The 144,179-nt window shown below is 45.6% G+C and overlaps 2 protein-coding genes across 3 annotated transcripts in view; both read left to right on the top strand.

Annotated features, from left to right (window-relative positions):
- The window catches only part of DDX59 (DEAD-box helicase 59), a 17,484-nt gene extending 1,513 nt beyond the window's left edge, over nucleotides 1-15,971 (top strand). The window contains exons 1-7 of the mRNA XM_077278138.1: nucleotides 1-366; nucleotides 3,623-3,790; nucleotides 4,263-4,352; nucleotides 7,393-7,644; nucleotides 9,398-9,550; nucleotides 9,890-10,018; nucleotides 15,528-15,971. The exon at nucleotides 1-366 is cut by the window's left edge and continues 1,513 nt beyond it. Of these exons, the coding sequence (XP_077134253.1) occupies nucleotides 1-366; nucleotides 3,623-3,790; nucleotides 4,263-4,352; nucleotides 7,393-7,644; nucleotides 9,398-9,550; nucleotides 9,890-10,018; nucleotides 15,528-15,785 (1,416 nt within the window). The 3' untranslated portion in view covers nucleotides 15,786-15,971. The remainder of the gene's footprint in view (nucleotides 367-3,622; nucleotides 3,791-4,262; nucleotides 4,353-7,392; nucleotides 7,645-9,397; nucleotides 9,551-9,889; nucleotides 10,019-15,527) is intronic.
- A 15,791-nt stretch (nucleotides 15,972-31,762) lies between these two features.
- KIF14 (kinesin family member 14) lies at nucleotides 31,763-141,427 on the top strand. Of its 2 annotated transcripts, none has more exons than XM_077277757.1 (30): nucleotides 31,763-31,900; nucleotides 34,954-35,906; nucleotides 48,752-49,006; nucleotides 51,559-51,643; nucleotides 52,690-52,788; nucleotides 56,351-56,403; nucleotides 57,168-57,198; nucleotides 66,088-66,195; nucleotides 67,269-67,385; nucleotides 67,468-67,586; nucleotides 84,699-84,871; nucleotides 84,963-85,110; nucleotides 86,890-86,953; nucleotides 87,266-87,450; nucleotides 96,506-96,608; nucleotides 97,185-97,345; nucleotides 98,779-98,926; nucleotides 99,028-99,180; nucleotides 108,360-108,486; nucleotides 111,699-111,792; nucleotides 118,904-119,048; nucleotides 120,065-120,165; nucleotides 120,409-120,503; nucleotides 121,353-121,598; nucleotides 124,251-124,435; nucleotides 125,561-125,719; nucleotides 129,364-129,486; nucleotides 132,425-132,499; nucleotides 137,719-137,842; nucleotides 139,441-141,427. In XM_077277757.1, exons 2-30 carry the CDS (start codon nucleotides 35,089-35,091, stop codon nucleotides 139,686-139,688), a joined length of 4,542 nt encoding a protein of 1,513 aa, XP_077133872.1. In that variant the 5' UTR covers nucleotides 31,763-31,900; nucleotides 34,954-35,088; the 3' UTR covers nucleotides 139,689-141,427. The 2 variants fall into 2 exon arrangements, with proteins under 2 accessions (XP_077133872.1, XP_077133871.1); XM_077277756.1 differs by having other exon boundaries at nucleotides 111,672-111,792; nucleotides 139,441-140,586.
- The last annotated feature ends 2,752 nt before the right edge of the window (nucleotides 141,428-144,179 follow it).

Genomic DNA, 144,179 nt, shown 5'->3' with positions numbered 1-144,179 from the left:
GTGCCCCCAGTGCATCAGCCCGTGGATGCAGCGTCTACACAGTCCAGTAACGCATCCTACACCTATACGGAGCACGAGTTTATAACCCAGCTGGGTCAGGAGCAGATTGACAATTTAAGGCAGCAGCTTGGCCTGTCTGTAAATGGAAAAGAAGTGTGCAGGCCAATAATAGAGTTTGAGCATTGTAACTTTCCTCCCATACTTTGCACAAACCTGAGGCGGGCTGGATATGACGCTCCTACTCCCATCCAGATGCAGATGATCCCTGTTGGACTGATGGGAAGAGATGTACTGGCCAGCGCCGACACAGGGTCTGGGAAGACTGCGGCCTTCCTGCTTCCAGCTGTGGTCAGGTGTATGGAGCAGGTATTCTTTTCAGATCATGTAGACACAAGTGAATGTTATATACAGTACAGACCAAAAGTTTGGACACCTTCTCATTTAAAGATTTTTCTGTATTTTCATGACTATGAAAATTGTACATTCACACTGAAGGCATCAAAACTATGAATTAACACATGTGGAATTATATACTTAACAAAAAAGTGTGAAACAACTGAAATTATGTCTTATATTCTAGGTTCTTTAAAGTAGCCACCTTTTGCTTTGATGACTGCTTTGCACACTCTTGGCATTCTCTTGATGAGCTTCAAGAGGTAGTCACCGGGAATGGTCTTCCAACAATCTTGAAGGAGTTCCCAGAGATGCTTAGCACTTGTTGGCCCTTTTGCCTTCACTCTGCGGACCAGCTCACCCCAAACCATCTCGATTGGGTTCAGGTCTGGTGACTGTGGAGGCCAGGTCATCTGGCGTAGCACCCCATCACTCTCCCTCTTGGTCAAATAGCCCTTACACAGCCTGGAGGTGTGTTTGGGGTCATTGTCCAGTTGAAAAATAAATGATGGTCCAACTAAACGCAAACCGGATGGAATAGCTTGCCGCTGCAAGATGCTGTGGTAGCCATGCTGGTTCAGTTTGCCTTCAATTTTGAATAAATCCCCAACAGTGTCACCAGCAAAGCACCCCCACACCATCACACCTCCTCCTCCATGCTTCACGGTGGGAACCAACCATATAGAGTCCATCTGTTCACCTTTTCTGCGTCGCACAAAGACACGGTGGTTGGAACCAAAGATCTCAAATTTGGACTAATCAGACCAAAGCACAGATTTTCCACTGGTCTAATGTCCATTCATTGTGTTCTTTAGCCCAAACAAGTCTCTTCTGCTTGTTGCCTGTCCTTAGCAGTGGTATCCTAGCAGCTATTTTACCATGAAGGCCTGCTGCACAAAGTCTCCTCTTAACAGTTGTTGAAGAGATGTGTCTGCTGCTAGAACTCTGTGTGGCATTGACCTGGTCTCTAATCTGAGCTGCTGTTAACCTGCGATTTCTGAGGCTGGTGACTCGGATAAACTTATCCTCAGAAGCAGAGGTGACCCTTGGTCTTCCTTTCCTGGGGCGGTCCTCATGTGAGCCAGTTTCTTTGTAGCGCTTGATGGTTTTTGCCACTGCACTTGTGGACACTTTCAAAGTTTTCCCAATTTTTCGGACTGACTGACCTTCATTTCTTAAAGTAATGATGGCCACTCATTTTTCTTTACTTAGCTGCTATTTTCTTGACGTAATACAAATTCTAACAGTCTATTCAGTAGGACTATCAGCTGTGTATCCACCAGACTTCTGCACAACACAACTGATGGTTTCAACCCCATTTATAAGGCAAGAAATTCCACTTATTAAACCTGACAGGGCACACCTGTGAAGTGAAAACCATTCCCGGTGACTACCTCTTGAAGCTCATCAAGAGAATGCCAAGAGTGTGCAAAGCAGTCATCAAAGCAAAAAGTGGCTACTTTGAAGAACCTAAAATATAGACATAATTTCAGTTGTTTCACACTTTTTTGTTAAGTATATAATTCCACATGTGTTAATTCATAGTTTTGATGCCTTCAATGTGAATATACAATTTTCATAGTCATGAAAATACAGAAAAATCTTTAAATGAGAAGGTGTGTCCAAACTTTTGGTCTGTACTGTATTTATGATTGGTGGATCCTGTGTTATCAGTTATTGCCATCCTGTCACTGCTGATAAAACTCCTGTAAACTCTTTCTGAAAGGACAGGATATAAGAATCTAATGTAGCTCCAGTGGCCAATTTGAAAACTGAAAGATTACTAATTTTGTAATACGGTAAAAAAAATTGCCAAACATTTAAAAGCAAAAACATGCAACACAAAAACCTGATTAGACAATGTAATTTTCTCATGTTACAGAATTACAATGTTCTGTGGCTCTGTACGGCATTATATATATATATATATATATATATATATATATATATATATATATATATATATATATATATATATATTGCACCCATATACTTGAATGGGAGCATCTCATCCAATTTCTGGAAGAAACCAGTGCATGCTGTGATATTTATTTATTTATTTTTTTTTCACATGCAGATTTGCTAGGTGAAAATAATTGTTCATCTGCACCGCCCTATAGAATAATATTAGACCAAATGTGGACCAATTTTTTTCATGGACAGCACTCGGACTGAAAATCCGGTCTTGTGAACGAGCCCTTCCTACTCTGCCAGGATTAGGGCCCCGGCCATCAGACATCATCTGTGCATTCCTGTGAAAGCCTTTATGTGGGTCTTTTAGAAAAGAATAGAAAATCAGACTTGTGGTATGTGCTGAAGATGTGGGTGATGTAATGTAATGTTGGTCAGGAATGGAGCTGATAAACCGCCTGGTAAGAAAATGACTGGCTCCTGCTGCTCTATTATATGGGGCCTGCAGATTGGACTGCATTTTCAAGGAGAAAGGTTTCCTTTTAAGAAAAAGACTATTTATGATTTTTTTTTATCAGCTCTTCTTATGGGACTTGAAAAAAACATTAGGAAAAGAAATGAGGAAAAAACATTACTGAAGATGCAACAAAACATGCAACAAATGAAAGGGAATCTGTCACCAAGTTTTCCTACCTCAACTGACAGCCGCATAATGTAGAAGAGACCCTGATTCCAGCGATGGGTGCAGCAGTTGTGACACAATCAGTTATTAGATGGAGCTGATCTCAAATACTGCCCTCTCCCTCACCACAGATTTCTGTGTATATTGTCTGTTGACAGTGAGCTGCTTATCCCAGTAGGGGGTGTGGTCTGTGTAACAGGCATGTGCAGACAGTGATTACTTCCTGGTGATAACACTTTCATTATAAGTAAATAATGGCACACAGCCTAATAAGCGACATGTCACTGAATTCATGCTATTCTCAGATTACATAGTGAAAACCTGCTGACAGATTCCCTTTAATGGAGTGTTTGAAAGGGATGAAAAAATGCATGTGCAGGATTTCTAAAACTGACAAGCCAACTATTGTTGATCCCCATTATTGGCCAATACTGGACCCCATTCATGATGACTCTGCATTGTGCCATTACTCCTGTTCCTTGTGGAAATCAATAGACAACTGGACGTAACCGTTGCCCTTTTTTGTTGGAGTCACTGGAACTTAGGAATAGTTGGGGAGGAAATGATGTAACTATAGGAGGAGACATGTATAGACCAGGAAAAGTGTCATCAGCTTGTTTTCGGATTTCTTTTTAGAAGGACGCCCCGGCTGCATTAATCCTCACGCCTACACGAGAGCTTGCTGTGCAGATAGAGAAACAGGCCCAGGAGCTGATGTTTAAACTTCCCCAAATGAAGACTGCTCTGCTGGTCGGGGGGCTGCCATTACCACCCCAGCTGCACCGACTCAGGCAGAATGTGCAGGTAAGTGAGCACCTATCAGGATAAGTATTGTATCGCATTATTGGAGTCAGGATTCTCAGCTAATTTATAAAAAATGTCTTATCGTGGGTCTGTCAGCTCTACTATGGTGAGGACAGGAAAATAAAGGGGGTATGCTGAGCTTGGAGATGGTTTTATTTAATGCTGTATATTTATGTAAATGGATGTTGATGACCTATGCTTAAGATAGGTCATAAGGAACAGATCTGTGGAGGGTCCAACACCTGGCATCCCCCCTAATCAGCTGTCATTACCTCTGCCCCGGCTGTATGTGACCCCTCAATATGAGGCAGCCAGGTAGGACTAGTGTAACGTTTATATCACCTGCATGCCCATATTAATAGGTCACATACGTCCCGGGGGTGACAGATTCCCTGTAATATATACTGTCCAGGTTCTCTCGGATCTGTTACACAATTGACTTTGGTGTTGAAAACCTTCTCCTTCTTTTCAGGTTATTATTGCAACTCCTGGAAGACTCTTAGAAATCATAAGTCAGAATTCCGTAAACCTGGGAGCACTAAGGATCGTGATAGTGGATGAGGTGAGTGAATATGACAGTGTTGATCTGATCTTCTTTGTTGGAGAGCGTGCTGCTTCTTTCCTTCTCGGCTCTTTGGTTGCTGAGGGGACGGTGCGATCCTGAAGATTGACAGTCTGTACCAGCGGCATGGTCGCACTGCTGGTTTGGACTCTCCGCCCTTGGATGCTGCGAGCAGAGACAGCTTTGCCTCAGTAGTGGAGGAGGCGCAGGGGCACAGAAACTGACTGAATCCCAGCTGCCGACTTGTAATCTGCAGAGGTGGCCGGTAATCTAGGTGACGAATAGTAAATTATAAAATTACCAATACATGACAATCAATGAGGTAAATTGCAAAGCTGCTAGTTTTTACATGCTCTTTGCAGTTTCAGCAATTTAAAGGGAATCTGTCAGCAGATTTCTGTTATGTAATCTGAGAGCACCATGATTGCAGCACTTGGGCTGTGTTTTGCTGTTTCAATACAATCAGTGTTTTATCAGCAGGAGATTTATTATTACTGGACAAGCTGCTTCATGCCTCCTGGTCCAACCTCAACCCCAGCACTGATTGGTAGCTCTTTGTCACCATGCACTGTATATAGAAAGCTGAGGGTTGGGCAGGTTATACATAGCTCAACAACTGAGCCCTGCTAGATCGGCATCAGGAAAAACTGAGGTTTTTATCATAACTTCTGCACCCAGTAAGCTAAGTGATGCATTGCTGGAATCAGGGTCTCAGTCCCTACCTCATGCTGCTGTCAGACTACATAGCAAAAACACACTGACAGATTATCTTTAAAGGGAACCTAATCTCAGAGCATTATATCCTTATATAGATGCATCATTTCAAGTGATGCGGATGCACAAAATTGATGAACAACTTAAACTAAATCTCCTGGAAAAAATCCCAGAGAGACCAAAACGTTGCAGTAACACTCCAATAAATGTAAAATCATAAATTTATTCAAAATAGGTTACAATGTTTGTATTCTTAAACAATTAAAAGACAAGGTTTCTCTCTCCAGGTTGGCATAAATATATGTATTAACCAACATTTCCCAGGTGTAAGTATACCCCAAGAAAAAAGAGGGCTGCTCACAAAATGTTTTTTTTTATTTGGCATACAAAAGGGAGCTATATATGAATGTTATCTTTACCATTAGTGTGGACATGATTCTACCTTTGCAATATAGCAGTTGATTACTTTTTTGTCTCCCTTATCCCTCTGTTTTTCTGTTTGTGTATCTTCTCTTGAATTTTTTATATTGATTAAATTTCAAAGATATTTAATAAAATTAATTTTAAACTATATGATTTTGTGAGAAACCCTCTATTTTTTCTTGGGCTATACTTACACCGGGGAAATCTTGGTTAATTCAATTGGAAGTTGAAGAGGGTGCACCTACGATTATAGGGCAATTAATAAGTACTTAGAAATTGGTTAAATAAAAATAAAAAATCTCTATCTCTATATCCAAGGGCCAATATGTCTATTATTACAATATTCAATATGTATGAAATAAAGCAAAAGTGCAATAATAACGCCTGATGGTATCACCTCCATCACAGCATGGGTGATCAGAAAGTGCCTGTGCATGGGGTTTGTAACATCATAGAAACAAATCTAATAAAGGATCAATATAATGAAGCCATGCAACCAAATCAGAAAAGGAATAAGGGAATGAGGAGGAGTAGTGGCATACCTTTCAAAAAGGTGACGTGACCCACATGTGCAGAGCCCATAAAGCATGTTCCACCCTGCTTCCTCAGGGTGCGGTGGGGGGGGTGAGCGTATGTGAAATATAAGGGACCCCATTTCTCTCTCTACCACATCAGAGGAGAAAGAAATGGAATCCCTGGACCCTCCTGCATCCCCCGGTCCTGTCCCCTGGCCATCGGCATCTTCTTCTGGGAAGAAAATGGCGGGTACATGCGCTGTACCCTGTTGAGGGAAAGGTCAGAGAGGCCCGGCACCTGCGCACTGCAGTACTTTGCTCTGCCCTCAACAGAGTAAATAAGTACGCCTACGCTGGAGCCGTGGCAGGAAGACAAGAAGAGGACGTGATCGTATGAAGATGGGAGGCCCCGGACCGCGACGCCCATCAGGCCGGACCGCAGCGGGACCGCCCCTGGGTGAGTATAATATAACCTTTTTTTCTTATCTTTCAGGTTACATCGGGGCTTATCTACAGCATTCCAGAATGCTGTAGAGAAGCCCCTGATGCCGGTGGCCGCAGCTCATATACGATTTTTGGGGTGACAGAGTCCCTTTAACCTTTATAACGTCCTAAGAAAAAAAATTGTTTGCAAAATTGTGCTGATGTAAAGTAAACATGTGGGAAATGTTATTTATTAACTATTTTGTGCGCTATGACTCAGATTTAAGGGGACAAAAATTAAAATTTGGAAATTGCAAAATGATCACAACTTTTGCCAAATTTCTGTTTTTTTCATAAATATATGCAAGTCATATCAAAGAAATTTTTACCACTATCATGAAGTACAATATGTCACGAAAAAACAATATCAGAATCACCAGGATCCGTTAAAGTGTTCCAGAGTTATAACCTCATAAAGTGCCAGTGGTCAGAATTGTAAAAATTGGCTCGGTCATTAAGTACCAAATTGGTTCCGTCACTAAGGGGTGATGAAGTTGGGATGACCGCTTTACTCTTTGCTGTATTATGTAATGTCCTTCCGAAAAAAGTAAAATATTTTAACCACTAATAATCAGCAACAAATAGCAGCATGTGCTGAACAAAAGATCCCGAGGGAATGTTTTACACATTGTTTTTCATGTGCAATTTGGCGCAGATTCTGCTCCAATCTTTGTGTTTTATGCATATGAATATAATTTCTACAACCACGTTCACATTAAATGAAAAATTTCCAGCTTTATTGCATGACAATTGGGCCAATTTGCTTCACCCCTGCAGCAGAGATCCCAATGTACAGCCTCATGATGACACCTGTCACCTCTTTGTAAGGTGAGCACACGGCCTTACAGATGAAGTAGTCCTACAACGTAAGAAGCGGCCTAATTGAAATCCATTTGCTTTTTCAGGCAGACACGATGCTAAAGATGGGCTTTCAGCAACAAGTGCTTGAGGTCTTGGAGCGCACCCCTCTAGATCGTCAGACAGTGCTGGTCTCCGCCACCATACCGGACAGCATTGAAAGGTTCGCCCAGCAGCTGCTGAGGGATCCGGTGCAGATCACTGCAGGCGAGAAGAACCAGCCGTGCCCTAATGTTCGGCAGATTGTACTCTGGGTGGAAGAGCCTTCCAAGAAGAAAAAGCTGTTTGAAGTCCTGAATGTGAGCGTTTCATCCTGTCTTTGTTATAGATTACTTTCCACAGTAGGCCATGTTCACACTTTGCGGTTTTTACCGCGGATCCGCGACGATTTTGATGCTGCAGGTCCGCAGCAGTTTCCATAGCGTTTACATTTACATGTAAACCCTATGGAAACCGCAAACCGCTGTGCACATGCTGCGGGAAAAACCGCGCAGAAACGCAGCGGTTTACAACCCGCAGCATGTCACTTCTTTGTGCAGAATCGCAGCGATTCTGCACCCATAGAAATGCATTGAACCGCTTACTTCCCGCATGGGGCTGTGCCCACGTTGCGGGATTTAAGCGGATAATGTGCGGGTGGTACCCGGGGTGGAGGAGAGGAGACTCTCCTCCAGGCCCTGGGAAGCATAAATAGTGTAAAAAAAAAGAATTAAAATAAAAAATGATGTTATACTCACCTCTCAGCGCTGCCCGCGGCCGTCCGGTCTTCGGTTTGCTGTGCGAGCAGGACCTGTGGTGACGTCACGGTCACATGACCGTGATGACGCCTCGCGCACATGACCGTGACGTCACGAAGGTCCTTCTCGGCACAGCATCTTTGGAACCGGACCGCCGGGTGCAGCGCCGAGGAGATCCAGACATCGGAGGGTGAGTATAACCAATTTGTATTATTTTTATCATTACTATCGATGCTGCATATGCCGCATCAATAGTACAGGAGTAATCCCGCAGCGGAAACCGCGGGACAAACCGCGATAAATCTGCAGGGATAACCGCAGTGGTTTTGCCCTGCAGATTTATCAATTCTGCTGCGGGATAAACCTGCAGAGCACGCCGCAGAGTGTGAACATGGCCTTAGGGTCTTAGTTGGGGTAAACGCTGGTCAGGAAGGTATAATGGTTACCCAGCTTCTGTAAGAAACAGATACCAGTATACCTGGATTAGTGAATGTAGCCTTTCCATGTACGGCCTCTATGGTCCATGCCAGGTGCTGTTCATAGCTGCCAGCCTGGTAGTACTTGGCGTAGCCAGTGGGTATAACCATCTGCAATGCCCACTGGCTGCCCACTGGGCTCCCTTCTCCCAGCTCTCAGCACTTACTACACTAACACTTTTCATCTCAATGGTTGGTGCAAGAAGAAAGCGAATGGGGAACCATTGGTAATGATACAGACCCCTGTGTGGTGTTAGTCACTGACCCCCCTGCATTCATGTCATCCACTTTGGGAAGCGATAGGTCACCATATCCTAATGGAGCATATAAATGAGTTCTGATTAAAGGGGTTGACCAGGCTGTGTGACTGCAGACTTTTGAGTCCTCACAGCGTGGACACCAAACTCTGTGAGGATTACCTAGTGCTGGGAGAGAGTGGTAACATGAGGACAAGTATGTGATGTGTGTACATTTGGTCACATGCTGATATGACGGTGCGCGGCCTCGCTCATTACAATGAATAGAGCCAGGCCAGGCATCTAGTCAGAATTTGGCCTTACGTATGCACATCACATACTTCCGGTCATGTTACCGCCTGCTCCTCACGGTGTATGATGTGCGCGCTGTTAGGATTCAACTCTCAAGTCACATTGTGACTGCAGTCTTCATCCTTAAGCCTGAAAAACCCCTTTAAGGTAGACAGCTCGTTTAAGGGACATTAAAAAAAGAATATGATTCATGGCCTTGCATTACTTTTTTTTTTCCTGTTGGTAAATTTATATTACCCAAAGTTCCACTCCTATTTCTTCCTGCATTACATCAAGTCTTTCTCTCAAAAGGACTCCAAGCTTTTCCAGCCCCCAGTCCTGGTGTTTGTGGACTGTCGTCTGGGGGCAGATCTGCTCAGTGACGCCATCCGGAAGATTACTCAATTAGAATGTGTTGCAATTCACTCTGAAAAGTCCCAGTCAGAGAGGACCAAGATAGTACAGGTAACATGATGGGTGCCTCAGCCTTAGGGCTCGTGCAGAGGGCAGTAGATTCTCTCATCTAAGAAAATTGGGCCGATAATGCAAATGACACTGATCAATCTCTGATGAGAGGATCTGAGCACACAATATTTCTTCATCCCTCTCCATTGGAAATCCAGTGGACATCAGACTGCACTCATGTGGCATCCGAGTGCAGTCCGATGATTTGTTGGATCGCACTCAGAACAATAATACTGCCTTCTGCTTCGGCTCCTGCCCTGTCTAGCCAAGAATTGACTGGAGGAAGGCAGTTTCAGAGAGTAAAGCATGTCCTCTTTTTTTTTTTTTTTTTTTTTACAGGGATTATTGGAGGGACAGTATGATGTTGTTGTCAGCACCGGTGTCCTGGGCAGAGGTTTGGATTTAGTGCATGTGAAATTGGTTGTGAATTTTGACATGCCATCAAGCATGGATGAATATGTGCACCAGGTGAGGAGGTTAGACATACCAGTGGTATTCACATGGGTGAGCAGTCTGCTGCAGTGTTGGCCTTTAAATGGAGGTTACCGAGTTTTAAGTACAGTACTGGGTGCTAGGAAAGGCTCTGTGCAGGCTGCACTCGCGGTGTAATGTTCAGCAAATGTTTCAAGTATAATGGATGTAATGTGCCTTTCATCAATCCAATATTGCCTCCCACTGTTACCAAAAATGTATGCTGGAAAGTGATTTCAATTATAAGTTAGCAAGAAATGGGAATTTGAAACGTAGCATTTCACAGATTCATAAAGACGTAAAAATTCACCCCACAAAGACACAGGAGAGAGACCAAACAGACCTGCGTGTACTCACAGGCTGCTTGGGGGAAATGTTGCCTCAAGGAGCGTGTAGGAATGAGCCATAGAGAACTAATCTCGTATTTAATCCTGCATTAAATATAGTTGGTATAATAGGACCATTATCTCAAAGCAAATACAATAAGGCAGGAACATGTGGAGTTTCAATATTCAAATGACAAAAATGCTGAACTACTTCAAAAGCTCAGCCAAATAACCAAAAAAGATAAGCTTAGGCAGATTCTCTGAAAACAGCAGGAAAAAGATTTTCTTGATATTACAGATACAAAAGAGAAATTAAACAGACACACAGAGGAGGTAAAGAAATATTGAGGTTAATAGAATGACTAGCGGCAGTCAAGAATTCATCCCTGGGCACCATCATCTCCAGATGCCAAAATAGTTAAAGGGAACCTGTCAGCAGGATTGCGCTCAGTAACCTACACACAGTGTCAGGTCGGCGCCGTTATACTGATTACAGGGATACCTGGTGATGAAATCCGTCTTGTGGTTGTTGTGTAATCTTTATTTTCAGTTTTGAGTTAATGATATGGCCGTGCTCCGGGGCGGCCTGTGGGGGGCTTCATGTGGTGCTCTGCTTAGGTATTCATGTGTATGGCTTCTGACAGGTCACTGATCCCTCACTGACCTGCCTCCTAGTTTAAATTATGAATATTATATATATTGAAAATAAATCACCTTGCAGGCGCTGACACCTATGCTGCTGCATGATCACATCTATAATGTGTATTTAATTCATTTTTTGGATGGTATTCATAAATTAAAAAAAAAAAGTCTGAATATGGCGCCGGCCACACCTGCGCATTAGCAGCTATCAGGGATCCAATAGCTGCTACTGCGCAGGCGACGCCATCTTGGAGGAGGCAATTTTTTTTTCCAATTAAGATGTCTGCTCAGTAGCAGCTATCGGATCACAGTTGCAGCCAGCGCCATTTTCAGACTGATTTTTATTTATTTATTTTTTACATTTTTTGTATACAATAAAAAAACAAAAATTAAATGCACATTATAGATGCGATCATGCTGCAGCGCAGGCACCGGTGCCTACCTGCCTGCAGAAGGTGATATTTTTTTTTTTAAATGTATATAATTTTCATTATATAAACTAGGGATCAGTGACCTGACAGAAGCCATACACATTAATACCCAAGTAGAACACCATATAAAGACCCCCCGGGCCCACCCCTTCACCCCCCACAGGCCGCCCCGGAGCACGGCCATATCATTAACTCAAAACTGGAAATAAAGATTACACAAGAACCACAAGATGGATTTCATCACCAGGTATCACTGTAATCAGTATAACGGCGCCGACCTGACACTGTGTGTAGGCTACTGTGCACAATCCTGCTGACAGGTTCCCTTTAAGGGTTGGCGATATAAAAAGAATAGTTATCCCAAATAGAAAAAAATGTCGAGTACAGGCAGGTCTGTTTGGTTTCTGTCTTGTGTGTCTTTGTGGTGTGAATTTTTAAGAATCTATTAAATGTTAAGGTTTAAATTCCCATTTCTTTATAACTTATAATACATTGTGGGAAAGGACCTTTACTTTTTTTTTTCTTTCACTGAAAATTTAAAACGCTAAACCAATTTAAAAAAGAAAAAGATTCTTTTAGTAAACATTTCAATATCCGCGCCTAGTGATCTCCAGGACAGGTGCTAATTTTCTGTTTTTTTGGCGGTCTGGCCACTTTCTCCAGCAGTCCCATAGGCAAGGCATGGAGAGGTGGTGGCATGCACTCCATTATGATATGACAAACGATAGTGGCTCCACTGTTTGTCCACCAGTCCTCCCCGCTCCCCCCCAAAAAAGAGCAGAAAATTGTAATCTGTGGATAGTTAGATGAATGCTTGATATGTTGAAAATAACCCTTTAATACATAGATAGGCAATTAATTTTCCCAAGGGACATGAGGGACCGTGACTTTTGTGGAGACACAATATGCTGAAATTAATTCTGCTCAGTATTAATATTTACATTAATTATTTTATATGAATATTAATTGTACCACTGAATATAGAGAAGAATTATTCTGACCCCTCCCTATATAACAAACGAGCCTGTACACATCCTCCTATATACAGTACGATCCCAAACACAATCCCCTATATACAGTGTGAGCCCTCACCCAGCCACTCTGTGTACAGTGAGCCTCCTATGTACAGTATGAGTGCACACACCACCCCTACATTATGAGCCTACACTGTCCCTATGTACAGTATGAGTGCACACACCACCCCTACATTATGAGCCTACACTGTCCCTATGTACAGTATGAGCCAACAGTCCCTCTATATACTGTATGGGCCCTCACGTAGCCCTCTATATACAGTGTGAGCCCCCAAATAGCATTTGTATATACAGTATGAGCCCTCACATAGCCTCCCTATATACAGTATGAGCCCCCAAATAGCCTTCCTATGTACAGTGTGAACCCTCACATAGCCTCCCTATATACACTATGAGCCCCCACATAGCCTCCCTATATACAATGTGAGCCCTCACATAGCCTCCTATATACGGTGTGAGCTCTCACATAGCCTCCCTATATACGGTATGAGCCCCCACATAGCCTCCCTATATACGGTATGAGCCCCCATATAGCCTCCCTATATACGGTATGAGCCCCACATAGCCTCCCTATATACAATGTGAGCCCTCACATAGCCTCCTATATACGGTATGAGCCCTCACATAGCCTCCCTATATACGGTATGAGCCCTCACATAGCCTCCCTATATACGGTATGAGCCCTTACATAGCCTCCCTATATACAATGTGAGCCCTCACATAGCCTCCTATATACGGTATGAGCCCTCACATAGCCTCCCTATATACGGTATGAGCCCTCACATAGCCTCCCTATATACGGTATGAGCCCTTACATAGCCTCCCGATATACAATGTGAGCCCTCACATAGCCTCCCTATATACGGTATGAGCCCTCACATAGCCTCCCTATATACGGTATGAGCCCTTACATAGCCTCCCGATATACAATGTGAGCCCTCACATAGCCTCCCTATATACGGTATGAGCCCTCACATAGCCTCCCTATATACAATGTGAGCCCTCACATAGCCTCCCTATATATGGTATGAGCCCTCACATAGCCTCCCTATATACGGTATGAGCCCTTACATAGCCTCCCTATATACGGTATGAGCCCTTACATAGCCTCCCTATATATGGTATGAGCCCTCACATAGCCTCCCTATATACGGTATGAGCCCTCACACAGCCTCCCTATATACGGTATGAGCCCTTACATAGCCTCCCTATATACAATGTGAGCCCTCACATAGCCTCCCTATATACGGTGTGAGCCCTCACATAGCCTCCTTATATATGGTATGAGCCCTCACATAGCCTCCCTATATACAATGTGAGCCCTCACATAGCCTCCCTATATACGGTGTGAGCCCTCACATAGCCTCCCTATATACGGTATGAGCCCTCACATAGCCTCCCTATATACAATGTGAGCCCTCACATAGCCTCCTATATACAATGTGAGCCCTCACATAGCTTCCCTATATACGGTGTGAGCCCTCACATAGCCTCCCTATATATGGTATGAGCCCTCACATAGCCTCCCTATATACAATGTGAGCCCTCACATAGCCTCCCTATATACGGTGTGAGCCCTCACATAGCCTCCCTATATATGGTATGAGCCCTCACATAGCCTCCCTATATACAATGTGAGCCCTCACATAGCTTCCCTATATACAATGTGAGCCCTCACATAGCCTCCTATATACAATGTGAGCCCTCACATAGCTTCCCTATATACGGTGTGAGCCCTCACATAGCCTCCCTATATATGGTATGAGCCCTCACATAGCCTCCCTATATACAATGTGAGCCCTCACATAGCCTCCCTATATACGGTGTGAGCCCTCACATAGCCTCCCTATATATGGTATGAGCCCTCACATAGCCTCCCTATATACAATGTGAGCCCTCACATAGCCTCCCTATATACGGTGTGAGCCCTCACATAGCCTCCCTATATATGGTATGAGCCCTCACATAGCCTCCCTATATACAATGTGAGCCCTCACATAGCCTCCCTATATACGGTGTGAGCCCTCACATAGCCTCCCTATATATGGTATGAGCCCTCACATAGCCTCCCTATATACAATGTGAGCCCTCACATAGCCTCCCTATATACGGTATGAGCCCTCACATAGCCACCTATATATACAGGCACACATCCCATGCACATATAAAAAGATAAAAATAACTCCTACTCGCCTCGTTTCCATTCTCCCGGCGCTCTTTTTTGATCTCTGATGTACTGACACTTCGCGCAGCAAGCACGATGTAGTGACGTCATCGTGTCTGCTGTCTCATTCGCACATGTTGATTGGTGCAAAAAGGAGCCGGCTGCTCCATCCTCCACCAATGTATTCACTGCTATCTGCATCTCAAGAAGGCAGACAGCATTGATATTGGATCCGGGGACGGGAAGGCATAGTGTGGCACGTGGGCCAGTGTGTTCAGTTTTTTTGCATGTTTCGTAAGTTTTTAACATGATTATTTAAAGTCAAATGTATTCGGTTCCGTTCTTTGTCCCTGTGTGTAAAGGATGATGTTCTAGATACATGACGTTACATCACTGTAGGTGCAATGTTTCTGTGACTTACAGCAGACCTTGTGCTGGGCTAACAGCCGTCTTGGTGATAAGGCTGGAGTAGTTAACACAATAGGTTTCTTGGGCTTTTTATTGTAGGATTTTGTTTTAATTTATTTAGCTCTTACTTTTTCAGGGCATTGTTCAACTTGGCCTCTTTAAAAAGCAAAACAAGTTTTTGTCTGAATTTGTAAGAATACAGTAAATGAAAATATCACTACTTCATTAAGGGAAATCTGTCAGCAGGTTCTGCTATGCAATTTGACAGCAGAATTATGTAGGGACAGAGACCCTAATTCCAGTGATGTATCAGTTAGGTTACTGGGTGCAGCCGTTATTATACAACCACAATTTTATCTTCTACAGATATAACTCCGTTGTTAACCTCGCCCACACATGTACTAATAAGAGCATCAGAAGTATCGCAGAGAAGAAGTCATTAGAATTAATTTGTTACTTACTGACATGTGCAATGTTCAACTGATCTTGCGTTTTTACCAGATTGGAAGAGCAGGAAGACTCGGTCACCGAGGAACTGCGATCACATTTATCAATAAAAACAACAAGAACCTCTTCTGGGACCTGGTGAAGAGAGTGCAGCCCACGGGGTCACTGCTGCCCCCACAGCTGCTGAACTCGCCCTATCTGCAGGAGCAGAAGCGACTGGAGCACAGGAAGCATCACCAGAACAAGGTGGTCACAGGAGACCAGATCCTGGACCTCATCCGAAAACATGACAAGAGGAGACCACACAAGTGACCACACTACCCAAGTCCTGGTTATCTGGCTAAAGGGATTATCTTTCTATTCTCCTTGATCTTGGGAACATTTTTCATTCCCGAGAAGTAAACATTCTCTCATTATTGAGAGTTCTTAAGTGACATTAAAGCCCTAGGATTTTATTACCTTGTGTGAATCGTTTTTGATGTTTAAAAAAAAAGAAAAGCAACTTAAGGGGTTGGCACTTTGTAGACGTATGTGTCATATATTCAACTTGTGTAAATTTGAAGGGAGTCTGTCCCACCCAAAAAACATTTTAAAGTAAACTCATAGTCATGTAGAGAATTTCGCCTCTATAAAAATCACACCTTTACTGTGTAAACTGTCCTTCTACTGTGCAAAAGAGCACTTAATTCTCATATCCTAAATAGGGTGCTCGGTGCATTGTTCCGCCCACTGAATTTGGATACCCCTGCTTCCCGCTCTGATCTTTAGCCATGCTGGGCTGCTTAGAGTTGGCACTGTTTCAGGAGTAAAGGCCCCGTCTCACATAGCGATTTACCAACGATCACGACCAGTGATACGACCTGGCCGTGATCGTTGGTAAGTCGTTGTGTGGTCGCTGGGGAGCTGTCACACAGACAGCTCTCTCCAGCGACCAACGATCAGGGGAACGACTTCGGCATCGTTGAAACTGTCTTCAACGATGCCGAAGTCCCCCTGCAGCACCCGGGTAACCAGGGTAAACATCGGGTTACTAAGCGCAGGGCCGCGCTTAGTAACCCGATGTTTACCCTGGTTACCAAAAAAAACAAACACTACATACTCGCCTTTCGGTGTCCGTCAGGTCCCTTGCCGTCTGCTTCCTGCTCTGACTGAGCCGCCGTACAGTGAGAGCAGAGCGCAGCGGTGACGTCACTGCTGTGCTCTCACTGTACGGCCGGCAGTCAGTCAGAGCGGGAAGCAGACGGCAAGGGACCTGACGGACATCAGATGGTGAGTATGTACGTTTTTTTTTTTTTTTTTACATTTACGCTGGTAACCAGGGTAAACATCGGGTTACTAAGCGCGGCCCTGCGCTTAGTAACCCGATGTTTACCCTGGTTACCAGTGAAGACATCGCTGGATCGGTGTCACACATACCGATTCAGCGATGTCAGCGGGGCCTCAACGACCAAAAAAAGGTCCAGGCCATTCCGACACGACCAGCGATCTCGCAGCAGGGGCCTGATCGCTGGTACGTGTCACACATAGCGAGATCGCTACTGAGGTCGCTGTTGCGTCACAAAACTAGTGACTCAGCAGCGATCTCGCTAGCGATCTCCCTATGTGAGACGGGGCCTTAAGCTGATGCCTGCTCTCACTTACTGTCGGAGTTCCTTGATTAGCGCGTGTACACACAGCTCGCTCGTGTCTGCCGCCGTCGCATGCTTTGGTAGTGGAGTGGCTGCAGCAGAGAGGAGAGCGCGGTCTATGCACCCTGTGATCAAGGCACTCTGACAGTGAGCGCTGGCACCAGCTGTGTCTTAAGACAGCGCTTGTTCTGGGCAAGCCAGCGAGGGAGACACAAGCTTTCACCTTCTGTGATTTTCTGTGCTCCGTTTAGAAGATGTTTTTAGGGTGACGGCCTCCCTTTAAACAGAACCTGTCATGTCTGATAATGCTATTCATCTGCAGATATGAGATGAATCTGCAGGTTAATATCATTATGAAGGTATCCGGCTGCTGTACAGAAAGTGTGGCACCCAGAAGAAAACGAACTTTATTTCTTCAAAAAGCTGCCGGTTTTCATTTATAGGGGTGTGCATGGCACGGGTATAGTAATCGCACTAAGAACAACGACTGTAGGCATAGTCTGGCACTGATAGACAGCAGGCTACCTATGATATTGGTGCAGAGATGGCAGTCAGGCAGTGCTGGGGTGAGCTCGTATCTTCGGTCATTGTGTGAATGTGATCCATTGTACTCCATGTAAACCGTTTTTAAAGCATAGAAAAATCCTTTAAAGGGGTTGTCCTGTGGAAAGTCTTTCCTTATCCATAGGATAGGTGATAACTTGTTAATGGTCAGTTGTCTGACTGCCGGGCAGAATAGGGCACTTCTATCCCCATTAGAGTGCAGGTCTTCTGAGCACTGCCCTCCGCCTTGTCCAGGAGCCCCATGGAGAATGTATAAAGCGGTGGTCCGGCCTCTGACCTTCAGCTCCATTTTGTAACAGGGATAAAAATACCCTGTTCTGCTGATAGGTGGAATCTCTGTCGGACCCCTGCGGATCAACAAGTTAGCACTAGACAACTAAAGGTACCGTTACACTAAACGACTTACCAACAATCACGACCAGCGATACGACCTGGCCGTGATCGTTGGTAAGTCGTTGTGTGGTCGCTGGGCAGCTGTCACACAGACAGCTCTCTCCAGCGACCAACGATCAGGGGAACGACTTCGGCATCGTTGAAACTGTCTTCAACGATGCCGAAGTCCCCCTGCAGCACCCGGGTAACCAGGGTAAACATCGGGTTACTAAGTGCAGGGCCGCGTTTAGTAACCCGATATTTACCCTGGTTACCATTGTAAAAGTTTAAAAAAAAAAACAAAAAAAAAAACACTACATACTGACATTCCGATGTCTGTCACGTCCCCCGCCGTCAGCTTCCCGCACTGACTGTGTCAGCGCCGGCCGTAAAGCAGAGCACAGCAGTGACGTCACCACTGTGCTCTTCTTTACGGCCGGCACTGACAGTCAGTGCGGGAAGCTGACGGCGGGGGACGTGACAGACATCGGAATGTGAGTATGTAGTGTTTTTTTTTTTTTTTTTTAACTTTTACAATGGTAACCAGGGTAAATATCGGGTTACTAAGCGCGGCCCTGCGCTTAGTAACCCGATGTTTACCCTGGTTACAAGTGAACACATCGCTGGATCGGCGTCACACGCCGATCCAGCGATGACAGCGGGTGATCAGCGACCAAAAAAAGGTCCTGATCATTCCCTACGACCAACGATCTCCCAGCAGGGGCCTGATCGTTGGTCGCTGTCACACATGATGAGATCGTTAGCGGGATCGTTGCTACGTCACCAAAAGCGTGATGTTGCAACGATATCGTTAACGAAATCGTTATGTGTGAAGGTGCCTTTAAGGTACCTTCACACTAAACAACTTTCCAACGAGAACGACAACGATCCGTGACGTTGCAGTGTCCTGGATAGCGATCTCGTTGTGTTTGACACGCAGCAGCGCTCTGGATCCCGCTGTGATATCGCTGGTCGGAGCTAGAAGTCTGGAACTTTATTTGGTCGCTAGATCGGCGTGTATCGTCATGTTTGACAGCAAAAGCAATGATGTCAGCAATGTTTTTTCATGGAGCGTGAACGATAAGTGAGTCGCCGTTACGTCACTGGATCGCTCCTGCATCGTTCTGCAGCTGCTGTGTTTGACGTCTCTACAGCGACCTAACAGCGACGCTCCAGCGATCTAGTTTAGGTCGGATCGTTGTCTATATCGCTGGAGCGTCGCTTAGTGTAACGGTACCTTTAGTCTACATCCAGGAGTCTTCAACAATGTTAACATTAACCTGGAGAAATAGACTGCCATAGCTTTACTCTGAAGACCACCCATGACAGTAAGTGATGCATGGATGTACCCCATCGGGCAGCTCAGTCTTTGGGTTCCCGCTATGTGTTCTGCAGCACATGCGCTGTCTGCTGCACAAGCGCCTCACACTGTCTCATGTTTTTACACTGCACATGATGTCTTTTTAATAATAATGATAATAATAATCTTTATATAGCGCCAACATATTCCACGGCGCTTTACCGTTTAACAGTTTCAAACACAACAGTCATAAGTAACAACGTTAACAATACAATAAAGAAAAATAGGACGCCCCTGCTCGTGAGAGCTTACAATCTACAATGAGGTGGGGGAGATACAAAGCACAGGTGTGTATTTACAATGATGGTCCAGCCATCTTCAGGGGGTGGAGGATAGATAGAGATAGCGAATGGGCTACACACACTTACACATAAAATGACATTGATTAGGGAATGTGATAGGCCGCTCTGAACAAAAGTGTTTTGAGGGAGTGCCTAAAACTGTGCAAGTTGTGGATGGTCCTAATTTCTTGGGGTAGAGCATTCCAGAGGATTGGCGCAGTGCAGGAGAAGTCTTGGAGTCGGGAGTGGGAGGTACGGATTAGTGCAGAGGTTAGTCGAAAGTCGTTTGCAGAGCACAGCGATCGGGTAGACCGATAGAGAGAAATGAGGGAGGAGACGTAAGGGGGTGCCGCACGGTGGAGAGCTTTGTGGGTGAGAACAAGTACTTTGAATTGGATTCTATAATGAGTGGGCAGCCAGTGTATCGACTGGTGAAGAGCGGACGCGACCGCGTAACGATTAGCTAGATGGACAACCCTGGCTGCTGCATTAAGGATAGACTGGAGAAGGGAAAGTCGAGTAAGGTGGGGGGGGGGGCAATTAATAGAGCATTACAGTAGTCCAGGCGGGAGTGGATCAAGGCGACAGTGAGGGTTTTTGATGTTTCCATGGTGAGAAAAGGGCGGATTCTAGGATGTTCTTTAGGTGTAAGCGGCAAGAACGGGCAAGAGATTGTATATGGGAGGTGAAGGAGATATTGGTGTCAAACGTAACACCCGGACAGCGCTCCTGCTGCCAGCGTGCTATTATGGTGCCACCCACGGAGAGGTCAATGTCAGATTTAGGGAGGTTAGTAGACGGTGGGAGCAGAAGTTCAGTTTTGGAGAGGTTGAGTTTCAGATAGAAAGTGGACATGATGTTGGAGACTGCGGACAGACAGCCACTGGCGATCTGTAGTACAGTGGGGGTAAGGTCAGGGGATGACGTATATAGTTGTGGGTCATCAGCATAAAGATGGTACTGAAAGCCAAATCTGATGGTCTGTCCAATTGGGGCCGTGTAGAGAGAGAAGAGAAGGGGGCCCATGACTGAGCCCTGAGGTACCTTGACAGTGAGAGGAAGAGGAGATGAAGTGGAGCCAGCGAACAAAACACTTAAGGTTTGGTCAAAGATAGGAAGAGAACCAGGAGAGAGCAGTGTCCTTTATGCCTAGTGACTGGAGCCTAGAGAGTACGAGAGGGTGGTCAACAGTGTTGAAAGCTTCAGAAAGGTCGAGAAGAATGAGCAGAGAGTGGTAATCGTTACATTTTGCTGTCAGAAGGTCGTTGGTCACTTTGAAGAGAGCAGTTTCTGTCGAATGTAGGGGGCGGAAACCGGACTGAAGGGTCTAGGAGGGAATGAGTGGAGAGGTAACGGGTAAGGCGGGAGTAGACAAGGCGCTTCGAGTTTAGAGATGAAGGGGAGATTGGAGACTGGTCTGTAATTGTTTGTGCAGGTTGGATCGAGAGAGGGTTTCTTTAATAATAGAGTAATGATAGCGTTTGAAGGAGGAGGGGAAAATGAAAGAGAAGAGGGAGAGATTAAAGATTGTAGTTAGATGAGTAGTGACGACTGGAAAGAGAGACTGGAGGAGATGATAGGGAATGGGGGCAGTAGTGCATGTACAGTAGTTGGACGAGAAGAAGAGAAGAGCTTGGAGACTTCTGTGATGGGATCAAATGTGGAGAGTGAGCCAGGGCTGTTTTACTCTGTGCTTGGAGGTTCTGAGGGTGAGGAGAGCTACTTGGTCAAGGGTGCTTCTGAGAGTGTCGTTGTAGTGATGTACAGCCAGATCAGAACAGGAAAAAGAGGAGATTGGGGACAATGATGAGTGTAGGGAGTCTGAAAATGTAAGTGGCATGTAGATTTCTGAATGTGTGGTAGGTAGGCGTGTGCTGGGGTAGGTGGGGAATTCTGAGCGTGAAGGAGAGAATGTTGTGGTCAGAGAGGGGAAGAGGTGAGTTGTTTAGGTAGGAGATTGAACAGAGACGGACAAAGACCAGGTCAAGGGTGTTACCGTCTTTGTGTGTCTCAGAGGTTGAGAGCTGTGAGAGGCCGAGAGAAGTGGTTAATGATAGAAGCTGGGATGCAGACGTGGAAGTGGAGCTGTTAATGGGGATGTTGAAGTCTCCAAGGATAAGGGTTGGTGAGGACATGAAATGTGGCAGCCAGGTTGAGAAATGGTCAAGGAATTGGGTGGGTGAGCCTGGGGGCTGATATGGGTGCTACTCTGAGGGAGAGGGGACGAAAGAGGCTGATGGTGTGGACCTCAAAAGAAAGGAATGAGAGTGATGGAACTGGGGGATTACCTGGAAGGTGCATTCTGGGGACAGGAGTATGCTGACTCCACCACCAGATCTGTTTGTGGGTCTTTGGGAATGGGAGAATTGTGAGGCCACCATGGGAAATGGCAGCAGGGGAGACAGTGTCAGAATCCCGAATCCAGGTTTCAGTGAGAGCCAACAGATTAAGAGAGCTGGTCATAAAGTAGTTGTGCAGGAAAGGAAATTTGTTACATACAGACCATGGATTTCAGAGGGCACAATTAAAAGAAGGAGATGGAGTGCAACGAATGTTAATAAGGTTAGTAAGGTTTTGATGTGAGGTAGGGTAGGGGTTGGGGGATGGTGGACCAGGATTGGAGGAGCTGTGTCCTGTCAGTAGGAGTAGGAAAATAAAGAGCAAGTAGCTATTGGAATTGTAAGAAGTTTTTTGTGCAATGTGTTTGGGGAAGATGGGCTGAGGTTTTTCAGGAAGGTGAGAAGTGCATGGGAGCTGTACATGAAAGAGGGAAGTATAGAGGGACTGATGTGTATGAGTCATGATGGAGGGGGATGGTGCTGTGAATGTGGATGGCAAGGGCACACAGGAGGATAGAAATAAAGCACATGGCTAAAAGGGAGAGCAAAATGTGGGTTCCCTGTCTCCTGCCCTGACTAACTGCTTTTTCTTGATGCTTAGCTTGATGTCCCCTTTGTAACTATTGAAACCATTCCTCTGTAGAAGCTGCACGGCACTAGTTATATAGACCCTTAATAGAAGGCAATGGCAGCCTGCTGCATAGTCTGTAACAACACCCTATGCTATGGTTGACTCAAGAGCAAGGGCATCCCCTCACACCCAAGATCACTGTCTCTAAACTGGGAAAAGGAGCAGGTTGCCACATGTCACCTTTTTATGGCTTCAGTGTTCAGGAGCCTTGCAGGTCATGGCTGATGTCAACAGTTGCAGAAGGGTATGAAGGAACAGATGAATGACCTCGGGGAGACCAAAACATCCAACACTGCGGAGACACCATCACGTGTTTCTCAATGCAGTGATCCAGAACACTGCCCCCATCCCTTATGGGAAATATGCAAACGCATGTAAAGTAAGCTGCGGAGACACCATCTTAAACATATTCCACAGCGCTTTACAGTTTGCACACACTATCATCGCTGTCCCCGGTGGGGCTCACAATCTAAATTCCCTTTCTCTAGTCACCTTCCACGACAGCAGTATCGGAGGATGTCTCCCCGCCCTAATAGGGGACAGGAACAGAAAGAGGTTAAATACCCCTCCCCTTCCTGCAACCACCAGTGTTTTTCCTGTCCCCTATGGGGCATGAAGAGGTTCTCCGATAGTGCTGCCGTGGCCGGCGAACGAGAGCACTGTTACCTGACAGCCGGGCAGTCACGGTCGGGAGCTCCGCTCTCCTCCTCCGCCTCCAGACTGCTCCCATCTCCGCGGTCCCCGCGTGACTTGGGACCTCCGCCCGCTCTTCCTGCGCCACCTTCGGGTGGCAATGCAGAGCGGTGTAGTGCTCCGGGGTCCTCCTGCAGCTCCCCGGCTTCCTCTCCCCACGCTGCTGCTGGGTTGGCGCGCCGGAAGTGACGCGTTCCGGGACTTCCGGTTTTTCGAACTGGAGCCTTGGCGCGCGCTGGCCGGCGTCCTGAGCCTGGGAACATCAGCGGCGGCCAGGGCGGGCGTCTGGGACCCACCCCCCCAGGGACACTATCGAGGGAGGAGCACCAAACTCGCTGGAATCTCGGTAAGACTACTTATTCCTGACTGGGGTAGCCCTCCTAGTGAGACGTCTGTCTGTGACTGTACCTCTGGCGTTATGGACGGCGACAAACCCTCTCACTCTGCCACTGCAGAGCCCAGCGCACACCCCTCTACTGTAAGTAGTGGGATGATGTCCCTTGCTGTCCATTCTTTAAAAGTTTAAGCGGCTTAGTCCACCTCTCTCTCTCGTTCCAGGGAGACAAGGTCACTGGCACTAGGAAGCCCAGCCGCAAGTGTGGTGCTTGTGCAGCCAAGCTCCCCTCAGCATACACAAAGAAGCTCTGCCAACCATGCACAGACAAAGTGCTGCGTAGCGAACAGCCTTTAATGGATAGCATCAGAACCCTCCTCAGGCAGGAGGTTCAGTCCTCTATGGCAACCTTCTCTCAAGCCCCGACTCCGCAGCCTCCCCCTCCTAAGAAAAGGAAATTGGGCCGGGTAGCCTCAGACTCTGACTCAGGCGAGATACATACCTCGGGTTCAGAGTACAGCTGGGAAAAAGAGGGTTCTACTTCTACTTCTGCTCCCAAATCTGATAGTAGGAAGTACCTCTTCTCCTCTGAAGATTTGGAAGAGTTAATTGCCATGGTGAGAGGCACCATGGGGGTAGAGGAGGAGATAGAGGGCCATTCCGTACAGGATGATATGTTCGGGGGTCTGAAACCTAAATCGGTAAAGGGATTCCCCATACATGAAAACATCGAGAACATTATCCTCCAGGAGTGGAGCCTGCCAGAAAAGGGGCTGAACGTCCCATCTGAGTTCAAAAATCGCTTTCCCCTGGAGGGAGATTGTTCTTTATTTGATATGCCCAAGGTGGATGTTCAGGTGTCAAGGGTAACTAAAAAAACAGCCCTACCCTTCGAAGATTCCTCCCAGCTGAAAGATCCTATGGATCGTAAAACTGAGAGTTTACTGAGGAAATCTTGGGACACCTCAACTAACTTATTGAAATCCAACGTGGCCTCAACATGTGTGGCCAGATCGTTGTTTCTTTGGCTTCGTACCTTAGAGAACCACCTCGTACAAGGTACATCCAGGGAGGACATCCTTAATTCTCTCCCCTTGCTCCAAAAAGCAACCGGATTCCTCGCGGACGCTTCCGCGGAATCAGTTCGGGTAGCCGCTAGATCCGCTGTCCTTACAAACTCAGCAAGGAGGGCCCTGTGGCTTAAGTCTTGGGGAGGAGACATTACCTCAAAGTCCAAACTTTGTGGTATCCCTTTCCAGGGCCATCATGTCTTTGGACCAGCCTTGGACGACATCCTGGACAAGGCTTCAGACAAAAAGAAGGTCCTTCCAGAACAACGGAACCCGAGGAAGCGGTTTTTTCATCCCCCCCCCCCCGTGAACAACCACCCCAACAGAACTATAGGGGAAAAGGCAAAACGGGGCGATGGAGCTACCCCAAAGGTGGGAAAGCCAGAAACATCATGGTCCCCCAGCCCCAGCAGTCCTCTGAAAAGCAATGACTGCTCCCAGGTCGGGGGTCGACTCTCGAATTTTCTCTCCAGGTGGCAGGAGATCACCAGGGATCAGTGGGTCCTGCGTACCATACAGGACGGCCTAAAATTGGAATTCGAGAGTCCTCCTCCTCACCATCTAACAATCACTTCTCCACAATCTCCAAAACTTCAGGAGGCTCTGAGGTCGGATATTCTAAACCTGCTCCGGGAAAAAGTGATTTCCCACGTACCACATCGGGGAAGGGGAGAAGGCCATTACTCCCATCTCTTTCTGGTGAAGAAATCCTCAGGCAAACACCGTATCATCGTAAACCTGAAACCCTTAAATCAGGTGATAAGATATCGAAGATTCAAGATGGAATCTATCAGATCAGCAATCCCGCTGATTGGACAGAACTGGGTAATGGCCACATTGGACCTGAGGGACGCATATTACCATGTGCCAATACATCCAGACCACAGGAGGTTCCTCAGGTTCGCCATTTCCCAAAACAAACGGATCAGCCATTACCAGTTCAATGTCCTTCCTTTCGGAGTATCATCAGCTCCACGGGTCTTCACCAAGATCATGTTGGAAGTGATAATCTTTATCCGACAACAGGGGGTCTGCGTCATTCCATACTTGGACGACTTCCTCCTCATTGCCCCATCAGCTTCTCGCCTCAATCAGGACGTGACGAAGGTTCTCAATATTTTAACGTCTCTCGGGTGGATTCCGAATCTGGCAAAATCAGATCTCCAGCCATCTCCTCAGAAGAAATTTCTAGGAGTTCTTCTGGACTCAGAGAAGAGAATGTCCTTCTTACCCAGGGACCGTCGGATCGATCTTGTCCACAAGATCTCCAGATTCAGAGACCAGAAATTCCCAACTCTAAGAGATTCTATGTCAATCCTGGGTTCTCTAACATCATGCATCCAGGCAGTCCCCTGGGCCCAGGCCCATACAAGGATTCTCCAATCTCACATCCTGTCGTATTCAAGAGGACACCAGATGGCTTTATCCAGGAAAATTCCTCTTCCCACTCATGTAAGATCCTCCCTCTCATGGTGGCGGAACCCCCGAAACCTACAGCGGGGAGTCAGCTGGGATCAGACCCCTCTCCGAGTACTTACAACAGACGCAAGTCAGAGAGGTTGGGGTGCTGTGATCGAGAAATCCCACTTTCAGGGTTTGTGGTCCCCAGAGATGAGACGCAGCTCCTCAAATCTGAGAGAGTTAAAAGCAGTGGAGGAGGCGCTAAAAGCCTCATCGGCCCTCATCCAGGGTCACCATGTACGGGTGATGTCCGACAACATGACCACTGTCGCCTACCTCCGACACCAAGGGGGCACGAGATACTCAAGCCTAAAGTTAACCTCTGGAAGGATTTTTTCCTGGGCAGAGAAACACCTCCTGTCCATCTCTGCAGTACATATAAAAGGGCTGGACAATTCCCAGGCGGATTACCTCAGCAGGAGGGACTTTCATCCTGGGGAATGGTCACTAAACCAGGAGGTATTCCTATCCTTGGTCCAGAGGTGGGGAACCCCCGAGGTGGACCTGTTCGCCAGCAGACAGAATACAAAGTCAGACAACTTTTTCTCCCTAAGCACCTCAAACGAGACTCAGGGACTGGACGCATTCTCACATCCTTGGGAATTTACCCTAGCGTATGCCTTCCCGCCAATCCCATTGCTATCCAGAACTTTGCAGAAAGTCCGGATAGACCAAGTCTCAACGATTCTGATAGCCCCACTGTGGCCAGGAAGAGGCTGGTTCAACGCGTTAACAGACATGTGCCTGGAAGGTCCAATCCTACTTCCCCAGAGACGCGACCTGCTTCAACAGGGTCCTCTAGTTCATCCAGACCTGCACAAGCTGAAGTTAGCAGCCTGGCTTCTGAAGCCGAGATCCTGAAAGCCAGGGGGCTCTCTCAAGACGTGATTGAAACCCTACAAAAAAGTAGGAAGCCGATAACTAATGCCATTTATGGGAAAATATGGAAGAAATTTTCTTCATGGTGTCTTCCGAACAAACCAGATCCATTTAATCTAGAAATTGCTCAAATCCTTCAGTTCCTCCAGAAGGGCTTGGAGATGGGACTCTCACCAAGTACCCTAAAGGTCCAAGTGTCGGCCCTCGTGTCCTTCTTTGACCAAGATCTGGCAAGTCACCGATGGATCAAACGGTTTATAGCTTCAGCAACAAGAATCCGTCCAAGACGTCTCATCCACACCCCTCCGTGGGACTTGAATCTTGTCCTGAAGAGTCTGACCGGTGACCCTTTTGAACCCCTTTCAGCCTCCAACTTAAAAATCTTGACCCTAAAAACAGTCTTTCTGGTGGCTATCACTACCGCCAGGCGTATAGGGGAGATACAGGCTTTATCAATCCAGGAGCCATTCCTGACCGTAACTATGGACAGCATAATCCTGAAATTAGATCCTTCCTTTATGCCTAAAGTAGTCTCTGAATTCCACAGAAATCAAGAAATCATCTTACCCTCTTTCTGTCCGAATCCATCTAACCCAAAAGAGGAGGTCTTTCATACCCTGGACGTCCGCAGAGTGGTCCTATTCTACCTTCAACAGACAGAAAGTTGGAGGGTGGATCAGAATCTATTCGTCCAGTGGGCAGGACGTAATAAAGGCAAGAAGGCAGCCAAAAGTACAATAGCAAATTGGATTAAACAGGCCATTAGCCTTGCCTACTCATCCCAGAATCTGACTCCTCCAGCTTCTCTAAAAGCACACTCCACCCGTGCAGTCTCAACTTCCTGGGCAGAGAGGGGTAGCGCATCTTCAGAGCAGATTTGCAGAGCCGCCACCTGGTCGTCAGTCCATACATTCACCAGGCACTACAGGCTCAACTTCAATAGGGACCTATCGTTTGGCAGACGAGTTCTCCAGGCTGTTGTCCCTCCCTAAAGAAATTAGCGGTTGGTATTGCTCCGATACTGCTGTCGTGGAAGGTGACTAGAGAAAATAGAATTAGAACTTACCGGTAATTCTCTTTCTAGGAACCTTCCACGACAGCACTAATTTCCCTCCCTATCTGATTTATGTATTAAATGTTTCCTGCACTTAAGTGGTAACTAAACATGCTACTGTGTCCAGAAAAAACACTGGTGGTTGCAGGAAGGGGAGGGGTATTTAACCTCTTTCTGTTCCTGTCCCCTATTAGGGCGGGGAGACATCCTCCGATACTGCTGTCGTGGAAGGTTCCTAGAAAGAGAATTACCGGTAAGTTCTAATTCTATTATCAGTATGTTTTTGGAATGTGGCATGTAACCGGAAAAAACCCACGCAAACACTGGGAGAACATACAAACTCCTTGCAGATGTTGTCCTTGGTGGGATTTGAACCCAGGACTCCAGCGCTGCAGTGCTAACCACTGAGCCACTGTGCAGCCCGCTTTTTAAAGTGAATTTTGCGCCAGAAACATCAGTAAAAAAAGCACCACAAAATTGTTAAAACAAATGATGTCTGCATTCAAAAAAAGAGCTCAAGAAATGACAAAAATGCTAAAAAATGGTGGCGTCCCTGATGCATCTTCCTCCTGATCCCACTGCACTGTCGGCAGCTTCACCCTTCGGACGCTGTGGTGAATGACAGCAGCTGCGCGCTGCAGATTGTGAGACACGGCGCCCTGCTCTGCGGTGTCAGTGTATGGCCTGTGTGTGTGTGGTACAGTGTATACGGCCTGTGTGTGTGTGGTACAGCGTATACGGCCTGTGTGTGTGTGTGGTACATTGTATACGGCCTGTGTGTGTGGTACAGTGTATATGGCCTGTGTGTGTGTGGTACATTGTATACGGCCTGTGTGTGTGTGTGTGTGGTACATTGTATACGGCCTGTGTGTGTGTGGTACAGTGTATACGGCCTGTGTGTGGTACAGTATATACGGCCTGTGTGTGTGGTACATTGTATACGGCCCGTGTGTGTGTGGTACATTGTATACGGCCTGTGTGTGTGGTATAGTGTATACGGCCTGTGTGTGTGGTACAGTGTATACGGCCTGTGTGTGGTACAGTATATACGGCCTGTGTGTGGTACAGTATATACGGCCTGTGTGTGTGGTACATTATATATGGCCTGTGTGTGGGTGGTACATTGTATACGGCCTGTGTGTGTGTGGTACACTGTATACGGCCTGTGTGTGGTACATTATATACGGCCTGTGTGTGGGTGGTACACTGTATACGGCCTGTGTGTGGATTGTATACGGCTGTGTGTGGGTGGTACAGTGTATACGGCCTGTGTGTGTGTGGTACATTATATACGGCCTGTGTGTGGTACATGATTGTATACGGCCTGTGTGTGTGTGTGTGGGTGGTACACTGTATACGGCCTGTGTGTGTGGGTGGTACACTGTATACGGCCTATGTGTGGATTGTATACGGCCTGTGTGTGGTACATTATATACGGCCTGTGTGTGTGGGTGTGGTACAGTGTATACGGCCTGTGTGTGGGTGGTACATTGTATACGGCCTGTGTGTGTGTGGTACACTGTATACGGCCTGTGTGTGGTACAGTATATACGGCCTGTGTGTGGGTGGTACATTGTATACGGCCTGTGTGTGGATTGTATACGGCTGTGTGTGTGGGTGGTACAGTGTATAAGGCCTGTGTGTGGTACAGTATATACGGCCTGTGTGTGGGTGGTACATTGTATACGGCCTGTGTGTGGATTGTATACGGCTGTGTGTGTGGGTGGTACAGTGTATACGGCCTGTGTGTGGTACATTTTATACGGCCTGTGTGTGGGTTGTACACTGTACACGGCCTGTGTGTGTGGGTGGTACACTGTACACGGCCTGTGTGTGTGGGTGGTACACTGTACACGGCCTGTGTGTGTGGGTGGTACAGTGTACACGGCCTGTGTGTGTGGGTGGTACAGTGTATACGGCCTGTGTGTGTGGGTGGTACAGTGTACACGGCCTGTGTGTGTGGGTGGTACACTGTACACGGCCTGTGTGTGTGGGTGGTACACTGTACACGGCCTGTGTGTGTGGGTGGTACAGTGTACACGGCCTGTGTGTGTGGGTGGTACATTGTATACGGCCTGTGTGTGTGGGTGGTACAGTGTACACGGCCTGTGTGTGTGGGTGGTACACTGTACACGGCCTGTGTGTGGGTGGTACACTGTACACGGCCTGTGTGTGTGTGGGTGGTACACTGTACACGGCCTGTGTGTGTGGGTGGTACACTGTACACGGCCTGTGGGTGGTACACTGTACACGGCCTGTGTGTGTGGGTGGTACACTGTACACGGCCTGTGTGTGTGGGTGGTACACTGTACACGGCCTGTGTGTGTGGGTGGTACACTGTACACGGCCTGTGTGTGTGGGTGGTACACTGTACACGGCCTGTGTGTGTGGGTGGTACAGTGTACACGGCCTGTGTGTGTGGGTGGTACAGTGTACACGGCCTGTGTGTGTGGGTGGTACACTGTACACGGCCTGTGTGTGTGGGTGGTACACTGTACACGGCCTGTGTGTGGGTGGTACACTGTACACGGCCTGTGTGTGTGGGTGGTACACTGTACACGGCCTGTGTGTGTGGGTGGTACACTGTACACGGCCTGTGTGTGTGGGTGGTACACTGTACACGGCCTGTGTGTGGGTGGTACAGTGTACACGGCCTGTGTGTGTGGGTGGTACATTGTATACGGCCTGTGTGTGTGGGTGGTACACTGTACACGGCCTGTGTGTGTGGGTGGTACAGTGTACACGGCCTGTGTGTGTGGGTGGTACACTGTACACGGCCTGTGTGTGTGGGTGGTACACTGTACACGGCCTGTGTGTGTGGGTGGTACACTGTACACGGCCTGTGTGTGTGGGTGGTACACTGTACACGGCCTGTGTGTGTGGGTGGTACAGTGTACACGGCCTGTGTGTGTGGGTGGTACACTGTACACGGCCTGTGTGTGTGGGTGGTACACTGTACACGGCCTGTGTGTGGGTGGTACACTGTACACGGCCTGTGTGTGTGGGTGGTACACTGTACACGGCCTGTGTGTGTGGGTGGTACACTGTACACGGCCTGTGTGTGTGGGTGGTACACTGTACACGGCCTGTGTGTGGGTGGTACAGTGTACACGGCCTGTGTGTGTGGGTGGTACATTGTACACGGCCTGTGTGTGTGGGTGGTACACTGTACACGGCCTGTGTGTGGGTGGTACACTGTACACGGCCTGTGTGTGTGGGTGGTACACTGTACACGGCCTGTGTGTGTGGGTGGTACACTGTACACGGCCTGTGTGTGTGGGTGGTACACTGTACACGGCCTGTGTGTGTGGGTGGTACACTGTACACGGCCTGTGTGTGTGGGTGGTACACTGTACACGGCCTGTGTGTGTGGGTGGTACACTGTACACGGCCTGTGTGTGTGGGTGGTACAGTGTATACGGCCTGTGTGTGGGTGGTACAGTGTATACAGCCTATGCCGCTCTGCACTGGCTGTCAGTACACATCGCTGACCAGACCCACACAGACCGCCCTCAGTGCAGCACAGCAGCAGCACCGGCCGCGCCTCCGCACGTCACCCATTGCTGCAAGTTCTAAACTGAGGTCGGAGTCCACTAACAAATATGGCCGACACGGGCTCAACTTCCGAATGCGGAACGTATGACGTCACCAGCAAGCCGTGTCAGCCGTTCTACCAATCAGAACGGACAGAGGGGAATTCGAAATGACTGGCTTGTTGGCAAACGGAAGAAGGTAGAAGACTGCTGCGCCTGGAAGCCGAGGTAACCCGCTCCGTGCCGGCGGTGCGCGATGCCGCTGGTCCCTACACGGTCTGGGCGGCTCCCTGGTCACGTACGGGACGTGCGGCTGGTGCTGCCTCATCCACAGGGACAGTGTGCAGGAAGCCATGGCTGATATCCGTGTTATACTGGTGGCGATGGTCGGGATTTGACATACATCTAGAGCAGTGATTAATTACCTGACAGTGACTGCTGCAGCCAATCACTGGCCCCAGCAGTCATATGATGTAAATGCAAGTGTCAGTGCAGAGGTCAGCGATTGTCTGCAGTGGTCATGTGACCATAGACGTGACCTCATAACTGCAGGCTTGGTGCCGATGCCCAGTAGTAAAGGTATTATTATTGTTTTACACCATCTCCTGCTGTCGCACAGCCTAGCTCTGCTTTGTCTGGAAGTTGCCATTTTATCCTTGTTACGCCGCCTCCTTTCCATCATTTATCTCTGGGCAGAAGGCGCCATAATAAGTGCTCTGTCCCTGCCCTGTGGGGCTGCTGAGCTCTGCTTTCTCTCATACAGATGATTAAAGGGGTATTGCCATCTCCAAGATCCTGTCCCAATATGTAGTAGGTGTAATAATAATAATATTAGCAACACGTCCAATTAAACATGTAGTATAGTTCTTCAGATTCACTATGTGTTTTACCTCATGCAGGCATTGCAGTAGCTTAGATAGCCATGGTTCTGACCGCTGGGTAACTGGCACTGTATGAGTGGGTCGTAACCATGGATACCTAAGCTACGGCAATGCCTGCATGAGGTAAAACACATAGCGAATCTGAAGAACTATACTACATGCCTAATTGAAAGTATTTGCTAATAATATTAAAGAAGTTGCCCACCACTTGGACAATCCCTTCTCATACCCCTTGCTTGGTCCCACTAAAATAATAAAGCTCATACTCCCCTCCTGTGGGTGCGCCATTCTAGCTGTGTCAGCACTCGCGGCTGTAACGTGATTCTGGCGCCCAGTCAGTACTGTCATCACTGTCCCTGCCTCCAGGCAAATTGAACATGTGGCCTAAGTCTGGGCTGCAGCTGATCTCACTTCCTCTTCATTTTCAATTCAACAGAAGGTGGGGACAGTAACCCCGGTGCTGATTGGGCACCTGAGTCACATGTCACAACAACCGCACGGGAGCCCTGGAAGAGCGAATGCCCACACTACGGGAACGGCGCCAGCACGGGAGCCCCGGGAGAGCGAGTGCCCACACTGCGTAAACAGCACGAGCACGGGAGGCCCGGGAGAGTGCGTGCCAACACTGCGGGAACGGCGCCAGTACGGGAGCCCCGGGAGAGCGAGTGCCCACACTGCGTAAACAGCACGAGCATGGGAGCCCCGGGAGAGCGAGTGCCCACATTGCGGGAACGGTGGCAGAACGGGAGCCTCGGGAGAGCGAGTGCCCACACTGCGTAAACAGCACGAGCATGGGAGCCTCGGGAGAGCGAGTGCCCACACTGCTGGGACGGCGCCAGCACGGGAGCCCCGGGAGAGCAAGTGCCCACACTGCGGGAACGGTGCCAGCACGGGAGCCCCGGGAGAGTGCGTGCCAACACTGCGGGAACGGCGCCAGTACGGGAGCCCCGGGAGAGCGAGTGCCCACACTGCGTAAACAGCACGAGCATGGGAGCCCCAGGAGAGCGAGTGCCCACATTGCGGGAACGGTGACAGCACGGGAGCCACGGGAGAGCGAGTGCCCACACTGCTGGGACGGCGCCAGCACGGGAGCCCCGGGAGAGCAAGTACCCACACTGCGGGAACGGTGCCAGCACGGGAGCCCCGGGAGAGTGCGTGCCAACACTGCGGGAACGGCGCCAGTACGGGAGCCCCAGGAGAGCGAGTGCCCACACTGCGTAAACAGCACGAGCATGGGAGCCCCGGGAGAGCGAGTGCCCACATTGCGGGAACGGTGGCAGCACGGGAGCCGCGGGAGAGCGAGTGCCCACACTGCTGGGACGGCGCCAGCACGGGAGCCCCGGGAGAGCAAGTGCCCACACTGCGGGAACGGTGCCAGCACGGGAGCCCCGGGAGAGTGCGTGCCAACACTGCGGGAACGGAGCCAGTATGGGAGCCCCGGGAGAGTGAGTGCCGACGCTGCGAGAACGGCGCCAGCACCGGAGCCCCGGGAGAGCGAGTGCCGATACTGCGGGAACGGTGGCAGCACGGAAGCCCCGGGAGAGCGAGTGCCCACACTGTGGGAACGGCACGAGCATGGGAGCCCCGGTCGAGCGAGTGCCCACACTACGGAAACGGCACGAGCACGGGAGCCCCGGGAGAGCGAATGCCCACACTGCGGAAACGGCACGAGCATGGGAGCCCCGGGAGAGCGATTGCCGATACTGCGGGAACGGTGGCAGCACGGGAGCGCGAGTGCCCACACTGTGGGAACGGCGCCAGCACGGGGGCCCCGGGAGAGGGAGTGCCGATACTGCGGGAACGGCGGCAGCACGGGAGCCCCGGGAGTGCGAATGCCGACACTGCAGGAACGGCGCCAGCACGGGAGCCCCGGGAGTGCGAATGCCGACACTGCAGGAACGGCGCCAGTACGGGAGCCCCGGGAGAGTGAGTGCCAACACTGCGGGTAAACGGCGCCAGCACGGGAGCCCCGGGAGAGTGAGTGCCGACACTGCGAGAACGGCGCCAGCACGGGAGCCCCAGGAGAGCGAGTGCCAACTTTGGGAATGGCGCCAGCACGGGAGGTCAGTAAAAACTTTTTTATTTTTATCAGCATACATTTATATCAGCAAACATTTATATCATGAAGGGGCTGTCCTCCACATAGTACATATTGGGATAGGATCTTGGCAATGGAAATACCCCTTTAACCACGCACATTGCCACTCCATTATATCAGAGGTAATAGTTTCCTGTCCTTCCGGTAGATACAGGCCCCAGTGGATGGACCCCACTGATGTTATACTATTCAGTGACTTGGTTCCTTTAGGTTTCAAAATTAAAGTGGCCCGTCACTATATTTCACAAACCATAACGCATAAATCGATGTTTGATCACTAAGCATGGTTTCCTTACTTTCAGGATAATGGCGCCCAGTGCATCCAATGGATAACTCCTCGGGCCCGATGAGGGAGCTTTCACCTTCTTGAAGACGTGATTATTCTTTAATGATAAAACCAATTTTTCCTACTAAGTGGCATCTAAAACTTGACAGAAATGTCACATAAAGTTTTCCACCCTAGCAAAGAAATAAACAGAACATACGTCATTTCTGCATGTAACAATGTCCGATCTCCTGGAAACCTAAAGCTGCAGCGCAGGGAGATGATGGTGAAGAGTTCTCCTCACGTGGAGCAGCCGTGTCAGGACCAGGATGAGCCGGAAAAGCGTCTGACTTTACAGAGGCGGCCTAGAACTGGATCCACTGAAAATGATGATCTGGAGAAAAATGGAAAATCAACTGAGAAGTCCAAGCCGACACCAGCAGTGACTAGCACCAATGATTCCGCCAGTCAGACCAAATTAAAGAGTAAACTGACCAATGTGAGCGGAAAACCACTCCATCCTAAATCTCTTTTCATTGGCCCTAGATTGGCAAACCCGCATGTGAACGGATCATCAGATCACGGAAAGTTTCAAGGCTTGAAGAACACAAAGGGAAAAGATTCTGACAAAAATGTTCTCAGTTTTGGCCAAGACGTCATTAGGACACCAGGTGCAAAAAATGGAAATCTGGAGAACCAAAAAACACCCAAGAGTGGGACCTCTGGTCTGATGAGATCAGCATCGACTCGGGAAATAAAAAGCCCGGCAGTCACACCAAAACGTACAGTGGGAACATTACCGGCTGCCCACAAAAAGGTGTGTTCTATGGTTGGCCAGGGGGAAAAGACTCTGGAAGCAAGCTTTCCATCTGAAGCTCTGCATGGAGAAGTTGAGAGGAGTAGTCATCAGGCTGCCACAGTGGATGATTGCCACCAGGCAGAAAACTGTGCCGTGACTGTAGCAGTGAGAGTCAGACCATTTAGTGGCAGGTAAGTAGATCACCTACCTCACATTGTGAGTGCCACACAAGTCACGATGCAAATTTAAAAAAGTTTACCAGAGAAGACATGTTTTTACCTATCCATAGGTGATTGGACTTGGGATAGGTAATGGACCTGCACTGATCAGCAGAATGGCGAGCTTTTATCCCCGTAAGGCCGACGTGACACTGGCAAGTTCAATGCGAGAAATTCACATGAAGTCCCGGCACTGACGCTGGCACTCGGGACCGGAGTGTGCGGCTGCATGTATTTCTATGCACCATGTATTTCTATAAAACACAAAAAAAGGAGTATAGAAATCCAAATCATCATTAAAATACAAACAAACCTTTATTATTCAATTGACAAACAATTTAAAATACACATATCATCATCATATATAATACACAATAAGGTAGAGAAATCAAAAGGGAGACTTTGAAGGTAGCCGGGTCAGGTACACACTGCAATATACATCCCAGACCAGAGTATCAGTGCAAAAAGTGGGAAGGATTATCTATGCCAGCTGGGACACAGTCATAAATAGTGTGATCCACTCTATTCACTGCCCATATAAAACGCTGCATACATAGCCCACCATTATAGTATCCTCATAGTAGTGATTATACACTTACCCATTGGTAGTTTTTAGTGGGGAGCAATCTGTACTTCACCCGGCGGCCCCGGACGCGCGTTTCGCGGAATGGCTTTCTCAACAGGGTTCACCTATTTCCTAGTCCCCTGTGTTTATATCTACCGCACACCGGAAGCGTGCATGATGATCGGCGCATGCGCAGTGGCTCCCCACATCAGCGACACCTGTAGACCGTCAATACAGGGCGCACAGGGGCGGAAGTCCGCCGTGTGACGTCATAGACTGTGCGTCCTGCATGCTAGAGACGGTCGCCAGGGGAAGCCGATGCTAGGGGTATCCACCGCGCATGTGCACATACTAGCGGCCATTTTTATGTAGCCCAAAGGACGTGGCTATGTCTATAAAGGTATGGAAGCCTAAGTTATACTAAAGGGAGACCCATTATACTCTGCCGATGTGAAAAAAGTGCAAATGCAATGTAAATATCGGTATGAAACCACAATGTGCATATAACAATGGTAAAAAAATCCTAACATAGTAGTTCTACTAACGAAAAAAGAAGAATATAAAGTGCAGTGCTGTGTCTCCATCCAAACATATATATAAATACTTTAAAAACCATTAAGACCATAATAACAAATGGACACTACCAATTAACAAGTGCCAAAGTGACAATAAGGTCTCCAAAAATCTTCAGCTTCACTCCAAGGCCATCCAACAACGTAGCTGACGTCCGAATGAGTCATGGGATGCTAGGCCATCATGTATAAATAATAACAATATGCTAAAAAACACAAGGAACAGAAGGACAAATTAAAATGAGATTGGAGATATACATAAACATAGAGATAGGAAATCCGTGTCCGCCCCTACTGAATTTTGGCATATACAGAACGGACGGAGCAGTGGCAGAAGGGGGACACCATAACCTCCTTGGTCTCATAGGAAGGGAACAAAGCTGAGCTGTTCGTTCAGCCCTCTGGGGGCCATGGTGTCCAGGGTGATGATCCACTTGCACTCGCGTTGTGCAAGGATCTTAACCATGTTACCACCCCTGATACCACCATGGACCCTATCAATACCTCTAACTTTAAGGCCGGTGGGATTAGACCCGTGACACAAACGGAAATGTCTAGGAAGAGTTTTTAAACTGGATATATCCAAAGCCTCCTTTCCTGCCACTATATCCCGTACGTGTTCGCGTGTCCTAACTTTCAATTCCCTAGATGTGAGACCAATATAAATAAGAGAGCAGGGACACGTCGCATAATATATCACGTGGGTGGTATTACATGATATATACTCGCGTATCTTAAATTCCCTGCTCCCATTCGATGTCTTAAAGGTCCCACATCTCAGGATGTTAGGGCACGCGACACATGACCCGCAAGGGAAGCAGCCCTGTCTCGGGCCCCTTGTACCAAAAGGGTATCTGGTTTGAGCCACATAGTGACTGTTCACCAGATTATCCCTCAAATTTCTCCCCCTGCGTTGTGTCATCAAGGGGTACTGGGTTAGTTGGGAGGCCAAGATATTATCCGTAAGTAAAATAGGCCAATGTCTAGTAAGACTATCACGGATCAAATCCCACCGACAGTTAGACGTTGAGATAAACCTTACTTCTGAATCCCGACCTGATTTTTTAGTTTTGGCTTGACACAGTAAGTCCTCCCTACGTGCACTTCTCGCCCTTCTATATCCTGCCCTGATGCACCGATTGCTGTATCCCCGGGCTTTAAAGCGCTCAGCAAGAATAGTGGACTGTCTCTCGAAGCGGGTTTCCGTCGAGCACACCCGTCTGTTCCTCAAGAATTGTCCAACTGGGATGGCCTTAATCACTGAATAATTGTGTGCCGAGGAGGCATGTAATAGAGCATTCACGGATGTCTCTTTCCTGTATAAATCTGTCTCAATAGAGCCATCCTCGGCTACACATAGAGTGATATCTAAGAAATCAATTTTGTTCCTATGCCACGTGTATGTGAATTTTAGATTGAAATTGTTGTTATTAAGTTCCTGCATAAATTTGGTGAGGCTGGCCTCGCCACCGTTCCAAATCATAAGAACGTCATCAATGTAGCGAAACCAGCCCACCACCGGGTCCGCGGCATGTGCCCCATCACCCTGAAAAATGTGCCGTTCCCAAAAACCCAAAAATAAATTTGCATAAGATGGGGCACATGCTGCGCCCATTGCAGTACCTTGTATCTGTAAATAAAATCTGTCCTTAAACACAAAAAAATTGTGAGTTAAAACAAATTCCAACAATTCCAAAATAAATTCCAAAAAATGGCCATCCCAGTTCGTACTCTCGAGGAAAAAACGGGCGGCCCGCAGGCCATCCTCATGCCTGATGGATGTGTACAAGGACTCTATGTCAATAGTGACCAAAATCATCCCCGCCTCCAGAGACAGCCCCTCAACTCTCCTCAGCACATCAGTAGTGTCTCTGACATAGGAGGGCAAGGTCTCCACCAATGTCTTTAAGTAGAAATCTATAAACCTGCATGCATTTTCGCATAAACCTCCTATGCCAGAGACAATAGGACGGCCCGGTGGATTAACAGCATCTTTGTGCAATAACCCCTCTAGTATCTTTTTAAAAAGATACTAGAGGGGTTATTGCCTAAATTTCCTAGGGTTGCTACCTTCTATGTTCTGCCCAAGGTGCACAAAGATGCTGTTAATCCACCGGGCCGTCCTATTGTCTCTGGCATAGGAGGTTTATGCGAAAATGCATGCAGGTTTATAGATTTCTACTTAAAGACATTGGTGGAGACCTTGCCCTCCTATGTCAGAGACACTACTGATGTGCTGAGGAGAGTTGAGGGGCTGTCTCTGGAGGCGGGGATGATTTTGGTCACTATTGACATAGAGTCCTTGTACACATCCATCAGGCATGAGGATGGCCTGCGGGCCGCCCGTTTTTTCCTCGAGAGTACGAACTGGGATGGCCATTTTTTGGAATTTATTTTGGAATTGTTGGAATTTGTTTTAACTCACAATTTTTTTGTGTTTAAGGACAGATTTTATTTACAGATACAAGGTACTGCAATGGGCGCGGCATGTGCCCCATCTTATGCAAATTTATTTTTGGGTTTTTGGGAACGGCACATTTTTCAGGGTGATGGGGCACATGCCGCGGACCCGGTGGTGGGCTGGTTTCGCTACATTGATGACGTTCTTATGATTTGGAACGGTGGCGAGGCCAGCCTCACCAAATTTATGCAGGAACTTAATAACAACAATTTCAATCTAAAATTCACATACACGTGGCATAGGAACAAAATTGATTTCTTAGATATCACTCTATGTGTAGCCGAGGATGGCTCTATTGAGACAGATTTATACAGGAAAGAGACATCCGTGAATGCTCTATTACATGCCTCTTCGGCACACAATTATTCAGTGATTAAGGCCATCCCAGTTGGACAATTCTTGAGGAACAGACGGGTGTGCTCGACGGAAACCCGCTTCGAGAGACAGTCCACTATTCTTGCTGAGCGCTTTAAAGCCCGGGGATACAGCAATCGGTGCATCAGGGCAGGATATAGAAGGGCGAGAAGTGCACGTAGGGAGGACTTACTGTGTCAAGCCAAAACTAAAAAATCAGGTCGGGATTCAGAAGTAAGGTTTATCTCAACGTCTAACTGTCGGTGGGATTTGATCCGTGATAGTCTTACTAGACATTGGCCTATTTTACTTACGGATAATATCTTGGCCTCCCAACTAACCCAGTACCCCTTGATGACACAACGCAGGGGGAGAAATTTGAGGGATAATCTGGTGAACAGTCACTATGTGGCTCAAACCAGATACCCTTTTGGTACAAGGGGCCCGAGACAGGGCTGCTTCCCTTGCGGGTCATGTGTCGCGTGCCCTAACATCCTGAGATGTGGGACCTTTAAGACATCGAATGGGAGCAGGGAATTTAAGATACGCGAGTATATATCATGTAATACCACCCACGTGATATATTATGCGACGTGTCCCTGCTCTCTTATTTATATTGGTCTCACATCTAGGGAATTGAAAGTTAGGACACGCGAACACGTACGAGATATAGTGGCAGGAAAGGAGGCTTTGGATATATCCAGTTTAAAAACTCTTCCTAGACATTTCCGTTTGTGTCACGGGTCTAATCCCACCGGCCTTAAAGTTAGAGGTATTGATAGGGTCCATGGTGGTATCAGGGGTGGTAACATGGTTAAGATCCTTGCACAACGCGAGTGCAAGTGGATCATCACCCTGGACACCATGGCCCCCAGAGGGCTGAACGAACAGCTCAGCTTTGTTCCCTTCCTATGAGACCAAGGAGGTTATGGTGTCCCCCTTCTGCCACTGCTCCGTCCGTTCTGTATATGCCAAAATTCAGTAGGGGCGGACACGGATTTCCTATCTCTATGTTTATGTATATCTCCAATCTCATTTTAATTTGTCCTTCTGTTCCTTGTGTTTTTTAGCATATTGTTATTATTTATACATGATGGCCTAGCATCCCATGACTCATTCGGACGTCAGCTACGTTGTTGGATGGCCTTGGAGTGAAGCTGAAGATTTTTGGAGACCTTATTGTCACTTTGGCACTTGTTAATTGGTAGTGTCCATTTGTTATTATGGTCTTAATGGTTTTTAAAGTATTTATATATATGTTTGGATGGAGACACAGCACTGCACTTTATATTCTTCTTTTTTCGTTAGTAGAACTACTATGTTAGGATTTTTTTACCATTGTTATATGCACATTGTGGTTTCATACCGATATTTACATTGCATTTGCACTTTTTTCACATCGGCAGAGTATAATGGGTCTCCCTTTAGTATAACTTAGGCTTCCATACCTTTATAGACATAGCCACGTCCTTTGGGCTACATAAAAATGGCCGCTAGTATGTGCGCATGCGCGGTGGATACCCCTAGCATCGGCTTCCCCTGGCGACCGTCTCTAGCATGCAGGACGCACAGTCTATGACGTCACACGGCGGACTTCCGCCCCTGTGCGCCCTGTATTGACGGTCTACAGGTGTCGCTGATGTGGGGAGCCACTGCGCATGCGCCGATCATCATGCACGCTTCCGGTGTGTGGTAGATATAAACACAGGGGACTAGGAAATAGGTGAACCCTGTTGAGAAAGCCATTCCGCGAAACGCGCGTCCGGGGCCGCCGGGTGAAGTACAGATTGCTCCCCACTAAAAACTACCAATGGGTAAGTGTATAATCACTACTATGAGGATACTATAATGGTGGGCTATGTATGCAGCGTTTTATATGGGCAGTGAATAGAGTGGATCACACTATTTATGACTGTGTCCCAGCTGGCATAGATAATCCTTCCCACTTTTTGCACTGATACTCTGGTCTGGGATGTATATTGCAGTGTGTACCTGACCCGGCTACCTTCAAAGTCTCCCTTTTGATTTCTCTACCTTATTGTGTATTATATATGATGATGATATGTGTATTTTAAATTGTTTGTCAATTGAATAATAAAGGTTTGTTTGTATTTTAATGATGATTTGGATTTCTATACTCCTTTTTTTGTGTTTTATATTTAATCGGAGTTATCCTCTTTATTTGACCTGTTTGAGGTATCCAGGGAGGGGTATTTACCCTCAGCAACAAGTATATTGTGAGGCTTATGGTTATATTTATATACCATGTATTTCTATGTAGCCGCACACTCCGGTCCCGAGTGCCCGGCGGCAGTGCCCGGTATTGATGCGAGAGACTCGCACTGAATTCGCAAGTGTGACCCCGGCCTAAGAATGGAAATGCCGAGCACGTGATCCACCATTTTGTATGGGGCTGCTGAGTGCTGTGCTTGGGTTTTTCCAGATATTAGATAGGGAATTTATAAAGTAGTGGTCGTGCATCGACTTGCCGCACCATCTTGTAAGAGGGATATGTCTCCTGATCTGCCGATCGGTGCACGTCCCAGCGGTAGGAAGTGAGTAATAGGCGATAGCTTGTTTTAACCAGAAAACCCCTTTTTAATGATCTTATTCTTTTGCCACAAAGTAGTTCCTTTTTATATCTTTTCTTTTTTAAAACTCCATGAAATGATAAATGAATGTAGAGCAGTGTCATTATCTTATTTCCATTGTGAATCATTAAGTAAAACAAAAAACTGATGCACGTGGGTTTCAATCAATTTTTCTGTCTGTTTGGATCGCACTCTGAGTGAAAAAATGGAAAACCCAGTAAATGCTATAAGAAAAATAAGTGCAGAGGTGACATGTCTGTTCTCGCTCAGCTATGGCGGGCTGTGATCGCATCGTGGTAGATGAACACTTCATGTGTACGTTCAATATTGCCTCAGCTCCCATTCACCTTTTGGTCTCCATTGGGGTTGAATGTGTCTGCATCTTAGGGTACTGTCACACAGTGCAATTTTGATCGCTACGACGGTACGATCCGTGACGTTCTAGCGATATCGTTACGATATCGCAGTGTCTAACACGCAGCAGCGATCAGGGACCCTGCTGAGAATCATACGTCGTAGCAGATCGTTTGGAACTTTCTTTCGTCGCTTGATCACCCGCTGACATCGCTGGATCGTTGTGTGTGACAGCGATCCAGCGATGTGTTCGCTTGTAACCAGGGTAAACATCGGGTAACTAAGCGCAGGGCCGCGCTTAGTAACCCGATGTTTACCCTGGTTACCAGCGTAAACGTTAAAAAAACAAACAGTACATACTTACATTCCGGTGTCTGTCCCCCGGCGTCTCAGCTTCTCTGCACTGTGTGAGCGCCGGCCAGCCGGAAAGCGAGCACAGCGGTGACGTCACCGCTCTGCTTTCCGGCTATGGTGCTTACACAGTGCAGAGAAGCAGAACGCCGGAGGACAGACACCGGAATGTAAGTATGTACTGTTTGTTTTTTTAACGTTTACGCTGGTAACCAGGGTAAACATCGGGTTACTAAGCGCGGCCCTGCGCTTAGTAACCCGATGTTTACCCTGGTTACCCGGGGACTTCGGCATCGCTCCAGCGGCGTGATTGCAAAGTGTGACCGCAGTCTACGACGCTGGAGCGATAATCATACGACGCTGCGACGTCACGGATCGTGCCGTCGTAGCGACGAAAATTGCACTGTGTGACAGTACCCTTATATAAAGTGCAGTACCTGGCAGCTGCCACTAATCAATGTATGGCGCTGCACTCTTCTTCTTCATGCATCACTTATATCCGGCAGCCACTGGAGCAATTTCATCTGATCAGTGGAGGTGTCAAACGTCGGACCCCCACCTATCTCATATTTCCCCCACCTATCTCCTTTTGATGGCCCATTCTGCAGATAAGGTCATCTGTTGTTTTTTCTTGGACAATCCCTTTAAAGGGAATCTGTCAACTGCCGCGCATGTATATGACCTATTAATATGGGCATGCAGGTAATAGAAATGTTACACTAGTTCTACCTGTATGTACCTCATATTAATGGTCTTGTTGTGGAGAAATGTTATATTCTGTCTTTATCCTTCCAGGCTCTGGGGCGTGCGGTGCCTAGAAGAAACCCCTGCCCCCTGTCCTCATCACAATACTACCTCCCTCACATGTGCGTCAGTTATGGCCCCGGAATGCCGCACCTGCGTCCTGCACTCCCTCAGAAATCCATACCTCATCCTCCCTTCTGTGTGTGCTGCATTCAGGGATCTTCTGTGCAGGCGAGTCACTGTGACCTCCAGTGTGTGCGCTGATAAGGTGCTCTCCCCACTTTCTCCTGCACAGTTATCGCTAGGAACCATGTGTACATAGTGTAGTGCAGTAGGGTTGGTGCAGGGTGACAGACAGGGACCACAGGAAAGTTCACAGCAAACGTGTTTAATTGTCCAAACTCACTCAATGTGTAGCACACGGTATCCTCCGGATCGCAGCCAGGAAACAAGACAGGTCATAAATGTGTCCGAGGGCAACTGCACCACTGTATCACGCTGTGTGGTGCCAGGAGCTCGCTCTGCTACCTCACACAGATGGAGTTTCTGCACAGCAGACTGCTCCACAGATTGCCAACTCCAAACTGACACACCCATACCCTTCCTGCAGGGCTTTTCTACACTGGAATTTGTGGCCATGGGCCACTTGTAAGATCCAGCCTGAAGGAAACGGACCGGCCCCACTACCTTCCTGCCTTCTGTTCCAAAAATAAAAGCCCATACCGGATTTTCCTGATCAATTCCTTGGCCGCATAACTTGACCAGGTTTCATGCTTACTTTTATTCTGCCGTGTGACTCACAGGTATCCTTCTGTGGCCACCAGGCTCTCCAGTGGATCTAATAGGCTTCTGAGCGCATCCTGGGGGACACATAGCGCCCCTCACAAATCACACCAGCCGCTGCCTCACAATAGAGATGACTGTGCAGGGAGGAAGTAGGGAGCGCACCTTATCTGCGCACACTGGAGGTCACAGCGCCTGTGCAGAAGATCCCTGAATACAGTCCCCATAGGAGGAAGGATGAGGTATGGATTCTTGAGGGAGTGTAGGGCGCAGGCGTGGGATTCCTGCACCATTACTGACGCTGATGGGAGGGGGATAAGTATTACAATGATGACAGGGGGCAGGGATTTCTTACTGCATTGCACACCCTGAGATCTGGAAGGAATCATTGGCATACAGACAGAATATAGCAAAAAGACCATTAACATGAGGCATACAGGTAGGACTAGTGTAAGATTTCTATTACCTGTATGCCCATATTAATAGGTGATATACATGCCCGGGGGTGACAGATTCCCTTTAATCTCTATATAAAGTTCTATATCTTGTCTAAAATAGTTTGAAGAATTTCCGTAGACCCGTGTTTCAGGCTGTGTTCACATTGCTTTTTTGCTATGTGTCGGTGGATCTGTTGGGGCTTCCGTTTGAAATCTTGAAAAATGGGATTCCAACAGATCCACCAACGGGGCCATAGACTTTCATGAAGCCAGTGGCGATGCTTTGTGCTCGGTCTGACCTCATTTTTGGCAGCATTTGACACAAAGAGAGAAGCACTCAACCACATTTTTGTGCCAGCCTGAAAAAGGTAGATACCACCGAAAATGAGGTCAGACACAAGACAAAGTGGCCCCATCTGCTTCAATAAAATCATTAGTCCAACCTGACGTAATTTTTGACAGTATCCGCCATTTTCAGGTGTGAACCAAAACATGGTCAACAGAATTTTTGTGCTGGCTTTAAAAAGCCAGTCAGTGCTATAAAGGAGGCCAGAAACGGCGCAAAGTGACTGCTTCATTACTTACACTGGCTAATATGCCTGAATCATACAGAAGCCCCGGCTAAAATGTGGTGTGAACACAGCCTTACACTGTTGTGCTGGTGTACCCTTAAACCTCAGCCACTTTTATAAAGTGGTGGAAGAAGTGCAAAATGTGTGTGTAGATGATCAGTATTGTTCAGGAAAGTGTTGTAAAGTGCTTGATATCTTACCCACCGCCGTGTATCAGCTCCTTCCCATTTTCAAGTAACCTGTTTGCTGTCAGTGAATGAGATCTATCATTCCCCATCGGATCCTGTGTGTTTGCACATCCCCAGTCCTGGTAATAAATGCATTATTACAGCACATATGTCCCCAAATCTTTTCTACCATACATCGCTCTGAAATCCCGGCTGTATAGCTCTTATACCGATGCCAGACCCCAGATCGAGACGTGGGCCGGTGTTCAGCCTCAGGAGTCGCTCACTGGCAGCAAACCAACATCTGTACTCTGGTAGTGGATGTACATAAAGTGGAGTAGAGCGCTGTCTGTTCCTTCATACAGTGATGGACGGCACGGACAGAATCAGAAAACACTTGTATACGGAGTCCGTCACCCCCAAAATGCATAAAATGGCTATACAGTATTGTAGTGGACGTAGCCCTATAACAACCATACTATTACTGAGCTACTACTGTTACAATGCTTGAGAAAATAACTTTTAATTCGTATGCAAATGAGGAGGCTTCCGTGTACCCTTGGTGTGGCCGAGAGTTTGGTGCACCATTATACCTCCCCATGTGTATATTGGGGCCCTTCTCCTGCTTGTGACAGTGATTGCTTCCCAGAGCGAGTGCTGTCTGAATGCTGCTGGTGTGTGCGGCTGCGCATGTCCTCCTTCCTACTGATGCCACCCCCTGCACTTCCGCAGTCGCACACGCCGGCTGTATTCAGACAATGTTCGCCCTGGGAAGCAATTACTGTCAATCAGAACCGAGGGAAGATCCCCAGTATGCAAATGGTAGGCGTAATGGTGTACAAAACTCTCGCCCACACCAAGGGTGCACTGAAGCCTCCTCATTTGCTAAGGAATCTTAAAGTAATTTTCTCAGGTACTGTACCAGTGACCGCTCAATAATAGTAGGGTTGTTATTGGGGCTAAGTTCACTACAATACTGTATAGGCCATTTTAAAATGCAGTTTGAGAGTGAAGGAAATCTGTCAGTAGGACCGACCCTCCTAAGCCGTCTATATGGGCATGTAGATCATAGGAAGCTAAATGAAATACCTTGATATCTGTGATCCGATGTCTTATTCCAGAGAAATTTACATTTTCTTAATATGTAAATGAGCTGTTAAGATCTATGGCGGGACACTGATCTCCGTGAGAATCTGCCTCCAGAGATTATTATATATATAGTAGATGGTGGCCCGATTCTAAAGCATCGGGTATTCTAGAATATGTATGTAGTTTATTTATGAATATTTCAGAATAATGCAATTTATACACCGGATTCGGCCGGCCGGGCGCGACCAATTAGCGAAGCGTGGTTCAAATTCCGCGCCAATTCGTGGGCGGACTGCGCTTGTCACTGATTGGTCACGCCCGGCCGCGAACGATCAGTGAAGTCAGGGCCTGCTACAGGTTTTTGAGGTCCCCGGGCGAAAGAGTCTCAGTGGGCCCCCCTCTTTAACACATACTACGATTCATGATGCACAGATACAGCAGAGAAATATAGCCCAGCCAAGTAGCATACAGCCCACGTAGTATATAACATAGTCCACGTAGTATATAACAGCCCATGTAATATATTGCCCAGCCACGTAATATACTGCCCAGCCACGTAGTATATAGCACAGACACATAGTATATAGCACAGAGATGTAGTATATAGCACAGCCCATGCAGTATATAACACAGAGACGTAGTATATAATACAGCCCATGCAGTATATAACACAGCCCACATAGTATCTAACACAGCCCACGTAGTATATAGCAATGTGGGCACCATATCCCTGTTTAAAAAAAAAAGAATTAAAATAAAAAATAGTTATATACTCACCATCCGTCGTCCCCCGGATCCAGCCCAGGCATTTACCGATGCTCCTCGCGACGCTCTGGTCCCAAGAATACATTGCGGTCACGCGAGATGATGACGTAGCGGTCTCGCGAGACTGCTACATTATCATCTTGCGAGACCGCAATGCATGGACTGGAGCGTCGCGAGGAGCAGCGGGAGAGGCGACAGAAGGTGAGAATATGATGATTTTTTATTTTGTTTATTATTTTTAACATTAGATCTTTTTACTTTTGATGCTGCATAGGCAGCATCAATAGTAAAAAGTTGGTCACACAGGGTTAATAGCAGCGTTAATGGACTGTGTTACACCGCGGGATAATGCGGTATAACGCAGCCATTAACCCTGTGTGAGCGCTGACGAGGGGAGTATCGAGGGCGCACTGAAAGAGAGTAGGAAGGGGCGAATTCGCGGCCGGACTGTGCCCGTCGCTGATTGGTCACGACGCGGGATTTCCGTGACAGACAGACAGACAAAGAGATGGAAGTGCCCCTTAGACGATTATGTAGTAGATAAGGGGGAGTTACCAGTGTGAGACATAGATCAGGAGAGCAGACTGTCAGTCATTACATGTCTCACACTGATAACACCCTCTTTGATTTACAATAATCTCCAGAGCAGATTACAACCCAACATTTTTAACAGCTCATTTACATATAATTAAAGTGTGTAATCCTCTGGCATAAGACATTGCATCGCAGATATGAAGGTATCCCTACATGCCCATATAGACTGCTCAGGAGGGGCGATCCGACTGACAGATTCCTCATTCTCCCTTACACACCGCCCCTGTTCTCTTGATTACTCAGGGTCCCAGCAATCGGATCTCCATCACTTACTTATCACTTACACTGTGGACAGGTGATAAGTTTGGATATGTGGACAGCCCCTTTAAGTTGGGTTTACTCTGCTGTCTGGTAGAGTTTAATGTAAGCGATTTTATTTTCACCACTTTAATCTCCTGACATGTTGATTCCTCTTCCAGGGAAGTGAATGAGAAGGCCGCCCAGGTTGTCTTCATGAATGGCCAGGAGACCATCATACAGTATCCAGACTCCAAGCAGAACCACAGCTTTCTCTACGATTTCTCCTTCTCATCTTTTGAAAAATCTGACCCCAGTTATGCAAGTCAAAAAAAGGTGTATGAGAAGTTGGCTGCTCCCTTGTTAGACTGGTCGCTGCTGGGATACAACACCTGCTTGTTCGCCTATGGTCAGACTGGATCCGGGAAGTCCTATACGTACGTATGTAGGATCTGTGCATGGTGGGGCAGGTTTATCAATGTGCTGCTGCGGAATACAGGGTCCTGACAATTGGTTTTGAAAAGGGTACATTCACATGCCATGCTATATACATGTTTTTTTTTTTCTCTGTGGTTTCCCAACAGGGGTTTTTTTTTTTTTAACCCCTTCACAATCTTGGGGTTTTCTGTTTTTGCGTTTCCGTTTTTGCTCCCCTTCTTCCCAGAGCCATAACTTTTCTTATTTCTCTGTCAATATGGCCATGTGAGGGGTTGTTTTTTGCGGGACAAATTGTACTTTTGAACGACACCATTGGTTTTACCATATAGTGTACTGGAAACGGAAAAAGAAATCAAAGTGCGGTGAAATTGCAAAAAAAGTGTAATTCTACAATTGATTTTTTTTTTTTTTTCCTTTTTTACCACATTCACTAAATGCTAGAACTGACCTGACATTATGATTCTCCAGGTCATTGCGAGTTCATGGATAACAAACATGAATAGATTTTTTTTTTAGTTAAGTGGAGAAAAAAAAATCCAAAGTTTGCAAAAAAAAAAAAAAAATGTCGCCATTTTCCAAGACCTGTAGCGTCTTCATTTTTCAGGATCTGCTGCTGGATAAGGATAATAACAAATACCGTATTTTTCTGACCATAAGATGCACTTTTTTCCTCCAAATTTGGGAGGAAAGTGTGGGTGCGTCTTATGGTAGGGATGTAGCATGTGGGGAGGGGGGCAGCAGCGAGTGGGATCGCACTGTTATCCCACTTCAGGAGGCAGAAAAATGTCCCCACTGCTGGAATCAGGGCTGGGGAGACCACATGGTCCCGATGATTAAGTGCAGTGAATATTCATTAGCTTCTCCCCGCCCACCTATCAGCTGAGCAGTGAGCCAGGAGCAGCAAATGAATACTGCACTTAAGCAGGGACACACATGGTTTCCTCAGCGCTGGATTCCTGCAGCAGCTGGGAAGATCTGTGTGTCCGGGTGAGGAGGAGGCAGCAGCAGGGGCCAGGGGAGAGGAGATCGCTGCATACCTGCCTGGGCTGGACGCTGAGTGCTGTGCACAAGGAGGACCTGTGTGATGTCAGAAGTGGGCGGGCTGGAGCATCACATGGCAGCACAGAGCCCTCCCTCTTCTTGACATCATCACAGGTCCTTCAGGCTCTCCACTAGAATCTGCAGGCTTCCATTACCTGTGCTGTGGAGAGGCAACAAGAGGGAGGGCTCTGTGTGTGCAGTCATGGGATGCTTTTACCTCACCACAGTGTGGCTGGCTGCCACATTTAAGAGGTTAGTCTTTACAAAACACAATAAAGCACTCTGCCACTCCTTTGGTGAACTATAACTCCCAGCATGTCATAAGATCTGCAGGACATGCTGGGAGTTATAGTTCTCCCATGGGATTTTAAAGTGGCACTCCAATGTTATTTTGCAGTGCTGGAGTGGTGCTTTAAATATAAGCCCTGTGCCCCCATTCTTATACTCACCCTCCAGCATCTTCATATAGTACTTCACAGACACCACACTGGTCCCGCAGCTTCCATCATAATAACATACTATTATATATAATAACACCACATATAATAGTAAGTTATTTATGTTATTAAATATTTTACCACATTTTTTTGCGTCAAATATTTTTTTCCCTATTTTCCACCTCTAAAACCTGGGTGCGCCTTATAGTCCGGTGCGTCTTATAGTCCGAAAAATACGGGTATATGTATTTTTGATTAGTTTTTTATTATTATTTTGAATGGGGCGAAAGAGTGATTTGAACTTTTTATATTTTTAAAAACTTTTTGTTACTTGCTTCAATAGTCTCCTGATATTTGTAGCTAAAATGATCATCTGCTATGATCGCCAGCCGCAGGACGGTTCTCATAGCAGATCGGCAATGACAACGACAGAGGTCTCCTGCAGACCCTGAGTTGTCATGCCAACCCATCAGTGCCCTGTGGTCATGTGACATGCTCCCAGTGGTGCCATGTTAAATGCCGCTGTCAGAGATTGACAGTGGCATTTAACATGTTAACGGCCGTGGGTGGATTGCAATTCCATCTACGGCTGTTAGAGGCACATGACAGCTGATCAAATCAGCTGTCACGTGCCGGAAAACATGTGGGCTCAGAGCCAGAGCCCCCATGGAATTATGACTTATGATGTACCAATATGTCATAGGTCGTGAAGGGGTTAAAGGGTTGCCCACTACTAGGACAACCCCTTCTCACTCTGAATATTTTCCCTCTTTAAAATAAAGACACATATACTCCCCTCTGTTGCTGGCACGGCGCTCCCGGGGCTTGTGTGGTGTTACGGTATGTCACGTGACCCCGGCATCCAATAGGCAGAGGCGTTACTGTCCCCGCTGTCTGACGTATAAGTAATCGAGAGGGAGTGACGGCTGCGGCTGGACGCTCATTTGCTGTTAATAGCTTATACTGTATAAAAATGATTGGCAGAGGTATTTTTAGTGCCAGCTTATCATCGTTTCAGGGCATATGTTGAAGAATGTTGAACTTGAAATGTGCTGGACTTTTTTTTTTTGCAGTATGATGGGTTTTGGTGAAGACCTAGGAATCATACCAAGGTTTTGTGAACATCTATTTTCCCAGATTCAGGCTGTAAAGCAGAAGGTACAGGCATTTATTTTATATTAATCACTTTACTAACATTAAGGCAAGTTGTATAACAGCTCATATGTCAGCTGATAAATACTTTATTGGGTGATCTGGCCGAGGTTTTCCAATAATAATTATTAATCTGTAAATCTGTATCTACAGGGATCTGACATTGTGTATGGAGAGATGCATTGTACTGCCCCATGTGCGGTTGGGTCTCTCCATGCCAGATGTCACATCGGGCAAGACAATAAAGGTTATTCCCCAAATTATAAAGTAGTTTGTATTTCTGTATGGCCAGAATTACCGTAACCATGTGTGCTATAAAACTTACTGGTAATGCTGTCAGTCGAGCATGCTCAGATGCACCGAATGACCCTGTGCAGTAACACATCTGACAGCCTGGTTGTAGCACAGCTCTGCTATGCTGTGCTGAAGATCCCATTGATACCAGCTACACTTGCACTTAATGTTAATGTCTAATTCATGAAGAACAGATGCACATATGACCCTGCCTAATAAAACATCCTCCAGCCGCTCTCCCTGTACTCTCATTGACCTGATGGCCTAGTTGTAGCTCAGCTCAGCTATTCTATGCTCAGCTCTGCTATCCGTACAGCGGACACCATGAGCGTGTTCTAAAGATCCCCAGAAACCAGCAAAGAAATGTGCAGTCAGTAAATAATAATCAAGTTGGGTCACAATAGTGGATCACAGTTACAATATTCAAACTATCACTTTTCACATCATCCCTAGAAATAAAAATTGCCCATATGGAAATCTATATATGTCTATCAGAAAGCACTCAGGAGAGCAGGGGAAGGGGCCTGCAGCACTGAGGAGAAGCACTGTGCTGCTGGGATATGTAGTTTTACCGGTTAAGATTAGGACTTCCAACTCAGAGGCCTACATTGAGGGGCAGATGGAGATGACAAAAAGGCACAAGAAAGAAACGGGATGTTGGGACTGTACTGTATACGAACAATAGTCATGCTGATACTGCGCTTTGTCAAAATATTGCCACTGTGGGAATAACCCTTTAACGTGTGTTTTGTGAACAGGTCTCCTTCCATTTGGAGATGAGCTACTTTGAAGTGTACAATGAGAAGATACACGACCTCTTGGTTTTCAAGGCCGATAACGGACAGAAAAAACAACCAGTAGGTATCTTTCCCTGATCATTAATATATCGTTTTGCAGCTCTACTCTTCAAGCTACGTCACACATGTACATCTGCAGATCTGTAATCTCATCGTCAGCTCTATGGCTGAGTAATGGTCTCGTGTGTCCCCAGCAGTACAGTATAACAATGTTTGCACGGCGTTGCTCCACCAGGAAACCAGAAGGCCACAAAGTGTGTGCACGCATGGGGTCATAGTACTACTAGTATACTTGGCACACATTTTTGGATAACACAAATCCGTTGCTGCAGTTTTGCTCTGTGACTAGTAAGGCTTTGTTCAAACATTTTGGTGTTGACAAGGATTTCGGCCTGGGTTGCATTACGAGATCCGCTTCTCACGCATGTGAATTGGGTTACTAGAAACCGGTCTACATGCAATAGAAAAATCTGGGGAGATATTAGGAACCCTATATAAAAAACACAACTGCTAAAAATGCTGCCAATCCAACTTCACACTGAAAATCAGAGGAGTAGACATAATGAATAGCAATGGAGCCAATCCTTATACTGCTGCAGACCCTCATAAAGTGTAAAGCCCACCCCATGCATGTAAGCTGAACGATGGTTCCTGCAGCAGCCATCTTGGTGGTCTCCTCTATACACAGGAGCCCTCATTTTGCTCAGAGCTCCTACCTAGTAGTGGATCTGGAAGAACAAAACAGTCGACAGTACTAAATCGAACCTGTCGAATCCTTTGCCAAACATGAATTGTCCAGGGCTCCTATACACATTAGACAGTCGGACCCCTTGATATCAGTGGGTTTGGCTAACATTAGTATAATGTGTATGGGGGGCTTAAGCCTGGGATTTCTGCTTCATTCTGACATTAGAATGTGAGATTTGATATGTTCTACAGAAGCAAGGGGACAGACACATTTGTATTAACATGTATTATATGTTGTTGGAATTTGGGAAGTTTGCTAATATTTGTTTGGCGACTTCTTCACAACCTAATGCCTAATGGTCGTGTCCCTGCCTTTGATGCTGGCTCTGATGTTGTGCCCACATCTTTCCCCGCATTTGATGGCTGATTTAATCAGCCATCATGTGCCTTTAACAGCCGCGGATGGAGCGGTGTTCTCCCGCAGCTGTTAACCTGATAATTCCCACTGCCAATCACTGACAGTGGCATTTAACACACATTGGATGGAGGCGCGTCACATCTCTACCCATCGGCACACCTGTCATGTGATCAGGGGCGCCAATGGGACGTCCTGACAGCTGGGGATCTGCAGAAGACCCCCGTGCATGTCATTGTGAAACTCCGGTAAATGCCGGCGTTCATAGATCACAATTTTTACTATACATAGTAGTGCTGAAGCCCTGCCATGTGTAGCACAGGCGTTCGGACGAACACCGCTTCTAGTCTCCTGAAAGGACTATTGAACACAGTAAAAAAGAAAAGTTTTTAAAATATGAAAAAAATAAAAAAAAAACAGTTAAAATCACCCCGTTTTTGCCCCATTGAAAATAAAACAATAAGCAAAAAAAATATTTGTATCGTTGCTTTCAGAGATGTAAAAATCTATCAAAATATAAAATAAATTAATCCGATCCGTAAACGGCATAACAAGAAAAAAAATCAAAACTCCACAATTACGCAATAAGAGGCAAACAAAACATAACTATCTACCCCAAAATGGTATCAATAAATACGTCAGCTCAGGGCGCAAAAAATAATCCGTTACCCAGCCCCAGATCCCAAAAAATGAAAATGCTACGTGTCTTGGAAAATCGCAACATGAGCTAAAATATTGTTTTCTTACAAATATGGGAACTTTTTTTTCACCATTTAAACAAAAAAAAACAACAAAAAAAACTATACGTGTTTAGTATCTGGGTACTTGTACGGACCTGGAGAATCATATTAGCAGGTTGGTTTTATCATATAGTGAACATGGTAAATTTAAAAAAAAAACACCAAAATGGAATGCATTTTTTTTTCTTTGCAATTTTACTGCACTTGGATTTTTTTTTCCCCGTTTCCCAATGCAGTATATGGTAAAATCCATGGTGTCATTAAAAGTACAACCCCTGGCAAAACTTATGGAATCACTGGCCTTGGAGGATGTTCATTCAGTTGTTTAATTTTGTAGAAAAAAAGCAGATCACAGACATGGCACAAAACTAAAGTCATTTCAAATGGCAACTTGCTGGCTTTAAGAAACACTAGAAGAAATCAAGAACAAAAAATGTGGTAGTCGGTAATGGTTACTTTTTTTCAACCAAGCATAGGGGAAAAATTATGGAGTCACTCAATTCTGAGGAAAAAATTATGGAATCATGAAAAACAAACAAAAAAACACTCCAACACATCACTAGTATTTTATTGCCCCACCTCTGGCTTTTATGACAGCTTGCAGTCTCTGAGGCATGGACTTAATGAGTGTCAAACAGTATTCTTCATCAATCTGGCTCCAACTTTCTCTGCTGTTGCCAGATCAGCTTTGCAGGTTGGAGCTTTGTCATGGACCATTTTCTTCAACTTCCCCCAAAGATTTTCAATTGGATTGAGATCCGGACTATTTGCAGGCCATGACATTGACCTTATGTGTCTTTTTCAAGGAATGTTTTCACAGTTTTTGCTCTATGGCAGGATGCATTATCATCTTGAAAAATGATTTCATCAACTCCAGTTTCCACCCATTCGTTCCTCATTAGTTTTGTTGTGCATTTCCTGTTTTGGAGACATATTGCTTTAACTTTCCGGTCTTGACGCTTTGATGTCTTCCTTGGTCTACCAGTATGTTTGCCTTTAACAACCTTCCAACAACCTTTGTTTGCCTTTAACAACCTTGTTTGTATTTGGTCCAGATTTTAGACACAGCTGACTGTGAACAACCAACATCTTTTGCAACATTGCGTTATGATTTACCCTCTTAAGAGTTTAATAATCCTCTCCTTTGTTTCAATTGACATCTCTTGTGTTGGAGCCATGATTCATGTCAGTCCACTTGGTGCAACAGCTCTCCAAGGTGTGATCACTCCTTTTTAGATGCAGACTAATGAGCAGATCTAATTTGATGTAGGTGTTAGTTTTGGGAATGAAAATTTACAAGGCGATTCCATAATTTTTTCACTCATAATTGAGTGACTCCATAATTTTCCCCTATGCATGGTTACAAAAAGTAACCATTACTGACTACCACATTTGTTGTTCTTGATTTCTTTTAGTGTTTCTTAAAGCCAGAAAGTTGCCATTTGAAATGACTTTAGTTTTGTACCATGTCTGTGATCTGCTTTTTTTTCTACAAAATTAAACAACTGAATGAACATCCTCCAAGGCTGGCGATTACATAATTTTTGCCAGGGGTTGTACAATGCGTCCCATAAAAAACAAGCCCTCATACGGCTGTATTGATGGAAAAATAAAAAGTAGTAAGCACAAAACCTGAAAATCGTAAGGTCATGAAGGGGTTAAAATGTATTTAGGAAAACTATCCCAGAAAGTGAACGTCACATATAGACATGGTCATGTCACTGTGTGACATTCGCAAAATAATAACATTTTACTTTAACCAATGTCTTCAATTCAACAGCTCCGAGTCCGAGAACACCCCCTGCTGGGTCCGTACGTGGAGGACCTGTCCACGTAAGTAGTAGCACTTAGGTCTGCTTATTAACCCCTTGCTCTGTTTGTGGCACGACTTACATTTAATAAGGTGACATATTTATATATTTAGTACATATACCTTTTGTGGTTTTATTTTATAATAATTTATTTTGACGAAAAAAGCATTTCTGCATACAAGATCTGCTCCAATTATAATAAGTTATACTATTATTTTTTTGTTTTCCAGTTGTGACCATGAAATAGTGTATATAAATGTTTTGTGAATTCTTAAAGAGGTTGTCGGCTCCCCCCCATCCATCATCCGTTCCTAACTCCGGCGGTTGTTGGCGGTCGGCACTGTGTATGGACATGCTGCGCACAGCTCCATTCATTGTGGGTACTGACTAGGCTCTGTTCTGTAGCTGCCGCTACACAGTGGATGGAGCTGCACTTCATGCTGCCGGAGCTTATAACAGCTGACCGAGGGGTGCCGGGGGTCAGACCCTCACTGATGTCATGTAGCTGACCAATCCTATGGATATGTCACCAATATAATATGACCGGACAACACCCCTAAAGGGTTGTCTAGAATTAGAAAAACATGTTTACCCTTGCAGGAAGTGTTCCACCCTTGGCCATGGATTGTGCAGGGTATTAGGGCTGAATCAATGAATCAACAATGTTTGTCATGTGTCTTGAAAGGGTTAACATTTAATGGTGAAGGAGCAGCTGTGATGTCTTGGGTGCAGTAGCCATTATTTTATTCACCTTAGATACTGACTTTAGCTTTACCTTTTTTTCAGGAACGTTGTATCTTCTTTTCAGGACATTCAGGTGAGACATGTAGCCTGCCCAGAACCTCCTAGAGGAATTGTAGGGATTGTGCTAATTTAACCCCATAGTTACCATATATTGAACCTAAACTAAAACCTAAAGAGATGATCTGGATTATAAGTTGATGTGCATGTTCACACTGGCCACTAAACAGACAAAACCCAAGATAAAAACAAAATAAGCAAATACCCTGCAGTAAATAAATAGCAATAGTGCATGAAAATGATCTAGGGTGTTTAGTTAACATAATTTTGATCAAAAAACGTAAAAGCCGTCCCACCACGTCACGGTGACCCTATTCGAGACGGTCCTAACCTCTAGTATTAAAACCTTTTTATGTTTCTGTCTTGGGTTTTGTCTGTTCAGTGGCCAGTGTGAACAGGCGCCTACACGCTGCATGCACAACAGTTTATATTCCAGTTAATCTCGTTAGGGTTTTTGTTTCAGTTTTTTTGCCCTCTGTGCAAATAAAGGTGTGGCCTCACTTTCTTTGAGCTGGACATTTATTCTCAATGTCCGGGTGTCCATTAGCCGGGTCGCAGTCCTTCTCAGCCCTTATTCACATTACATCACTTGATAAATAATAAGGTATTAATACTAGTGGTTAGGACTGTCCCAAATAGGGTCGCCTTGATGTGGAGGGATGGCTTTTATGTTTTATGTTAAAATTATGTTAACTAAGCACCCTATATTATTTTCATGCACTATTGCTGTTTATTTACTGAAGGGTGTTTGCTTCTTTTGTTTTTGTCTTGGGTCTCCTGTACTGCTCATAGTATATTTTTTGCATTGCATTGATAATGCCGCACGGCCTGTGATGTTTTCTGCAGGTGACGGAAGCGTCCTATAGAAAAAGTATTTCTAAAGTCCGTTTATGATATGTAAATGAGGGCTTTGACTAGTCAAGGGGGCATATGTGTCCCTAGACTAGTTGGCCCACTTAGCATGTTATCACGCCCTTGTGGAACATAACTTACAAGAGCCGGTGTCATCGGTAGTGTTATAATTACATCACGCATGCGCATGGCTACTTCCTCTCTCATCATTGATCCTCTGAAGCCAGATGTACGCCTGCCGGCTTCAGAGAGGCGCACACTGCGCATGATCGGGAGTTCCGAGGTTCCCTTTAAGAAAGAAGTTATCACTAGTGATGAGCAAATATTTTGAAATGCGATTTCACCAATTCAAATTTTGCTGAGTTTTTCCATAATCTGTGCAATGTGAATTGAAAGTACTTCAGTTGTCATGACATGTATAACACTCTGAGGTCTCCTAGGACTGTATCCAACCCCTTCAAAGCTCTTTAGCATAATCTAATCGTAGCCTTAGTACTGTCACAATGACCTCAACATTTGTGACTATGGTTAAATGCATAGGTAACTGTTTTTCACTGCTCTGCTGTCACACATCATCTGTTGTACTTGTCCAATATTTTAGGACTTTCTAGCTATTGCTATATGGTGAACTCTGGGTGCAGATATACTCTCAGTATCCAGATGTACCCTAAAATGGCTGCTGCATTCCCTGATTTGGCTTTTATACAGACTATGATAGTCCCTCCTTGATTGGCTGCTCTATACCATGTGATGCCTGCTTCCTTGAACCTGCGATCATGTGATTTTTCTCTTTGGGATGTAATCTTCTGCAAAGTATAAAGTGACAATAGTCATCTTAGGTTGTTTGAGTGAAGTTAGTTAATTTCCAAAAATTCGAAACAAATTTGATTTGCATCAAACTGATTTACTCATCTCTAGTTAGCACACATATAGGTAGGACTATAAAGAAAAAAAATAGTGATGGGGCCAGGGTTATACAGAGCTCCGCTTTCAGAGCACTGCTAGATCTGCAGCAGATAAAACAGTGATTGTATCAAAATGACAGCAAGCAGCCCAGTAAGTGATACATCACTGGAATCAGGGTGTCTGCCCTACATTATGTTGCTTTCAGATTACATGGCAAACACCCGGTGACAGATTCCCTTTACTGTAAAAGGGCCAGGTTGGACTACTCTCGCTTGAGTATCGGTTTTCTCAGCTCGGCGAAGCTTTTTACGGGGCAGGTACCTGTTGTGTCAGTTTTGTGCACCTATTTAATTGAATAGGCGAGTTTGATTTGCAAATCAAACGAAAGTAGGATATCATGACTAGCTCCATAGGATCTAAGCTGTCGGTGTGCACAACAAAAGTGGACGTGTGAATGAGGTCGAAGAGTCTCCTTTTTGCTGTTTCTTGGCTATTTGTCCCAAACCTTAATGAAGTTATATTTGAGTGAACAGGTTGCACAAGCTCCCATTCACCATATAATAAGCTAGGGAAACTCTGTTCCTCTGTAAAAAAAAAATAAAAAAAAAAAAATTGAATTTTGGTTCCAGTCTTTTTGGGCACTTTGTTGCCCCCACCCTCTTTTTTTGGGGGGTCAAAAATTAGAGGAAGAATTTTAGCCTTCTAGCCATCAACTTATTGGCACCACATCTTCATCCTTCGTCAAAGGTGTTATAGGATCCACCACTACAACAAGCCGTCACTTGGGTTGTAAGTTGGCTCCTTCTTTTGTATAGAGTCGACTCGTGACCCATCATTGTAGGACTTTGAGTCTACAAAATACGGTAGATATTATCTGAGCCCCAGGTCGGCTTCCTTCAATCAGCCCCTCTTTGCACTGTGGACTACCTTCTGCCCCAGGGTGTGATTATCTGTGTAGAGAAGCTCTGCACCGTTCGCCTCAGCCCTTTTTGTGTGAAGAATTGATATACCGTATATACTCGAGTATAATAGAGTATAATAGAATAAGCCGACCCGAGTATAAGTCAACCCCCCTAATTTTGCCACAAAAAACTGGGAAAACTTATTGAATCGAGTATAAGCCTAGGGTGGAAAATGCAGCAGCTACTTGTAAATGTCAAAAATAAAAATAGACACCAATAAAAGTAAAATTAATTGAGACATCAGTAGGTTAAGTGTTTTTGAATATCCATATTGAATCAGGAGCCCCATATAATGCTCCATACAGTTCATGATGGGCCCATAAGATACTCCATACAAAATACGCCCCATATAATGCTCCATATTAAAATATGCCCCATATAATACTGCATAAAGGTTGATGGTCCCATAAGATGCTCCACACATTATACCCCAAGAGATACTCCTCATATTATGCCCCATAAGATGCTCCATACATTATGGCCCTATAAGATCCTCGAAACATTATTCCCCATAAGATGCTCCATACATTATGCCCCATGAGATGCTCCATACATTGTGGCCCCATGAGATGCTCCATACATTGTGGCACTATACAATGCTCCATATATTGTGGCCCCATATGATGCTCCATACATTGTGGCCCCATGAGATGCTCCATACATTGTGGCCCCATGAGATGCTCCATACATTGTGGCCCCATGAGATGCTCCATACATTGTGGCCCAATGAGATGCTCCATACATTGTGGCCCCATGAGATGCTCCATACATTGTGGCCCCATGAGATGCTCCATACATTGTGGCCCCATGAGATGCTCCATACATTGTGGCCCCATGAGATGCTCCATACATTGTGGCCCCATGAGATGCTCCATACATTGTGGCCCCATGAGATGCTCCATACATTGTGGCCCCATGAGATGCTCCATACATTGTGGCCCCATGAGATGCTCCATACATTGTGGCCCCATGAGATGCTCCATACATTGTGGCCCCATGAGATGCTCCATACATTGTGGCACTATACAATGCTCCATACATTGTGGCCCCATGAGATGCTCCATACATTGTGGCCCCATGAGATGCTCCATACATTGTGGCCCCATACGATGCTCCATACATTGTGGCCCCATACGATGCTCCACACATTTGCCCCATATACTGTTGCTGCGATTAAAAAAAAAAATCACATACTCACCTCTCTTCGCTCCCGGCACTTGCGATAGTCACCTTCCTCGTTCCATGCGCCGCTCTGTCTTCCATCCTCCGCACTGACTGTTCAGGCAGAGGGCGGCGCGCAGACTGATCGCGTCATTCCGCCCTCTGACCTGAACAGTCACTGCAGAGGATGGAAGACAGCAGCGTGCAGCGGTGGAGCGAGGAAGGTGACTATCGCGCAATACTCACCTCCCCCAATATACTCACCTGCCCCTGGCGCGGTTTCTGGCAGCATCTCACTGCCATATGGTCTCCGGGAGCCAGCGGCATCTTCCTGTGTTCAGCAGTCACGTACCGCTCATTACTGTAATGAATATGCGTCCATATTCATTACTTTAATGAGCGGTACCACGTGACTGCTGAACACAGGAAGAGCTGCCCGGAGACCATGGGACATGCAGGGACCGCGCCAGGAGCAGGTGAGTATGTCACCGCGCCGCTCCCCCGCCGACCCCCCCCCCTCGCTGACAATGTCTCGAGTATAAGCCGAGAGGGTCACTTTCTGCCCAAAAAAGTGGGCTGAAAATCTCGGCTTATACTCGAGTATATAAGGTAGCTGCTTTCTCCTCATTTTACAACAGTTAATGCGTTTGAAAGTAAAGTTTTGACAGATTTTTTTAATCGGGTTTTTGGAAGGTGTGACAACCGAAACGTGCGTCGGGGAGGACGCACGGACCCTGTGTACATCTCACCCGTTTGTCCAATAAAAGGTAATTGATACTCACATCAGATATTTGCGTCATGGTGGATACAGTAATATGGTTTGATACATCTATCTGCATACGAAAATGGTTTATCACCTGTGATCCACATGTACCCCTGTGGAATAGGAGGTTTATTAACCCCTTGCTGACTATTTCTAATACGGGTGTGTTTGTCCCGGGTTCCGTGCGCCCTTAATCTGTTTTAATGTCCATGCGGTGTCCAAGCACACCATGTGGTACTGCACCTCATTTGTTTTTGATAATGTGATGTATATTTATATATTTTGTATAATGTTGGTGTAACAATAAAGATTAATGTTTTATACATTGTTCTAAATGGACGTGTTGGTCGTTTCTCTGGGCCCTTGTGACCCATAATCTCTCCTGGGTGTAAGTGCGGACAGGTAACCTGCAATTAGCTGTCCTGCTGGTCCATGAAATAAGGCGTAGAGGTCCTTACTCCCTCTATGTTCTGGCTACCGGGATGTTGCGCCACAGAAGGAGACAGCTTGAGCGGGGCTGGTCCCCTTCTGGTATCCTCTCCTTTGCTTTGCTTTCCTTCACGCTCGCTGCAATACAGTTCTGCCTTTCAATGTCTCTTTCTGGGAGCTGCATCTCTGAGGGCATGCACAGCTCTGTTAACCTTCTGTCCTCCTCAGACTCTGGTCTGGAACTAACAGAACTCCTGACTGGAGCTCTGCCAGTAACTGACTTCTGTCTGGAACTGACTAACTTTCCCTTCAGACTACCAGTTATATAGATATATGGGGAGTGACCTAATAAATAAGAGCAGGAGCTCCCCCTGGTGGCCTGGAGTGTGAAATGTGTTGCATGTTTGTGATACCTGGATGCAGTTATCCTTTGCCTCCAAACGTAGCATCACTTTCCCTGAGAGGAAAGCAATACCACTGTGACGACCAGGACCCTGGGGCGCCGCATGTGACCTCACACTCGGCTCTGCTACATCTAGATGGCAGGCTGCATGATGTGTCCATACAGCCTGTCATCCAGCATAGCGGACCCGATCCCCATTCACTTGAATGGGGAGTCTGACATTACAGTGTTTGGCATGCGGTCATATGCATCATCCCCACCGATCAGAGAGCCGCGGTTCCCACTCTGTCAGAAGACAGCGGGTGCGCTCAGCTGTGATCCGAGGTATAAACTCACCTCCGATCACTTGTCAGCCGCTAATTACAGTGAGAGCAGGAGCGGCGGATGGGAGTATTCATCTGCCGCTCCTGCGCTATAAATAAATAATAAAAAATAAAATAAAAAAAAGGCGTGGGTCCCCCCTTTGATAACCAGCCAGACAAAATTCACAGCTGGGGGCTGCAACCCCCAGCTGTCAGCTTCAGCAAGGCTAGTTATCAAGAATAGAGGGGTCCTCACGCTTTTTTAATTTAAAAAAACGGCATGGGGTCCCCCCCATCTTTTGACAACCAGCCTTGCTAAAGCTCACAGCTGGGGCTGGTATTCTCAGGCTGGTAAGGGGCCATGGATATAGGCCCCCCCAGCCTAAAAACAGCAGCACGCAGCTGCCCAGAAAAGACGCATCTATTAGATGCACCAATTCTGGCGCTTTGCCCAACTCTTCCCACTTGCCCTGTAGCGGTGGCAAGCAGGGTAATGAGGGGTTAATGTCACCTTCCTATTGTAAGGTGACATTAAGCCGGCTTAAGGTACCGTCACATTTAGCGACGCTGCAGCGATCCAGACAACGATCCCGATCGCTGCAGCGTCGCTGTTTGGTCGCTGGAGAGCTGTCACACAGACAGCTCTCCAGCGACCAACGATGCCGAGGTCCCCGGGTAACCAGGGTAAACATCGGGTTACTAAGCGCAGGGCCGCGCTTAGTAACCCAATGTTTACCCTGGTTACCAGCGTAAAAGTAAAAAAAAACAAACACTACATACTTACCTTCCGCTGTCTGTCCCCTGGCGTTCTGCTTCTCTGCACTGTGTAAGCACAGCGGCCGGAAAGCAGAGCGGTGATGTCACCGCTGTGCCCTGCTTTCCGGCTGGCACTTACACAGTGCAGAGAAGCAGAACGCCAGGGGACAGACAGCGGAAGGTAAGTATGTAGTGTTTGTTTTTTTTTACTTTTACGCTGGTAACCAAGGTAAATATCGATGTCTGCGGGAGATCCAGCGACGAAATAAGGTGCTGGCCTCCTAGCTCCGACCAACGACATCACAGCAGGATCCAGATCGCTGCTGCGTGTCAAACACAACGATATCGCTATCCAGGACGCTGCAACGTCACAGATTGCTAGCGATATCGTTGTTAAGTTGTTCAGTGTGAAGGTACCTTTAGTAATGGAGAGGTGTCAATAAGACACCTATCCATTACTAATCCTATAGCAGTTAAAGGGATAAATAAACACACACACAGTAAGAAAAGTCTTTTAATGAAATAAAACGCCACACAGTTTTGCAATCTTTATTAGTCTGCCATTCCAAGCGAAGCCATCGATCTCCTGAAATAAAAATAATAAACCAACACAAATACTCCCTGGTCCGATGCAGTCCAATATAACGAGTGTCCCATGCAGTACCTGGGGGAGATAAAGTTTACAACCAGGAGCGCTGCTAATGTGACCGCTCCCGGCTGTAAGCCACTGGGGAATGAATGAGACGGAGCGGGGGCAGGCTCAGTAACTAGCGGTGACGTCACCGAGCCTGCGCTCCCTCACTGCCTGACCTAAGGTACCCTCTGCACCTTGGAAAAATGCCCGGAAAGAGGATACCGCAGGTAATGTATCTATTCTATCAATCTATGTATTCATTCTATCTATTCAATCTATCTATCTACAGGAAGTTTTTTTTTTTTCTGTGTGCACTCAACTTTATTGGCATGCACAAAGAGGAAAAAAAACACATGACAAAAACGCACCTAAACCTGCGTTTTTGGCGCAGCTTCTGTCCTGCAAAGAAGGTCAGGTTTTGCTGCAGAAAAAAAAGCAGCAAAAATGACCTGTGTGAACTTACCTTAAAAGATAGGGTTGAGTCTGCCCATTGTGGCTATGTACACATGTTATTTCCTGAAACATTAGTAAGTTAGCCTAATAAAGTACCATGTGGCCAGGATGAACACTGCAAGATTTCATTTATATATATATATATATATATATATATATATATATATATATATATATATATATATATATATATATATATATATATATATATATATATATATATATATATATATATATACATCCATACTGATCTTGCACTCCTCCCATTGCCCATAAATTGTAGGTTTAGCCCAGAGTGACATGCTTTGTCCATAGTTGTAGGCTGGTGGCCCAAGAGTGGCATGTACGGTAGAGTAGGACCCATCAGAGGGAGATCACGTTGCCGTGGTTGATGGGCACATATGAATTGGCCAATTTATGCGCTAAGAATCTTCATTACTGTAAGTTTTATGAAAAAAAAATATTTTTGAAAAAATATTATTATATATATATAATTTATTTTTTTATTTATTTTAATAAATATATGTATGTATGTGTATTGTATTGTGTTTTTTTAATGAATGTATCACAAAAACCTGATTTAAACAAAAACGATTTTGTGATGATATCTTCCCTTTTAAGAAAATGTTTTGAAGGATATTTTTGAAAGAAATTGCTGTGTTTTCTTTCTACTATGGTGATCTGGCCTCCTTAATACAATATATCCAGCTCAGTAGAGATTCTTCAGACTTCACTTCATCCTGACAACTGCTTTTCAAATCCGTACAGAGGTGCACACCACGGCCATATTAGAGAAGCCCATGGCTTTCTGTATATTGTCTTCCTTCCTAGGGTCCTTTCTCTTAGGGGGCATCACAATTGTCCACTTTATTATGCTAGTCTAGTCTCCAGCCCACCTGGACCTTTTTCTTCTAGCCTAACAGTGCATCATGTCCCGATTTGTCTTCTCTTCGTTAGACTCCCCTATTTTAGGCCATTTATTCACATCTAGTCTGGTGATGCCTCTGCCGTCACTTACATGAGTCATCATGGTGACTCTGCAGTATTGCCGACCTCTATCTGCTGCTCTCTTCCCCCACAGCCGATGTCCAGACTTTGTTCCCTCCATTGTGCAGAAGACAATTTGGTTGTCTTCTGGGAGCAGTTCATCCTAATTTACATCTATGATCACCTAAACCCCTTTATTTTGTTGTTGCTTGTCGATCTTGTTGTTCATGAAGTTGATGTTCTTTTCTAATCCATTTCTGACCATGTTAGCTATGTAATTTTTATTCGATGTTTCAGAGTTGGCTGGAGCTGGGAAATAAGCAGAGGGCGACTGCTGCAACCGGAATGAATGATAAAAGTTCCAGATCTCACTCTGTCTTCACTCTCATTATGACTCAGACCAAGGTAAAGACATCTAACTTGACAAGCACCTTTTCACCTGATGAGACTGTTGTATTTGTTTTGAAGATCCATGTTAGAAAGGCTGTAAAAGGCTGTGTGCACACAGCACTCATTAAACACCGGTGCAGCCGCCAAGTTTTCCCAGCCCCTGCTTCTTATGAATGACGCGTCCTCCATCATCCACACAGTGGCCCCAGATTCTACCCATCTGATGGCAGAGCATGCGTATGTGCCGGGAGAGGACAAAAGCGCTGATGACCCAGAAGTAATGCTGGCGCATGCTCAGTACAGAACTATGCTCCACCATCAGCAGAGCAGAATGAAGTACCCCTGGACAGGAGCGAGATTGGGGCGCTGTGTGGATGATGTAGGCATGTCATCCTCGTGAGGCAGGGAAGGAGGACGGCCATTACGGAGAGAGAGAAGGCGCCAAGCAAGATCAGCGATGCCCATTGGACCAGACTGTCATATGGGGGATTATAGAAGGTATTTTAGGGGGTTATGCAGAAGGGGTTGGGGGCTTACATGCAGGTTGCTAGACTATAAAAGAGATGGTAAAGATGGCAGCCGTAGTGGGAAAACCTGTCAACAGGTTCCCTTATCTGAGAATCCATCAGTCAGCCCGGTGTGATGGGGAGCTTGTTCTCTGCCTTTTCTGAGCTCCTCTACTATAATTTACGACCACAGACCACATCAAAGATGAATGTGCAGGAAAAGAAAAAACCTGTATAAGGTAAACGGGCAAAATAGCAGAAATGACTTTTAGCCCCCAATACGTGCATTTAAGTGGGTAGTCTGGTCTTCTGATAAGACTGCTGTTACTCTATGGACCCCACACTGTCAGAATGCTCCAGGATTCCTGGCGCGAGCGGGTGGTCACGTGATGTAGATTTCTTTAGCTTCCTGTCTTCATCTATTATTTACCACCATGTATGTAGCAGCAGTAATGAAGTCTCCCTGTTTTCTCTATCTGTGGCAGATACAGGGTGTCCTTCCATCTTACACATCTGATGGTTACAAGTATATGTATGCTTTGTTATTCTATGTATCCTTTTATGTTTTTGCTTTCCTTGCAGACAGAGATGGTGGATGGAGAAGAACATGATCACCGGGTGACCAGCAGGATCAACCTCGTGGATCTGGCAGGCAGTGAACGATGCAGTTCAGCGAAGACCAGCGGAGAGCGCCTCAAGGTGTGGCCCCAAAGAAGCACACAGTAACGGATAATGTATCACGTCATATGTGGCATGACTAATGTCTCCCCAATGCCCACAGGAAGGCGTCAGCATCAACAAGTCCTTGTTGACCCTGGGAAAAGTGATCTCTGCGCTATCGGAAAGCTCTCAGATGAGGAAGAAGGTGTTCATCCCATACAGGGAATCCGTCCTCACCTGGTGAGTAGACCCAGTCACTGATCAGATGGGACACGTGCAGGAGGGCAGTCAGCAGAGCATGGGGTCCGAGATGGACAATACAGGAGGCCACCTCTACGTTTGGGTTTCAGAAGGAAATGTGATTCTTTTAGGTTCCAAACATAAAACTGTATCAAACAGCTGATGAGACTAAACCGGTGGTCAGAGCGGAGTCACTGTAGTCTGCTCCTGACTTGTCCTGACTGTATGGATTCTTATTTGGGTGGAAATGTGGGAACGCTCATCATTTGATGCTGGGAGTGCTGTTCATCCTCCTGCTATCTGTACAGAATCCCGACTATAGACGTATAATAAACAAGTGAATGGTAAGTGATTGATGACAGTGGGTGTTAAGGCTCCATATATGTTACTTGTCAGCTGTACCCACTGATGTCAGCAGGATCAACTGACAGTCTAATACCGGTATATATGGCGGCCTCCCAACTCTCCCGTAACAAATAATGTTAGAAGAGAGAAGTATCGAACATGTCTGATTTTGGACAGCCGACATCAGAGAAGTGTGACAGCCGCTCTCTAAGAGAACACCGGAGCGCTTGGTTGAGCCCAGAGCTTCCGCGTATGAGAAAGTCAGAAAAGATGTCTGGTGGCCAAACCGTCGTTCCGCACATAGCTCCCTATTGTGTAGGGGGCTTTAGGTCTTTCACATGGGCTCATAAAGGGCAGAATGACCTTTTGTAGGAATATACTTCCCCCGAACATTGCCCCATGTAAACACACCAGCGATCAGGTGGTTGAAAGCTTGTTTGTCGCTGATTCTCATTTTTTGTGTTATTTATTGATTTTCTGTTTGAGTATGAAAGGAGGGAGCTTTATAAGAATGTGTTTGTAGGGTTTCAGCTCTCTGGTAGCTTCGTCACTGTGTATCAAAACAGCATGACGTTTATTGTCCAACATAAAATTTACAGCTGAAATAAAAACTGCTTTTCTCCAGCACAAATGAATAACATGAGCAGTCGTTTCCTCAGGTGCAGTGAAGGAAGGTATATGTAGCCTCCGCAATTACTGGTATTCCAGGCAGTGTCAGCTCAGGCAGTTTTATACACGTTCACCAAACACCTCTTTTCAGCTCCAGGCCAATCTCCACTCTGCTGAGCTAACCCAGCTGCTGTTATCAGGCCTGTGAGCCCCAGCCAGGAGTATGTGAATTACTTCTCACACCCAGACTCCATTTTTTTTTTTTTTGGTTGCTCCAAAATTCAGTCAAATTAAGTCTCTCAGTAACCTAGTGTTATTGGTACAGACTTAACACTGCCGAGGCCAACCACCTCAATGACAGACCTCTGCCACCCAGAACCTTCCCTCCTGCTTTCTTATGTAGCATGTATGCCTGGGAGAATGCATATCGCACACATCACTGCCGTTCCTGGCTCAGAAACCATTGAATCCTTGCAGTCCCACTATTGGATAACTCCTGCTTAATCGCGTCAGGGTTACTTTCCGCACTCAGGAGCGATATTGCATTGATGTCAGTGCTAGTTGTGGCGGGCGATGTGACATTGTCGTCATGTGACAGGAACAGCGGGAGGTGAGTATTCTATTCATTATTTTTAGTTTTGACATACAGGGATTATATAAGGGGTTTCCAGTAGTGGGGTACATCTTTATTTGATTTGCTATGTAATAAGCCTTATTTCATTTTTCGGAGCAATGTATGAGCGGCATCACTTGCTTTGCATTATCTTGTAATCCTGGAAGGCGGCAGCCTGAAGCCCCCACTGTGACCGGCACACGCATTGCTCCCATTCTATTCACCCCTGATCAGCAGTTACGCTGGTGCATTTGGGTCACTGCCATATGGTATCTGCCTCCGCTGGGCAACGTTTCGATCTTTGTGTGGGGCACAGGGACTTGTAGTGGCACAGAGGCTTGACACAACTGCTGATACCTGTAGGCGAGAACATTTCTTTCCTGTTATGTCCCATGTACAGCTGTTCATACACTTCAAGACACTGTCTAGCTTTTACTATCTTGTTATATTCAGTCTCACCCCCAAATTAAACCTCATAGAACATGTGAGTATTCCTTGTATGATTTCTATGCATTCCGGACTGACAGTCACCATTACCCCAGAGGAAACTGCGAATAGCGAAACACGTGGGAATCATTGACTGCCTTGTGTATCTAAACCCTTTCCTATTTCCCTTTTATCATAATTCTCCAGGATCTTCTAGTGTAATGTATTGGACGCTCATTTACCTACTTCTGCCTGTCTAATATTCATTGCAGTATGTACTTTTGGATGAGGCACCTTTTGCTTCTGGTTTCCAGTATACAGTACATTATTTTTCGCATATTGTTTCTTCTTTTGTGCACTAGCATTATATTCATTCTTACTTTTGTACTTTTTTATTACGACAGGGCAGGGGTGTGCAACGTGTTTTTAGTCTAGGGGCCATATTGACATACTGAACCAATTCTGCGGACCGCAACATTTTTTAAAGGGCTACTTGCATGAATTCACCACCAGAACCACCATTAGTACATTAATACATAAGCAGAACCTAGATGTGAATACATTTGATTATAGGAAGAAGGAAAGAAGGGAGCCGGCGTCTTCCATTTCCTGCAGCCTGCAATAAACCCTTTTGCTGTCTGCATGTTGTACAGTCCTGCTATACGGTGTAGTAGGACAAGAGTGGGTGCCCTTTGTGGGTCAGTGTACTGTGGGTGGAACAGATTGTCTGCGCATTCCGTGTTTTATATATCATGTGTTCAGTCTGTGTATCATGGGGTAATAAAAATATAGTGTGTTAATGTGGACCTACACCAGCCTCTATGATGATGTTACTTTGGTTCTTACTTATCTTTAGTATTTATACATCTGTTGTGCTTCATCCCATTGCATATTTCATAGGATGTGCCATTACCATTGCATATTTCATAGGATGTGCCATTATTGTTTTGTACTTGGAAATGACAAAAGCGAATTTGTTTCTGATCACATTTTTACATGGCTTAAAAACTATAGCTGAATGGCTCCAGGCTGGCTCACTGGTTAGAACCCTGGCTCATTGGGTAAAATTTAGATTTTGAGCCCCCTTAGTCAGTGATGTCTGTCCAGTGCTACAAAATATATTGATGCTTTATCAGAAGTCATAATAAATAACAGGATTTTTGGTTGCTTACCGTAAAATCTGTTTCTTGGAGCCTACATTGGGGGACACAGGAACCATGGGTGTATGCTGCTGCCACTAGGAGGCTGACACTATGCGCATAAAAAGTTAGCTCCTCTCTGCAGTATACACCCCACCGACTCGCATTCTGATAATCAGTTAGTGAGAAAGCAGTAGGAGAAACAACAAAATTGAAAGAACACAACCACAGATATCGTAACTGTAATGATAGAACATAGAAACCTAATCAAAGAACACAGAAAACTACTCCCTGAAGGAAGGTCTTCACCTGCGGTCGGGATGATAACGTCTTCTGGAAAAGAATGGAAAGCGCTGATACTTGACCCTTTAGAGAACTAAAGGCAACTACGTCCAGTCCTGCCTGGAGAAAAGCCAAAATAGAAGAGAGAGAAAAGGACATAGGTGGGACGTGATTGGACCCGCACCAGTGGAAATAGGCCCTGCAGGTTCGATATTAGATCCTGGAAGACGACGGCTTCCTAGCCTGGATCATGGTATGAATCGCCCGATTTGAAAAACTGGACGCTTTCAGAACTGCGGTTTCAACAGCCACGCCGTCAAACTTAGCGACCGAGAATTCGGGTGGCAGATCGGACCCTGAGACAGCGGATCGAATCTGTCTGGAAGCCGCCAGAGAGCATCCGCAAGAAGGTTTACAATCTCTTTGAACCAAGACTTTCTGAGCCAATCCGGTGCGATCAGAATGACGGGCACCCCCTCCGCCTTGATCTTCTTCAGCAGCTTGGGAAGGGGAGGAAACAGATAGGGAAGCACGAACTGTGACCAAGGAATGGCCAAAGTGCTGGCGCCCACTGCAAGAGGATCGCGAGACCTGGAGACGAACCGAGGAACCTTCCTGTTCAGTCGGGACGCCATGAGGTCCACATCCGGAGTCCCCCATCGAAGGCAAATCTGATGGAAGACCTCCTGATGCAGGGACCATTCCCCTGCCGCGAGACCCTCGCGGCTGAGAAAATTGGAGGCCCAGTTGTTTATGCCGAGCATATACACTGCGGATATCGCCGGAACCGTCACCTCTGCCCAAAGGAGGATCTTGGATACCTCTGCCAACGCCAAGGAACTCGGAGTCCATCCCTGGTGGTTGACATATGCCACTGCCGTGGCATTGGCCGTCTGAATTCGGATTGGCAGACCCCTGAGAAGCCTTTCCCAGTGAAGGAGGGACAGAAAAATGGCCTGTATCTCGAGGACGTTGATTGGAAGAGTAGATTTCTGCGCCAACCAACGTCCCTGAACAGTCAAGTGACGAAACACCGCCCCCCAGCTGAGAAGGCTGGCGTCCGTCGTCACCACCTGCCAGTGAATGGGAAGGAAGGATCGACCCTGGAAGATGAGGGGTGACGTCAACCACCAACTGAGAGACCGTTTGACCAGGGAAGAGAGCCGAACTTGGCGATCCAGAGAAAAGACAGACTTGTCACACTGCCAAAGAATTACTTGCTGAAGTGGTCTCGAGTGGAATTGAGCGAAGAACATTGGCTCCGACGTTGCCACCATCCTCCCTAGGACCTTCATGGCTGATCGTAAGGATGGAAGCCAAGGGCCCTGAAGCAAGCGAACTGCTCTTTTCTCCTCGGGAAGGAAAACCCTTGACTGACGGGTGTCGAACAGCATGCCTAGAAACACGAGGCGCTGAGATGGAATAAGACAGGACTTCTTCCTGTTGACAAGCCACCCAAAACGGGACAGAGTGTTGAGGACCATGGTCAGACTTTCGTGAGCCTGAGAAAAGGACGGAGCCTTGATGAGGATGTCATCGAGGTACGGAAAGAGCACCAGACCTCTGATCCTCAAAATGGCCAGCGAGACCGAAAGGCAGGGCGACGAACTGGAAATGCTCCTGATGAATTGCCAAACGTAGGAATCTGTGATGTCCCGGAAATATGGGAACATGAAGATAGGCGTCCTGAATGTCTATGGAGCACAGAAATTCCTGTGCCTCCATGGAAGCGATTACTGAACGAACGGATTCCATCCTGAAATGTCGCAGACAAACCCTTTGGTTCAGTAACTTGAGATCCAGAATGGGACGAACCGCACCATCTTTCTTTGGCACCACAAACAGGTTTGAGTAGAAACCTGTGAACCTTTCTCTTTCTGGAACGAGAACGATTACCCCCAAACTGAGGAGGGAGGCGATGGCTGCGAAGAAACCCGGGACCAAAGCCGGGTCTCTTGGAGGGCGAGATTCGAAGAAGCGGTCCGGGGGCCGAGAAACAAATTCTATTTTGTATCCTGAGGATACAACTTCCCTGACCCATGTGTCCTCTACTGATGTGAGCCAAACGTCTTTGAAGAAAAGAAGACGGCCGCCCAGCTTGAGAGAAGCGCTGGGGTCTCGTTGATAGTCATGCCGAGGGAGATCTTCCAGGTCTAGACCTAGTGGATTTACCTTGGGAGTAGCGGGAGCACAGGAAGAAGTGGGCCTAAAGGAAACCTTCCTATCTTGACGCGCCTGCAGCCTCTGCTGTTGGGAAAAGGAATCTGCCGTCGCAAAACGACGAAAGGACCGAAACTGCTGCTTCGGAAGAGATTGGCGAGGTTTGGACTGGGGGAGAAGGGAACTTGTGCCTCCGGTGGCGTCCTTAATAATTTGATCCAGCCTGGAACCGAAAAGAAGCGATCCCTGAAAAGGCAGGCTGGTAAGGGACTTCTTTGAAGACAAGTCTGCATGCCAGGCCTTAAGCCAAACGGTCCGACGGATGGCAACAACATTACTGGACGCCTGAGCTGCACAAGACGCGGCTTCCAGGGAGGCAGAAACCAAATACTCCCCTGCGTGAGAAATCTGCTTGGCAAGCTCCGCCAGCTGTTCTGGTTGAGCCCCAGCCAGAATGCCCTGACGGAGTTTTTTGGCCCATTTGGCTACAGACTTTGAAACCCACGTGGTAGCAAAGGCCGGACAAAGAGTGGACGCAGCCGCTTCGAAGGCTGACTTCGCAAAGGATTCTATAATTCTATCATTAGAATGCTTCAGGAATGCTCCACCAGAAAGCGGGAGGACCGTGTTGGTAGACAGTCTAGAAACTGGCGGGTCCACGGAGGGAGAAGCTGTCCAGTTAGCAGTGAGCTCCGGAGAAAAAGGATATAAGACGCCAAGGCGCTTTCCTCTTTGAAAACGTCTGGTTGGATTCTCTTTCTCTGGCCAGAAGCTCCTCAAATTCCGAATGAGGAGCAAAAATCTTGGAAGGTGGTTTAGCCCGTCTAAACGAAACCGCCTGATCTGCGGGTTCCGTAGAGGAATCTTTGATGCCACAGGTCTGGTTGACTGCAACAATGAGACTCTGAACCATATCCCTCATGCTAGCGATTTGGTTCGAATCCAGCTCCAAAACATCCTCCGAAGGCACGTCCGAGAACGCCTCGCCTGACTTGGGTGAAGACCGGGAAGAAGCAGACCGCTGAGACGAACCGTGGGGCGAGATGGAACGGGAAGAGGACTCAGACTGGCTTTCCTGTCTGGATCTTTGGCAGTCTATATTGGCAAGCTCGGACGCAGCTTCCTGTGGCCCGCTGGCTACCGAGGAAGTTTGCAGGGGCTACCTATCCAGTACGGACACCAGGGTCTGAGACATCCTGGTACGATCCGCCACAGATTGTGACAGAGGAAGCCCATCCTGGTATAGGGAAGGGGCTCCTGGGCAGTAGGCACAGTGGGGTTGCAGCAGTCCTGACAGAGGGGAGAGGACTGACCTGAGGGAAGCCTGCATTTCGATGAAGAACATACAAAGTGTCTGACTAAGGCTAGTTTCACATTAGCGTTTAAATCCGCAGCGTTTAATCCGCATCTGCAAGTGGTGGAAAAAACGCATATAAACGCGTACAAACGCAGCGTTTTTTAGAAGCATACGGTACCGCATGCGAATAAAAAAACGCCGCGTTTGTACGCGTTTATATGCGTTTTTTCCTGCGTTTGCGTTTTTGGTGCGCATGATGAGAAATTTCACGAGAAAAATCAAGATAACCAGACACCGGCAATGGGACTACAGAGGGCGTGTATTATGGGATTTCTTTATATAGACCCCTGAACAGCTGTAATCTTCAGATTTTGCTCCTGTATCCTGTGTCATGATGGATCTTCGCATGGAGAGCTTTTATTTCAACCTGGATTTAAGCTTCAAGCTGTTTCTTGCCTGTGCTTTTGCTTGGGAGCAAGACAGAAATCGCGAAAGATGGAGAAGGAGACAATGTAGGCGTTTTTGGAGACACCCCATTATCGAACTACGTGAGAGCCGTGGAGCCTATCACACGCTGTATGGCAAGCTTAATGCCAACCCGGAGAAATTCCATGAATATACAAGGATGTCGCAAGACTCGTTCCGGGATTAGCTTGCTCGTGTCCAAGGAGCCATACGGAGACAGGACACCCAGCTCCGTAGAGCGATTCCACCGGAGCAACGTCTGCTGGTTACATTAAGGTACGTTCCAAATCTAAACCAATGACAGTCCAAATTTCGTGTTTTCTGACATGTATGTTTTGGGTATTTTCCTTTCTTTCTTTAGCGTAACCACACCATAAATAGAATAGTTTGTAATTTTTTGGGGGTTTCTTTTTCTTACAGATTTCTGGCAACCGGAGAGAGTTTATCATCCCTCCACTTCCAATACCGGCTTGGAATATCCACCCTGTCCGGAATAGTTGCGGACACCTGTCGGGCTTTGTGGAATGTACTCCGGGATGAGTTTATACCCCTACCCACCGTCGACATGTGGCTTGAAATTGCGGAAAAATTCTGGAGTGTGTGTGATTTCCCCAACTGTTTAGGAGCGGTGGACGGAAAGCACATCCGCATTATCAAACCAGCCAGAACAGGATCGGAGTACTTCAATTACAAAAAATATTTTTCTGTTGTGCTCATGGCAATAGCTGATGCAGACTGTCGCTTCATCGCCGTGGACATTGGAGCTTTTGGCCGTGGCAACGATTCCCAGACTTTCAAGAACTCGGATATGGGCCGCTGTGTGTATGGCAAAAATTTCAATTTTCCCCCGCCACAACCTCTCCCCAACACTCAAGGTCCACCGATGCCATTTGTTATGGTTGGGGATGAGGCCTTTCAGATGTGTGAAAACCTACTGAAGCCCTATTCCAGTCGGGACTTGAACCACACTAGAAGGATCTTTAACTACAGACTGACCAGGGCCCGAAGAACAGTAGAGTGTACCTTTGGCATTCTGGCCTCTAAATGGCGCATTCTTGCATCAGCCATAAATCTAAAAGTGGAAACAGTCGACGAGGTGGTCAAAGCCTGTGTGGTTCTGCACAATTATATAATGGTTAAGGAGCAACCCAACATTGAACTGGATGAACCAGTTGCACACCCACTGCCCGATTTCCAGCATCACCCGCTGCGGTCAACTGCAGCCGTTGGTCACATGCGGGACCAATTTGCTGCCTTTTTTGATTCAGATATTGGACGTGTTGCATGGCAGGACAATGTTGTGTAAATGTCCAGTTGTAATTCGATCTGTACCAGTAATTTTCTACAATGATAATATTTCTCATTAATAAAGTTTAGTTTTGGTTGTGTTGACCGTGTATCCTATGTTTTTCCTCTACAAACCAAGGCTGTCCTAAAACTAGCAGTATTTGGTCTGTATTTAATATCAGTATTTGTAATCCAAAACCAGGAGTGGGTGATAAAAGCATAGGTGCTAGTTATTATATTAATATCATAATTTACCTCTAATTGTTCCACTCCTTGTTTTGTATTACAAATACTGATACTTATCAGAGTCTAGACATGTTTTTCTCTTGTTGAACGCATGCGTTCATGAACGCAAGCAAACGCGTGTGCTTGTAAACGCATGCGTTCATATAAACAGCAATGCGTTTTTTTGTTGCAATCCTTGCGCAATCGACCGCATGCGTTTACAGGCGGCAAATTGACGCCTCTAAAAATTACATGTTGCATTTCCGCACCAAGCCACAAACGACGATACGACGCATGCGTCGTCAAACGCGGACAAACAAAAACGCATGCGTCCCTAATGTTAAATATAGGAATACACAACGCATGTGGATATATGCGGTAGAAACGCTGCGGACACAACCGCAAATGTGAAACCAGCCTAAGGCAGAAGAAGAGGAAGCAGGAGGATGGAAACGTTCTCCCTTAGAATTAGACATAGGGACCCACTAAAAGATGCCAGAGGGTTAGATTGCCTGAACACGCTTCTGTGTTAGGGGCTGGGGTCCTGCCGAGTAGACCTATGAGGATACGGGGTGGCCGTACACGCCGTACTCATAGTCTCTTTGTGGGAGTACAGTGGTGACCGTTCACCCTGTATCCCTCCGTGGTACCTGAAAAGAAACGATGCACGTAGAGGTAGAAATGGGACTAATGAAAGACCTGTGTCCACCTCCTACTGACACTAAGCTAAACTGATTATCAGAATGCCAGTCAGTGGGGTGTACACTGCGGAGGAGGAGCCTCCTAGTGGCAGCAGCATACACCCATGGTTCCTGTGTCCCCCAATGAAGCGATAGAGAAAATAGAATTGTGGTGACATTTGTTGATCCCAATACTGTTTGCAGCTGGACATGTAACGGAGTATCATGAGCGGCAATCGATCTCATCGATCACTGCCTTTATCTGCCCCTATAAAAGGACCTTTTCTCTAGTCACCTTCCACGACAGCAGTATCGGAGGATGTCTCCCCGCCCTAATAGGGGACAGGAACAGAAAGAGGTTAAATACCCCTCCCCTTCCTGCAACCACCAGTGTTTTTCCTGTCCCCTATGGGGCATGAAGAGGTTTCCGATAGTGCTGCCGTGGCCGGCGAACGAGAGCACTAGTTACCTGTCAGCCGGGCAGTCGCGGTCGAGAGCTCCGTCTCCTCCTCTGCCTCCAGACTGCTCCCATCTCCGCGGTCCCCGCGTGACTTGGGACCCCCACCCGCTCTTCCTGCGCCACCTTCGGGTGGTAATGCAGAGCGGTGTAGTGCTCCGGGGTCCTCCTGTAGCTCCCCGGCTTCCTCCTCTCACCACGCTGCTGCGGGGTTGGCGCGCGCACACCGGAAGTGACGCTCCGGGACTTCCGGTTGTTTGAACTGGAGCTTGGCGCGCGCCGGCCGGCGTCCTGAACATGGGGAACAGCAGCGGCGGCCAAGGCGGGCGTCTCAGACCCCCCCCCAGGGACATTTTTCGAGGGAGGAGCACCAAACTCGCTGGAATCTCGGTAAGACTATTTATTCTTGACTGGGGAGCCCTCCTAGTGAGACGTCGGTCGGTGACTGCACCTCTAGCGTTATGGACGGTGACAAACCCCCTCACTCTGCTACTGCAGAGCCCAGCGTGCACCCCTCTACTGTAAGTAGTGGGATGATGTCCCTTGCTGTCCATTCTGTAAAAGTGTAGCGGCTCAGTCCACCTTTCTCTCTCGTTTCAGGGAGACAAGGTCACTGGCACTAGGAAGCCCAGCCGCAAGTGTGGTACTTGTTCAGTCAAGCTCCCCTCAGCATACACTAAGAAGCTCTGCCAACCATGCACAGACGAAGTGCTGCGTAGCGAACAGCCTTCTTTAATGGATAGTATCAGAACCCTCATTAGGGAGGAGGTTCAGTCCTCTATGGCGACCTTCTCTCGAGCCCCGACTCCGCAGCCTCCCCCTCCGACTCCGCAGCCTCCCCCTCCCAAGAAAAGGAAAGTGGGCCGGGTAGCCTCAGACTCTGACTCAGGCGAGATACATACCTCGGATTCAGAGTACAGCTGGGAGAAAGAGGGTTCTACGTCTACTCCTGCTCCCTGATCGGATAGTAGGAAGTACCTCTTCTCATCTGAAGATTTGGAGGAGTTAATTTCCATGGTGAGGGGCACCATGGGGGTAGAAGAGGAGGTAGAGGACCATTCTGTGCAGGACGATATGTTCGGGGGTCTGAAACCTAAATCGGTAAAAGGATTCCCCATACATGAAAACATAGAGAACATTATCCTCCAGGAGTGGAGCCTGCCAGAAAAGGGGCTGAACGTCCCATCCGAGTTCAAAAATCGCTTTCCTCTGGAGGGAGATTGTTCTTTATTTGATATGCCCAAGGTGGATGTTCAGGTGTCAAGGGTCACTAAGAAAACGGCCCTACCCTTCGAAGACTCCTCCCAACTTAAAGATCCTATGGATCGTAAGACTGAGAGCTTACTGAGGAGATCTTGGGACACCTCAACTAACTTATTAAAATCCAACGTGGCCTCAACATGTGTGGCCAGATCATTGGTTATCTGGCTTCGTACCTTAGAGAACCACCTCATACAAGGTACATCCAGGGAGGACATCCTTAATTCTCTCCCCTTGCTCCAAAAAGCATCCGGATTCCTCGCGGACGCTTCAGCGGAATCAGTACGGGTAGCCGCTAGATCCGCTGTCCTTACAAACTCAGCAAGGAGGGCCCTGTGGCTTAAATCTTGGGGGGGAGATGTTACCTCAAAGTCCAAACTTTGTGGTATCCCTTTCCAGGGCCATCATGTCTTTGGACCAGCCTTGGACGACATCCTGGACAAGGCTTCAGACAAAAAGAAGGTTCTCCCAGAACAACGGAACCCGAGGAAGCGGTTTTTTCGTCCCCCCCGGGAACAACCACCCCAACAGAACTATAGGGGAAAAGGCAAAACGGGGCGATGGAGCTACCCTAAAGGTGGGAAAACCAGAAACATCATGGTTCCCCAGCCCCAGCAGCCCTCTGAAAAACAATGACTGCTTTCAGGTCGGGGGTCGACTCTCGAATTTTCTCCCCAGGTGGCAGGAGATCACCAGGGATCAGTGGGTCCTGCGTACCATACAGGATGGCCTAAAATTGGAATTCGAGAGTCCTCCTCCTCACCATCTAACAATCACTTCTCCACAATCTCCAAAACTTCAGGAGGCTCTGAGGTCGGATATTCTAAGTCTGCTCCGAGAGAAAGTGATTTCCCACGTACCACATCGGGAAAAAGGAGAAGGCCATTATTCCCATCTCTTTCTGGTGAAGAAACCCTCAGGGAAACACCGTATTATCGTAAACCTCAAACCTCTGAATCAGGTGATAAGATATCGAAGATTCAAAATGGAATCTAGCAGATCAGCAATCCCGCTGATTGGACAGAACTGGGTAATGGCCACATTGGACCTGAGGGACGCATACTACCATGTGCCAATCCACCCAGACCACAGGAGGTTCCTCAGGTTCGCCATTTCCCAAAACAAACGGATCAGCCATTACCAGTTCAACGTCCTTCCCTTCGGAGTATCATCAGCTCCACGGGTCTTCACCAAGATCATGCTGGAAGTGATAATCTTTATACGACAACAGGGGATCTGCGTCATTCCATACTTAGACGACTTCCTCCTTATTGCTCCATCAGCTTCTCGCCTCAATCAAGACGTGGCGAGGGTTCTCAGCATCTTAACGTCTCTCGGGTGGATTCCAAATCTGGCGAAATCAGATCTCCGGCCATCTCCCCAGAAGAAATTTCTAGGAATTCTGCTGGACTCAGAAAAGAGAATGTCCTTCTTACCCAGGGACCGTCGGATAGATCTGGTCCACAAAATCTCCAAATTCAGAGACCAGAAATTCCCAACTCTGAGAGACTCTATGTCAATCCTGGGTTCTCTAACATCATGCATCCAGGCAGTCTCCTGGGCCCAGGCCCATACAAGGACTCTCCAATCTCACATCCTGTCGTATTCAAGAGGACACCAGATGGCTTTATCCAGAAGAATTCCTCTTCCTACTCATGTAAGATCCTCCCTCTCATGGTGGCGGAACCCCCGAAACTTACAGCGGGGAGTCAGCTGGGATCAGACCCCTCTCCGAGTACTTACAACAGATGCAAGTCAGAGAGGTTGGGGTGCGGTGATCGAGAAATCACACTTTCAGGGTCTATGGTCCCTAGAGATGAGACGCAGCTCCTCAAATCTGAGAGAGTTAAAAGCAGTGGAGGAGGCGCTAAAAGCCTCATCGGCCCTCATCCAGGGTCACCATGTTCGGGTGATGTCCGACAACATGACCACTGTCGCCTACCTCCGACACCAAGGGGGCACGAAATACTCAAGCCTAAAGCTAACTGCTGGAAGGATTTTTTCCTGGGCAGAGAAACACCTCCTGTCTATTTCGGCAGTACATATAAAAGGGCTGGACAATTCCCAGGCGGATTACCTCAGCAGGAGGGACTTTCATCCTGGGGAATGGTCCCTAAATCAGGAGGTATTCCTATCCTTGGTCCAGAGGTGGGGAACCCCCGAGGTGGACCTGTTCGCCAGCAGACAGAACAAAAAGTCAGACAACTTTTTCTCCCTGAACATCTCAAACGAGACCCAAGGACTGGACGCATTTTCACATCCTTGGGAATTTACCCTAGCGTATGCCTTCCCGCCAATCCCACTGCTATCCAGAACATTGCAGAAAGTCCGGATAGAACAAGTCCCAACGATTCTGATAGCCCCACTGTGGCCAGGAAGAGGCTGGTTCAACGCGTTAACAGACATGTGCTTAGAAGGTCCAATCCTACTTCCCCAGAGACACGACCTGCTTCAGCAGGGTCCTCTATTTCATCCAGATCTGCACAAGCTAAAGTTAGCAGCCTGGCTTCTGAAGCCGAGATCCTGAAGGCCAGAGGGCTCTCTCAAGACGTGATCGAAACCCTACAAAAAAGTAGGAAGCCGATCACTAATGCCATTTATGGGAAAATATGGAAGAAATTTTCTTCATGGTGTCTTCCGAACAAACCAGATCCATTTAACCCGGAAATTGCTCAAATCCTTCAATTCCTCCAGAAGGGCTTGGAGATGGGACTCTCACCAAGTACCCTGAAGGTCCAAGTGTCGGCCCTCGGATCTTTCTTTGACCAAGATCTGGCAAGTCACCGATGGATCAAACGGTTTATAGCTTCAGCGACAAGAATCCGTCCAAGACGTCTCGTCCACACCCCTCCGTGGGACTTGAATCTTGTCCTGAACAGTCTGACCAGTGATCCCTTTGAACCCCTCTCAGCCGCCAACTTAAAAATCCTGACCCTAAAAACGGTCTTTTTGGTGGCCATCACTACCGCCAGGCGTGTAGGGGAGATACAGGCTTTATCAATCCAGGAACCATTCCTGACCGTAACTATGGACAGCATAATCCTGAAATTGGATCCTTCCTTTATGCCTAAAGTGGTCTCTGATTTCCACAGAAATCAGGAAATCATCTTACCATCTTTCTGTCCGAATCCATCTAACCCAAAAGAAGAGATCTTTCATACCCTGGACGTCCGCAGAGTGGTCCTATTCTACCTTCAACAGACAGAGGGTTGGAGGGTGGATCAAAATCTATTCATCCAGTGGTCAGGACGGAATAAAGGCAAGAAGGCAGCCAAAAGTACAATAGCAAATTGGATCAAACAGGCCATTAGCCTTGCCTATTCATCCCAGAATCTGACTCCTCCAGCTTCTCTAAAAGCACACTCCACCCGTGCAGTCTCAACTTCCTGGGCAGAGAGGGGTAGCGCATCTTCAGAGCAGATTTGCAGAGCCGCCACCTGGTCATCAGTCCACACATTCACCAGGCACTACAGGCTCAACTTCAATAGGGACCTTTCGTTTGGCAGACGAGTTCTCCAGGCTGTTGTCCCTCCCTAAAGAAATTAGCGGTTGGTATTACTCCGATACTGCTGTCGTGGAAGGTGACTAGAGAAAATAGAATTAGAACTTACCGGTAATTCTCTTTCTAGGAACCTTCCACGACAGCACTAATTTCCCTCCCTATCTGATTTATATACTGATTGTTTCCTGCACTTAAGTGGTAACTAAATATGCTACTGTGTCCAGAAAAAACACTGGTGGTTGCAGGAAGGGGAGGGGTATTTAACCTCTTTCTGTTCCTGTCCCCTATTAGGGCGGGGAGACATCCTCCGATACTGCTGTCGTGGAAGGTTCCTAGAAAGAGAATTACCGGTAAGTTCTAATTCTATTTTCTCGTTGACTGTTCTTTTGGGTAACATAACTGCAGGACCGATGGCAAGTAGGTTACGCTGAGTAAGTTACCATGGAGACGCATAATTCTGCATAGGAGCTGTAACAAAATAGAATACTTTTAGGGAAACTAATTTAGTATTTTTTTCTTTTTAGATCAATAATGTAATGCTTACAGATCACTAAGAGACCCTTAGGGTATGTGCACACGTTGCAGATTTTGCTGAGATCCTCAGCAGTTTTGATGCTGCGGATTCGCTGCTGTTTTCCATGAGTTTACAGTACCATGTAAACCTATGGAAAACAAAATCTGCAGTGCACATGCTGTGGAAACTCTGCGTTGTTTATTCCGCAGCAGGTCACTTCTTTGTGCGGATTCCGCAGCGGTTTACACCTGCTCCATAATAGGAATCCGCAGATGTAAAACTGCAGGTGGAATCCGCACAAAAACCGCAAAAAAAACCCACGGCAAATCCGCGGTAATTCCACAGATAATCCGCAGTGCGGTTTACTTGCGGATTTACCAAAATCAGTCCGGAAAAATCCGCAGGACTTTCCGCAATGTGTGCACATAGCCTGAATGTTTTACCCAATATTTACACCGTCTGGTGCTTTGTCACGTTACGTGTTGGGAAAAAATGTCTCAATGCATATGCAAACCTGTCCGATAACACCCATGGGGAAATGTGGCTATGTTTTGTCTCACTGATATAAAAGCAAATTAATGTTTAGACAATTAGTACAGCAATACTGGAAGGTGTAGTGCGCTGTGGAGCCCCAACTTGTATTTTTCTACTGCTTAGGCCCTGTTCACACTGTGTTTCTGATTATGTGTTTCTGATTATGTGTTTCTGATTAGGCCCTGTTCACACTGTGTTTCTGATTATGTGTTAGGCCCTGTTCACACTGTGTTTCTGATTATGTGTTTCTGATTATGTGTTTCTGATTAGGCCCTGTTCACACTGTGTTTCTGATTGTGTTTCTGATTAGGCCCTGTTCACACTGTGTTTCTGATTATGTGTTTCTGATTATGTGTTTCTGATTAGGCCCTGTTCACACTGTGTTTCTGGCCCTGTTCACACTGTGTTTCTGATTATGTGTTTCTGCTTAGGCCCTGTTCACACTGTGTTTCTGATTATGTGTTTCTGCAGTGCATTTGGGGGTCCTGCCTGAGTCCCCTTAAAAATGGTATCCAGACGAACATCTGATGGGGCCATAAAATTCAATGACCTGGACGGAGTTCATATAAACGCCGTTTTAATTTTTCTCTGAAAGTGATAATGTTTTCAGATGGCACAGAATCGTAGACCACTTTCCTTTGCCCATATGAAAAGATGGACGCTTTAAGAAAAAAAATCCAAATGGAAGTTAATTTGAAGTCTGTTCATGTCCTTGCATTCTGCGGCTCTGGGGGATTGTCTGAAGCCGGTGTACAGGATGAATTGGGCGAGACTTCTACATGCCCTGCAGAACCGCAGTGTGAACAGGGCCTTAGTGAGGACGCACAGATACACAACAGAAGGGTTAAGGATTAGACTATATATCAGAAAAGAGGGAAAATGGTTCTGTATGACAAATTGTGGACGCCTTGGTTGGAATTGGGTTAGGAGGAGATTAAGGGAAAATTAAGCCTGAGGAGGTTTCGCCTATAAAATAATGGTATATAAATTCATAGTGAAGGACATTATATTATACTAAAGTATATAATGCTACAAGACATGTGAAAAGAAGGACGTGAGCTGTCTAAGTGGGAAAGGGGAGGATGGGGATGATGGGTAAAGGGGGGTTAATGCTGGGGGGGGTTGAAAAACACATGTTATTGTTAAATGTTTATTGCATTTTATAAATCAATAAAATTCTATTTGATTTAAAAAAAAAAAAGGATTAGACTATAGGAACTGATCACATTGCCGCCATGATAAAAGGAAAAGGCAATGATGTACGAGTTCCTGGCTTATATTTATCTGTTTCTTACTTCTTTTTTTTTATTCACAAAGGTTGTTAAAAGAAAGTCTCGGGGGCAATTCCAAAACGGCCATGATTGCTACAGTGAGCCCCGCGATCAGTAACGTGGAGGAGACCCTCAGCACACTGAGATACGCAAGACAGGCCCGGCTCATCATAAACGTGGCCAAGGTGAATGAGGACATGAATGCCAAACTGATCCGAGGTGAGTGCCAGGGTCTTCTATGGGACGTGGCACAAGGCGGGCACACGTGGCGGCCATTCCTTATGGTAATATTCATATTTTGTCATTTTAGAATTGAAATCCGAAATTGAGAAATTAAAAGCATCTCAACTTTCTGCCAGGAGCAAAGACTCTGAAAAGTATCATCGGTGTCAGCATGAGATTACAGCTCTGAAGCTGAAGCTTAGCCAGCAGGAGAAGGAGATGTCCGCACTACACAGGTGACCAAGTACCGATGTGTACAGGAGTGAGGGGCCTAGAACAAGTACCAGAGTCTGCAATTACAGCAGATTAGTGCCCAGCCTTCACAATACAAACTGCACACCTCATTACTAAAGAGGTCTTGGACCTGATGAGACTTATGGGTTTACTTTGAAAATCCATGTCACAATGGCTGTATAATCTTTTAGGAATGTTTTACTCAGTCTCCCTCCACTTAGCCTTATTGTCAGCTTTTTAGTGTTACTCCTCCATGCTGCTGAGATCTCTCTGCTCAGTACCAGCTGCAGCTGTACATCAAGTTGAGTGGGCGAAGATAGAGTACACTTGGATCAGTGAACTTTTCCATTCTATAGCTGGACTAGTAAAATTCTCATTTTATTATCAGGATTATACAGTACGGCCGTTGTGACATGGATTTTTAAATCTATACCCGGCCTCGCTTAGTCTAAGAGATCTGTATAAAAATATATGCAGGTTACGCTATGAAATCTGCTGACAGATCTGCTTTAAAGGCAGTCCATCAGCAGGTACTGCTATGTACACTAAGAGCAGCATGATATAGGGGGAGAGACTCTGATTCCAGTTATATATCACTTACAAGGCTGCTTGGTGCAGTTTTGATACAATGCCTGTTTTTTCTGCTGTAGATGTAGCAGTGCTATGAATGCTGAGCCTTGCTCACACCACTGATTAGCAGCTTCCTGTGTACTCTGTACATTATCAGCAGGCTGCCGATCAGAGGTGGTGGCGGAGTTAGAGATTAGCCAGACTGTCAGCCTTGTGACATTTTGTCCTCTAGTGATCTCCTGCTGATAAAACACTGATTGTATCTGAACTACAGTAGCAAGCTGCAGAGGAAGTGACGCATCCCTGGAATCAGGCTCTCTGCCTCTACAATATGCTGCTTTAAGACTAAATAGAAAAAAACTGCTGATAGATTCCCTTTAACTAACTAAACTGGCCAAAAGTGACTAAATTGTGTCTTTTCAAGTGACCTTTTGCTATCACCTAGACCGATTGTTACTAGTATTTAAGATTTTTTTTTTCTTATTAACAATTGGTAGGAGGATAGGAGTAGTGGTGTCGTGGTCTGCGCTGCTGTGCTAGATACAAGAAATCTGGAGGACATGATGAGGGATTAGACCCTGCAGTTTATTCTTGATGCGTTTCAACGTTGAACCAACTTCTTCATGAGAGCCACAATCCTGAAATGAATTCTGAATTGAATATTGAATTGAATATTGTGATTTTCCTGATGAAGAAGTTGGTTCAACGTTGAAACTGCAGGGTCTAATCCCTCATCATGTCCTCCAGATTTCTTGAATCTAGCACAGCAGCGCAGACCACTACTCCTATCCTCCTACCAATTGTTCTACATGGCGGGGTCTCCTGACTCCAGCAGCTGTCATACCTTGATTCCTCATTAGTGGGTTAAAGGGAACCTGTCAGGTCCCCCGTGCCTAACAACTCAGCAGCATTCACGTATGTATGAGCATTTATAACCTCTGCTTTTCCTATGCTAATTAGGGCTTTGACCAATTGATGGAGCGTTCGTATCCTCAGACTAGTCTGTTCTCTTTGCATTTAACATGCCTCTGTGGGTGTGGTAACATAATTTGTAGGTAGCTGGTAATGACTCCGGCAAATCATGTTATCACACCCACAGGGGCATGATAACATGCAAAGATGGCCGACTAATCTGGGAACACTAATGCCCCATCAATTTTATTATGGAAAATGTATTTTTTATCTTTCTTATATTCTTGGTTCTTATTAAGGGCCTGGAAAGAAAAGCTGGAGCAAGCGGAACAAAGGAAGAAAGAGGAAACAAAAGAGTTACAGGTGGGTTTTGATCCGGACTTCGGAGCATATAGCCATTGGCGGTGATGCTCCATATTTGTATGGGAAAGATGGATCTAGCAGGTCCAGGTAGATATCGCACGGCATCCTCTTCAGTAGATTACCGACACTCTGACTCTTCTCACATTGCCGATTCCAAGCTCCTGTGTGTTGGGGCTAAGAATTGTAAAGTTATTTTATGATCTGAGCCTGTTCAGAATGCACATAATGTGCTTTGTATCATATAGCAATGTACATATTGTTTGTGAAGACCAGTGTGTGTCCAATATGGTGCCCATTTATTGTGTCTTCCAGAAAGCAGGTATCACTTTCAAGATGGATAATCGTTTACCAAACCTTGTGAATCTTAATGAAGATCCTCAGTTGTCTGAGATGTTGCTCTACATGATAAAAGAAGGAGCGACCACGGTGGGGAAATATCAGGCAGGTTCATCACACGACATCCAGCTGTCCGGCGCACTCATTGCTGAAGACCACTGGTACGTCATGGACGGCAAATTTAGACCTGTGTAACTATCTATTAATAGACCGGTCGTGTTATAATCTTATATATCTTGTTACATATATATAACTGATCTATTATTGCAAAACAAATCAACCCAAGAAGAATCATTGCCAAACTTGTTCCATCTTTTAATGTCACTCATAATCTGTACCAATCCATTGAAAAATATACTGAAATCTTTTCAGGTGGAAAAAGAAAAATCTAGAATTAAAATAATGTGGTTGCAAAAATATGCAGACCCATAAAGTAACACTTTTTTATGTAACCTTTGAATTTGACACCATTCACACTTCTTGGGTAGGAGTCTATCAGCATGGCACATGTAGAATTGGCAGTCTTTGTCCACTCTTCCTTGCAGTCGCTCTCCTAATCTGTCAGATTGCGATATCATCTCTCGTCTACAGCTCCCTCTTCAAGTCAACCATAGATTTTCAGTTGGATTCAGGTCCGGGCTCTGGCTGGGCCGTTCCAAAACTTTTATCTTCTTCTGATGAAGTCGTTCTTTTGTTGATTTAGAGGTATGCTTAGGGTCATTGTCATACTTTAAGGTGAAATTTTTCTCCATCTTCAGCTAATTAGAAGCGACCTGATAGTTTAGTTGCAAAATTGACTGATATTTCGATCTATTCATAATTCCCAGTTCCAGCTGCCAGAAGTCAACTCTAAAGCATAATGATTCCTCCACTGTGTTTCACTCTGGGTATGGAGTTCTTTTGGTGTTGTGTAATGCCGACTTTGCACCAAATATACAGGTGCATCTCACAAAATTAGAATTTATAATAATAATAATAATTTTTATTTATATAGCGCCAACATATTCCGCAGCGCTTTACAAATTATAGAGGGGACTTGTACAGACAATAGACATTACAGCATAACAGAAATCACAGTTCAAAATAGATACCAGGCGGAATGAGGGCCCTGCTCGCAAGCTTACAAACTATGAGGAAAAGGGGAGACACGAGAGGTGGATGGTAACAATTGCTTTCGTCGTTCGGACCAGCCATAGTGTAAGGCTCGGGTGTTCATGTAAAGCTGCATGAACCAGTTAACTACCTAAGTATGTAACAGTACAGACACAGAGTGCTATTGACTGCATAAAGTGTATGAGAACATGATGCGAGGAACCTGATTGGTTTTTTTTTTTTGTTTTGTTTTGTTTTTTTTTTGTTTTTTTTTAAATAGGCCACACAGGGATCGTTAGGTTAATGCGTTGAGGCGGTAGGCCAGTCTGAACAAATGAGTTTTTAGGGCACGCTTAAAACTGTGGGGATTGGGGATTAATCGTATTAACCTAGGTAGTGCATTCCAGAGAATCGGCGCAGCACGTGTAAAGTCTTGGAGACGGGAGTGGGAGGTTCTGATTATTGAGGATGCTAACCTCAGGTCATTAGTGGAGCGGAGGGCACGGGTAGGGTGGTAGACTGAGACCAGAGAGGAAATGTAGGGTGGTGCTGAGCCATGGAGTGCTTTGTGGATGAGGGTAATAGTTTTGTACTGAATTCTGGAGTGGATGGGTAGCCAGTGTAATGACTGGCACAAGGTAGAGGCATCGGTGTAACGGTTGGTGAGGTGAGGAAATTTATTTCAGTTCTTCAATACAAAAAGTGAAACTCCTATATTATATAGAGTAATTACAAACAGAGTGATCTATTTTAAGTGTTTATTTCTGTTGATGTTGATGATTATGCTTACAGCCAATGAAAACCCAAAAGTCATTATCTCAGTAAATTAGAATACTTTATAATACCAGCTTGAAAAATGATTTTAAAATACGAAATGTTGGCCTACTGAAATGTAGGTTCAGTAATTGCACTCAATACTTGGTCGGGCTCCTTTTGCATCAATTACTGCATCAATGCTTCGTGGCATGGAGGTAATCAGCCTGTGGCACTGCTGAGGTGTTATGGAAGCCCAGGTTGCTTTGATAGTAGCATTCATCTTGTCTGCATTGTTGGGTCTGGTGTCTCTCATCTTCCTCTTGATAATACACCATAGATTCACTATGGGGTTAAGGTCAGGCGATTTTGCCAACCAACCCAGCACAGTGATACTGTTGTTTTTAAACCAGGTATTGGTACTTTTGGCAGTGTGGACAGGTGCCAAGTCCTGCTGGAGAATGAAATTTCCATCTCCAAAAAGCTTGTCGGCAGAGGGAAGCATGAAGTCTGTTGTGAATTCCGTTCTTGGGCTCCCTCCTGTGGTTATGAATGGTACTTTTGTGAGTTCTGCCCTTGGGCTCCCTCTGGTGGTTTCGAGTAGTACTGCTGCTCCTTGAGGTTCTGCAGCAGCTGCTTTCACTAATCGGCTCCACTGGCCTTGCTATTTAACTTGGCTCTGGTCTGTAGTCCATGCCAGCTGTCAATGTTCTCTGGGTTGGATTCAGATCTCTACTTGGATTTCTCTGATGGCCTGTCCATTTCAGCATAAGATAAGTTCTTGCTAGTTCTTTGGTTGTCCATTTGCTTTGGACCTTACTGCTCAGTTAAGTTATGTTTCTTTTGTCCAGCTTGTCATTATGAAATATTCAGGCTAGCTGGAAGCTCTGGGGAAGCAGATTTGCCCCTCCACACCGTGAGTCGGTGTGGAGATCATTTTTGTAAACTCTGCGTGGATTTTTAGTTTTTAATACTGACCGCACAGTATCCTTTTCTATTTTCTGTCTATCTAGATTAGAATTGGCCTCCTTTGCTAAAATCTGATTTCATTTCTGTGTATGTCATTTCCCTCTCTACTCACGGTTAATATTTGTGGGGGGCTATCTTTCCTTTTGGGAATTTCTCTGAGGCGAGAGAGTTTTCTGTTTCCATCTTTAGGGGTAGCTAGTGCAGCGCCCCAGAGTCCTGGTCGTTGCAGTACTGATGCTCCGCCGCTAAGGGGGGCTATGGTACGTCTGATGGCACTGAAGGAGTTCACCTGACCAGGTATCACAGACACCAATACACTTTACAGTCTGGCCTCCAGGGGGAGCTAAGGGCGCTATGTATTAGGCCACTCCTCACAATCTGGTAAAACTGGGGGTTAGACAGGAAGTTAGAGAGAAGCTGACTGGGTTGGAGCCAGGCAACATCCTGTGGCAGAGGGTGTTGCAGGGGAAGATTCAGGGGGGTCCCTGTCAGGGGTGGGATCCTGACAGAGGCCTAGCGAACAGACAGAACGTTACGGGACCGCGCCTGCACGAGATAGCGGCGGTGCCCTAAGAAAGGACAAGAAGCGAGGTTTATTGTGCTGAGTGAGAAACGAGATCAACGCAACAAGGAGAAACACCAGTAGGAGTCGTGCTTTAAGACGAGGCAACATCCTACTGAGGCGCGCAGCCGGTGGCTGGAACGCCGAGGAAGTATAGAGCTCCAGGCCTAACTTCAAACCTACGGCAGGACAGTCAGTTATAGGTGGGCTGTCTCACCCAAATCACCTAAGAAGACATAGGGGGCAACAACAGGAGAGGGGCGACACTAGGGTCCAGGAAGAGCTCCGAGCCTACCCGTCATACGGGTGTGTCCTAGCCATATAATCGGGGGGACGAAGAAGAACATCATAATCGAGTTGTGAGGGAACTTCAGAAACAGACACAACAGTTGTGGGGACTATCCCGTAAGCACAGCAGGGGAGGACCACAACACACAAGCGCTAGAATGAAGGCACAGATTTCCACCTGCAAAGGGAACTCTGGAGGTGCCATCGGACCGGCCAGACTCACGCAGCCCGGTTAACCGTATTCCGGACTGAGGATCCTGAAGCCTTCAGTAAAGAGGTAAAGAGACTGCAACCTGGTGTCCTTGTTATTTACTGTGACCTGCACCGCACCACTACAACATCATCACCACCCACACCTTTCATTGGGCGCCCCTCAGCAGAGTCACGGACCGGGTCTAGCCACCGTGACAACCCCAGAGCAGAGACTCAGAGGCCCGGGACCGGGTACCCCTCGGCCCTGCGGCAGTGGGGGCGCTGCAAACTTGGCGTCACAAACAGGATCTACTTAAGCCTGAAGGATCAGGTCATGTGTGCCTTGGAACTGTGATTTATTATACTTGGAGTGTGACTTATTGCAAAGACTGTGTACTGCCACTTGCCGCCAAAAGTTCCCGCCGAAACCGCCGCCATTACAGCGCTAAGGAGAGCGCAGGAGAAGAAGAAGGGCGTGGAAGTGGGCGTGAACAAGCTGAAGAGCGCGAAAGACAATGGCCGCCCAGTCTAAGTATTTCTGTCCCTTGAGGACGTGTCCGTCAGCAGCCGAGATCCGCCTCCTAATCCTTAATGGAGGGCAAAGAAAGCGAAACCGCCTACGGAGGAGAGAGCGGGAAAAGGACGAGGAAGAAGCAGCGAACCACGTGGAGGACGCCATGGCGAGCTGCCCGGAACCGGAGCGTGGGGTCGGAGCAGAGGACTCCCCCAGCTACCCGGAGGGACACCGTGACCAGGCCTCCACCGCTGATACTGACTTCCTGCCGGCCGGAGTGGATGAGCTCAGCGACCAACTCCTGCGGACGCAGCTGAGCACTGAGGCCGGGTGGAAGAAGACCTTCATCGGGAGCCTCACCAGACGTCTGTCGGCAGCCTCGTCTGGTCCGGAGCAAGAAAGAAGTTCCAGCGCTCCGAAGCCAGAAAGCAAGGCTCTGCCGGAAAGCGAGATGCTGCAAACGGAGATGACAACGCCGCAGCGCAAGGCCCTGCAACCAGCGTTCCAGATCCCAGCGGAGACGGAGCAGATCGGCACCAGAGGGACCGCGTCTGAAGCAGGTATGAAGAACGACCCTGCCTCGCCAGCAGAGGACCTGCTGATAGACCCCGTCGCGTTACCCCCTCTCCCTGGGACCTATAGACTCCGGCGCTTTACACCCTGGGATTGGGCCATGGGTATGGAGCACTTCTTAAAGGCCCCGATCTCGCCGATCACCTTGCCGAGCGAGGTCTATGCGGAGCTACGGCCGCCAGAGCGAGAGTAAACCTCGATGCCATGGATATGTAAATAGTTAACTGTTTGTTTCCCTGCTTTTTGCTGCTTTAAACCCGACTAGGGTTATTCTTAAAGGGATCCCTTTGTTTACCCGGGATCCCTATTGCTTTTTATTTTTGTTTTTGTTTTCCCTTTCTGCTCCTTTTAACCCCCTATTTGGAAAAGAACTGTTGGATCATGAACACTGCATGATTACAAACTTATTGTAAATAGTTTGCACCTTCTTAAAGGTGCCCTCTACTGGTTGGACAAAGAAAAGGGCTCTGCGAAGAAACTGTTCCTGGAAGCAGTACCGGAGTCCTTGCTGCGTACGGACTTGCAGCTTGAGAAGTTGCACTACCTCATAGAGACTTGGTCCCTTCTTAAAGGGAACGTTCACCCATAGCACTTAAAGTATAATGATGCCTTAAGAGAAATAGTGATAATGCTTACATGTAGCAGTTATATGTAGTTAGCTAGTTAATTGTAAGGAATGCTTAATAATGTGTTAGAGAATGAGGACAGGAAGTGAACCCATACGGGGTTAGTCGGTGAGTCCTCCTTGGAGCCATACAGAGATGGCTCGGTGATCCTGAACTGAGAGATGGATGATACGTTCTATACTATGTATAGTAGCAGAAAGGCAGTAGGCCCGGGCGGAAAGGGGCGGTCCTGCAATAGAACGAGAGGCAGTAGGCCTGGGGCAGATAGACAGGCGGTCCTGCAGATGTAAGGATGGAAAATGAAGGAAAAGTTGATTAGCCTTATAGTGTTTTATAAGAAGGTCTTTAGTGGATTCAGCGTGTACGTCCTTGAAGGCAATGTTAAATTATTGTTCAAAAATTTGCACTTAGTAGAATACCCGGTTGGGTAAGAAAGTTATTTATAGTACGTTATTTAAAGTATTTAACTATGTTTGTAACGTTCAAGTGTCCCCACCTCCCATAAAGGGAAGCTCTGTTCAAACTTACTTATTGTTATTGCATTTCAAAATTGTATGTCTTTTTGCTGACATGTATTGTTGTTTTCTTCCCAGTCCAGGAGTACTGGATTTAACCGGGGGGGGGGGGGGGGGAGTGCAGCGCCCCAGAGTCCTGGTCGTTGCAGTACTGATGCTCCGCCGCTAAGGGGGGCTATGGTACGTCTGATGGCACTGAAGGAGTTCACCTGACCAGGTATCACAGACATCAATGCACTTCACAGTCTGGCCTCCAGGGGGAGCTAAGGGCGCTATGTATTAGGCCACTCCTCACAGTCTGGTAAAACTGGGGGTTAGACAGGAAGTTAGTTAGAAGCTGACTGGGTTGGAGTCAGGCAACATCCTGTGGCAGAGGGTGTTGCAGGGGAAGATTCAGGGGGGTCCCTGTCAGGGGTGGGATCGTGACAGAGGCCTAGCGAACAGAGAGAACATTACAGGACCGCGCCTGCACGAGATAGCGGCGGTGCCCTAAGAAAGGACAAGAAGCGAGGTTTATTGTGCTGAGTGAGAAACGAGATCAACGCAACAAGGAGAAACACCAGTAGGAGTCGTGCTGTAAGATGAGGCAACATCCTACTGAGGCGCGCAGCCGGTGGCCGGAACGCCGAGGAAGTATAGAGCTCCAGGCCTAACTTCAAACCTACGGCAGGACAGTCAGTTATAGGCGGGCTGTCTCACCCAAATCACCTAAGAAGACATAGGGGGCAACAACAGGAGAGGGGCGACACTAGGTTCCAGGAAGAGCTCCGAGCCTACCCGTCATACGGGTGCGTCCTAGCCATATAATCGGGGGGACGAAGAAGAACATCATAATCGAGTTGTGAGGGAACTTCAGAAACAGACACAACAGTTGTGGGGACTATCCCGTAAGCACAGCAGGGGAGGACCATAACACACAAGCGCTAGAAGGTAGGCACAGATTTCCACCTGCAAAGGGAACTCTGGAGGTGCCATCGGACCGGCCGGACTTGCGCAGCCTGGTTGACCGTATTCCGGACTGAGGATCCTGAAGCCTTCAGTAAAGAGGTAAAGAGACTGCAACCTGGTGTCCTTGTTATTTACTGTGACCTGCACCGCACCACTACAACATCATCACCACCCACACCTTTCATTGGGCGCCCCTCAGCAGGGTCACGGACCGGGTCTAGCCACCGTGACAACCCCAGAGCAGAGACTCAGAGGCCCGGGACCGGGTACCCCTCGGCCCTGCGGCAGTGGGGGCGCTGCACTAGTTCTTAGGCTGTGACGAGGCATCTAGGGAGTGACAGGAATGTCCCACGGCTATTTCTAGTGTTGGTGTTAGGATTAGGAACTGCGGTCAGTAAAGCTACCACCTCCCAGAGCTTGTCCCAAGACTCATTTTACCCACCAGGTCATATCAGTGCTTCTCCGTAACCACCAGGTCATAACAGAAGTCCTCTAAAATTTCCTGGTAGATGGCCGCGCTGACTTTGGTCTTGATAAAACACAGTGGACCTACACCAGCAGATGACATGGCTCCCGAAACTATCATTGATTGTGGAAACTTCACACTAGAACTTGGAAATCAAGGTTTGGGGAGCCATGTCATCTGCTGGTGTAGGTAAACTGTGCTTTCTCAAGACCAAAGTCAGCGCAGCTGTCTACCAGGAAATTTTAGAGCACTTCATGCTTCCCTCTGCCGACAAGCTTTTTGGAGATGGAAATTTCATTCTCCAGCAGGACTTGGCACCTGTCCACACTGCCAAAAGTACCTATACCTGGTTTAAAAACAACAGTATCACTGTGCTGGGTTGGTTGGCAAAATCGCCTGACCTTAACCCCATAAAGAATCTATGGAGTAATATCAAGAGGAAGATGAGACACCAGACCCAACAATGCAGACGAGCTAAAGGCTGCTATCAAAGCAACCTGGGCTTCCATAACACCTCAGCAGTGCCACAGGCTTATCGCCTCCATGCCACGCTGCATTGATGCAGTAATTGAGGCAAAAGGAGCCCCGACCAAGTACTGAGTGCATTTACTGAACATACATTTCAGGAGGCCAAAATTTCAGATTTTAAAATCATTTTTCAAGCTGGTGTTATAAAGTATTCTAATTTACTGAGATAATGGCTTTTGGGTTTTCATTGGCTGTAAGCCATAATCATCAACATCAACAGAAATAAACACTTGAAATAGATCACTCTGTAATGACTCTATATAATATGAGTTTCACTTTTTGTATTGAAGAACTGAAATAAATTAACTTTTTGATGATATTCTAATTTTGTGAGATGCACCTGTACCTTTTGTAATTATGGCCAAAAAGTCCAACCTTGGTTTCATCAGACCATAACATGTGTTCCCTCATGATTTTGAAAGATTCGATGTAGGCTTGCACAAAACATGCAGTAGTTGTGCTTGAATGTTTCTCTTTGTAAGAAAAGGCTTCCGTTTTGACACCCTGCCCCACAGGCTAGACATATGAAGAACATGGGAGATCATCACCTGTAGTACACAACCGTTATTTGCCAGAAATTCCTGCCGGTCCTTTAATGTTGCTGTAGGCCTCCTGGCAGCCTCTAATACCAATTTTCTCATAGTCTTTTCATCAATTTTTGAGGGACGTTGAGTACTAGGTAATGTAATTTTTGTGCCAATTTAAGCCACACATTGATGTTGATCTTCACTGAGTAACCAGAGTTATCTAATGCTTTGGACATTTTTTTTTTTTGTTCCCTTTCTCCTCACTGATCACTTTCAACGAGATACCTTTGCTGTCTTGTAAGCTGATTATGGACCATTGCTTTTGCTTTAAGATGCTGCTAACAAAATGTCTGGAAAGTCCTAGAAGAACAGATAAACTTTATATGGGGTTAATCAGAATCGCTGTAAACAATGGCATCTGTTTACTGACTACCATTTACAAGTGTAAAAGGGATTGGTTAATGCAGAACACAATCACAGAACCAATCTGAATCTACTTTATTTTAGTTTTATTTTCGTTTCCCCCTCCTAATGGTATCAGTTTGTTTCTCATGCATTTGTACACATTATGGGTGACACTGAAGGTGGAAAAAGTTCTGAAATGATTCTTCTTGGTATGATTTTTAACTTTAATATTGCATTATTTTTTTCTTGTCCCTTTAGCATGATCACAAATATCCACAGCACAGTGACTGTTACCCCTACAGGAGATGCCAAGACTTATGTCAATGGAAATCAGATTTCATCTTCAACGGTTTTGCACCACGTATGTGTTTTTTTTAAATTAGATTGCGCCAAATTGAAGGATCCTAAGAAAGTGGTATTAAAATACAAGTGACTGGTTTAAATGGTTATGTTATGCACCCTCCATTGCTATCACTGGAAATGTGCAAAGCACACCATCACCATAAAGCAGACCATCCTAAGGGCCATCATTTCATCAGGCAGGAATTGCACAGAAGATGCCCCTATTCTTCACATTTAAACATAATAAAGGCTAGAGGTTTAATAATATCAAGCTGCTCTTACACAGTCCTATGAGTATGAATGGTTACAGGCTGCAAATAAAACCTTATCCTGCACTCCTATGTTACTCCTGCCCATCTGCCGCCACTTCTTACTCCCCTACTGTCCGTATAGGACACCCATGAACTACAGGATTGCTTTTGCTTGTCGTTTGTAACTGTGGAGATGCATAGTAGCTGCAAACATAAACCTTATTGCATTGGATTAGATATAGATGGCACAATGACCCTAACATCTATGTCTGTGATATTATATACATGAAACATGTTTGTTTGTGTTAATCTACTTTTAAATAGCGATGTTTGATCTTTTTTAGGGGGATCGTGTTATTCTGGGAGGTGACCATTATTTCAGATTTAATCACCCTGTTGAGGTCCAGCAATTGAAAGGACCATCAAGAATTTCAACTCTACCATCAGAACGGCCCAAGGACTTTGAGTTTGCAAAGAATGAGCTTCTGCATGCACAAAGATCTAAGTAAGAGGAAACGTTCTTATTAGTTACTAGATGGTGGCCCGATTCTAACGCATCGGGTATTCTAGAATATGTATGTATGTATATAGCAGCCACATAGTATATAGCACAGGCCACGTAGTATATAGGAGCCACGTAGTATGTAGCAGCCACACAGTATATAACACAGTATATAACACAGCCACGTAGTATATAACACAGCCCACATAATGTATAACACAGGCCACGCAGTATATAACAGAGGCCACGCAGTATATAACAGTGGCCGCGCAGTATATAACAGTGGCCGCGCAGTATATAACAGTGGCCGCGCAGTATATAACAGTGGCCGCGCAGTATATAACAGTGGCCGCGCAGTATATAACAGTGGCCGCGCAGAATATAACAGTGGCCGCGCAGTATATAACACAGCCCACGTAGTACTGTGTATAGCAATGTGGGCACCATATCCCTGTTTAAAAAAAAATAATTAAAATAAAAAATAGTTATAGGCTGTGTGCACACGATGTGGATTTAGTGCGGATCCGCAGTGGATTTTTCCGCGCAGAAACGCTGCAGATCCGCACTGTGATATACAGTACAATGTAAACAAATGTGAAAAAAAGCTGTGCAGATGGTGCGGAAAAATCAGCGCGGAAACGCTGCGGATTTAAAAGAAGTGCATGTCACTTCTTTTGTGCGGATCTACAGCGTTTCTGCACCCTTCCATTATAGAAATCCGCAGTGGTTAAAACCGCAGAAAATCCGCATCAATTCCACATAAAAACCACACAAAATGCGCATAAAATCCGTGGCAAATCTGCACCTGCGGATTCTGCCAGGAGATGTGGATTTTTGTGCAGAAAATTCTGCACCCCATTTCTCAACATGTGCACATAGCCATATACTCACCCTCCGGTGTCCAGCGAAGCTGTCCCGATGCGCGCGCGGCTGCCGCCAGCTTCCGTTCTCAGAGATGCATTGCGAAATTACCCAGATGACTTAGCGGTCTCGCGAGACGGCTAAGTCTTCTGGGTAATTTCGCAATGCATCTCTGGGAACGGAAGCTGGCGGCAGCCGTGCACGCATTGGCGGACAACGGAAGGTGAGAATAGCAGGTTCTTTGTTTTTTTATTATTTTTAACATTAGATTTTTTTTACTATTGATGCTGCATAGGCATAACGCGGTCCGTTAACGCTGCCATTAACCCTGTGTGAGCGCTGACTGGAGGGGATTATGGAGCAGGCGCCGGGCACTGACTGGATGGAAGTAGGGAGGGACTAATTCTCGGCCGGGCTGTGCCTGTCGCCTGTCCAGTGACGCGGGATTTCCGTGACAAACAGACAGACGGAAGTGCCCCTTAGACAATTATATATATATATCTCTATAGATGACACACGAAGACCAATAATTTCTTATCCAATATGTTCAAACACACGTGTTCTTTACATTGTAGGTTAGAAGAAGAGATCGAGGAAGCTCGAGTGAGAGCAAAGGAAGAAATGATTCACGGAATCCAGATCGCAAAAGAAATGGCACAACAGGAGCTCTGCTCCCAGAGGTCGGCGTACGAGGACAGGATCCGGGCCTTGGAGGCAGTGCTGGTGAGCTTCATCTTCTGCTTGCCTCCATGTATATTATTCAGAATCCTCTATATAAGGCCATGAGTTGTTCTGCTTTATACCTAATTACTGTATCTAATTAGAAAGAGGAGACTCTGAAGAAACAACAGCAGGAGATGAGCAGCAAGAAAGCTGTGAGCAAAATCCAGGAGCTGGAAGAAGCAAAGATGCAACTTCAGCAAGAAGTGCAGCTCAACAAGCGGAGACTTGAGATGGAGACCATCGCAACGAAACAGGTAGATGACTGGGTGACACGTGCAGTACTGAGCTGAAATCTGTCTTTTGTGCATGGCCAGCCTGAGCTAAAACCAAGAGCCTTATGAAGCCAGACACTTGGCTCTGTGGCAAATATATTCAGTGGATGTCTGTTCTCGGGATGCTCCATTTTTAATCCTATATTAATTTGGAAACTTTTTAACATATTTAAAGGGAACCTGTCACCCCCCTCAGGCGTTTGTAAGTAAAAGAGCCACCTTGTGCAGCACTAATGCTGCATTCTGACAAGGTGGCTCTTTTAGTTATGCTCCCTGCACTCGCTGAAATAAACGCTTATAAAATGTGCCCCCTCATACCATGAAATCGTTCCGGGGGCGGGTCTTTCCCCCCTAATCAGACACAGCACAGCCGTCACTCCAGGCCTGTGCCTCCACTTGCTTCATTAGCATTCCCGGCTCATGCAACTGCGCATGCTCGGAAAAAAAATACTTACAGCGCAGGCGCCGGGAACGCTAATGAAGCAAGAGGAGGCGGCGCCCAGCGCGCACAGCTCCGGAGTGATGGCTGTGCTGCATCTGATTAGGAGGGAAAGACCCGCCCCTGGGATGATTTAACGGTATGAGGGGGCACATTTTCTAAGCGTTTATTTCAGCGTGTGCAGGGAGCATAACTAAAGAGCCACCTTGTCAGAATGCAGCATTAGTGCTGCACAAGGTGGCTCTTTTAGTTACAAACGCCTGAGGGGGGTGACAGGTTCCCTTTAAAACATATACAAAATCTAAGAGCCGCCTAATATGGATCCATCAAAGTGACGGGAAAACACTTATGAAATATGAAACAACAAAACGGAGAACGGAGCGCTACCTCAGCTGTATTGGGGGTGATAAAACACTTCCCACAATATAATAAAATGTCATTAAATATGAAAATCTAAACAACATACTATCAGCAAGGTAGATCTAAAAAAAAATGTAAGATAGGTACAATAACAAATGTACATGTGCCACAAATAACAAATTATCATCCTAAAACGTTAACACCTAGCAGTAGATAAGTCTGTATAACAACAAACAAAAAAGCAATCTCTATTTATGCTAGAGAATATGCCTATGCTCAAGTCTGATCAAGTTTCTGTATGTGTGTTATATGCACAAAAAATATATAATTCAATCTAGTGAACAACTTGTAGGAGTAAGAGTTCAGTCTACCTTGTGGTAACCACTTCCCCTGATGAAGATGGGCGAAACGTACGTTGGTACACTTGTTTGACTGGTTTACCGTTTAATGGCTGGGTATATATGTTCTAATTCTTAGTGATTTTTGCATCCAATCTTTAGTTCTTTAGTAGAATTAACTCCTACAAGTCTTTCACTAGATTGTATGTATTATATATATTTTTGCACACACAGCCTATATGTAGGCTATGTGCAATATATATATATATATATATATTTACTAAAGTAAATAATGGTAACATTCAATAGCGCTTACGCAGGTGGTAAATTAACTTAAAATGAAGTTAATAACAATAAATGTGCTGGGGGGTTGGGATTATGTGTGGTAATGTGGTGGGGGGTGGGATTATGTGTGGTAATGGGGTGGGGGGCGGGATTGTGTGGTAATAAGGTGGGGGTGGGATTATATGTGGTGGGGGGCAGAGCTACTGTGCAGAGGGCGTAATTAGCGAGTAATCGCGATGCCTCTTATATATATATATATACACTCACCGGCCACTTTATTAGGTACACCATGCTAGTAACGGGTTGGACCCCCTTTTGCCTTCAGAACTGCCTCAATTCTTCGTGGCATAGATTCAACAAGGTGCTGGAAGCATTCCTTAGAGATTTTGGTCCATATTGACATGATGGCATCACACAGTTGCCGCAGATTTGTCGGCTGCACATCACCACCACCAGCCTGAACCGTTGATACAAGGCAGGATGGATCCATGCTTTCATGTTGTTTACGCCAAATTCTGACCCTACCATCCGAATGTCACAGCAGAAATCGAGACTCATCAGACCAAGCAACGTTTTTCCAATCTTCTACTGTCCAATTTCGATGAGCTTGTACAAATTGTAGCCTCAGTTTCCTGTTCTTAGCTGAAAGGAGTGGTACCCGGTGTGGTCTTCTGCTGCTGTAGCCCATCTGCCTCAAAGTTCGACGCACTGTGCGTTCAGAGATGCTCTTAGGCCTACCTTGGTTGTAACGGGTGGCGATTTGAGTCACTGTTGCCTTTCTATCAGCTCGAACCAGTCTGCCCATTCTCCTCTGACCTCTGGCATCAACAAGGCATTTCCGCCCACAGAACTGCCGCTCACTGGATTTTTTTTCTTTTTCGGACCATTCTCTGTAAACCCTAGAGATGGTTGTGCGTGAAAATCCCAGTAGATCAGCAGTTTCTGAAATACTCAGACCAGCCCTTCTGGCACCAACAACCATGCCACGTTCAAAGGCACTCAAATCACCTTTCTTCCCCATACTGATGCTCGGTTTGAACTGCAGGAGATTGTCTTGACCATGTCTACATGCCTAAATGCACTGAGTTGCCGCCATGTGATTGGCTGATTAGAAATTAAGTGTTAACAAGAAGTTGGACAGGTGTACCTAATAAAGTGGCCAGTGAGTGTGTATGTATGTATGTATGTATATATATATATATATATATATAGATAGATAGATAGAGATAGATAGATCGATCTACTATATAATTGTCTAAGGGTACTTCCGTCTGTCTGTCCTTCTGTCTGTCGCGGTTATTCGTTCGCTGATTGGTCTCGCCAGCTGCCTGTCATGGTTGCCGCGACCAATCAGCGACGCACACAGTCCGGAAAAAAATGGCCGCTCCTTACTCCCCGCACTCACTGCCGGCGCCCACATACACCCCTCCGGTCTCCGCTCACACAGCGTTAATGCCGGCGGTAACGGACCGCGTTATGCCGCGGGTAACGCACTCCGTTACCGCCGCTATTAACCCTGTGTGTCCCCAACTTTGTACTATTGACGCTGCCTATGCGGCATCAATAGTACAAAATGTATTGTTAAAAATAAATTAAAAAAAAAACCTGCTATACTCACCCTCACCCATGTAGTCCGCTGAGCCGCTCGCGCCGCCCGCCATCTTCCGTTGCAGGTTGCGGTGGCAAAGATGGTATGGCAGAAGGACCTGCCATGACGTCACGGTCATGTGACCGCGACGTCATCACAAGGCCTGCGCGGAAAGGACCTGACGTGACGTCACGGTTATGTGACCGCTACACGGTTATGTGACCGCTACACGGTCATGTGACCGCGACGTCATCACAAGGCCTGCGCGGAAAGGACCTGACGTGACGTCACGGTCATGTGACCGCTACACGGTTATGTGACCGCTACACGGTCATGTGACCGCGACGTCATCACAGGTCCTGCGCTCAGACCAACCCTGGGACCGGAAGCTGCCGTTGACTGCAAGGGGCCCTCAGAAAGGTGAGTATATTTTTATTTTTTAACCTGTGACAAACGTGGCTGGGCAATATACTACGTGACTGGCCAATATACTATGTGGCTCTGTGCTGTATACTACTTCGCTGGGCAATATACTACGTGGCTCTGTGCTGTATACTACGTCGCTGGGCAATATACTACGTCGCTGGGCAATATACTACGTCGCTGGGCAATATACTACGTGACTTGGCAATATACTACGTGGCTGGGCAATATACTACGTGGCTGGGCAATATACTACGTGGCTGGGCAATATACTACGTGGCTGGGCAATATACTACGTGACTGGGCAATATACTACGTGGCTGGGCAATATACTACGTGGCTGGGCAATATACTACGTGACTGGGCAATACACTACGTGACTGGGCAATACACTACGTGGCTGGGCAATACACTACGTGGCTGGGCAATATACTACGTGGCTGGGCAATATACTGCGTGTCTGGGCAATATACTACGTGGACATGCATATTCTAGAATACCAGATGCGTTAGAATCTGGCCACCATCTAGTATATATATAATTGTCTAAGGGTCGCTTCCGTCTGTAACGGAAATCCCGCGTCGCTGATTGGTCAGCGACGGTCTGTCAGGCAGCCCCTTCCTACTCTCCATCAGTGCTCCCTCCATACTCCCCTCCAGTCAGCGCTCACACAGGGTTAATGGCTGCATTACATCGCGTTATGCCGCGGTGTATCGCAGTCCGTTAACGCTGCTATTAAATGCATTCTTGGGATCGGAGCATCGCTAAATGCCTCGCTTGGATCCGGGGGCCACCGGAAGGTGAGTATATAACTATTTTTTATTTTAATTCATTTTTTTTTTTAACAGGGATATGGTGCCCACATTGCTATATACTACGTGGGCTGTTATATACTGCATGGGCTGTGTTATATACTACGTCTCTTTGCTAATATACTACGTGGGCTGCGCTATATACTACGTGGCTGTGCGATATATTACGTGGCTGGGCAATATACTACGTGGCTGTGCTATATACTACGTGGCTGTGTTATATACTACGTGGGCTGTGCTATATACTACGTAGCTGCAATATACGTGGCTGGGCAATATACTACGTGGGCTGTGCTATATACTACGTGGGCTGTGCTATATACTACGTGTGCTGTGCTATATACTACGTGGCTGTGCTATATACTACGTAGCTGTGCAATATACGTGGCTGGGCAATATACTACATGGCTGTGTTATATACTTCGTGGCCTGTGTTATATACTACGTGGCCTGTTATATACTACGTGGCCTTTGCTATATACTACGTGGCTGTGTTATAAGCTGTTATATACTACGTGGGCTGTGTTATATACTACGTGGGCTGTGCTATATACTACGTTGGCTGTTCTATATACTGCGTGGGCTGCGCTATATACTACGTGGCTGTGCAATATATTACGTGGCTGGGCAATATACTACGTGGCTGTGTTATATACTGCGTGAGCTGTGCTATATACTACGTGGGCTGTTCTATATACTACATGGCTGTTATATACTACATGGGTTGTGCTTTATACTACGTAGCTGTGCAATATTTGTGGCTGGGCAATATACTATGTGGCTGTGCTATGTACTGCGTGGCTGGGCAATATACTACGTGGCTGTGCTATGTACTGCGTGGCTGTGCTATATACTACGTGGGCTGTGCTATATACTACGTGGCTGTGCTATATACTACGTGGCTGTGCTATATACTACGTGGGCTGTGCTATATACTACATAGCTGTGCAGTATGCGTGGCTGGGCAATATACTATGTGGCTGTGCTATATACTACGTGGCTGTGTTATATACCAGGGCTGTGTAGTCTGAGTCGTGGAGTCGGAGTTAGTTTTGGTTGGAGTCGGTAGAAATGTACCGACTCCAGCTTTAAAAAAAAAATGTATTAATATTTCATAATTGAACTTTCATATGAATTTTATAAATGTTACTCAAATACAGTATATATGTTCTATCATACTATGAACAACAGTGATAAGCAGTTCTGCTGGAGATAGAGACATTTCTTACTTCTTGTGTGTCACTGTTCTCTACTGCCCTTATCTAATCTTATACTTTGTTAACCTCATGGTGCCCCAACCCCCCTACTTATAATGTATGAAACTGAAAGTGAAAATGTGTTGCAAATTCTTAGTAGTAAAGATCCTCCTCTAGACTAGATGTTTACTAGGTGTGCGTCTTCCAAGCATCTCACAGCTCCTACTCAGAAGAGGAAGACTGTAAGAAGTATTATCCTTTCAACAAACTTTGCATCAGTTAACTGTGAGTACATGAGGAATAACAGTATTACTAACCACTATATCAGTTGTACGACCTGGCAATAATTTTGTACAATTGTTTTTAGGAAAAACAATTGTCATTTGGATTGTGAATGCAGAATTAAAAACCTGAGTATGTCAAAGAAGCGTCACATTAAATCAGCTGTATTTGAACATTTCACCATTACTCAAGATAGAAAACATTATGTCTGTCAGTGTATGACAAATGATCCAGACGAAAACAAATGCTGTGAAGCCAAGATCAGTGCATATTCAGGCAAAGATAAAAATGCTCCTACCAGAGCTTCTAATCTAAAGAGACATTTACAGCGCTTTCATCCAGAAGTACTGAAAGCAGTGGATGAGAAAGACTCCATCCAAACCAATGAACCAGTGCCCAGCTCTTCCAGCCAAACAAAGGAGCAGAGAACTTTGCAGCCATCAGTTGCAAGATATTTTGTCAGTGACAAAGTTACTGTGACAATGACAGTAGATACATTTAAAAAACAGATCATAGAGATTGTTGTAAAGGACAGTGTGCCTATTTCATTATTTTCACGACCAGCTTTTATGTGTCTGAATGGGGAAATGGCCCGCAAGCTTGGTGTTTCTCTAGAGAGAGAGAGAGAGAGTATTAGAAAATTAGTAATCGAAGAAGCTTTTAAACAAAAGGAAGAACTTAAAAAAACTCTCAAGGGACGCTTTCTTTCTGTTTCTTAAAATGGATACCTGCACACGTCACAGAGTGAACTATTTTGCCATCAATGTCCGATTTGTTTGTGACAAAAATGAAATAGTTACCAAGACGTTGGCAGTAAAAGACACCAAATCTCATCACACCAGTGAGTTTCTCCAGGTCTTGGTGGAAAAGGTTCTGCAAGACTATGAACTTAGAAAAGAGCAAGTTCTTTCTGTCGTAACTGACAATGCTTCAAATATAAGTACTATTAAGCTAATGAATGAGAGTAATGATGGTGACCAGCAGCTAGAAGAACATTCTGGGTCCACAGACACAGAAATGTTTGAAATAGAGGAACACAGTATTGTAACTGAGGAGCAAACTGAAGTTGCTTCAGATGAACAGCAACATGATAGTTTAGATGATCTTGTTGAAACTGTGTCAATACGTTCTTTCATTCATCACATGCGCTGTGTTGTGCATACGCTACAGCTGGCTATAAGAGACAGTCTGCAAGAAGGACATGCTGCTGCACTGATTGGCAAGGTGAGAAAATTGGCTACTGTTGCCAGAACCCCTAAAGTTGACTCAATTTTGAAGAGACGTGCTGGAAAAGGGGAAATTATTGATCAAGCCACGTGATGGGGCAGTACTTACTTAATGATTCAGCGCTTGGTTGAACTGAAAACCTTTCTTGTAGACATGGCTAACCCTCAACTGACGCTAAATGAAAGTCAGTGGAATCAGGTGACTGAGCTGGAAAAATTGCTAGAGCACCCATTTACAGTGACTAAAAAATTACAAGCAGAGGACTTAACTCCCGGTATTTTCTTAAAGGAGTGGAAGAACCTGATGTTTCGCCTGTCCCAAAGAGGAGGGTTAATTGCAAGTGGCATTGCTACATCAATGAAATGGGGAGAGGAGGTACTATTACAAAATAACATTCTTTTGGCAGCTTTTTATGTAGACCCAATGCATTGGATTCTTCTAGATGATCAACAGCTAACTAAAGGAAAAGAAGCTCTGTTTGAAATAGCATTAAGGATGAAAGGGTTGCAGAACAGTCAGGAGGAACAAGAAGAATTTGGTCGTCCTGCCACATCTTCACCCTCATCAACTGATGAAGAATTTAATTTCGAAAAATATTTGGCTCACAAGGACCGTGCAAAGCGTTCCCGCATAGAAGAAGAGTCATCCCCATCAAAGAACACAGCCAGTACATTTCAGCAGAATTTTTCATGTGCACTAAAAGAAATTGAGAAACGTGACCGTTCATCAAAAATAACAGTGCAACAAGCGATTCCTCTGTATCCTGACATTGTCAGAGATGTTGCCCGAGAGGTTACTGCTTTGCCACCAACCCAAGTTAGTGTAGAGAGGTTGTTCTCTGCTCTCAAAATAATTAGATCAGATTTGAGGGCATCCATGAAGCAGGATCTGACAGAGGCAATACTTTTTCTGAGGACAAATTTATAGATTTCTTCTTATTAACTGCATAACAGTGTTTATTGCATATTTACTTACAAGAGTTTATAAAAGTTTATAAAAGTTATTTGCTATATTCTAATTGTATTCTAATAAATATAGTTTTTGCTCTCTAAGTGGTCTGATTACTTATATGATGGTGAGAAACTGAATAAGCACGATGTTAATATTTTACAACAGTAAATTTATTGTTACGAATTTGCCATTTATGAAGGAGCTGGAGTCTGAGTCGGAACCTGATAAAATCCAGGAGTCGGAGTCGCAACTGTGGCTTACCGACTCCACAGCCCTATTATATACTACGTGGGTGTGTTATATACTATGTGGCCTGTGTTATATTCTACATGGGCTGTGCTATATACTACGTGGGCTGTGTTATACACTGCGTGGGCTGTGTTTTATACTACGTGGCTTTTGCTATTTACTACGTGGCTGTGCTATATACTACGTGGGCTGTGCTATATACTACGTGGGCTGTGCTATATACTACGTGGGCTGTGCTATATACTACGTGGGCTGTGTTATATACTACGTGGCTGTGCTATATGCTACGTGGGCTGTGTTATATGCTACTTGGCTGTGCTATATTTCTCTGCTGTATCTGTGCATCATAAATCGTGGTATCGAGACTCTTTCACCCGGGGCCCTCAAAAACCTGGAGCAGGCCCTGCTTCACTGATTGTTCGCGGCCGGCCGGGTGTGACCAATCAGCGACAGGCACAGTTCGTCCGCGAATTGGCGCGGAATTTGAACCACGCTTCGCTAATTGGTCGCGCCCGGCCGGCCGAATCCTGTGTATAAATTGCATTATTCTGAAAACTTCATAAATAAACTACATACATATTCTAGAATACCCGAATCGGGCCACCATCTAATATATTTATATATACTGTATATATATATCCTTGCTCAGACTCCAGCATAGGCATATTCTCTGACATACATAGATTGCTTTTTTGCTTGTTATTATACAGACTTATCTACCACTAGGTGTTGACATCTTCGGATGATTTGTTATTTGTGGCTCATGTACATTTGTTATTGTACCTATCTTACATTTTTTTAGATCTACCTTGCTGATAGTATGTTGTTTGGATTTTCATGTATTTTACTATACTTAATTAAAATGACTTTATTATATTGTGGCCAGTGTTTCATCACTAATAGAGCTGAGGCGGCGCTCTGTTCTCCTTTATTTTGTTTCTTATTTGAAACATAGTAAATATTTTTGAGGACAAAGCCACGAGTTTGTGACATGTGATTTCTGTCCTGTAGGCTTTAGAAGACCACACAATACGGCATGCCAAAATTCTGCAAGCTCTGGAGATGGAAAAGCAAAAAATTGCTAAAGAAGTGGAAATGTTACAACATGAGAGAAACAATAGAGACAGAAATGTGTCAGGTACATGAATATGGTGTTTATCGGGCACTCTAGGATATAAGAGTATAAAACGCATGTTACTTTGTGCGAGTGTGCCAGTCACGGTGGCCGCATATTATTACCGGATTTAGTCCTTCCTTGGGCATACACTGCATTCTTCTCACTTTAGCCGCTAATTGGCACCCACGTCAATGGATCTCTATTCTGAGGAACCCACCGAGATCAGCAGTGGAGAACTACATGGGGCAGGCTAAACTGTCATATGGGAAGCGGAGGAGTAGAGATGAGCGAATCAAATGGTAGGATCCTTGTCCAGGGGCCACCTCAGTGGCCAATCGGATGGCCTGTGAACCATCCCCTGCCTCTTCTGATTTGTAGGTCCAGCATGATGTCACCAGTGCAGCGTGACACACTCCAGGCCTACCAATCAGAAGAGCGACTGGGAATTTGTCAGGTAGGAGGTGGTGCTAAAAGGACTACCAGATTGCTGACGTGACCACCAGACCAGGGCTCTGCAAGTGGATTCACTGATTTCTAGCGGGAAGTCAAAATAACCAGGCTCCTAATGCACAGGTGGCTCAGAACATCTTTGTATCGGCAGGTTGGAGAAGCCCACATTTATTGTGCCATCCTGCTTGGTCGTTATGTGTAACCTGGATAGCGCCACACCCCAACGTACCAATTCACTCAGTCATATGTAGAGTTGTAGAAATAGAACAGTTCTCAGTAATATTAATTTACGGAAAAAAACAAAAAACATTCAGCTGTTTGTTATATACAGTAGGTCTCTGGGAAAGCTGTTTCGCATGGAACGCGGCTGCAATAATGGCTCTCGCGGCTGCAATAATGGCTCTCGCGGCTGCTATAATGGCTCTCGCTTCTGCTATAATGGCTCTCGCGGCTGCTATAATGGCTCTCGCGGCTGCTATAATGGCTCTCGCTTCTGCTATAATGGCTCTCGCGGCTGCAATAATGGCTCTCGCGGCTGCAATAATGGCTCTCGCGGCTGCTATAATGGCTCTCGCGGCTGCTATAATGGCTCTCGCGGCTGCTGTAATGGCTCTCGCGGCTGCTATAGTGGCTCTCGCGGCTGCTATAGTGGCTCTCGCGGCTGCCATAATGGCTCTCGCGGCTGCCGTAATGGCTCTCGCGGCTGCCGTAATGGCTCTCGCGGCTGCCATAATGGCTCTCGCGGCTGCCATAATGGCTCTCGCGGCTGCTGTAATGGCTCTCGCGGCTGCTGTAATGGCTCTCGCGGCTGCTGTAATGGCTCTCGCGGCTGCTGTAATGGCTCTCGCGGCTGCTGTAATGGCTCTCGCGGCTGCTGTAATGGCTCTCGCGGCTGCTGTAATGGCTCTCGCGGCTGCTGTAATGGCTCTCGCGGCTGCTGTAATGGCTCTCGCGGCTGCTGTAATGGCTCTCGCGGCTGCTGTAATGGCTCTCGCGGCTGCTGTAATGGCTCTCGCGGCTGCTATAATGGCTCTCGCGGATGGTATAATGGCTTTCGCTATAATGGCTCTCGCTGCGCTGTTGCTATAATGGCTCTCGCGACTGCTATAATGGCTCTCGCTGCTGCTTGTGGCCCGGCCTTCCCAGATCTGGGTCACGATACTTGACGCTTCTAAATCATTGACCCTATAGGGGGTTATAGGTAATCAGTATCACACTTAGAGGTTTGTCCATATAACAGTTCAGCATTTATCTATATGGTGGGTGATAAGTTGCTGATTATTGTGAGGTCGGACCACTACGAACCCCAATGGTCAGAAATGCACAGCAGGTTCCTTACCCTCGGGACTGACCGAGATGGCTGAGAGTTGTTTTCCCCTGCACCCTCCCCCACCAATACAGATGTAAGTTCAGCTCATGGGGAAGAGGTGGTAAGGGGCTTTTCTGCTTTTGGAACACATGTATTTTCATGGGAGAGTCAGGACCTCTCCTTACATATTACAATAACCTGTAATAATTGTTAGATGCGCTCACACATCCTCTTCTGCACTTAGGGGCTGATTTATCATTGCTTTTGACCTTTTTTCTGGAGTAAAGTTGGTTTTAAAACTGACTTTTTTTTTTCATCTTACTCATTATTTCATTTGCTCCTTTGATAAATTTACTTAGTTTTGTCTTTTATTTATTACGGGCATTTTTGTCAAATTATTTTTCAGTTATACTTCAGTACAAAATCTGTTTTTTGTGGGTTATTTTGTGCAGTTGAAGATTAAGGTGCAACATTTTAAAGTTTATTAAAATGATCTTAAAATATGGCACAAAAGAAAAACCCTTATCTTTGAATTTGCGCTAATATATCAAGCTTTGTGACCTCATTCTGACTTTTTATCAATGGAGCAACATCCTTCTGAGGAAAGAGAAAGACAAGACAAAAAAAATCGTGAATCTTGGCCATAAAGTATAAATATTATTTCATGTGAACTTGTAGCATATACGCCTCCCTCCATAGACTTTTATTAGCAGCAATTATCCCCTCATTCTTCAGTGAGCTGACAATCTGTATAATCTGTATTTGCTTTGATAAGATAATTTTTTTCTATGATACAATATATTTCAAAGTTTCTTAAAGTTTTAAATAACTCTTCCTTTTTAAAGTGGTGAAAGTCTGCCGTCATTATACGTGACTGTAGACTTCTAGATTCTTACAGTGCGCACACTATACACTGTCGGGATTCTCTGGTGTGGATACTAAGATCAGGCTGTCATGTGCTAACTAGACCTGCTTGGCCTTGCTCAAGACAAGTGAAATAAACGATTCCAAGCACTTAGATTAATTTAGTCTAGTCCGAATGTGGCCGAATATGCAAATTACATGCATGGTTACATGACCGCCTGGCCTTGGCAGCATAATCAGAGAATCTTGACATCCTGCTCTGCGCACACTGTTAAGGATTCAGAAGTGAATGGATAATCCCTTTAAAAGGACTCTGAAGCCAGAGCTGTCAATCAAAGACAATGGAAGTGGAGATTGCAGGAAAACAGGCAGATGGGAAGGTGTATAAATGTTTGCCTCCGCCATGAAGCACCTAGCTCCTGTACTTCGTTTGAACAGTCATTATGTGCCGACAGTCTTTTTAATAAGGAGCTAGGTAAAGAATTTGGAGATGGAATATATGAGACGTGTATATTATAGTTGCCCCTTTATGTAAAGTATTATTATTCTGCATGATAAGTGCATTGTGATTTTTTTTTTATAGTTGTGAATGTACCATTTACTCCTCTAGTTCAGCCGACTTGGAACGCTTTAAAACTGTCTGTGATGATTCAGGAAGCGAACACCATCAGTGCCAGACTGAAGAAGAACATTATATTTAGTAGGTAAGTGCATATTGCATGCATGGGCTGTTACTGTTGCTTGGTACATCAGAATGACTGTCCTATCACCAGAAGTGGTGATGGGACCCAAACCGTAAAGCATCAAATGGCTTCACGCAAATGAGTGGCAGGAAAATGCATGCAAGGAATTCCTCTCACTACTTCTAAGTATCCCAGAGTTTATTATCGAAGGCCCCTTTCACACATCAGTTTTTTGCTGTCAGTCACAATACGTTGGCTCGACGGATCCGTCGCAGATTGTGAAAAACTGATGCGATGGATCAATTTTTTTGGACGGATCCGACTAGCGGATCTGGCTAAATGGATGCTCAGTTAAAAAAAAAAAAAAAAAGGAATCCATCACCGGATTCCGTCATTTGACGGATCCTGCGCCATAGGTTTCCATTCTAGCAAACGACGGACGGCGATAGATCCATCGCTGTCTGTTTTTTCGACTGACACAAAAACGTTACTATGTCCATTGTCTCCGGCTGCCGGACAAACAATTTTTGACGAATCCGGCGAACAACGTATGAAACGTGTGGCCATCCGTCGCTAATACAAGTCTATGAGAAAAAAATGGATCCGGCGGCATCAGTCACCGGATCCGTTTTTTTCAAAATTCGACGGATTGCGACTGATGGCAAAAAACTGATGTGTGAAAGGGGCCTTAGAGGTCAATTACTTGTAGGATTTGCAGTGAATGGACAGTCTTTTGCCTTATGAATCCAGATCATACATAGAATAACGCACTCTTGTAAGTGTGTCTGCATTTTGGCTTTTTATTGCTTTATTTGTTGTGTTGGTTGATTCTTTGAAAATAAATAAGCGCCTGGTTGCCTTTCTCAAGAAGTTTCAAGTGAACCTGTCATGTCACAAAACTGTTATTAACCTGAAGATATGGGCTTAAAGGGGTAGTCTGGGGAGATAAAAAATATTTGCACTGTCCCTGCCCTCATACACTATAAAGATGAGATGCTCAGTGCAGTTTTATGATCTTTATAACCCTTGTAATTCAGTGTGACAGGAGCTGCTCCTCACTGCTCCCCCTCCTGTCTGGGAACTTACGTCACACAGCAGTGTGCTGCTCCCCCTTGTGAGTAACAGCCAGGCTGAGAAGACATGGGGTGGCCTGCTCCCTGCTAGTAGCCCTGCAGTGAGAGAGAAATTATCAGGGGTTGGCTGCTCCTAGAAGCTGAGGGGCAGGCCTCCCCATGCCCCTTCACATCAGCTGCAAACATTATGAGTGGGCGGGTGTGACAGGAGCTGCTCACCCCTCTGGGACATTATGTGCAGCTATCCGCTGTTATCTGCCAGTCTCCTGAAAATAGCGCTTTCTCTGTAGAGAACAAGGGGAGTGGCTACGCCCTTCTGCTTGGACTGGCTGTTACTTACAGGGGGGAGCTGCACCCTGGTGTGTGATGTAATGTCCCTGACAGGAGGGGGAGCAGTGAGGAGCAGCTGCTGTCACATGGAATTACAAGTTGTGATGCAGTGACCCCTGTTACAGCTAGGGGGCACTGTGTGTGCGCCTCAGGATTAGAATGGAGGCGTATCTGTGGTTATAATGATGGTGAAACAGTGACTGGCAGAATTGTAAATTGCCGATATGTGTCGCAGAGGGAGTCTGCGCTGTAAGCCTGAAGTAATGTTGTTATGGGACCTGTAGTCCCACAAGTGTTTGTATAATTGTGAAGGGAGGCTTTCAGGGCTAGTTATGAGAGCTGGGCAGGTCGAGCTAGCCACACACACCTCCCATCTATGGGAGTGGTCACATGGTGGTGTAGTGGTCTCTGTAATGGAGACGGTGTAGATCCTGGACGGCTTGTGTGTTGGGAGGTCCTGTGTGTGGACTGGATTCCTGGATAGTGCACTGGGAGGCCGTGGATCTGATGACTGGTGTGTTGGGAGATCCTGGGAGTAGGATCGGATACCTGATAAGCGCACTTAGAGACTTGTGTGTTGGACGGTCCCAGGTGGGGACTGACATCCTGAACAGCACACGCAGTGGCCTGTGTTGGAAGTCCTGGGAGTAGGACTTCCTGAAGAGCACATGGAGAGGCGTGGATGCAGAGTCTGCAACGGCACTGGACTGGGGGAGCTACAGCCCGTCTGAGGATCTGGACTGTCAAGTGGCCTAGTGAACAAGGCATTGTCCGGGATGGTGATCCCAGGTCGGCAGCTTCCCTGAGAGAGAGAGGACTGACAGGAGTCAGCATGTGGAGCAGGAGCTTCTAGAAGGTAACCCAGCATATGAGGTGCTGTGTGCACTTACAGGGGGTCAGTAATGAACTGTGTGGTCTCCCACGGTAACTGGACGAAGTGAGGTCCACCGTGTTTAGAGACTATGAATCAATGTCGTGTGCACTATAGGACTAAAGACATTGATACGGCGTACGGACACCCCCGGGAACTAGTCAAGGAGGACTGGCGTGTAGTGTCTGAACTGTGAGTTAGTCGTATAAGAAGTATATATAAGTTAAAGCCGCAACTTAATGTCACCGGTTGGTGCCTATTGTGTTTTATGAAGTTTGTAATGAACTGTTCATAACCTGGTTTATGATTGCATAATAAACCGCATGGACTGTTTTTGTGAGAAAAATGTGCATGTGTGAATCCCGTTGCTAAGCGAGTGTCCCCCCAACACATGCAGTAAGTGCTATCTCACAAAGTGTTATAAAGATAATAAGTGCACTGGGCATCTCATCTTTATAGTGTATGAGGACAGGGACAGTACAAACATTTTTTGTCTCCCCGGAGTACTCCTATAATATACAAATTAATAGTGTTCTGAAGCCAAGCTCCCGGAAGGAAATTAACGTTATTCCTCCTGGCAGCCTAGGGCTTTCAGTCATAGGGGTGCAGCCGGTGCGACTTCAGTCACCACTCATTATAAATAGTAACTAATGGCTGTTATTATGCCCCGACACTGACTGAATGACAGCCGGCTCAGCAATGAAAGGTGCGCCTCTAACTGAAAGCCGGAAGCCGCCGGGAGGATTGAAGCTAATTTCCTATCGGCTGCAGTGCTCTCAGTGCGGTGGTCGTACAGCTTCAGAACACTATTACCTTCAGATTATCGCCATAACTGCAGGTTAATAGTATGTTTTTTACATGACAAATTCCCTTTTAATATGACAGATCATGGTTTCTATATTTCTGGACATGGGTTTTTGATAGAGATAAGTTCTGATTTCCACATTCAGGGCAGAATTTCCTTTTTTTCTCTTTATATGAAGCAACTGACATCCTCCATATATCGGCTTTGCCTTTCATTGAATCAGCCGGATATGACTATAGATGGGACTTGATGGACCTCTCCTTTCAGCCTTATGTACTGTTCAAAATAAAATATAATACATTGTGAAAAGTCCACTTTATATCACTAAAAAGGGATGATTAAAACTTGTTTTTGTCCACTACGTTGTTGGGATATGGGCTTTGGAAGTTTGGGGCACCTAATATGCCAATTTACTCTTCAACAAGGGCGGATTAGCATTGATTCTTCTCCGGGGGTGTTTATTTTTTCCCTCTTTATGACACTGCTCAGTCATAGGAAGGCCACATCGTACAGGGGGAAAAACACGACCCCAGAGAATGACCAAACAGACTTTTTCAGTGTCATCTGGTGAGAAATGATGTGTCTCACTGGACCACACTGAGAACTCCTCACTCCCTGCCACTACAGAGCCGGGAGAGGAGGAGAGCATCGTGGGAGCAGCGCTTGTCACATACAACGCTATGGATCTTCTACAGATATCGGGCACACTATCAGTTATCTGATTCCATGCTGCAGCTTTAATTACAGTGTGGTCAAGTGTAACACATCAAGCCTCATCATGTGAAACTGAAAATGACTGTTTGCACCTTCTTTGGGGGGGGGGTTCCTTTTTTTCTCCTCTATGGTACTGCCTTCTTATGATTGGGCAACATCATAGAGTAGAAAAAGTACGGTAAGTATCCCCAGAGAATAATCTGTTAATACCCCTTTGGTTGATGGGGAAATCTGCATATAGGGCACCCTACACTTCAAAAGCCACTATCTCTGAAATGCAGTGGAGAGAAAAAACAGACAAAAAAAACCATTTTAATTAGCCCCTCTTTAGTAATATGCACGGATTAAAATACATTTAAATACATTTTTTTCTTTACAAATCAATAGTACAAATGAAAATAAGAAACTTTTGTAATATAACTTACCTTTTAAATCTGCTTTTCTCTACACCAGGTCTCTTTCATTTTCAAATTTCTTATTTAACATGTACAATCTGTATTTAGTTAAAGGGAACCTACCACCCCGTTTTTTAAAAATTAGATAAAAATAGTGTGAAATAGGGGCAGAGCTGGGCTTTACATTAGGGCCTTTTTGGTGCCTTTACACCCCCGTTAGGCTGCCCAAATACCTTTGTGAAGTGGCCGTTTTCTGCTGTCACTCAAGTGGGTCAGGTCGGATGGGCGTGGTCACAGCGCTGTTTGTCCCCCAGGATCCTGCTCATCATTACGTTGGTGGCGTAGTGGTGTGCGCATGTCCAGCAGGCGAATCCACTGCCCAGGAGATGAATAACGGCGCGGTCTTCGCTATTCAGCCGTTTACCGGTGGGCGCGGCCATCTTTCCTGTGGCCGCGCCTGCGCAGATGGAGCGCTCTGCTGCCCGGGACTTCAGGAAAATGGCCGCGGGATTCCGCGCGTGCGCAGATGGAGATCGCGGCGGCCATTTTCCTGAAGTCCCGGGCAGCAGAGCGCTCCATCTGCGCAGGCGCGGCCACAGGAAAGATGGCCGCGCTCACCGGTAAACGGCTGAATAGCGAAGACCGCGCCGTTATTCATCTCCTGGGCAGTGGATTCGCCTGCTGGACATGCGCACACCACTACGCCACCAACGTAATGATGAGCAGGATCCTGGGGGACAAACAGCGCTGTGACCACGCCCATCCGACCTGACCCACTTGAGTGACAGCAGAAAACGGCCACTTCACAAAGGTATTTGGGCAGCCTAACGGGGGTGTAAAGGCACCGAAAAGGCCCTAATGTAAAGCCCAGCTCTGCCCCTATTTCACACTATTTTTATCTAATTTTTAAAAAACGGGGTGGTAGGTTCCCTTTAAGACAGATTTTTACATTCCTGAGATAGAATCTTATCAGCACCAACTGCCATCTCCTATGTAGAAGGGAGTGAGGACTAGAAGGGAGCAACTTTCTCTTCCCCCTGCCCTTTCCATAGAACTTTATGAGCACCAACTGCCATTTCCTATCTCAAAAATGTAAAAATCTGTTTTTTTTACTGAGCATAGATTTTACCTGTGACCTATCGTTTTTAGTTTTAGTTTTTTTTTACTTTTATTTTAATATTAGCTGAAGAGCCTGGCGTTGCCTGGGCATAGTAACTAACTGTGGTTAGTTATAACAAATTATAATGATTATCCTCCATCCCATAGTCCCGTGCCCATATACCCATCATAGATATCCTCCATCTCATAGTCCCGTGCCCATATACCCATCATGCATAACCTCCATCCCATAGTCCCGTGCCCATATACCCATCATACACATCCTCCATCCCATAGTCCCGTGCCCATATACCCTTCATACATAACCCCCATTCCATAGTCCTGTGCCCATATACACATCCTCCATCCCATAATCCTGTGCCAATATATACCCATCATACACATCCTCCATCCCATAGTCCCGTGCCCATATACCCATCATACACATCCTCCATCCCATAGTCCCGTGCCCATATACCCATCATATATATCCTCCATCTCATAGTCCCGTGCCCATATACCCATCATGCATAACCTCCATCCCATAGTCCCGTGCCCATATACCCATCATACACATCCTCCATCCCATAGTCCCATGCCCATATACCCATCATACATATCCTCCATCTCAGTCCCGTGCCCATATACCCATCATACATAACCCCCATCCCATAGTCCTGTGCCCATATACCCATCATACACATCCTCCATCTCATAGTCCCGTTCTCATATAACATCATACACATCCTCCATCCCATAGTCCCATGCCCATATACCCATCATACATATCCTCCATCTCAGTCCCGTGCCCATATACCCATCATACATAACCCCCATCCCATAGTCCTGTGCCCATATACCTATCATACATAACCTCCATCCCATAGTCCTGTGCCCATATACCCATCATACACATCCTCCATCTCATAGTCCCGTTCTCATATAACATCATACACATCCTCCATCCCATAGTCCCATGCCCATATACCCATCATACATATCCTCCATCTGTCCCGTACCCATATACCCATCATACATATCCTCCATCTCAGTCCCGTTCCCATATACCCATCATACATAACCTCCATCCCATAGTCTCGTGCCCATATACCCATCATACACATCCTCCATCCCATAGTCCCGTGCCCATATTCCCATCATACATATCCTCCATCCCATAGTCCCGTGCCAATATACCCATCACACATTCTCCATCCCATAGTTCCATGCCCAAATACCCATTATGACATTGTCGCCGCCATGGCAACCATTCTGACATCGTCGCCATGGCAACCTATTATGACATCATTGTCACCATGGCAACCATTCTGACATCATCGTCGCCGTGGCAACTTATGACATATCCGTCACCATTACAACCTATTATGACATCGTCACCATAGCAACCATTAAGACATCACCGTCACCATTGTAACCTATTATGATGTCATCGTTGATATGCATCCACACACACTTGTTTTTATATATGTATGTATATATATATATATATATATATATATATATATATATATATATATATATATATATATACATATATATATATATATATAGGTATGTGTGTATATATATATATATATATATATATAAATATATATATATATATATATATATATATATATATATATATATAGGTATGTGTGTATATATATATATATATATATATATATATATATATATATAAATAAATATATATATATATATATATATATATATATATATATATATATATATATATATATATATATATATATATATATATATATATATATCTATCTTTGCTAAATTTGCTTGTCATTTTTCATGATAAACATCTATTGTTTTCCAGGCATCATATATCTGATACAGATAAAGAAAACCAGCCTGGAGATTCTGTACAGATCCTGGTTCGAAATCTCAAGTTGGGCATTGTGACATTTTGGAGTCTTGAGAAATTTGAGTACAAGTTGGCTGCAATGAAGGAGTTGTACGAGGTGACTGACGAGCCTGATGAGAACGGTTCAGTGATAATTATACACTTTAACGATTGCGCAAATGCATCTGGATGTGTCCAACCGTTACAGATCTCCTCACAGTGTCTACAGATAATGTTATAGGAAACCTGAAGACTAAGAATAAGGGGAAGGAGGATTATTACACAGTACGAACAGTACTTTACAGTGAAAAGTTAAAAAAAAAAATGTTTTTGAAATACAAAAAAAATAATAAAACAAGTTCAAACCACCCACCCCCTTTTACCCTGCTTAAAATAAAAAGTACACATATTTGGTGCCGCTGTATTCAAGAGTCAGATAAAAATCTAATATAAATGAATCCAATCAGTAAATGGCGTAATGAGAGAAAGGATTGAATTGGCAGAGTTACGGTTTTTTGGTTGCCGCAACATTGCAATAGAATGCAGTAAAAGATGATGGAAACATTGTATCTACCCCAAAGTGGCATCAGTAACGACATCTGCTCAGGCCGCAAAAAGTAAGCCCTCACTCAGCCCCAGATCCTGAAAAGTGGAAACATTACGGGTCTCAGAAAATGGCGACACAAGAAAGTTGGGGGTTTTTTTCACGAATTTCCCAATTTTTTTCACCACTATACATGTTTGGTATCGATGTACTCGTACTGACCTAGAGAATCCTATTGCCTGGTCAGTTTTACCATATAGTGAACATGGCAAACAAAAAAGCAATTATGACATTGCACTTCTTTTGCAATTTTAACTCAAATTGAATTATTTTTTTTCCGCTTTCCAGTGCATAACATGATAAAATGAATGGGGGCATTCAAAACTCCAACTTGTCCTGCAAAAACAAGCCCTCATTTGGTTATACGGACAGAAAAATATAAAAAGGTTATGGCTCTTGGAACAAGGGGAGATAAAAACTGAAAATGTCCATGGTGGGAAGGGGTTAACACTAGAACTGCAGGTAACAGTGGTTTTGGAGGTGACCATTTCTCTTTAAATGCTAAATAGCTGTGATGTTTCCCTCTATAGAGCAATGGCAGTGCAAAGGATGATGACATCTTTTATGACCCAGGAGATGAATGGGAGCCAGACTTATCTAAATCATCAGTGTCCCATTTCTCAAGGCGCAGGTAAAGTACGGCATGATGGTCCACTAACAATGTTTAACACCTGAAAATGCAGCCAGATCTGCAGTGTGCATGTCCAGCTTTATGGTCCAGGCTTCTACTAGTGCTGGACATGACAGCCGCTTACATACCCTAGGAAGGGTGGAAGGCCGGTGGGCAACACTTGAGAGCACAACAGAGCTTCCATTGATTGAATGTGACTTGTACATACAGATTTATTTAATTTCAGATATTTTTTTTTTTAAGGAGCAAAAGTCTCATGAAGAACAAGAGGATTTCTGGATGTCTTTATGAGATACGGGTCCACCCTATTCAAAGTTTACAATCTGGACACTCATCGGGTTAGTATTCAGGTCAAATTTTATTTTGGAATGAATGTGGGTTATTGTTCCTTTTATAAACCTTTGTCAAATTACGTTGTTATACTTGCCTTGCTTACGGTCTTCTACTGGTGATGGTCACGGATTTTCCTCATAGCTCAGATATTCTCAACCATTTGTCTACTCTCAGACCTTTCTGTGGCGATGGTGGCTGTAAGCCCATCTCACAGCCACATGACCTGTCATGGCACAGGTTCTGGCGCCAACTCTTCCCTTCTCGGCCTGGCATTTTATATTTTATACAGTAACTACAGCACAGATGTCATCTGACCTGGTGTCGTCTTCAATCTCTTCCCCGGGAACATGCTCTTCCACTCTTGGGGTTCCTACTACTATAATTCTTTCTTTACGTTCGCCTTTGACCGGCAGATGGCGGTGTTCGTGTGCAGTTACTCAGTTATGTACCAACTGTACTCTTCTTTCTTGTCCACTCCCTTAGGTTAAGTTCACATTTTCGTGGGGCTAATTAGCATGCAGCCTCTGTTAAGCCCCGTCTACTTCCGCATACTTTTGCATGCGTCCAGCGTACCTATCTTTAACATTGGGTATGCAGGACATGCGGATGCATTGTTTTGACGCGCCCGCAGACCGCACGGGAACGCAACAAGCCCTCCGCAAAGCCCCACAACGCAAATGTGAACCCGGCCACACACACACACACACACACACACACACACACACACACACACACACACACACACACACACACACTTTCTGCTAAATTAGATACTGATCTGTAACCTTTCTGCTGAATGTGCAGATGGAGCAGACACACTGTAATGTCTTTTATACTTCTATGTCTATCTATAGGTTTAATGAACAAATCGAGCAGTTTCTTGAGTAAGTCCAGCAGTGTTTGCTCCAACCCCACAGATTCCCATCTTCCTGGGATCTGTAAGGATCTCATCGGATCTGCCCTGGATTCCCTAAGTCGCAGTCATGCAGATGACAGTAACATAGCGGACAGTGTGATCTGCTGTCTGCGTACTGTGTGCACTGGAGTCCATGCTTTGTCTGGGGCTTATGAACAGCAGGACGATGACAGCACTGATGCCTGTGAGTGTAAAGCCATCTTATGCTACATCTTGTATTTTCTTGTTGTAAATATGAATTTAGGATTATTACCAAACTGTCTTATTTTTCCCCCATGAACAATGATCCATTTATTGTTGGGTGTCCTACACTCAGAACCCCACAATCGGCTGAATGAAGGGGGCAACGTTCGTGCTGCCATGTCTCATGCTACAGTATAGCAAAAATCACTGTGCGTGGTAAAACAGGGGTGATGATTGGCTAAAATAATTTTTCTATCTGTTAGGGGCTGCTCTTTCTTACTGATTGGCGGTTATCGAGGTCCTTACCCCCACACTGATCAGTGAACCACCGCCCTGAAGTGCTCCTCTCATGATCATGTATGGGCTCTATAGTGAGTCTATGGCTCCGTAATGCTCTCGCAGAGCGTTGTATGGACCATTAGATATTGAGCCCCTGCTCTGCTCTGTGCACACAGCTCACACGGGTGTTTGGACTGATTGAGGAGGATCTCAGAAATGCAGACCTCCAGCAATCAGCAGCACTATAACATAGAGAAGATTGCATGGGATGAGAGATTCCTTCTTAAAGACATTGTGACACACCTGCAATTTGTGGGGCTCCTCCATGATTACACAGGGTCTATCCTAAGGCTATGAGATGTCAATTTGCTTTTCTTGATAAAATTGTCCTTCCTAGGAAGTTCTTCCGTGATAAAGGCAATGTATTGCTGCCTATCTGTGTATTTGGATTTTACTAATGGCCACCATGATGTTTGTCACCTTTTGTCACTTGGTAAAGAAAAAGCCAGTGATCGGTGACCCCAGTCAATCAGCTGATTACTGGGGGTGCTCAATCAGACACCCTTGTAGTTGATATTGATAAATCGTCAATATTGCTGGGGTTATTACCTACAAAACCACAACCAGATTCATCATGCACCACAAACTATTCTCTAAAAAACACAATGATACGTCATAAGATGGGTCTATTCCAGAGAGAATCAGATGTTGGGAGAGTATACAGAAGTTACACAACAACATCCCCAATAAATGATTAGTATGTGTGAACACCATGATGGCGGCACTAAGGCAGCACTATGTTGTGCCTGTGACCCTGCACTGTAGACCACTGACCACTTCTCTAAATAATTAGTAACTGCCATGTGTAGCAAGCTTCTGCGCACTCCTCCTCCTGCAATGGGCCTCTTTTATGCCGTATATTTTTAGCATTCTTGAGTAAAAATATTGGTCCGATTCATCAAAACAATTTCACCAGAATTCTGGGGTAAATCGCGTAGAAAAAAAAAATCACAAAATTTTGCTATAACTAGGAGCTGTGCAAAAATGTGGCAACTTTTAGCATTTTCACAACAGTTTCTCTCCGCCCCGTCAAAATGAGTAAAACTGTGGGGGTGGCATTATGGGTGGCGCATGTAGATGAACGCTACTTGTCAGATACCCCTCATTTATCAAGAGCTGTGCACGTCTTAATGAATCGCAAGTGTCTAACTCTAACACGGACCTGATCAAGACAAGGGGAGAGAATCGCCAGTGTTGATGGATCGCAGCATACGTCTTAATGAATCTCTCCAGTCTTGTTAAGTCGGATACTATGTCTTAATGAATCTTGCCAGTCTTGATGGAGGGCATTTAGGAGTCAGACGCTCCTGATTCATGAGTAGGTGCATGCTTCTCAATGAACCAGGAGCGTCTGACAAGTGGTGTGCACCTCGCTACAAATCTTACTCCGCTCCTTGACTGGAGTGAGCGTTCTGAGTAAGGAAGGCACAGCTTGTCATTAGTCAGATGATTACAGGGGGCCTTGTGAATTTGGTTTTCTTTAAGATTAATGGGGTCGTCCACTACTTATCATTAGTTTGAAAACTAGCCAATGGCTGTCCTAACAAATAATAGAATTGTCTACCGGATTCCCATCTGCTCCTCCACCCTGCTGGCCTCCTACCTTCCTTTTCTGGTGGGGGCATCAGTGGACAGTGGTGGCCATTCTTCTGTCACTGATTCACCTCATTGGTCACTTTTCCTTCGGAGCTGGTGGACACCCCTCGGAAGCCCTCCCGGCCTGGAAGGAGTTTGGCTGCTGATTGGCTGCCGAGGTCACCTGATGCCCTCTATGAAAATGACAGTCAGGACATCAGAGTGCAATGGCAGACATTTTAGAGCAGTGGAGTCCAGAAGGCTAGTAGTTTTGTTTTGGACCCATTTTTGGACCCATTTTCAAACTAATTAGTAGTGCACAACTCCTTTAACATCTAGATATCCTGTACATGCACATTCTGGGAATATTATTTATGCAGTTCCTTTTAAAGGGGTTATACCGAGTTTGGAAGTTATCCCCCATCTATAGGAGGGGCAACATCCCAACTGTTGGGACCCCACTGATGCCGAGAGCCGGTTCTCTGTAGAGCCCCATGTAACTGGAGCGGTGGTTGCTCATGCGTACCTCCACTGCCTTCATTCTTTATGGGAGTGCCGAAGAGCAGCCGAACACTGCACCCTGGCGGTCCCACAGAGAATGAGCGCAGTGGAGGTGTGTATGATCCGTCACACAGGGCTCTTCACATAGGAGATAACGTCCAGAATTAGTAGGACTCCTTTACATGATATTCTACAGCATGGATTCCTACAATCCCGTCTTCTTCTGCTGTCTTCCCAGTGTTCCTGGTTAATCGCGCGGCCCAATTCCAGAGCGTCCGGCTGACGTCTGCATTCCAGCAGCTGGTTGTGCTAAGCAAGCATTGGTTGGAGCGTCTTCTCGAGAAGCCGGAGAGCTCCCGGCTAGCTGACAGCCTGGTGCTGGCCATTAGGAAGCTGGGCGGATACCTGCAGCTGCTCTTACAGGTGGTCTTCACATTGTCCGACACTTGCATTTACAATATCTCCATTTTTGTTAGTTTTATCAGCCACTAGTGATGGATCGATTTTCTGGGACTTTTTTTTTTAAATTAGTGGTACACAAATTTGCATGACAAAGTGTTTTATTTATGATATATAAAAAAAAAAAAAGAAAAAGAAAATAAATATCCTGAACGGGAAAATTGATGATCTGATCTTATTAACAAGCCTAATTATAGGGTTTTCAAAGGTTGGATTGTTAAAACTAATATCTGACTGCTTGTTTTATATTTTCTATAATATTTTTTTCACTTATACATTAAGAATTTATTTTTATTTAGAAAATGTGTTTAAAGGGCACCTGTCTGTAGGATCATTCCTCCTAAGTTTTTTTATATGGGCTTATAGGTCATAGGGAGCTGTATAAAATGATACCGGATATCTGCGATCTGATGTCTTATTCCAGCGTAATTCATGATTTTCTTAACATCTAAATGAGCTGTTAAGATCTATGGGCGGACGCTGATCTCCCTAAGAGTTCTTATTTCACATCAAAGGGGGATACCGGAATGAGACATGGAATGGCTGACAGTCTGCTGTCCTGATGTCACTGCAGAGCTGTGTATGATTACAACTAACACTTCTTCAGCTTCTCTCCAGCAGTAAGTGTGGGGGGAGACGAGTACAGCGGAGCTGACAGCACTGTGAGAGGAGACCTACAGCTGCAGAGGTGTTTGTAATGAGACAAAACTCAGCTCTGCATTGAGATTAGCGCGGAGAGCGGCCATTATTTATCACACTGGTAACTCCCCCTTTCATTTACAATAATCTCTGGAGGCAGATTCTCATGGAGATCAGTGTCCGGCCATTGATATCTCATTTACATATAAGAAAAATGTCTGTCTCTGGAATGAGACATCGGATCGCAGGGGGTGAGTCCTGCATTGCGCAGGGGGTGGGACACGATGACCCTGGAGACCCCTACTACTCTAACATTCTATGATCTAAAGGTATCACTGTATTCCGCTTCCTATGACCTACATGCCCATATAGGTGACTTAGGAGCAACGATCCTACGCACAATAATAATAATAATACCTAATGTAGCTAACGACTTTAACATTTTGGTAGGGTTGTTGCTCAGATATTTCGGCCATGGTTACAGAAGCAAAAGAAAAAGCCAATTGTACAACAGAGCAGATACTGCAGAGCGTAGGAAACCTGGCTGCACTGAATGACATTGAATTACATCTGTCAGAAGAGGAAACCGTGGAAGATCATGGTCTCCAGGTATAAAATCTGCACAAGCAAAAATGCCTGTCATCTCCTCAGTGAATAAAACCCATTTCATTCACCTTTTAAAGGGAATCTGTCTCCAGGTTTTTGCAATTAACCCCTTTACCCCCAAAGGTGGTTTTCACGTTAATGACCAGGCCAATTTTTACAATTCTGACCACTGTCCCTTTATGAAATAATAACTCTGGAACAGTTCAATGGATCCCATTGATTCTGAGTTTGTTTTTTGGTGACATATTGTACTTCATGATAGTGGTAACATTTCTTCAGTATGACTTGCGTCTATTTGTGAAAAAAATGGAAATTTGGCAAAAATTTGGAAACTTTTGCAATTTTCCAACTTTGAATTTTCATGCCCTTAAATCACAGAGATTTATCACACAATATAGTTAATAAGTAACATTTCCCACATGTCTACTTTACATCAGCACAATTTTGGAAACACAGGTTTTTTTGTTAGGAACTTATAAGGGTTAAAAGTTGACCAGAAATTTTCATTTTTCCAACAAAATTTACAAAACCATTTTTTTAAGGACCACATCACATTTGAAGTGAGTTTCAGGGGTCTGTGATGGAAGATACCGAAAAGTGACACCATTCTAAAAACTGCACCCCTCAAAGTGCTCAAGAAGTGCACATTCAAGAAGTTTAGTATCCCTTCAGGTGCTTCACAGGAATTTTTTGGAAAAAAAATTAAAAAAATTAACTTAACTTTTTTTCACAGCAAATTAATAGTGATGAGTGAATATACTCGTTACTCGAGATTTCTCGAGCACGCTCGGGTGTCCTCCCGAGTATTTTTTAGTGCTCAGTTTGTTTTTCTTGCCGCAGCTGAATGATTTACATCTGATAGCCAGCATAAGTACATGTGGGGGTTGCCTGGTTGCTAGGGAATCCCCACATGTACTTATGCTGGCTAACAGATGTAAAACATTCAGCTGCGGCAAGAAAAACTAAATCTCCGAGCACTAAAAAATACTCGGAGGACCCCCGAGAAATCTTGAGTAACGAGTATATTCGCTCATCACTACAAATTAACTTTAGATCCAATTTTTTTTTTTATTTTGACAAGTGTAACAGGAAAAATGGACCCCAAAATTTGTTTTGTAATTTTTCCTGAGTATGCCGATACCCCATATGAGAGAGAAAACCACTGTTTGGGCGCACAACAGAGTTCGGACGGGAAGGAGCGCCATTTGACTTTTTGAAAGCAAAATTTGCTGGAACAATTGGCGGACGCCATGTCGCGTTTGGAGAGCCCCTGATGTGCCTAAACAGTTAAAATCCCCCACAAGTGACACCATTTTGGAAACTAGACCCCTCAGGGAACTGATGTAGATGTGTCGTGACTCGTGAGCACATTGAACCGTCAGGTGCTTCATAGAAGTTTATAACGATGAGCCGTAAAAATAAAAAAAATAAAATTTTCCCCACAAATATGTTTTTAGCACAAAATATTGCATTTTCATAAGGATAACAAAAAAAATTGCACCATACAATTTGTTATGCAATTTCCCCTGAGTACGCCGATACCCCATGTGGGGGAATAGAACTGTTTGGGTGCACGGCAGGGCTTGGAAGGGAAGGAGTGCCATTTGACTTTTTGAATGTAAAATTTCCTGGAATCATTAACGAACGTCATGTCCCATTTGAAGAGCCCCTGATGTGCCTAAACAGTGGAAACCCCCCACAAGTGACCCCATTTTACAAACTACACCTCTAAATGAATTCATCTAGGGGTGCAGTGATTGTACTGACACCACAGGTGTGTTACATAATTTTATACCATTGGGCAGTGAAGAAAAAAACTACATTTTTTACCACCAAAATGTTGTTTGTCTCAGATTTTACATTTTCACACAAGAAGTGGTTAAAAATGGCACCATAATTTGTCCCCCAGTTTCTACTGAATGTGGCAATACCCCATATGTGTCTGTGCAGTACTATTTAGCCATACACAGAGACTCAGGAGGAACGGAGAGCAGATTTTCCTAGGAGAGTTTGTGGACTCCATATACAGAAGCCCCTATTTGCTAGAAGAGCAGATCCCCCCCCCTCAAGTGACCCCATTTGGGAAACTATACCCCTTGGGGAATTTATCTACAGATTTAGTGACGATTTGGATTCCACGGTGTTTTCCAGAAACAGGCAGCAATGAATGTTGTCAGGTGAAAATTGCAAACTGCTGTTGTAGTGACCAGTACATTGTAGTGACCAGTATGTTGCAGTCACCAGTACGTTATGCCCAGCCCGTGCTTCAGGTGGCATGTACCCTTTAGTTAGGCGGGCTCTCATCGCTTCAGAAATGCCAAGTGTGGACGCAATATCTGGTTTAGGTTCACTGTTGGAGCGGAGAATTTGCTGAATTTCTTTTAGGGGTCGAGGAGCCATTTCGCTTTTCCAGAGTCTTTGTGCTACCAGCAACGTGGAAGCCCCCTATATTTCCGTTAACAGGTGACAGACCTGAGTGGGGGCTTGCTTTTTTTTGTGGATTGAGTTGAAGCTTTTATTGGGACATTTTACATAGCGTTTGGAATCACATTTATCCGGCGCGCTACACTGAGCACTTAGTTTGGGGTTTCCATCTAAATCTCTGAGCGACGTGATTTAGATGAAATCCCCGAGGGACCTGTTCACTATAATGAGGCAGCAGAGTTACTCTGGACTCCGTCTGGCCTCTGTTCAGAGCTGCCCTTTTTATTGCAAAAAATAGTTTTTGCATCACCACATTTTGAGAGCTATCATTTTTCCTTATTTTGGCCCACAGAGTCATGTGAGGTCTTGTTTTTTGGGGGATGAGTTGGCTTTTTTATTGGTACTATTTTCGGGCACATGACATTTTTTGATTGCTTTCTATTCCGATTTTTGGGAGGCAGTATGAACAAAAAACAGCAATTCATGAATTTCTTTGGGTGGGGAAGGGGTTTATGCCGTTCCAGGACTGGTAAAATTGATAAGGCAGTTTTATTCTTCAGGTCAGTACAATTACAGTGCTACCTCATTTATATTGTTTTTTTCTTTTATATCAATAATTACGTCTGATGTCAGTAAGTGGTTAATCTGAGAACAGCATAATGCAGTGACTATGAACCTAACTCCAGCGATATGTCACTTACTGGGCTGCTTGCTGTAGTTTGGATAAAATCAGAATTTTATGAGCAGCAGATTATCACTAGAGGACTAGTAAACCTGCTGCCATGTAGTCCTCCATATTCATGAGATCTGTGTAACCGCGCCCTCACCACTGATTAGCAGCTTTCTGTTTATGTTCAGAGAACTGCTAGATCTGCAGCAGAAATTTTTTTTTAATCAAAGCTGCAGCTTAGTAAGTGACATCGCTGTAATCAGGGTCTCTGTCCCTAAATCACACTGCTCTCAGTCAGCCAAACCTGATGACCGATTCCTTTTAAATAAGAGTGTGGAAAATTTCTGGGACTGCATTTTTTTCTCCTGTTTGTGGTCAAATAGTGCTATTACTCACTATTTGGTGAAAATCAGACAGACTAGACAGACTCCATTATAATCAATGGTGGTGTTTGCATTTGTTATGTAACCAATCCATCCTCTGCATGAACTGCATATCTGAGATTGAAAATGCCGGTGTGAACGGAGCCTAAGTTGTATTCTTGTCCTGCCAGAAGTCTATAGGTGAGCTACTTTACATGGGACTGCGGTCTGGATTGGAGAGTATACTGGATAGTGGGCTGCAGGCGTCATACATGATGCAGAGAGATGTGGACCGGTGCTCTGTGCATGATAAGGTATGTGAACCGTCTCCGTCCTCGTGAACTTGTTTGGATGTTTACTTTTGGGTAAAACGGTTTACATTTAACAGTAAACTGTCCAATTTGTTCAGGACTGTGGGAGTTATGCAAAACCAAGAGTAGGAGAACGCCAGCCCTTTTAGATCTCTTCCCAGCTTGTCCCCTTTTATTAACCACTAGATGGTGGCCCGATTCTAACGTATCGGGTATTCTAGAATATGCATGTCCACGTAGTATATTGCCCAGCCACGTAGTACATTGCCCAGTCACGTAGTACATTGCCCAGTCACGTAGTACATTGCCCAGTGACGTAGTACATTGCCCAGTGACGTAGTATATTGCCCAGTCACGTAGTATATTGCCCAGTCACGTAGTATATTGCCCAGCCACGTAGTATATTGCCCAGCTACGTGTTATATTGTCAAGGCACGTAGTATATTGCCAAGTCACGTAGTATATTGGCCAGCGACGTAGTATATTGCCCAATTACGTAGTATATTGCCCAATTACGTAGTATATTGCCCAGTTACGTAGTATATTGCCCAGTGACGTAGTATATAGCACAGAGCGACGTAGTATATTGCACAGCGAAGTAGTATACAGCACAGAGCCACGTAGTATATTGGCCAGTCACGTAGTATATTGCCAAGTCACGTAGTATATTGGCCAGCGGCGTAGTATATTGCCCAATTACGTAGTATATTGCCCAGTGACGTAGTATATAGCACAGAGCGACGTAGTATATTGGCCAGTCACGTAGTATATTGCCCAGCCACGTTTGTCACAGGTTAATAAACATATACTCACCTTTCTGAGGGCCCCTTGTAGTCCACGGCAGCTTCCGGTCCCAAGGTTGGTCTGAGCGCAGGACCTGTGATGACGTCGCGGTCACATGACCGTGTAGCGGTCACATGACCGTGACGTCATGTCAGGTCCTTTCCACGCAGGACTTGTGATGACGTCGCAGTCACATGACCGTGACGTCATGGCAGGTCCTTCTGCCATACCATCTTTGCCACCGCAACCTGCAACGGAAGATGGCGGCGGCGCGAGCGGCTCAGCGGACTACAGAGGGTGAGTATAGCAGGTTTTTTTTTTTTATTTATTATTTTTAACATTACATTTTGTACTATTGATGCTGCATAGGCAGCGTCAATAGTACAAAGTTGGGGACACACAGGGTTAATAGCGGCGGTAACGGAGTGCGTTACCCGCGGCATAACGCGGTCCGTTCCTGCCAGCATTAACCCTGTGTGAGCGGTGAGGGGAGTATGCGGGCGCCAGGCAGTGAGTGCGGGGAGTAAGGAGTGGCCATTTTTTTCCGGACTGTGCGCGTAGCTGATTGGTCGCGGCAGCTATGACAGGCAGCTGGCGAGACCAATCAGCGAATGAATAACCGCGACAGACAGAAGGACAGACTGAAGTACCCTTAGACAATTATATAGTAGATAAGGCTGTTCTATGATTTGATTGGGGTATCCACAAGCTATGCCATAAATGATTGGTACACATTGGACCTGTATCTAATCTATCTGGAAAACAGGGCTTGTACAGCAATTCCTGCAATTTTCATACAAATGAATGGAAAGAGCCGCGTGCGCCCCCCCAGCATCATCCCTGAATGCATCGTGACCGGACCTCCTTCTCATGTCACATGTAGGGTCCCCAGGTGGGACCCAGAGCTAGCATCAGTTTATGGCGCAGCCTGTGAACTTGCTATGAATGAATGAGATAGAAATACACAGTCAATATATAATAAAGGGGTGGTCCGAAACTAAAATGTATTTTAATCCTATTAATATAATTTATTTTCTAACCTACCTAGGTTAATACGATTAATCCCCAATCCCCACAGTTTTAAGCGTGCCCTAAAAACTCATTTGTTCAGTCTGGCCTACTGCCTCAATGCATTAACCTAACTATCCCTGTGTGGCCCATTAAAAAAAAAAAAAAAACCATAATCAGGTTCCTCGCATCATGTTCTCATACACTTTATGCAGTTAATAGCCTCTGTGTCTGTACTGCTACATACTTAGGCAGTTAACTGGTTCATGCAGCTTTACATGAACACCCGAGCCTTACACTATGGCTGGTCCGAACAACGAAAGCAATTGTTACCATCCACCTCTCGTGTCTCCCCTTTTCCTCATAGTTTGTAAGCTTGCGAGCAGCAGGGCCCTCATTCCTCCTGGTATCTGTTTTGAACTGTGATTTCTGTTATGCTGTAATGTCTATTGTCTGTACAAGTCCCCTCTATAAGTTGTAAAGCGCTGCGGAATATGTTGGCGCTATATCAATAAAAATTATTATTATAATATTCTGTATTTAAAAAATCCCTTCAGTTCTCTCTTTACTCTGCTTTATTTATTTATTATTTTACTACTTCTTTGTGGACGCTTCCTCTGAGAATCCCCAGTGCATGCTGGGATAGTCAAACGAGTCGTCTTCAGGGGGCAGAGAGTGTGGTAACTGCCACAGCCTCTGCCCCCTCCCTGAAACGAAGCATCATCAGTGACACGTCAGGTCTACTGAGCATGCGTCTGTTTCCAATTCTGACGTGTGTTCAGTAGATTCTTGTAACTCTGCAATATGCAGAGTGACAGTGCACTCCCTCTACAGGTCTAATCAGAAGTAACTAGCCGCTAAGAGAGCACACTGTTAGTGCACATTGTAAAAAGAATACCCAGTGTGCAGGAAAAGTAGAGACCAGCGTCGCCCTTACAAGTCACTAGCCCAGCCCCGGAAATGGATATTAGTGATAATGCTTTTCTCCAGGGAGGGGCAGAGGCTGCAGTAGTGACCATAGCCTCTGCCCCCTGATAACGATTTGTTGACTATCCCAGCATCACTAAATAGCCAGACATATATATAAGATTAAAATGCATTTTAGTTTTGGACCTCATCTTTAAGCCAGAGTCAATGTTTTTTTTTCTAGGTTCTTGAAGACATAAAGAAGAACTCCCGCACATTATCATCCTTCATGCAGAATAGCTTAGCTTCTTGTAAGAAGGTACGACTTACTGTTTCTCATAATATAGAGCTCCACAATTCCAATTGTTCGGCTATCCTTGAATATTATATCTATTAGCAACATTTGCAAAGTTTCTGCCTTTTGCAATAAACCAAACCAGAACAAGGTAAATAGATGAACAAAACTAATACAACAAGTTGTTTCTTCAGATTAATGGAAAATGCTGCAGCATGCAAACGCCAAAAAATACTAGTGACCTGGTCGGCAAAGTCCATGAGTATTGGGCCAAGATTCCTCAGGACTGCTGCCAGAAGCTAGTGTCTGGCGTTACATTACATTAGCAGCGAGTCACAACAGCCATAGTGGCTCTTATAAGTACTGAAGGGGTGAATAATTCGGAGATGTAGTAGTCAGTAAAAGTGACCTTTTGTGATTACCGTTTATACTCGAGTGTAAGCCAAGTTTTTCAGGACATATTTTTGTGCTGAAAATGACCCCCCCCCCCCCCCCCCCCCCTCAGCCTATACTTGAGTGAGGGTCCCAGAAGATGGAGGGGCAGCGGTGGAGCAGTGGGTCACAGGAGGCAGGAGCCGGCTGCTGTGGCTAAAGCCTGTGCCCACTGCTAAAGAGAAATGAATATTCACTGCGCCTCCTGATGAAGTTCTAACGAAACGTACGTTGGGGCGATGGGCAGCGTTCAGACTGACACTGGTTTGTAAGTAGTGTATTGTTTAATTAGGCTCTTTGACTTATTTTCTGTCATGGTATTTCCTCCTAGACATGTGATTTACTCCATTTGGGAACCCTTTCCTGCTGGCCACTATTGTGCCTGGGGTTTTCCAGCCACTCTGTTAGGCCACAGCAGGTGATTTAGCCTGTACATTCATTAGGCGGACTCCACTTATTACTTTGTACTTACTAGCACACTCTGCTACTTTGTATGGCTGAATGGTTTATTCTGCTGCACTAGGCACTTTAATTGATCAGTCTCTATGCTCCCTGTGTTTTGCGTCGCAGTCTTTGTTTTATTATTTGTTGTTTTTTATTCAACTTTAATAACAAATATTTTCAGATTATACTCTCTGAGCTTCATGTTGCTCCTTCCTTAGTGTTATTGAGTCGCCCGCCAGGGCCGTGGGGTACCGGGTCCGGTGTTCACCGGGTGATGTCATGGTGGCTGCGACCCGGTCCGTGGCCCAGGGCACCCATGTAAAAGGGAAAGGTCTTTAAAGGGAATAAAGTTTATGTTCGTGACGCCACCTGTGGTATTCGGTCAGTGGGGACCGACGCTGCTTTAAGGGGTCCTCTGGGGTGATGTTATGGCAGCTAGATAGTATACCTTCCCACAGGTGACGTATATCCCCAGGGCTCCCGGTGTGTAGATGGTGGTATGGTGAGAGGTGCAGTGAAGAACGAGGACACAGGATTGCAGTCTCTTTACCTTGTTTACTGTTGGTTTCAGCAGCCACAGTCCAGGGCACCAGATCACAGGGCAGGTAGGGTCCGGCCGGTTTGGAGGCACGTCCAGAGTCCCCTTGTCCAGGTGGAAATCAATAGCCTTCCCTTGCGCTGTAGTGGTGTAGTCCCGTACTGCTAAGCCTCTCGTAAGGTCCTCACAGATGTGATGTCTCTCTCTCTCTGTCCCCCATATAGGATAGGACAAAACCCGTATAACTGGTGACTTGAGCCTGTTTATAGGGTCTCTTAGATAAGCCAGCTCTGTGGGGTGTCACCGTGCCTCCTGGGTGTAGGTGCGGACAGGTAACATGCAATTAGCTGTCCTGCCGGTCTCTGAGGTAAGGTGTAGAGGTCCTTACTACCTCGGTGCTCCGGCTACCAGTTCTCTGCGCCTCAGAAGGCGGCAGCCTGCTCGGGGCTGGTCCCCTTCTGGTATCCTCTCTCGTGCTTTGCTTTCCTGCACGCTCACTGCAACGTATTCTGCTTTCTGAAATGTCTGTTTCTGGGAGCTGCAGCTCTTAGGGCATTCACAGCTCCGTGAACCTTCTATCCTCCTCAGACGGCTGACTGGAACTTTCTGCCTTTCCCTACAGACTACCAGATATAGATATATATATATATATATATATATATATATATATATATATATATATATATATATATATATATATATATATATATATATATATATACACACTCACCAGCCACTTTATTAGGTACACCTGTCCAACTTCTTGTTAACACTTAATTTCTAATCAGCCAATCACATGGCGGCAACTCAGTGCATTTAGGCATGTAGACATGGTCAAGACAATCTCCTGCAGTTCAAACCGAGCATCAGTATGGGGAAGAAAGGTGATTTGAGTGCCTTTGAACGTGGCATGGTTGTTGGTGCCAGAAGGGCTGGTCTGAGTATTTCAGAAACTGCTGATCTACTGGGATTTTCACGCACAACCATCTCTAGGGTTTACAGAGAATGGTCCGAAAAAGAAAAAAAATCCAGTGAGCGGCAGTTCTGTGGGCGGAAATGCCTTGTTGATGCCAGAGGTCAGAGGAGAATGGGCAGACTGGTTCGAGCTGATAGAAAGGCAACAGTGACTCAAATCGCCACCCGTTACAACCAAGGTAGGCCTAAGAGCATCTCTGAACGCACAGTGCGTCGAACTTTGAGGCAGATGGGCTACAGCAGCAGAAGACCACACCGGGTACCACTCCTTTCAGCTAAGAACAGGAAACTGAGGCTACAATTTGTACAAGCTCATCGAAATTGGACAGTAGAAGATTGGAAAAACGTTGCTTGGTCTGATGAGTCTCGATTTCTGCTGCGACATTCGGATGGTAGGGTCAGAATTTGGCGTAAACAACATGAAAGCATGGATCCATCCTGCCTTGTATGGAGCATCTTTGGGATGTGCAGCCGACAAATCTGCGGCAACTGTGTGATGCCATCATGTCAATATGGACCAAAATCTCTGAGGAATGCTTCCAGCACCTTGTTGAATCTATGCCACGAAGAATTGAGGCAGTTCTGAAGGCAAAAGGGGTCCAACCCGTTACTAGCATGGTGTACCTAATAAAGTGGCCGGTGAGTGTATATATACCCCTACCGTATTTTCCGGCATATAAGATGACTGGGCGTGTAAGACGACCCCCCAACTTTTCCAGTTAAAATATAAAATCTTCTTAAAAGTCGGGGGTCGTCTTATACGCCGTATGTCATCTTATAGGGCCGGTGAATATGTGCCTTTTGGCGTGGGGAGTGGTCCCGATGACGAAGAGAGGGGGCGTCTCACAGTAAAGTGTGAGTGGAGTATATCCCCCATTACCTCATTGCGGCAGCGTGGGGGTCTCTGTGCTGGGAGCGGCAGCTCCTCTTCGTGCCGTGGGTGCTCTGTGCTGTGGGGCGGCGGCGCATCTTCGTGCTGTGGGGCGGCGGCGGCGCATCTTCTTGCAGCGTCGGGGCTCCTCCGGCATCTCCCCCAGGCCCGGAGGCACCGGCAGCCCCATTGCTCTTATGCGGTGGCCTCCGGGAAAATGGCCGCTGCTCAGATTCAGATCTCGTCTCCCGAGATCTCGGGAGACGAGATCTGAATCTGAGCAGCGGCCATTTTCCCGGGGGCTGCGATGCGATGGCCTCCGGGAAAATGGCCGCTGGGGGCGGCGCATGCTCAGATTCAGATCTGAATCTGAGCAGCGGCCATTTTCCCGGAGGTCACCACATCACAGCAATGGGGCTGCCGGTGCCTCCGGGCCTGGAGGAGATGCCGGAGGAGCCCCGATGCTGCAAGAAGATGCGCCGCCGCCGCCCCACAGCACCCACTGCATGAAGATGCACCGCCGCCCCACAGCACAGAGCACCCACGGCACGAAGAGGAGCTGGCGCTCCCAGCACAGAGACCCCCACGCTGCCGCAATGAGGTAATGGGGGATATACTCCACTCACACTTTACTGTGAGACGCCCCCTCTCTTCGTCATCGGGACTACTCCCCCCACCCACCATATGCACATTTTATCTGTACCCGGCGTATAAGACGACCCCCGACTTTTAAGAAGATTTTGAGGGGTTAAAAAGTCGTCCTATACGCCGGAAAATACGGCTTGCACAGCTCCGTGAACCTTCTATCCTCCTCAGACGGCTGTCTGGAACTTTCTGCCTTTCCCTACAGACTACCAGTTATATATATATATATATATATATATATATATATATATATATATATATATATATATATATATATATATATATATATATATATATATATATATATATATATATATATATATATGTCACCTAGTAAATAGGATCAGAGTCTCCCCCTGGTGGCGTGGAGTATGAATGTGTTGCATGTTTGTGGTACCTGGATGCAGTTATCCTTCCTTGCCTCTGAACGTAGCATCACTCTCCCCGGGAGGAAAGCAATACCACTGTGACGACCAGAACCCTGGGGCGCCACACTATGATATTCATTTATTCTGTAGGAATGGTGCGGCCATTTATTTCTACACTACTAACTTGCTAGTAAAAACTAACTCCTATTTTTAGGGGAGGCATAGGAGTTAGTGTTTACTAGCAAGTTAGTAGTGTAGAAATAAATCTGAAAAAGGATATAGGTAGCGGCCGCACCATTCCTACAGATTAAATTAATACTATTATACGAGACACCAGATAAAAATCCATTAGATTAGATGACTTTTAAAACGTCCTGGTGATGGATACACACTAACTTAGCATTTTTAATCGTCCTTTATTTTTTCATTAAAAGTTCTGTTTTATTATAGTCTTTAGTTAGGGTCTTGTTGCCTTTGGCAAATTGTAATTATTGTGCTTACCCTACGCTGACTATTGAACAGCAATTATGTATTAGGGTTGTTATATGGCACGGCTCAATAAAGGGTTGGTATTGGCTGTTAGGATTGCTACTTCCAGTAGGTGGCGCTAGAGTTCTAGTCCTCTTCTCTGAAGACGCAGTTTGTGATGATTTGGAGACCCCATTTGTTATATTAGTTGTGTTCAGTTATTTAAATTGTTCTTGTTTCATAGGTTTGTTGCAAACAGCTGAAAGTTGATACATTTTGCTAATAAACCTAAATTGCTATGGAATCGAATATTTTTTTATAGATACTGTACACCTATAAATTATTAATTTTGTAATAATTTGGTAAGTTATTGCCATTGCGTAGCTGGCTAATATTTTATATGTGGCAGATGATGCTACCTTTTTTTTTTTTTATTTCTAATTTAATACAATAAGATTTCTAACTTTTTTTTATTTTTTTTAAACTTCCTAAATTTCTCCAGGTAAACGTGGACCTGCTGATGAAAGACCTGTCCTTTAGTGTTCGGAGCCCCCTATGTACAGGGCTGCAGCGGATCAATCATAGCATGGACTTACTGCGACAGAATGTGGTTTCTATACTAACAGGTACAATACTGTGTATCTTCACTGTGGCTTTATTCTGTTTTTGAGTGTTTATTTTACAGGTAATTTCACTAACTGCACGTATAGATATTAATGGACAGAGGATATTACCTGTTCTTAATATTATATGGCCATATCTATGCCTGTTTCCATTGTGAACTGTGAGTCTTTTTAAAAGGAATCTGTCACCAGGTTTTTGCCGCCTAATCTGGGAGCGGCATGATGTGGAGAGGTGCCTCTGATTCCAGTGATCTGTCACTTACTGGGCTGCTTGCTGTAGCCTTGATGAAATCCCTGTTTTATCAGCAGGAGATTATCACTAGAAGACTAGTAAACCTGCTGCCAGGTAGTCCTCTACATTCATAAGCTCTGTATAACCCCACCACTGATTGGCAGCTTTCTGTGTACACTGTGCATAGGCAGAAAGATGCCAATCAGTGGTGTGGGCGGAGTTATACAGAGCTCAGAATTCAGAGAACTGCTAGATCTGCAGCAGAGAAAACCGGGATTTTATCAAAACAGCCACAAGCAGCCTAGTAAGTGACACATCGCTAGAAACAGGGTCTCTGTCTCTACATTATGCCGCTCTCAAATAAGATCACAGCAACCTGTCAACAGATTCCCTTTAAAGGAGCACTCTGCTGTTTTTTGTATTTTTATTGCCCCATCTGTTACCAATCAGTAGTGTGTGCAGAGAATATTTTAGAATACTATCCGGCCACTGTCTTCTGCCATTTCCAACACCACACCGGTGGCATCACGTGACCGCAGTTGTGACCGGGTGGCTCACTTGGCGACTTCTGGTTGGAACCGAGGTCACTTTCCCAGAGTAGATCTAGGAGACTGAGAATGGGGCTCTTATAGACTTACATTAAGGAAGGAAGGAACGGTCTTCAGTGTCAGCTGACAAGTATGATCTGGGGTCGAAGCAAGCATCAGACGTGGCGACCAATAGGTATGTGAATGAACTCGTTACACCCATTGCTGATTAGTAACAGAGGGGGCAAATAAAAAAAGCCAGTGTTCTTTTAACTGTGCTTTTGCACAAAATTAACATTATTAGTAACATCACAGGTCAGCGGCTGCCCAATGTCTTCTTTATTAAAAAGAGCAGCCCCAGACGGGTGATGTGTACTCTTTGAAACAGATCTGTCACCAATTTTACAATATATACTGCATACTTTCCTAAAATGAATCTCTTAGATCTGATAAGGATGTTGTGTTTACATTGAAAATCCAAGTCCATATGGCTTTAGGGTCCTATGTGAAAGATTAACCCCATTTTTGCTCACCTAACCTGATTGCCTGCGCCTCCTCCCTGCTGAGATCTCACACTGCTCCCTGCAAGCTGACATTGGCCGTCAGGAAAGGCAAGCAGAGACTCGTAAAATTGGACTCATGAGCTATGTTATTATAGCTGGACGCTTCTTAATATCAGAATTATACTGCCATTCTGACATGGAATTTCAGTGTTAATACACCAGTCTCATAAGGTCTATCAGATCTAGCTAACAATGTATGTAGTTAGTATTGTGGAATATGGTGACTTTAGGTTGTGATTTATGGGAGCGCTGTCAATTTTGAGAATTCCTCTTTTCCAGGTCTGGACATAGATGCTTCAGAAGTTCTTACCTGTCTGAACAATCTTAATTCTTCATCAAATCAAGTGAATAAAAGCCTGGCGGTACAAATAATTGGTCTTCCGGAGCTTCAGACCTTGTTGGAGGCCCTGTCATGTGCCATTCACCAGCGCTGCAATGACAGACCTTCTCATAGAGCTCTCACCGTGCAGACCTCAGAGGCCTCGAGTCACGGGGTGTTCTCCCCCAGCACCATCCAGTGGGTGTGATGTTCATCGTCTACGTGTAAGGCGGTGGCCAGAGGATGGGTGTCGCTGTGTGACCGCCCAATGCTTACAAATGGATGGAGCTACACCGCCGGCAAAAGTCAATCAGAGAAAAAGTGGCCGCCTTGATCATTGCGGACAATCAAAGTATGGCCTACGTTTTGTAAATCACATTTGGAAATACACAAGGAGGGTGACTAGGGCCAGGTTCCTCCGGGCGTACTTCGTGGTCCCTGTACAGACTGCAATTTCCAGACCCAAACTCACAGCCTCACAGACACATGTAGCATACGTCTGTCTGTATATGCACCATTAAATACGCCCATCTGAACCGGCCTTAGGGCGCATTTACACCGTCCATTGGGAACCTCCATATCTAAATATGCTGCCGATCAGCCGATGAATGAGCAATACACTCGTTCTTAGGCAAAAGTGTTTTTAATCTTGATGAACAGTCATGGTTCTCGGCAGCACGTTACCCTATGCTGTAGTGCTGTCGATAACATGATGTTCTCTGCGTGCAGAACAATCGCATTGACCAGTGTTCCCCAACTCCAGTCCTCAAGGCCCACGAACAGGTCATGTTTTCATGCAATTATCACATGTGCACATATAAGTGCAGTTGGCTTTTCTAAAGAAGCTAAAGGGACCATCGACCATCTTCTGTGCAGCACGGGGCGGCCGCAGTAAGCGCACCCTTAATTTGTCTGAATTTCAGATTCTGCAGCTCTCATACATTTAGATCAAGCCACATTGTTATAGTATGGCATGGAAAATATTACAAAATGAGTACTGTTTAAAACAAATTTGCACTGAATGCACAATGTATGTATGTACGTATGCTTGTATATAGATTTTTATCTTTTGGCTTTTTTTAATTCTCTGTAATATTATCTTAGCTAAGAAAAACAAACAAACAAAAGAAATCAGGTAACCATTGCTCTGATTCTAGATTTCACAATACAAGCTGCCTTTTTCAATAGATCCTTTAGACCTGATGAGGCTAGTGTACTTACCGCAAAGGTCCATGGTGCAATGGCTGTGTAATCATTAAAAGGTGCCAAGCCTAATATTAAAGTCCAGTAAGAGCCTGTAAAGATAAAGAGCCCGATGCTTCAATTAATATCAGGTGGAAACATTTTCAAAAAAGGATCATACAAAGTAATGTACACCAGCTTCATCAGGCCTGAGAGATGTATGTAATGGTATGTGCAGTTTATAGGGTGATGTCCGGTGATGGATCTGCATGGAATGTTACCATGAATAACCAGATTTGGAATGGTTTCTCGGTTCCTTGCGTGCGCTGTCGCGGTCTCTGTTGGCTGCATTGCACTTTATCTGACTTCTTTTTAACCAGGCTCTTTAAAGTCCATAGAACAATTAGCAGGATACATTTCTTAGCCCGTAGTGGAGCAAATATTATCCTCTATCCGATAGAGTTAGAGGTCGCAACCTTTCAGAAAATCCCTGCACAGCTTTCTAAAATAGGATCTATAACGCTGTTACTCCAGGATTGCAGCCATAACATGGAGAGACGGACACTAATATGGGCCCATAATCCGCTTATGGGCAGTCACCAGTATAGCTATTGGCGCTTTCACCTCTGTGTGAAACTGATCTCAATGTAACGTAAACTATGTAATAAGCATTTATGGTGTACTGTGTGAATTATGTAATGACCGGAATTGTCTGCTATTTATAGTATGCTAATACATATGGGGAATAAACTGAAGTCGATCATCTGTGTTTCTCCTGTCTATTTTTTGCTATAGTTTATTAAAGTTGTATTGAATTCTATTAAAGATATTTTCTCTTAAAGAGAATCGGTCACCAAGTTTTTGCAATCTCATCTGAGAGCAACACGATGTAGGGGCAGAGATCCTGACTCCAGTGATGTGTCACTTACTGAGCTGCTTGCTGATAAATGTACTGTTTTTCTTGCTGTATATCTATCAGTTCTCTGAATGCTGAGCTCTGTATAACTCCGCCCACACCACTGATTGGCTGCGTTCTGTGTACACTGCCAATCAGTGGTGAAAGTGGGATTATACAGAGCTCATAAATATGGAGAACTTACATGGCAGCAGGTTTACTAGTCATAATCTCCTGCTGATAAAACAGCAAGCAGCCCAGTAAGTGACACCTCTCTGCCTCTACATCATGCTGCTCTCAGATTACATGGTGAAAACCTGGTGACGAATTCCCTTTTAAGATTTGCTAAACATGATATTAAAAGATATTTCGCCACTTTTGCTTTTCCTTTATACTTCCACTTCAATTTAAAGGTATCAATCTCAACGTCCTCACTTTAGACTAGAGGCCCCAACTTGTGGCTCACAAGCCTATGATGTGTGGCTCACAGCAGTCTGCCAGCTTGGTGTGTTAGCATCAGGCCTTTCAAACAGCTATGAAGAGTAAGTCTCCAGATAGTTACTTTTGTGAGTAGCCCCTCACAGAAGAAAGAATTGGATGTGCATATACAACCTTGTGGTGGAGAGCTAAATTAAAGGGAACCTGTCAGCAGCGATTTGCTACCTCATCTGAGAGCAGCACAATATAGGCAAATAGACCCTCAATCCAATGATGTATCACTTAGATTACTGGGTTCAGCTGTTCTGATACAATTGGAGGTTTTAGGTTTAGCAATGCAAAATGCTGACCCACCAGGCTCTGTGTAGACAGTGAGCTGCTTATCACAGAAGTGGGCGGAGTAAACTTTTCCTCCCCTTATTCCAAGAGCGATAACTTCTTTATTTATCCGTCCCCACAGTTGCATGAGGGCTTGTCTTTTACGGGATAAGTTGTACTTTTGAATGACATAATTCATTTTATCAGGTGATGCACTGGAAAGCAGGGAAAAAAAGTTCAATTCAACAATTGTTTTTTTTTTTTTGTTTACCATGTTCACTATATGGTAAAACTGACCTGGCAATATGATTCTCCAGTTCAGTATGAGTATGAAGATACCAAACCTATAGCGTTTTGATATTATTTAAGTGGTAAAAAAAAAATGGAAATTTGTAAGAATTGTTTTTTGCTTGGATCTCAGATAAGGCGAGATACAGCGTTTTCATTTTTCGGGATATGGGGCTGTGGGAGGGCTTATTTTTTCCACTTCTTGGAGTAGATACAATGTTTTGATTGCCTCTTATGCATTGTTATGGAGGCCGAAAAAAACTTAATTCTGGCAGGAACACCTATGGGCGGGATGAATGACGGGCTTCCAGCTGGGGTTTAAGTCCCGCTGTCAGGGATCGACAGCGGGATTTAAATAGTTAACAGCTGCGCGGCTGTTAAAGGTACATCTTGGCTGATTAAATCAGTCATAGTGCAGGGAGGAAAGATGTGGATCGGTGTGTGAGCCCGCATCAAAGGCAGTGACATTTATCTTAAAGGTCCTGAAGCGGATAAGTATGGCATGCTGGAGATGGGATCATACTGACAGTCAGAAGACGTGCTTGAAGCTGGATGCAGTGTGGTGCGAATGCTTGATGCAAGAATACCTGGGAGAAACACATGGATGTAAGTATACTGCCTTGGTGTGACTTCAGTGGGGAAGCATTGGCTGCCATTGTAATGGGGGGCTTCAGGTGTCAGCACTCTGCGGGGGAGACAGGACTTGGATGTAATTATTCGGAGAGGGTCTCCGGTTGTGACTCATGATCCTATGTCACAACTGAATCTCAACATAAGGTGAATTTCAAGGAAAAGATTGAGGACCGCTACCTTAGACTACGTAACAGTAAGAATAGGAAAAATTATGGAGTTAAAGGGGTTCTCTGAGAATTAGATAAAAACCTGTGTCTCAACTGACAAGAGCTGCATCACACACATCTGTAATCGACCAGGAGCACGGCTGTGATATGTGAAGAAATATCTCTTCCTCGCTGACCACAATGGGCATAGGGGTTTTGGGTTTATCTACTCAATGTTTATTGGTTTTCCAGTTGGGCGCAGTTAGTTTGTCTGCACTGCTTTAAGTTGGTCAGAGGGACAGAGGAGGATGAAGCTGGAGATATCCTCGCAGAGCCCTAACCTGGTTTAAAACATATTTCTTAACGTATGACAGCCGTGTTCCTGGCCTCCATGGGGGTTTGTGTGCTACAGCTCTTGCCATTGAGACACAGGTCTCGGGAGCTATATGTCTTTAGTCTCCAGCCTATCCTGACAATTGTTTTGGGGACTCCATTTTATCTAGTTCTTTGAGAACCTCTTTAAAGAGGTTCTCTCACCATGTTTTGCAGTACAACATTATTAAATAATCTCATAGACTTTATGGGGCAGTGAACACATTTTCTAAATAACTGAAAATAGCTGTAACATCCTGGCATTAAAAAAAATACTAATTTTAACTCCGAATTCAAGAGTCCAAGTATATTTAAAGAGAAACTGTCAGCACGATTCAGTAATGTAAAGACATGGCCGTAATTTTTAATCTTTAAAGACTCCATAATAACAGGGTCTGTACCACAGGACTGGCGTATAGCAAATGTG

Source organism: Ranitomeya variabilis, chromosome 8 (genome assembly GCF_051348905.1).
Source record: "Ranitomeya variabilis isolate aRanVar5 chromosome 8, aRanVar5.hap1, whole genome shotgun sequence".
NCBI lineage: Eukaryota > Metazoa > Chordata > Amphibia > Anura > Dendrobatidae > Ranitomeya > Ranitomeya variabilis.
This window is presented reverse-complemented; position numbering and strand designations above follow the sequence as displayed.

Bases quoted from the DNA above. Each gene is read 5' to 3' on its own strand.
- KIF14 (XM_077277756.1), top strand. From the start codon at position 35,089: ATGTCACATAAAGTTTTCCACCCTAGCAAAGAAATAAACAGAACATAC. The intron at 66,196-67,268 runs GTAAAGACATCT...CTTTCCTTGCAG, and splicing joins TCATTATGACTCAGACCAAG to ACAGAGATGGTGGATGGAGA. The intron at 84,872-84,962 runs GTGAGTGCCAGG...TTGTCATTTTAG, and splicing joins GAATGCCAAACTGATCCGAG to AATTGAAATCCGAAATTGAG.